The 123073-nt window shown below is 45.5% G+C and overlaps 1 protein-coding gene and 2 long non-coding RNA genes across 4 annotated transcripts; 1 reads left to right on the top strand and 2 right to left on the bottom strand.

The window, feature by feature from the left end:
- Positions 1 to 2985: 2985 nt before the first annotated feature.
- Positions 2986 to 69407, top strand: LOC125699590 (gamma-aminobutyric acid receptor subunit beta-4). Of its 2 annotated transcripts, none has more exons than XM_048959283.1 (9): positions 2986 to 3812; positions 7301 to 7389; positions 30244 to 30311; positions 47266 to 47486; positions 59129 to 59211; positions 63532 to 63669; positions 65229 to 65381; positions 68004 to 68248; positions 68799 to 69407. In XM_048959283.1, exons 1-9 carry the CDS (start codon positions 3733 to 3735, stop codon positions 69174 to 69176), a joined length of 1455 nt encoding a protein of 484 aa, XP_048815240.1. In that variant the 5' UTR covers positions 2986 to 3732; the 3' UTR covers positions 69177 to 69407. The 2 variants fall into 2 exon arrangements, with proteins under 2 accessions (XP_048815240.1, XP_048815238.1); XM_048959281.1 differs by having other exon boundaries at positions 68004 to 68260.
- On the bottom strand, positions 26307 to 35129 carry LOC125699593 (uncharacterized). Its single transcript, XR_007379628.1, has 3 exons — positions 35071 to 35129; positions 30363 to 30492; positions 26307 to 28814 (listed from the first exon to the last, which is right to left on the bottom strand). It is a non-coding gene; the product is annotated as an uncharacterized LOC125699593 (long non-coding RNA).
- On the bottom strand, positions 59222 to 82004 carry LOC125699595 (uncharacterized). Its single transcript, XR_007379630.1, has 3 exons — positions 81776 to 82004; positions 64942 to 65094; positions 59222 to 60181 (listed from the first exon to the last, which is right to left on the bottom strand). It is a non-coding gene; the product is annotated as an uncharacterized LOC125699595 (long non-coding RNA).
- Positions 82005 to 123073: the final 41069 nt, after the last annotated feature.

The following is a 123073-nucleotide window of genomic DNA, read 5'->3' as shown; positions in this document are numbered from 1 at the left end:
TGCTAGTTCTAATTATGGTATTTACTGATGTGGTAGATATTTCTACAGAAATATCTATCCAAGCTCCATTTGCTAAATGCATCTGTGTGCTTGGAGAAGAGGTTTGAAATATGCCCTGGTGCTGGCAAAGCCCTGCTTTCTCTTTCTTTCCCTGTTTCTACAGAAAGGTAGATGTAATCTGATTCACTGCTTTTCTACTTTACAGACTCCTCAGGACAGCACTGATTTCTCCCTTCACGTCACAAACCCAGAGATGGAAGTAGCATACAGATGAACACCTAGCAAGTGCTGAACCATAGGACACCATGCACCATGGTACCTATAGACCAGAAGCCATGATCTGTAGATACTTTTGGCACAGTGCTATTACACTGTGACTGTGGGACTTGGAGACAGGGGTGTCCATAGGAGAAAAAAGTTATGGTGTAGAGCTTGCAGCAGAGCAACAAGTAGGAGGGTAGTTCAAATGAATGATTTAATAACAGAGGACAACGGACAGCCATGAACAAATTCCTCCATGGCCTCTTCAGGATGATTGCAGTCACAGCGTGCCAACTCCAGCAGCCTCCAGTGGCTCTTTTTTTACTCAGAACATGAACTTCAGAAATAAAGACTGTTGGGCTCTCTCTGGAGAGCAGAGAGCCCCTGAGGAGGGGAGGGAGACCCGGCTCTTGGGGTTCTGGGGGTCTCAAGGCTGCCTGGAGGGGAAGAAACAAACTCCTCAGTGAGCATCTTCCTGTATCAAATGTGCGTCTGTCTTAATGAGACTCAGCAGAGATGGGTGACTAATTCCAGAGCATTCATTTATTTGTGAACATGGCTTCAGGTAGATTATTCAAGAGCATACTATGGTGTCTTTGAATGCGTTTGCTGCTAAGCAATTGGCTTTCCCAAGCTCCATGTTGTGGCTGAATGGTCAGATAATTCATGTGATACGGTTTCTGCTCCCGACTGGGTGAACTTGCAAGCACAAATGTCACCATTTGTGAGCATAATTTTTCCCCTTCATGTATGCCCCTGACATTTGCTTTCCACTTACCTTTTTGCCAGTAACATGCAATCACATTTGGTGGAATGGAACACTGCTAATGGACCAGAGAAGGAAGGAGTGGAATGGCCCATAGTGGAGCTAAATGGGACCTTTGGTGCCCAGAGCTTTGAGAGAGACAAAGGCTTCTCATCTCTCCCAGGAGCTCCTCTCTGGTACCCAGCAGCTTAATTCAGAACAAGTGCTTTGGAAACATGCTGCTGTCGGGAGACCTGTGCACTGCTGCAGCAGTGGATGGGGTTAATACCACACCTGTGTGACAGCAAGCAGTGAGAGGAGCTGGAGCAGCGCCTCCTACACTCCAGGCTCCTGGTGGCACGTTTGCAGGTGGGGAAACATCACAGGATCCTGATACCATGGCAGCAATACCTGTGCCCTCCATCACAGGGCGAGGCACTCCATTTGAAGCATGAGCAGCCACACAGGAGAAAACCTGCCATGTGGAAATGGTTTAAGTGGCTGATCTTTGGCTAGAGGCTGAACCTGACAAAGCACAAGCTCAGACCTGATGGGCTGGTCCCTCCTCTGCAACAAGCATGTAGGGAAACCCTATTGCTTTGGAAGAGCCCCTAGGCCATTATGAGATATGAGGAGGGCTCATTTTCCACCAGTTTGGGTTGCTTCTCTTCCCAAGGGCTTGCAAAGGGACAGCCCCAGTAGGTTGGTAGGCGCAGTGGAGCAGAAGGGCAGCTCAGAGATGCTCTCCAGGTTCAAGGACTGACAACCTGCAGATGAGAGTGTTGCCCAGCTGCCATCCCGCATTGCCTCATGTTCAAGGGTGTTTTGATCCCTACCCTGCCCAGCTGCAGTTACACATCCACTCTGCCTTCAGGCCCAGAGGGCTTTGGAGAGCACCCGCACACAGGTATTGGCCAGTGCTAATGGGGTGCAAGAGGAAGGGAGAGCCTTGCTTCAAGGTCTGCTCTCCCCCTGCATCCCCTGCCTGGGTGGTGCTGGTGGGAGGGTTTGGATGGTACTGCCCCTGCTCTGTGCTGACAGTGCCATGGTAGCTCTCCTTCTTCCTAAGAAAAATTTCTCCATGGAAATCCATCACTCCATGCCTGATCTAGAGAGGTAGAGCCCCTTAATATTACTTAATATTACTTTTTTAAGATAAAGATCAGAAGCTGATACACAGGAGATTGTGACTGAAGATTTCAGTGACTGCTACCATTTCAGTGGGTAAAACTATAGCACCAGCAGTTGATCCTCAGCAGTGCTTCTGGCAGTTTTGTCTCCCTTCCCCCAAACTTTGTTTATGCCCATAGGACAACACCCCCTGGGGAAAACTGAGCATCCCTACTGACCTGGAGTTACCTGGCCTGGAAATGCCTCCAGCCCCACCAGACCTCAGAATGCCTTCCTCAGCTCCCCAAGAGGCCATCAGGCCACCCTCTGCCCTGTGGCATGGAAGGATTTCCAGCAGATCACCTTCTCCTTTATCTCTGTGTCTGGAGGAAGAAGTCCAGCCTTCACTGATCACACCATTTCAGACAACCTCGGAAACCATCAGCTCCTGCACTCAGCCACCCTTGTCCAGGCACATCCCCCTGCCTACAACTCCATCCTCTCTTGTGCTCCCATCTCCCCAGGAATAAGCAAAACCCTCCCCTCTGCAAGCCAGCAGGAGTTAATGCTGTCAGCCATGACGTCAGGATCACAGTTTGCCTGGAGAGTCCCCCTCCCCATCCCCAAACTCCCTTCTCTCCTCCCCTCCTCTTCTGACTTTGCAATGAGCAGCAAAACTCCACAGGAGCTGCGGCAACAGCACTAGGGAGACATCCAGCCTCCCTCAGAGAGTGGCTCCTTCCACAGACAGGGATTTATTTATTTTTTACACATGCATATATGTATTTATTTATTTACCGGATTGCATTTGTTTTTCCCTTTTTCCTTTTTTTTTTTTTTTTTTTAACCCTTTCAAAGAAGCCCTAAACCATCCAAGTGATTAGCCTGAGCTTGCCATAAAATAGAATAACAGCAGAGTGAGGTGTCACTGCTTCCCCTTCCCCATCGGAAAATAAAGAGGGAGGGGGGAGCAGGTAGATAAAATCCAGAATAAAATTGTACTGCTGATAACTCACACCTCCCCCCTCACACACACACACACACACGCAGACACACACACCACTCTCTTTCTCCTCCTCCTCTTCTCTGAAGGTGGGTAGCAGGAGCCATGCAACATCTGCAGAACCGGATGGCAAAAGAACAGGAGGAAAAATAATCCAAGTGGAGTGCTCAAGGGACACTGAGTTCTTCTTTTTTTTTTCTTTTTTTTTTCTTCCTTTTTTTTTTTTTTTTTTTTTTTTTTCTTTCATTCTTCTCCTTCGTATCTGCATACCTGTGAGATTCGATTTCACATTTTGCTAAGCTCATTTTGGGGCATTTTATTTTTCTTTCTCTTGGGATTTTCTCCATTGCCAGAGGATGTCTCTTGTTGAAAGGATGCTGAAAGGAAGAAGAAACGAATTCTTTGACTGGCACTGAAGGAGGGGGGGGGGGGATATTTTTCCCCCACATTTTTTAGTTTTTCTCATTATTCTTTTTCTCCAGGAAATAACTGACTGGGGGGGGTTGGTTTCTTTTTTCCCTCCCCCCCTTTCTTTGGAGGGGGATTTCAGGAGATCCATCCTTCTTTCCCCTCCCCTCCAAAGATTTTTTTTTCATCCTTCGTCTTTGTGGAAATGTGGACATTTCAGGCAGACAGATTGAGTGGAATTGTCTCTGCTTTAGCAGCTCTTTGTGTCGCCTGCTGTGCGCAAAGGTAAGGATTGCGATCCCAGGCTGCAGGGACTGGGGTGCTGATACAGGGCTTGTTTGTTTTCTTTGGGATTTTCTCCGTCAATCTGCGTGTGGGAAAGGGGAGGGGGTCCTTTCCCCAAATTGCTTCCCCCGCCGCCTGTTATTGTTATTCCCCAGCCCGTGTCATGACAGGGGGAGGAGGGATGCTCATACATGCGATGTGCTGCAGACAGAGCCCACCTCGCAGCCCACTTGCAGCGCATTCCCTCCCCCCCCCCCCCCCCCCCCTTTTCCCGTTCAACCTGGGGGGAAAACAACAAAACGAAGCATTTTGCTGGGAAATATGGTGTCCGTGGGAGCCGAGCTGCGTGCATACGCACCCGGCACAGGGCTGCCTTGGCCATGCCTGTGTTGCACACACACGGTGCACACGCAGCCACATCACATCCAGGCGTGTTGTGCCGTTAGCAGAGCCCAGCTCCGCAGTGCACAGGAGGCGATGCCTACGTCTGTGCCTACACGCAGATTTATGGCATGCCACATAATCATCTGGGGGTGCAACCGGCTCAGATACAGCCCTGCATGCACGCATCCATCTGTGCTGATTGGCTGCACACATGTGCATGGCAACACACGGACAGCACAGCACGGTTTACCTGCTCTGTGTGTAGCCATGTCAATGTTTGCACTGCTTCCCTGCGTGCCCAGGCTGCAGCTATTCCTGGTGCATGCCTTGAGCACTCTGAGCAATCCCAGCAGCCAGAGGCACAGGCACCCATCCAGCCTGGACAAGGTGTACAGAGCACACCTGTTTGCTCTGACACAGGCGTTCCTGCTGCCTGCACACGCAGGAGCCCTCTGACTGCTCCTCCTCACCCTTCTTCTGACAGATGCAGGCAGGTGGGTTTGTACCTGTGTGCTGCGGTGGGAGCTGAGGCATTACTATGCTCAGTCGTGCATGGTAACAGAGCATTCCCATCACACATATGCAGCTCCATGCACAGGCTTGCATATCTATATACACAAGGATTTATGTTCCCATAGTTATAAGCATGCACATGCGCAGAGTCATGCCCACCTTCTGCACACTATTTGTGCATGATTCTAATGTGTATGGACACACACAGAGACATGCTTAGAAGCAAATGTGTGAAGAACAGTGCTCACATCAGCAGCCTGTGCTCAGAAATGTGTATTTATTTGTATATTTCTTCTGCTTATGTCCCAGACAGACATTCACCTACAGTCTCAATGCACATCTCTGCACATCCTGGGGACAAAACTGCTCTCCCATGTGCACATGCCTCCAGCTACTCCCACTCATTCCTTCCAATAGCACAGTGTGCATATATGTAGATGTTTGGCTGCAAGTGTGTGTGTATGTGAAGCACATGCACACCCACATGGCCAGGGACATGGAATTCACAAATTCAGCTCACAGGCTGGATGGATGTGCTCCCTCAGCGGATGCAGACCCACATTTGCCAGGAATAGCACTGACATGCAGCTGCTCACCCACAGCTGGGCAAATGCACAACTTGCCTGCTCAGCATGAGGGAAGTGGCTTTTGGGATCAAAAAGAGCACTGACAGACAAGAAACCATGCCCATGATCACAGTGCCAGGTTTTGCCCTCATGGGGCCAACTGATGGGGAGGAACAAGTCCCTCTATCCCTTTCTCCCCTCTGCCCCTTACCTCATGGCCCCTGACACATTGGCTGCTCTCTCTGCTTTGGTTTCTTTGCCCATATCAAAGAAGTATCACAATTTCCTGAGCTCGTGTCCTGTGTGAGGCAGAAGTGCCTAGCCCCCTGAGAAATGCATACTATATCTATATATTGAATATGGAGACCTATGAACATAAAAATCTTTGTGCCCAGCAGTGACTATCTAGAAATGAAAAATGCCGATGGACACTAACACAGTGAATATATATACAAAAGTGCATGGCAAAAACTTGCATACCTGCATAGAAATCCACAGGTGTTAACACCTTTGCAAGCACAGGCACAGTGCTGTGAAAACATCCACCTGCATGAACCTCTCTGGCCTTTTTACGGTGATTAAAACAATGCTCTCCAAGGAAAAAGTAAGGTCTTTGTAAGGTGCCCAGTCAGGGCAGTGCAGCTCAGTCACAAGCCTGGCACAAGTGCTGAAGGGTTTGTGCCTGCACCAAAGCTGGGCCAGTGAGGTGTGCTGGCTTGCACTGAACATCACTATTTGGCTGAGAGATCCTTGCACATCCACAGCCTCACTGCATGCCCAGTCCTGCCAATCCCACATGCCTCCACCCACTCCTGTACAGAGAACCTGGCCCCAGTCAATGGTACCCATCAATTCCTGTTTCTGTGCACCTGCATATATTGTGTCCACACTCCAGTTTGTCCTCACAACACAACAGAGCACCTGTAGTCCCCACCATGTAGACCTGGATGTCATTACACATATGCATGTATTTGTGCACGTCTGTCACAGCTGTAGCCTTGAGCTCCAGTGTTCTGATGTCTGTGTGCTCATGCAGAAGGCCATGCATGCCCCATAGGGTCTGCCCTGTGTGTGTGTGTGCAGACACACGGACATGTCAGGACAGACACTGATGTCCAGCGAGGCGCAGGATGGCTGGCAGAGGTAGTGCCATGGTGCGGCTTTGCTTTGACTTAGATAGATGTGGGAGGCAGTGCTGACAGCGAGACATGCTGTTCTGGTGGGTGACTGTAAGGAGCAGTGTTTGCTACTGCCAGGGACCCTATTTCTCTTGCAGAGCAGGGGATGGAGGGTGGCACAGGGACTGAGTTCCAGGTGACAGAACCTATATGCCCCACTACATAGAATAGGCTCAATATTTTTAGTATCCTCTGCATTCTGGTCTCCTGCCTTTGGTTTTGCTTTGCCTCACAGGCTGCTTTTAGAGGGAGCACTGTTCTCATTGAGATGGCTGGGGGGGGCTTAAACTGCTGAAGCAGGGGCAGCCCTGCATGGCAGTCAGGGGGCCGGAGGGCAAGGCACTGTGCCCTGGCACACATAGCAGAAGATGGACCCTGCCTCCCAGCTCTGCTTCTTGATTCGCGTTGCTAAGAAGCCATGGTGATGCTGAGTGGCAGAAAACGAATTTTTACACGGCAAAGATTGGCTGTGTGTTATGACACTGCTTTTTCCTGTGTTTTAATAGCATGAAGACATATCTGGGTGCACAGGGAAGCAGAGCTTGCACTGGGTTGTAGCAGCGCAGCTGTGTGTTGGGGGGCAGGTGTGCAGTAGGGACATCAGAGCATGGCAGTCCATGTTGTGCAGTGTGAAATCAGGGGAAGGTACCCAGAAAAGCGAGTTGCTGGCCAGGGTGCACTGGGCTGTGGGATGGCAGCACAGGTTGTGTGGTCCTGTGGGATGCAAGAGATCCTGTGGGATGCTGTGGGATATGAGGAATGCTGTGATATAGCTGGTTGGTTGGGATCCCCATGCATGGGCCTGGGAGCACAAAGGATGACAAAGGTTTTCTCCCTTTTATTTCAGCCCATCCACTGGGAATATTTCTGTGGTGAAAGAGATTGTGGACAAACTGCTGAAGGGCTATGACGTCCGCCTCAGGCCTGACTTTGGAGGTATGGTGACAGCCAATTGCGGGGAGCGGAGCACGGGATCCTGCCTGCGCCATGCATCACCCTGCAACACGCTCCCTCCTGCCCTCTCCCTCCTGTTTTCTTCTTTTCCATGGTTTCCTTCCTCTTCTCTTCCCACCCTGCCCTCCCTTCTCTTCCTCATCCTTCCCCATCCCTGGCTTCTTGGCCTCCCCAGTGCCTGCTTTGGCCCCTAGCTCAACCGAGCACTGAGCTCTGCAGGGCATGGGCCAACATTCCTGGTCTAAGTTCAATATTACTGAGTGCCACTGGAGATGAGAAGCGTAGAAAAAAGAGGAACTCTATCCTGAATTTGCACTGTCTGCAAACAGATGGGGGATTGTTCATGATAGGTTGTTTCTGAGGACATTTTGCTGAGACACTCTGAATTTTCTCTACCCTGAACTTTCCTCCCTCATGGACCACAGTTCATATCTCCATAACTTCTGCTGCTCATGGTGCCAGATTTTATAGCTGCTTTCCCTGTGGAGGTTTGGAATGTCCACTGGCAAGACTGTCAGTTGGTCTGTACCCCTTAATGACAATATGGGATAAAATATTACCTGGAGAGCCTCTGGCCTCATTGTCATTCGGTAGGAGATGGAAGGATCTGCAAATTCCTCTCCTGTATTCTGTGAACACAAAGGAGAATGGAAGGGATTTGCTCTTCGTCACCGTGGTGGAGATGAAGTATGAAATAATCCTTGGGTATTGTCACACTGCAGGGCACTGCTGAGGTCTATCTGTTGTAAAGCTGCAGGCACTGGAGATCCCACCACTGACCACATGGTCAGAGAGCATCCCAAGAAGGTGGGGGGGTTGGAGCACTCCTCACTTCACCTGCCACGCTTGGCTGTTTTCAGTCTTCTCTGGGTAATGCCAGTTCCTCCTCAAGAGGAGGAATGTGGGACTGAGGGAGCTTTAGCGCAAGGAGATCAGATGTTCTCCAGACAACTGCTGGGAAGCAGATTCATTTATGGGCTTTTGAGAGAAAGAGATGCCACAGTCAGTTCAGTGGAGGGCAAGGGAGGAATTTTCTCCTGAAGAGCTTGATCCAAATCTCCTTGAAACCATGGGTAAGGGAATATTGCTGTGTATTTCTTTTTTTTTTTTTTTTTTTTTGAAGTCACCGTGGTGACATAAGAGCAGCACAAGGTGCTGCTGGCACTGGCCTAGTGGGGGATGTGGGACAGGGTGATGCTTGTTCCTCCATGGTGCAGCTGGGTGTCGCTTCAGTGCAGTGGGGTATGGCTTTGTGAGCATATGCAAGACAGCAGGATTCCCCCTTCTCCCTCCTCTCCTTTAGATGTGAGATATGGCTGGATTGTTTTTAAGGTCTATCAGGGAAATGTGAAATGCCCCTATTAGCTGACCTGCCCCAATCAGAGGAATTGGTGCAGTCACATTTTATGAGGAGGAGAGAACTGCAGAGATGGCATAAAAAAGGTGAGGAAAACCATCTCCTAAACCACTGAGATTATTATGATACAGTAAAACAGCAAGTGACCTGGCTGCATGAGGGAACAGAGCAGAAGGGTGTGGGGAACTGTGGAGGTCCTGCTCCCCCAAGTCCCTGGGACACTCAGCTTGCCTCTGGGACACACCACCCCATCCTTCAGTCCAGGTGCTGCTACTGGAACTGCCAGGTCTGCAGCGCATGGGCTGGGCTGAACATGCAGTGCCTCCTTTCTGACTGTAAAATGGATGTTTTTGAGAAACCATTGCAGTTTATTTGATTTTACCTTGAATTCCCAAAGTACATAATGCATTTTCCTCGCTCAAGCTGAGCAAGAGAAAGAAAGCAGTAGACTCCATTCTGGTACACGTCTCAGTGCTGCCTTTCTCTTGCCCTTCTCTCTGCTTGGAAGTGCAAAATACCCCTCTGGCAGTACCCATTATTGTGCCTTTGGTGCTCAGTGCACAGAGACACCCTAACTCTTAGCATGTCTGGCCCTCTGCTCTTGAGGATAAGCTTCTATGTGGAAAAATTGCCTCTGCAGCATCTGTAAGGAAGGGAAAGATGGCTTGAGAGGTGGGTCTGAAAACGAGATCATTAGCTTTGTACACCCAAGGAAAAATGGTGAAAGTCTCCTTGCACCATTGCTGTCTCCAGAGCTCACCAGCTCTCTGAGATTTTGGGGCAAATCCATTGCTAGGATAAATCTAGAGATATCACACCAAGACTCATCTAACCTGTAGTGGCTTCTGATCCAGGAGACCTGAAGACTGTTCTATTCTCCAGGATAGTGCCTATGCCTTGAATGCTGGGCAAGATGGGTGTAAGCCATCTTTGCTTGGGAAGGTGATTACTCTTCACCCACTTGACCTCTCATTCTGAGAAGACCACTTAGGGTGAGTTATGAATGGCCAAGATGACATCTTGGTGGAATGGTAAGTCCTAGTTGGAGCTATGGCCCAGGAGGAACAGCACAAGGCTGTTGTGAGGCTGGCACAGCTCTGACCAAAGTCTCTAATTGGACAGAGAGATGGGAGCAAAGCAGCTCCTCTTCCCTTCTGGCATAAAGGAACACATTCCCCACTTTCACACTCACACCCTTGGTCCATTACTCTATGCATAACCATGATCTGACCCCAGTCCATCCATAATGCCAGGCTCGCTTTGAGGCACAGGAGTGCAGGAATCAGCTCATGTTCCCTCCTTTCCCTGGAGAAGAAAGGATTTTCAGCAGAACCAAAGACCTTTGTGCTGCTGTCTTTATTCAAGGATCCCCCTTGTCCCAGCACCCCCATTGCACCTGGGATGTGGTGCATCAACAGCTCCAAATGCAACTCACAGTTTCCCAGTCCTTTTTTTTTTTTTTTTTTTTTTTTTTTTTTGAAAGAGAATGAGAACTCTGGCTGATGCCAAAAGGAGGACAGGCCTGCTGGGGATTGCAGTTCACTTTTTAATTTTGAGATGCCTCGTTAGCTCTGGGCTGAGCTGAGTGGCTGAGAAGCATCAGCCACTCACTCTCCTCCCCTCTCCCCCACCCCCTGGAAACCCATTAGGCCGATGAGCAGGTCAGCTCTCAGGGGTGATGTGGTGGCATTGAGTGTGACATGTTCACCTGGGAGCTGAGCTGAACAGGAACAGCAGGAAATGTGGGAAAAAGTGGGGAAAGTTGGAGCCATGTGGGGGTGATGGAAAAATCTGGGAGTACCTCCTCCAGAAAGCCATCCTTGGTCAGCAGAGGCTGCCTGAGGGAGTCAGAAGCCAGGAGAAGTGGAGTAGAATGGGTGATATTGAAGTGGATGCTGCATGGACAGCAGGTACATCCATCCTTGGGGTGTAGGTGATAAACCCTTCTGTGCCCTGGTGAGGTCTGGCCATTCTTTCTTACTTTCCAAATACTGACCCTAGGTAGCATGCCAGGTCAAGGAGATGTGGGACAGTGGCAACATGCAGGGGCAGCAATGCTGAGTTTTCATGGGCTCAGCATGGATAAAGGGCAGGATATCATCACAACACATTTCTAATGGGTTCGGCCAGGATTGTGGTGAGGATCTAGAACAGGTTTGGAGGAAGTATCTGCATGGCAGGAGAAAGATTTAGGCAGTCTTCTGAAGCAGTCTTGGTACTGCAAGAACAGCAGTGGAAGGGAGGGAAGGAGCTTTTTAGGGTGGTGCTGAGAAGCCTACTCAGTTCGTGGGAAGCAGGGCAGCTCACAGGGAGACTAAGTGGCCCTGCCCTGGGGGATCAGTGGCACAGAGCTCCATGTCTTCTTTTGGGTGGGTTGCAAGCCAGGCTATGACACAGCAAACAGGATATAGCAAACCTCTGTGTAGAACTCCACGATGCTGCAAATCTGTTCTGGGAAGCATCACAAAGCTACGGGTGGGGAAGAGGGAGTTTTCAGAGCAGTACCCTGGTTCTTATAAGTGCTCTTAGGCGCTTGCTTTCAGAAGCATTAGTACCACAGGAGGGAAAAAAAGAAAGAAAGATACAAAAAAAACCCAAAAAAACAACAAAACAAAAAAACAACCTAGACAAAGTAAATGAAGACTATCTTGCCCCAGGGTAGAGAAGCCAGTAAAGGAGTGGCAGGAGGATCCCACTTGAGCTCAGTGACTCAGCTGCTCTCTGTTGGTGCAACATTTCCAACCTGAAACTTTGTGAGACTTTCTCTTCTTCCAAGGAGGTAATGGAAAGAGGACCCTGCATGGAATCTTATACAGATTTCAGTAGAAAAATAAGGGGATGTAATTCCCTGTTCCTTGTTCCCTGCCTACCTAGAAATGCAGGGTTGCTAGTGTTGCTCCTGAGTGATGTGCATGTTGCCTGAAAATGTGTGGTGAAAAGGGAATGATGGCATATGTTTCCATGTTTCCTATTTTTCCATGCCTGTGTGTTCAGCAGCTCTCCCCACTTCAGATTTTATTCAAATTTCTCTAAGAACAATTAGGGTGTAGGGGGTCTTGGATCCAAATGAGCCTGAGATTAGGGCTCTTAGCTCTGCTCCTCATCTGCTGTGCAGTACAGACCTGGCTTCCTGCCTTCCATCAACCTTGCCCTGTCTCACCCCTTTCCTTAGACATGAACCTCTCCTTCATCTGCCCTCCCTGCTTCTCCTGCCTGCCCTTCCTGCCCTCATCCCTCTCTGCTCCATCACACCTGCACCCTCCTGTGGTCCCAGCCTCCTTCATGCCTTCTTGTTCCACAGCACTTCTTCCTCAGGGGCAATAAAGGCCACCCCAAGTTCAGTGAGCCTGAGGACAAAATCCTCAGCCATTCCCTGTGTAGCAACGTGGCTTAAAACCCAGAATTGTAAAAACAAATGATTGCTGATATGCATAAAGTGTTGCAGTGAAGCACTGTCAGTAGTTCAGGGCTTGGAAAGCAGCAGGGCTGGCAGAAGCAGCAGCGTTGGCTGGCACCAACGCAGCAGGAGGCGTGGGGCCGAGCCCTGGCCCCCCAGCTCAGCATGGCTGGGAAACAATTGGTCCCAGTGGCACTGTACTGGAAGGATGGGAATTTGGTGCCTTATGTAGGCAGGGCTGGCAGTGTTGCATAGTGCTAAGGCTCCCTGAAAATGTCCCTGTTTTCTGCTGCATATAAGGCTTGGCTACTGTGCTCCTGTTGTGTTGGTTTTTTTTCCATGTAGCTAGTTTGCTTTCACTTTTCTGAGGAAAGAGGGGAAATTTTAGGCAAAATGATTCAGATATTTCTGAGAACAAGCCGAGGCACATATGTGATAGGTTTTTTTTTCTCTTTCGAAATGCTGGGGCTGAAGCCAGCAGCACCCCAGCAGGGCTGGCCCTCGTGCACACACAGCTGCTGCCCAGGGCCATCATCACCCCAGCATGGTGACACTGGCATCCTGATGTCACCACCTCCATCCGTCTCAGTGTGGCAGGGAGGGAGAGGCACCCTGCAAGACAGAGCTGTGATCCTGCCCTTCCAGAGCTTCATCTTCAGCACTGCATCTCTCTTCTCTTCCCTTTCTGTGGCAAAAATGTTAAATTCTCAGAGTGGCCAGATTCAATTTCCTCAGTGCTTCTGAAGTGCCTTCAGCCAACACTTCTGCATGCTTTGGAGCAGAGAACTGGGTCCCAGCAGGATGGCACCCTTTTCTCCATGGCCATCCTTCATTGTCCGCAGGAGAGAATGTTCAGAACTGAACACACATTAACCTGCTGCACTTATATCATCCTTCCTCCCCCACACCCATGGGGAGCAGCTCTGGTTTCAAAAACAGGAGAGGAGTGGAAGAAAAAGAGGTATGGAAAAATTAGCAAACCCTCATGCCATCCAGCGCCAAAGTGAAGGCAGATATGCCACCAGGGCTACCAGTAATTCCACTCTTCTTCCTAAGGAAACAGTGTTGAGAAAAGTGTGTCCTTGCTTGGTAAATTGGCTGCAGCTGCTCGGCCCCTGCTTCTTCCCCCATGTATGTGACTTCTGGCTCCAGACCATGGGTCACATCCTCTCTAGGGCTAATCCAGAAAGAAGATGACAACCTCCTGCTGTTGTGTCTTACTTCATTAGCTGAAGTGGCAGGAAATGAAAGGATCCAGTCCTTCTTGGGACATATGTGAATGTTAACACATTGCCACATTATGGGATTTCTTTCTTTTTTTTTTTTTTCACTTTGCTCTTTTTATAGGAAATACATACTGTGAAAAGGACTTTGAGGCTGTAAAGTCAAATACTCGGGACTTTAGAAAAGCCACAATTGAGGTTGCTCCCTGGCTCTGCATTTGTTCTCCTTGTGAGGGTGCGTGTGGAGGAGAGCTCCAACAACTGCTTCCTCATGCACCCCTCCACAGAGCACCCAGGGGATGATGCTGTTACACATGGAGATGCTCCTTCATGTTCCCCTCACTCAAAAGGGGCACAGGATGGCAGCATGATAGTGGGCATGAGCTGAGGTGGTCCTGGCAAATGATTAGGACTGAGCCAGGAGAGGTTGGTGAGTTGCACATCTGATGCAAAGCCTCGGACTAAGCATGCAGGCAACAGCTTATGCTTAGGCTTTCTTGTCTGCTCTATATTGAGATATGCTCCTAACAGAACTAATTGTTGTAGTTTCTGCTGTCAAATATGTAAGAACAGTGTGAATATCTTCACACTTCTCCTCTGAGGAGTCAAAAGTAGCCCTGCTGTGGGGTGCCCAGCCAAAACACCTGATTTTCCAGAATGCTTAGCATTGTTACATTCAGCAAAAGACATGTTCAAAGCATGGTGCCTATTGATATCAGCCACAGCTGTGAGTGCTCAGCCCCATGTCCCAGTAGGCATGCCCCAGTAGGCAATCCATGACAACACATAAGATCTGGGTATAGGACTGTGACAGATCCAGCACTGGAGAACAGGACACAGCTACACAAACAGCTTTTCTTTCCTGAACGCCTCCCCCTCACTCACTGCATGGTGATAAGATTTTCAGCAAGGCAGCCAGAGACCCCACTGACAATATTGTCCTCCTGTATATAATCCTACATCATCCTAAGAGCAAATCCATCCTCTACTGAACGAGGAAGAGGAATGAACAAGAATCCTGTGGACTCTCTAATTAAGAACTGCCTGTATCCATTCAGCAGTGGGCATGATTCCACTTACGTTTCATCCATTTTGTTTCTTGGGCACAGTAATATTTTAAAATGTTTAGTCCCAACCTCCAATGTCACATATCTTGCAGACTCCTTGTTGCATGCTGAACATATTTGTGCATCCATCTGTGGCCCCACAAGATCCTTCAGTTTAGGAAGCTCTCGGTGGTGTGACAAAGACAGCAATGAAGATGGGTTCCCCTGACTCTCAGTGAAAAGTAATGTTGGATTTGGGTGTCTGAGCAACCTGAATGCCTGCCCTAGAGAAATGCTCAGTATCACCTAGTGTTATTTGCTAGATTCAGTATCCAGTGAAAGACATGAGGGCTTATTGTTATCCATGAAACCATTATACTTTCAAAGCAACAGACACTGATTCTTCTGTGACAAATCCCATGTAGGACTGCTGCGTTCAGTTGCCCTCCTCTTTCCTTGTCCCCATTGGCTGGTGCAGCCTTTCTGTGCCACTCCATCCAACCCCTGACACAGCCACCATGGCTGGTGAAGGGCTCTGAGATCTCTTTAAAAGAAATATGTCATCATCCTTTTTTGCAGTGTTGATTCCAGGAATTTTGCCTCTTTTCTTAGTCACACTTTTTTTTTCTCTGTTATTACAGATTACAATATATTCAAGTTACTGATTGGCATAAAAATTTCCACGATTCTTAATTAATTAACTAATCAAAAGTAGGTAGTTGTTTATAGCAAGTCTGGAGGATGTTTGCCATCTCACCTGGACCCATCTTCCACCTTGATTAACATCTACGTAACACCCAACTATTTCTGAGGCTATTCCTGCCAGTAAGCTTGCATTCTAGGGACTGTCACCACAAGTAAAATGTAAAAAGAGTGCAAAACTCATCAGTACATGTCCTTTTGATTACTCAAAATACATTCCCACAGCCCTAGAGCTGTTCATCGGAGCAGCTTTACATACACATATTGTTTCTTAAGAATCCCAGTATCCCAATGAAGCGGAAGAATGTTTTTAACCCATAGAGCACAAAATATAAAGCACGGGCTGTGTGTACACATCAGTTTTCTCACCTGTGTCTGGTTCAAAAATAAATAAGCAAAAGGCTACTGAAGTGTCAGGCTGAACTGATGTAACACAGTTCTTCAGCCATAGTGACAGCATTTGGTGTGGAACACTAAGATCCATTCTTGCAGATAGCCCTTGGTGGGGTTTGTTAAGTGTCTATTTATATCTTGATATTTCATGTGAAATATCATGCACTTGTTAAAAACATCACTAGAAACATGGACAAGACAAATGATGTGCTTACTGATGGCATAAAGCCCATTAAAGGATTTCACATCATGCATGTGAGATAGGGAGGAATGCTGGATGGTGGAGCCCCATGGCATGAACAGATTTGTAGAACAAACAGGTATTCTATTGATCCAGTGACTGATCCTGTTCCCATTAAATGGAAAGCAGCTGAGCTTGGCTCAGTCAGCCCTTCTTCCTGGGCTGTAGGAGCACCACTATTTGCTTTGAGCAGGGTATGAATTTCAGGCCTCTTTGGAGAACACTGATCATGCAATTCCTATAGGCTATTCTTCTGATTCTGGCATTTATTCTTGGTTCTGTGTCAGAGCTAAAAACTCCTTTTCTTCTCTGATCTTCCCTCCCTCCCTTTTCTGTTCCTTTCTATTTCTTCTGCTCTTTGTAGTCCTGAAGGAATAGTGCCGTTAAGTAATTGTGCACTTAGAGATGTCTGTGCTTGTGACAGGGGTGAGCCTCAGCCAAACCTACCATGGCTTGAATTTCCTTCCCCAGACCTCAGGACCTCTTAGTTAAAGTCTGGGATGGCTTGGAGTACCGTTATGGTTGGAAAAGAGCCTCCGTAAAAATTACATCTTGTTGTTCCATATTTATTCTCCCTCAGTGGTTTCCATGTCAAATTTGCTCAGTTTACCAGTCAAAACAAGATATTTCTACCTGCCAGCTCTGCCAGCTCAGCCTGGGCTCTGGAAATCAAGCTGTGCTCTCTCTGCTCTGGACATCATCACCAGCCAAAAAGGATTCTTGAATCGGGGCTGAGCTGAATCTGATTTTGATTATGCAGGAATATAATTTGTTCTCAGGTGGTATTACGGGCTTGGTGTGACAGATAGCAGCAAGGTTTCTGCGCTGTACAAATATTCACTAACAGATCTTCTCCACTACCTGGGGGGGATGGGCTTCTGCTAGCCCCACTGTATATCTACAGACACCAAGAGGTGGCAGCCTGTTGGGGGTGGCAGAGCAAAACCTGGGGCAGAGCAAGGCATGGAACTGGGAAGATCTGCTTCCTTCTGTTGCTCTTTATTCAGAAGAGCAGACCCAAACACTGTCAGTGCCATGGTCCACTGTTTGGTCACCAAATAGCCTGTGAAACCTGCAGAAGGAATGGGTACATGTGCCTTTCTTTTGCTGTAGAGAAATGTCCATAGGAAGGGCCATAGGAAAAGCTCTGACATGCTTGTGGGTATTCATTTTGTTCACAAATAATTCCCCTCCTGGTAGACAGAACAGGAGAATATTCCCCACAGCCTTTTCAGAAAATAGAAGATTTTGAACAGTCATTGGCTGAATATTTGGAAAATAAGGCGTGAGGCAGATAATGGACTCACTGGGTATGATCATGCCATATGCTAGAGAAATTGGGAAGGGTCCCAGATTTCACACTAGTTCCAGCCTCTGCTGTTTGTGTGCTTCTGAAATGACCATCAATGCCTGCAGGAACAGACACCCTGCCATTCCCTGCCCAGAGCAAGTCTCAAACATCTGAGCCAGCAGGGTTATCTCAGCCTTTAAAAGTAGTAGTAAGCTTTTGTCTGCTACGCAGACCAATTTTTACCAAGAACAACGACCCAGAAGTACCACATCTTGTCCAGTTCCTATGACAGGTGATGACAGAGTATCATCCAGTGCCAGTGTTTAGAACCAAGGCTCATCAGGAAGCTGGGAAGTAAGAACTCCAAACTGCCCTTTCCCCTTCCCTGGGTCATAACTGCAGTAGTGCTGTGAAGATATGACACTGTAGTGATGGTTTGGTGGTTTGTCTAGGTGCTCTTAGTGGTCTTTTCTAAACTTAATGATTCTGTGATTCAATCAGGCAACCCACCTGCAGCCTTCTTTTTTTAAGCAGCTTTGCATTAGTGAGACCACAGGAGAAGTCTCTGTCAGGTTTGGAGAAGTTCATGTTTTGGGTAAGGGCAGGTCCAGCTGAGCACTGTGGTTCTACACTGAGAAGCTCAGCAGGGAATGCACAGTTGCCAAAGCTCCAAGTGTAACACCAGAGGCTTCTCTCCAAGACAGGAGGCCTCCTAGCTTCTATGTGGGACCTTGCTGGTGGAACATTGTCACGTGAAGAAAGAAACCTCCAGACAGGGAGAGGAAGCTCCACAAGGAAAACAGGCTGTGTGTTATGTCTGCTGGCTTCTGGGGAAGGGTCTCGGGTTGGCAGGACGTTTTTAGAAGAGAGGGAGAGGATATGTGATGATCTGAGTTCTTCTTCTTATTCTCCTTTCATTTCAAAAATAGAACATTCATCAGAAGCTCCTCTACGTGTTGGTTTTTTTCTCTGTTGCACCCTAGCTCCTTGCTAGGATTTGAAGCTGGAGAGAAAAAACTGATGAGTACTCAAGTTAATAATGTGTGATTATTATGTTGATGAATTGACGGAGATGAATATATATGTAAAAGCTCTGCAAGATTTGCTCATCCATGCATCCTGAGTGAAAGCAATTATTCTGGTGAACAAATGGCGGTTGTATCTCTTAATAATACCTGCTGGGGTAAGGGATGGCCCAGGAACTTTGGTTCTGATGAATCTCCAGGACAGTTTTGCAAAATGATATTTAGCAGAATGCTGGAAACACCAGCTTGGGCATTAGTCTTTCAAAACTGACCGACTTACAAACTTGGATCCTTCTTCCTATAACAGTCTTTCAGTTCTCACTTATCACCTATGTTATTAAGATTTTCTCTGTCTTCATGCTGGAGAAAAAGCACATTCCTGACCAAGAAACCGGGAGATAAAAACATACAATCCCATATCCAACATTTGGAAGGAAAGAGGCTTGTTTGCCTGTGCTTTGCTTTTCATGATTTCTAACTCAGTCTCAGGATTTCAATGTGAACTCCATTGTATTTTCAGGCCTGACTCACCGCTTTTTTTCACTGGCAATACTTGCACTGTAAATCATCCTGACCTTCACTGTGCATAAGCCTTGGGCACAGTGTGACCCCAGAGCTCTACCTCCAAGATGATCTACATACCCAGGAAGGTAGGGGAGGGAAGGGAGCAGGTGTGTGATACAGACGGGTGGTGGTGGGCAGCGTCCGAAGTCAGCAGCAGCTAAAGCCCTAAGAGCAGTATATTGGGAGGGACGAGCTAGGCACTGAGAAAAGCTGTATCTCCACCAAACACTTGACAAAGGTAACAAGGAAGGAATGGCCATCTCTCTCATGGGGACCCCAGCCACTGAATTTGCATCATGTTGTGGGATGAAGCACCACCAAGAAGTCACCTACCGACAGGTGTGGCATCGGGCACAGCAGGGCTGTCTCTACTGTCACTGGAGGTCTCAGCCCTGAGTATGCTCTTTGCATAAGTCTGATGTGTCCTGACCTGGCCACTGTGTTTCTTCTCCTCCTTCCCCCATGCTGTGCACATCCTATTGAATTCATCCAGAAATTGGAGATTGTGGTATTCTTTAAAGACACAAGTCTATAAAAGTGATGAGAAAGTGTGACTAACTCCTTAATGACTGGAAATAGAGGGAAAACACCTTCTTGTTGTCACTTTGATAAAAATGTCAAGTCCAGATATTTTGTTGTTGTTACAAATACTTCCAAGACAGAGTAATGGATTTGATATGAATGGAGAAGCTTGTGTTAACCCATTTAAATTAATTTGGTTCGGCTCATTTTCAGCTAAGGGGATTAGATAGCTCAGGATTTGGTAATGTATGAGAGCATTTTCCTAGAGAGGTCACATACTCACATACAGCCCAGGTCTCTAGTTGTTTGGAGGATGATGTTTCCAGTACATCACAAAAGCAAGCCTCTTCCATGTAGGAGCATTCATTAACAAAAGCCCAGTGCTGAAAAGGTAGATCAGGACCTTTGAGCTCTGAGAGGTCAGATGGATGAGGCAGACTAATGGGTAATGTATGAGAAGTTGCCAGCTGGTATGATTGCTAAATGGCTAAATGGCCTCAACTTTGTACCACCATGGCAGCCTCAACCAATGGGAGGAGGTGGGGTGGGATGCCCCCCTTATAGCACCCCTCCTGGCTGTGTGTAGGAGGATAGTAGTTTGGTGCTGTGGTCTTCCCAGTTGTTTGCTGTATTCCTGCCTGTTAGACTGCTGCAGGAGAGTCATGGTGTTGTGCATGCAATACTAGGCTTAAACCCAGTAGATAAGGATTCTGCTCCCTCTTGTGTGGTTCAAAATACTAAATGTCTGTGGATGATGCTTTCTAAAACTCTACTCTTGTCTGCTAGTCCTGGAAAGGCAAGTAACTAGCAGTGGGCTAGGAAATGGGAACCAAAGGCTTCCCAGCCTATCAGAATTGGGAATTGGGTAGCTCTGAAAGAAGGAGGATGATGATGGCTCTGAGAGCACAAGGGATACCCCAGCTGGAAGTGTAGATAGAGCAATGAGGGCCTGAGCAAAAGCAGAAAAAATGGATTCCTCCTGAGTCCTCCCCAGCTTCCTCAGGTGAATAGAGCTCTGCCCAGCTGCTGTGCAGGCCTCAGGGAGATGCACTTGCCTGCCAGCATCTTAGCAGAGGTAGGAGGGAGTTTTATCAGGTGGAGAAATGTGGAGGTGGCTAATCAGTGTGGGTCTGATGGTTCTTGCTGCTGGAGGAAAAATACCTGGCTTCAGTTGATCTGCTGTCAGTCTACGACAAATACTTGTTTGGGAAGCTCTGTTGCCTTCCCACTACCACTTTTGGAGGGGTTTAAGAGCTGAGGGAGTCTGGAAAATTCAGTACCTCTGCTTTTTCTAGAGCCAGCTCAGTATAACTTCAGGGAAGTGTGATGTTTTACAGAAGCACCCTTCTCTGCAGAAAGCAAAGATGTAAAGGCAAAATCCTTCAAACAAAGTATTTACTCTGTAGAATGCAAAGCCAGGGATCTGTCTGAGTGTATGTGCCCTGGACAGGGAGGATGCGTGACTGATCCTTGTTCTGACAGTACTGCACCTTCATCTCCTGATGGCTGGATCTGCCTTCTGCACTTGGCCTTGCAAAGAAACCAATGTCTGTGGCATCTCTGCAAAGTAAACTTGCTGTGGTTTGGGCTGGGTGTTGCCTATTTCAAGGGGTGGGAAGTGGTGTTCTTAGGTTGCTCTTTAAGATTTTATTGCTTGAGTCCCACTAATGACGTCACCTTTCTATCAGATCTAGTAAGGTGATTCAGCTTTGTAGGTCTGTATTGAGGACAAATAATTTATGATAAACCTGAAAACTTCTTTTCCCCCCAATTTTCTGTAATCTTACCAAGCATGTATCACTCAGGCAAGAGATAAGCCTGGCTTTGGAAAGCTACCCTCCTCAATGAGGGAGAAGTAGCTTTAAAAACGTCTCCTGAATGTTGGGCCAGGTCTCTCCCAAAACCAGATCATATTCTGAGAAGTTGTTGATTTTTCTTAATGCTGAAAGTCCTGTGTGCATGTACAGGTGCTTTGCTGAACTGAGTCCACCAGTTGTACAAGAGTTGTGAGGTTGATGTCTACTCTCTTGTTCCATTTTTAAGCCTGTACATTGAGATCTTGTTTTTATTCAGCTTGGGAAGCCATCTAGTAATATCTTTTAAAGTCAGCCTTGATTTAGCTTGCTCTGTAATCCTTCGATACCTCTGGGACAACCTTTACACTGTTTTTGCAGCCGGTTGATTGTTGTCTCTCACTTCCAAATTTCCATGGGATATTTGCAATATCCCACTCTAATACCTACTAATCCATTAAAAATACCCATGAGATAGATTAGGTAATCCACTGTGCCTCACAGATTGTGCTTGACTGTGCTCCTTAGCTCTCTGCTTTCCCTAGAACAGTCGCAGAATGAGTGTTACATCTGCAGTGGGAAAGCATTGTTCCTCCAGAAGGATCCCTCAGCACTGGCTCACAAGCAGGCACAGCTTGCTTGAGAAAATATTCCCTCCACTCACATCTGCAGGGACAGCTTCATTTGACAACATAATAGAAATGTGGCAGCTATTATCAAGGTTAACTGATAGGGTATGTCTGCAGACAGCATCATGGGGTAGTACCTGAGTGGTCAGATATGCGTACTTTGCAAGTGGTGCATCTCTTGGCCCTTTGCTGAAAGATCAGCTTCAGTGCTTACTTGGAGGTAAACCTGTCTCTTACCTAAGCCTTTGAGTTTTTCAGTATTTGGATATGCCAAATACCTGTTCAGGAAACAAACTAGCCCAGCCCTCCTGGCTCATGGGCTGCTAGTGTCAGGAGGACGTATGACTTAGGAAAATATGTAGTTTACTTACTCTGTTGGAGCAGAGTAGTGTGGGCTGGAAATCCCCATTAGCCTCCTCATACAGGGTTCTGCTGTGCCTGATCTGATTTGGATGGATGGAAGCCTAGGAAGGCTAGGCACAATCTTGTTCTGTGTGAAAGCTCAAGATGTGCCAAGCCACGTCCCTAAAGAAGCAGACAAAATGCAGCAAGGCTGTCAGGCAGAGGAAACTGTTTTCTGCCAGGCCTACCTGGAGAGTGGCTGCAAACTCCATGAGTCAGTGGTGGTGGCTATCCCTCCCACCTTGCAGAAGATTAAATCCATGGGGAAGCAGCAGGCATGGATAGATCTGTATATTTTGGACACCAGGGCTCTGACTTCCAGCTCTAGACTACCACTCTTTATTCATGTGAAGCAAGAAGATTCCTGAGCACAAGTCCCTCTGTCTCTCTGTTTCTCCACAGTGCAGCAGATGTTGTAGCTGTTAACCTGCCATGAGACCATCTCTCTTGTAAACCACAAAGCTGGCTAAAAGGCTATTGTCATGGTACAATTTTCTCCTGTACATCCAATGGATATCAAGGAGTGACCTGCAAGGAGCAGCAGGGTAGTTTTGATATCAGCCTCTGGATGCGTGATAGCTCATAGCAATGATGGCTGTTGTGCTGATCCTGGCAAGTTCACTGTACAGCTATCAGATGTGGATGGGGGAGAGGTCAACAGTGAGTCATAGAAATAAGAATTAAAAAAAGAAAAATGTTTGGAGGATGTTTAGTTAGTATTTAAACCTCAATCTTTTTGAAAAGTTGAAGTAAGTACTTAAGAGACCCTGCTGATCTTGGCACTTCCAGATGTCACCACAAATCAGAGATGCTGGATGAAAGCTGCTCCCAAAACGTTCATGCTTTCATGATATGCGGTCAACTTTCCTTGCTCATCCAGCAGGATTAATGTGTACTGAATCATAGAATGGTTTGGGTTGGAAGGGACCTTTAAGATCATCTAGTTCCAATTCCCAACTATAGGCAGGGACACCTCCCTCTAGACCAGGTTGCTCAAAGCTCTATCCAGCCTGGCCTTGAATGCTTCCAGGAAGGGGGCCATCCACAGCCTCTCTGGGCAACATGTTCCAGTGTCTCGCCACCCTCACAGTAAAGAATTTCTTCCTAGTATCTCATTTAGATCTACCCTTCTCCAGTTTAAAGCCATTTTTCCTTGTCCAGTCGCTACCTGCCCATATAAAAAGTCCCTCCTCAGCTTTCCTGTAGGCCCCTTCAGGTACTATAAGGCTGCTAGAGTCTTCCTGAAGCCTTCTCTTGCCTAGGCTGAAGAGTCCCAGCTCTCTTAGCTTGTCCTCATATGGGGGGGGTGCATACTGCATTTGTACCTAAGCTAAAAGGAAAAGAATGGGAAAATTATGGGAATCTTCTTCATGGTTTGATGTATTGCATGCTGGGATGGCATCCCCTTGTCTGATAGGACAAGGAGAAATGGTTTCAAACTAAAAGAGGGAAGATTTAGACTGGATATAAGGAAGGAGTTTTTTACAATAAGGGTGGTGAGGCACTGGCACAGGTTGCCCAGAGAGGTGGTGGTTCTCCATACCTACAGACACTCAAGATCAGGCTGTATGGGACTCTGAGCACCTGATGGAACTGTAGGTGTCCCTGCTTATTGTGCAGGAGTTGGACTGGATGATCTTTAAGGGTCCTTTCCGATGATTCTATGATCTTCTAGACATTCTTCCACTAACTGCTATAGCACAGCCTTGAGATTCAACAGCACAGCCATTATGCAAATAACAATTTGTAAACTCCTCCTACAGTCCTCCAATGTTGTGGAGGGAAAAAACAGGAACACTTTTATTCCCCTGGTGCTGGTGGTAACTATGGGCGACTCCCCTGCGGTGAAACTGAGTGTTCAGGCACTACATGGGACTCTAAATTATCTTCTGGGAAGATGTAAAAGAAACTGTGGAATAGTATTTGGGCTGAAAGCTGTTCTGGATAGGACAGAATGGGATTTCTTGGCAGCCTGCACGTCTGGATCCAGGCAGCAAGCCCTGGTCCATTCTGTGCCACTGATTACCTGGTAGCTCTCTCCATCTAACTAACAGTGTCTGTCAGCCTTGTATAACCAGCTCCTCACTGCACACAGCAGTGACGTAGGCCACGGTTTTAAGTTGTAAACATAAAGCCAGGCTGCCCTGAGGTCCAGTGCTGAGAACAAAGCAGGGGCAGTGGCTTGGACAAGCCTTTTCCTGCAGAAAGAGCAAGTAGGCACTGAACAGTTCTGCATTCAGCAAAGCGGGAGTCATATTGAAGGAAAAAGTCCTGGGAGTGAAATTTATCTGTGTGCTGGTCTTGCCTTTGGCAAGCCTGAGAATACTCTAATTGGAGGTGGAAGACGGGAGGAAGGTGGGAGCAGAGGAATCGTTGAAAATGCAAGTAAAGCACTGCAGTCCCATAGTGGCATCTAACAAGAAACCTTGCCCTCTCTGTGTCTGCCTGTTTTGCAGAAACACTTCTGCCAGCCAACACAGGGCAACCTTGTCTGGGACTTGCTGCTTCTGGGCTCTAGTTCCACTGCTGTCCTCTGGTTTCTCTGGCATGGAATGGCATGCACAGAGCATTATGCCTCATTGTAGGGTGAGGCACAGACCTGTTCTTTGTACAGATTTGGTGTCTGAAAATTCATTTTCTCTGGCTTTCACTCAGCAGAAGACTTTAAAGGAGTTCTAATGCTACTGCAGGAATCATAGAACCATAGAATAGCCTAGCTTGAAAGGGACCACAATGATCATCTAGTTACAACCACCCTGCTATGCGCAGGGATGCCAAATACTAGACCAGGCTGCCCAGAGCCACATCCAGCCTGGCCTTGAATACCTCCAGGGATGGGGCATCCACAACCTCCTCGGGCAACATGTTCCAGTGTGTCACCACCCTCTGTGTGAAAAACTTCCTCCTAATATCTAACCTAAACCTCCTCTGTCTCACTTTAAAACCATTCCCCCTTGTCCTATCCCTATCCACCCTCATAAGCAGCCATTCCCCCTCCCGTGAATGTGCTCCCTTCAAGTACTGGAAAGTCTCCCCGGAGCCCTCTCCAAGCTAAACAAGCCCAGTTCCCTCAACCTTTCTTCACAGGAGAGATGCTCCAGCCCTCTGATCATCTTACTAGCCCTCCTCTGGACCTGCTCCAAGAGCTCCATGTCCTTCCCATACTGGTGGCCTCAGGTCTGGATGCAGTACTGAGTCAAGAGTTGAGTGGAGGGGCACAATTGCCTCCCTCTCCCTACTGGCCACCCTTTTTTTAGTGCAGCCCAGAACACAGTTGGCCTTCCGGGCTGCAAGTGCAACTGCTCACTCATGTCCAGCTTCTCTTCCACCATGACTCCCAAGTCCTTCTCCACAGGGCTGCTCTGAAGAAGATCTTTCCTGTTTGTATAAATGCCTGGGATTGCCCCAACCCAAATGCAGCACCGTGCACTTGGCCTTATTGAACCTCATTAGGTTTTCATGGGCCCACTTCTCCAGGCTGTCCAGGTCCCTCTGGATGGTTTTCCTTCCTTACAATGTATCGACTGCACCACTCAGCTTGGTGTCATCCGTAAACTTGTTGAGGGTGCACTCGATGCCACTGTCTGTCGCTGATGAAGGGCATCATCCTGAGGGACACCGCTTGTGACCGACCTCCACCATGACACAGAACCATTGACCACAACCCTTTGGTTGCGTTCAGACAACTGATTTCTGATCCATCGAACAGTCCATCCCTCCAATCCACACCTTTCCAATTTAGAGAGAAGGATGTGGTGAGGAACCACGTCAAAGGCTTTGCAGAAGTCCAGGTAGATGACCTCCATCGCCCTTCCCCCATCCACTGAAGCCATCACTATTGTAGAAGGCCACCAGATTGGTCAGGCAAGATCTGCTCTTGGTGAAGCCATGCTGTCTTGAATCACCTCTTTGTCTCATACGTGCCTTAAAATAGCTTCTAGGAGGATCTGCTCCATGATCTTCCCAGGCAATCTTGGAGACTGATAATGCCACAGGCAGGGTGCAAGCAGGCAACACTGGGACTCATGCATATATCAGATTGGATGAGCCTCACTCTTGGCCAAAAGACAGTGCTACATTCCCTCTCTTCTACATGTGATGCACTTGAATGTTAAGAACAGGGCTGCTCCATTGATATCTCTGAACTCCTACTCAAAGCAAGCAGGTCTCAGGATGGGAGCAGTGGGTTTGGAGTGGTTTCTGGACAGCAGTATACCCAAAGTGATTTAGGAGAATGCTATACATTGGAGGTTGTTTTTTTCCCCCTCTGTGCTGATGACATGCCATCTTTACTTCAGGGTCTGGCTACCATCCTTTAAAATAGAGATGTAGACAAATTGGGAAAAGGCCAGAGGAGAACAGCACTAATTGTTAGAGCTTTAGAAAACATGACCTCCAAGGAGAGGTTGGAGAATTCAGGTGCATTTAATCTAGGGAAGACAGTATTAGTGGGGGAGGGAGAAGGATGTCATGGTTTCTCAGTACATGAAAGCTGTTGTCAAAGAAGGATGATTGATTTATTCTTTCACTATCACTGGGGGGGAGGGGGAGGGTGGGAGATGATGAGACAATCAACTACGCTTGTACTGCAGAGAAGGTTTAATTTGGATATTCAAGTAAAGCTTTCTCATTGCAGTCAAATGCAAGAGATTGTTCAGGGGTGCAAGAGAATTTCTGATACTGGTGGTTTTAAAGAAAGCCTCCACTAAAGAAGGTTTGAGTCTGCTTCTGTGAAGGATGTGGGCTGTGCCACCTCCCAAGATCCTTGTCAACCCTTTGTTCCTGTAGTTTGGGCTGGAGCGTAGACTTGAGGCTGAAGCCTGTCCCTTAGCAACTGCAAGCCTTTGCTGTGCCAGCAATGCCAGGTTCACATACTCAGAGATGCAAGAACCAGGCTCCTCAAAGCACTGGCTGTAGTTTATAAAAGTGATGTGGCTTTAGTAGATAATAAGTTCCATTTGACTGCTCACTGTTCTTGAGTCTTTGACTGTTTCTATATTGTAGTTGGAAATCTAATGGCAGAGAAATCCAAACTTGCCCTAGTTTAACTTTCTGGGCTAGGAGTGAAGAAAGGGCGATGTGAACCACGGCACAGTCCAGCTGCCCAAGTCACCATATTGTGTTTGGAGGCACATTACATACACTGAATTTTGTGCTACAGATTTTGCTTCCTCCTGCAGCTGAACTACAAGGCTGAAAACTGGAAGAAATGCCTTGATCCAGGCTGCCATCACCCCTGGCTGCAGTGAAAGCAGACAGGCTTGGGAACATGATCTTTCCTCTGCAGTTGTGCCATAGGGATTGCTTCTGTAGCAACACGATGCTGGGTTCTGGGGCTTTAAAACATTATAAAATAAAATGTGAAAGTAATAACTGGTTGCTGGAAAAATATTGCAGATTAGCACAACTTGTTCTCTACCTTGGCTGTTTTTGTATTTGACAAGTATCACTTGCAGAAAAAGGACTGATTTTATTATAACTCTTTTGTCTGCTTTCCTTCCAACTTCCCCTGAGAACATTTTTCACAGACGTCAAACTGCTTTGAGGATAAAATGTTGGTGACTTCTCCAGTGGTGGTGAGAAATGGAGATGCATGGCAGTGCTGTTCACTGGTGGAAGAGGCAGTTTCTCACTGTCCCTCACTTGTGAACTTGCCTACAAACCTTTCCAAGGCATAAGCATTTTCTCTAAGGGCTAAAGGTCTAGTTTGCAGATAAAAGCATAAATCTTTAATATCAGGTTTTCTTTTGCATTTTTCAGATCTGCAGATGCAGAGCTCTGCCTTTTGAACAAATTCAGATGACGTTATTCTGTATTTTAAATACCCTACTTTTTGTATCCCTCTTGCCTGAAGCTATTAACATTGGCAGAATTGATGTCCTTTGTTTATTCTGTGTACTACTTACAGCCTGAATGTTGGACAGCAGCCGATCTAGTTTCTCTCTGGGCTGTGGTAAGAGGTAGAGCGAGTATTTTCTGCTGGCTGTGTATGCACATGTGCTGTCCTGAAGAGGTGGAAGGGCAGTCTTCAAGTAAGAGTGAAGGTAAAATGGCTTCCTGGCAATCAAGCCAAGGGTAGATCCAATACAGATCTTTGCATACCTTCATCTCTGGAGTGAGTTGACAAATCCATATCCCAGGGGATGGAAGTAGCTCATGAAGCTTCCCACTTGCTGTGATGGATGGGGTATAGAGGTCTTGGCAGTGCCCAGAGTGGCCATTGGGAACATTGCTGACTGGGCACAAGTGCTGGGTGCGGGTGAGCACAGACTGATGGGGAGCAGCACGATGATCTCCGCTCCAGCACTTGTCTTGGAGCTGGGAGTTGGAAGGTCTGGATCTTATCCACAGTTCTGACACTGAGTCACTGCATGACCCCAGGCACTCAGATACCATGGTGATGAACACAGCACAAATGTCTAGACAGATAGATTAGATTGGATAGTCTCTGCATTTGACAAATATTTGCATATCACCGCTGTCAGTGCTTCCTATTGCCACTCAGGCCGGTTGTTTCAGTGGGTCTCTTGCATGGCAGGGGTGATGAAAAGTTTTTTTTTTTCCTCTCACCAAGAAAGGAAAGGACACCTGACCACAGTACCACATTCACCAGTATTGACAAACTGGAAGCAAAGAAGACAGCAGGGCATCTCTTGGAGGAAACAACACTGGCATGCAATGGGGCTCAGAAGTCAGGAGCTGGCTTCTCCCCAGCTCTGCTGCAGCCCTGACACAGCCCCATCTTTCCTCTTGCAGCCAATTTGTCAGTAAGGTCTTCAGGGCAGTGATACTTCTTGCCATAGCTGCTATCACTACAAGGTCCTGAGTGCAGAAAAAAAGACAAACTACTTGAAGTGAGACTTCCTGAAGTGCTTTACTGGTGCTGCTGTCAGCCTCTGGCACAGCACAGGATGTGAGAAGGTTGGCTGTCACAGAGTAACTTGTGGTTATTTTCCCACCTGGTTCCTTTGTAATAGATGAGCAGAGCAACACAAGGATGTGGCTGGGAGCCTGCATGGGGATTTCTGGAGGCTCTGCAAGGTTCCCTGAGCACCCTGTCCCTGGCACTACTGACAGTGAGCCAGGAGTGCTGCAGAAGAGCACTGCCTCTTTCAGGGGATTTGCCTAGCAGGGTCTAATTACAGTTGTTGATTCTGATGTTTTCAGTGTTGTTCATATTCCATTAAAAGATAACGCTGCTTAATTTGCAGCAGAGGGTCTTGGTTAACAGTACACCCAATCACAAGGCAGCCCTAATGACACTACTTTCCTACTTCTGGAAACATATAATTAAAAAATCACTTCATTTCCAGTTGCGTGGTTCTCCCCTCTACCCCAATCTCCTAATTACTTTCTAAGCCATTTCATGATTATCTGTAAATATTCCAGCACTTAGATCTACTAATGAGTCCATGGAAGAGTTAATACCTTGAGTGGCAGAGCTGCTTGCCTTTCCCTCACTTATACTACACTGCAAGGAAGCATTTTCTACCTGGCACATGTAAGAAGAGGACTGTTGACTGCAGTGGAATTGAGTTTGACTGTGGAGCAGTGGGGATGACAGGGGACTGGTGGCTCTCAGAAATCTTATCCCTAGCTGCTGTAGGTAGAGCTTGTGCTAGTTTCAGCAGTGGATGCGTATCTCTCTGCAAATCATTTTACACAGCTTAAGTGAGGGATGGTGTACCCTTATGCCAATGGTAAAATGGGGAATTTGTTCTCTAATCCCAGCGCTACTCTTCGCTTCCCTGAAAAGCCACAGTAGAAATGCTAGTTTCTAACTTAATGGATCTGTTTCCATTACTTGTCTGGTGTCTTGGGTATTAAAACTCATCTGGGCTTTGTTTGGTATGGCAGCGCTGGCAGGAGGATGGAGAAGTGAGCTTGAGTATCTTTCCTGCCTATGTGCTGCATGGATTTGGTGCTCTGTTCTGTGTATAGTCAATCAGCAACACCTTTTGCAAGACCTCTGAGAGCCTGCTGATGTCTCTGAAGGTGTTATTTAGAATAACTAGAGATAATTGTATAACTAGGGGGAGTGATTAACTTCCAAGAATTAAAGAATCAAGCTGAGAGTCAGACAAATCTATTCTTCTCTAATAATCTGAGCACATGTGACTTTGAAATTCTGGGTACTTGCAGAACGTGAGGCTGCTCCAAGTCACATCCATGCATTTCTACTCAGTGCTGTAATAGCAGGCAGGAGGAGAGAGCCTGGATATGGTCCTAACCTAGTATGTTTGTCTTTCAGGTAACCCTGTCACAGTGGGAATGAGCATCCATATCTCCAGCATTGACCAGATCTCTGAAGTCAACATGGTGAGTTTGCGATGAAAACAAACAGAACAAAAGGCTAATAAAATGTTTTACCTTTTCCTGGTTGAGATGCACATCCAAGACAATCTCTCCTTGGAGTCACCTGAGCTGCCAGGGTGCCCTGACGAAAAGAAGGCCAGGCGACTTTGCTTCCTTAAGCTCCTCCTGCAGATCTTCCCTGCAACTGTTAGGAAGTTGTTAGAGAAAAGTTGTAATTTCTGATACAAAATGTGTTTTTTTTCTCATTGGACATAGGATTACGAGAGATATTGTACTATGGCTTAAGACAGCTCTTCATCACTAAAGCATAACAAATTCAAGCATGATTTCTTTGTGTGCAGCGTGATAAAAAAAGAAAGTTCAGCACATCACCGGGCTGTACTAAATGAGGTCTCCAAATTTTTTTTTCTGGTTTCTGTCTGAGCCTTGCTCTTTCCACCCACTAATTGGCCTGTGTCACTACTGGCCCCACAGCCCAGCTCCAGACCAAAACAATTCTGAAATTAAGCCCTCACAAAGCAAGGCTGGTGTGATGGACCTCTGGTACACGCCTGTATCTGCTGGTAGTATTTGTGATGTGATTGAAGGACTGTAGTTTTCTTCCTGATGAAACAAGTCCTGGAAAGGTTAGCATTCACTAGCTCAGAGAAGCATCCTGAGTGTCATCTGTCAATATGAAGAAACTTGGCTGGCATCTCTGGAACTAGTTACAACTTATCCAGAGTGGACTCTCATCTCTTTTCATTTTGTGCCAGTTGTTTCCTCTAGCCATTAATGCTTACTTCTTCAAAGAAGATGCTTGTATTTTTCTGGTGGCACAAAAGCAAGAGTAGCTTTACAGTCAGCCTGTGACTGCAAAGATGGAAAACGGGCAGTGGCTTTGTATGCTTGCTGGTAGTGATTTGGCATTTCTTTAGAGAGCTCTACTGGGAAGGGAGGCATCTTAGGGCAATCTGCTTGCTTGGGGTGGCATTTATAGGCTGGAACTTTTCCTACCACTGTTCTCTGCTCAGATAACAGATTTCACCCCATTGCATTGCACTGATCTGTCACTTAGACCTACCTTCCTCCCTCCTGCCCAGAGGCTTTTCCTCCAGGTCCCTCTGCATGCCATGAGGATGCATGGGGACCATTCGGCAGCAGCTGTCCTATTCCTCATTCCTGACCCATGCAGGGTATCCTAGGCCAGCTTAGAGCTCTTACTGTTCGAGACTGTTAAAATCTTGATCTCCCAATGCTCCTGTTCTATTTATCTGATTCCGGACTCCCCTGCCCTGTTTTCTCTAGCCCAACCTTTACTATCATTCTCTGTATGGCATGTTACACCTCAGTGTTAATAGTGACACTGAGCAGCATGTACATACAAAAATTCAGGTAACACTCTCAGTCCCTACTGCACTGGGTAACTGTGCTCGAGGTTAAGCTCAACTTCAAAAAGGCAGATGGCTTAACCCAGTTCCATCTGTCCTGCCTGTCAGGACAAAGCTCAACATTAAGTCACCTCCTCCCCCAGTCTCAAGTTGGACCTGAATTTTCCTACATGGCAGCTGTCACCTTCCTTGCTAAAGTCAGAATGAAAAATTTGGGGTCTGGAAATGTTGTATTAGACCCCAGATTGCACAAATGTAATTACAGGAAGTGAAGGATTTATTCTCAGCTTAAGTGCTACAATTACCCTGATTTTCCCGTATAGATATCAGAAGAGAGCTAAATGCTTCAAGATCTAGATGAAGCTCCTGCTGGAGGCGTGTCCATGGGCTGTAAGGTCTTCTCAAGTCTTTTGCCACACACCTGCTGTAGTCAGGCATGCTGTATACTGTGCTAGCAGCCATTCTCTTAGCAATACTTTGAACCCTTTCCTTGTGAGAGCAACGCTCTCCCCTTTCCAGTGAACACCATATTTCCTCTGCAGAAGGACTGCTGGGGCAAAAGTGTATGATTAAGATTGTAGAGAAACCTCTGTGGAGTGTAGGGGAGAGCAGGTTGAACCTGCACTGACCTTCATCTGCACATCACTCTGGGTCTTACAGAACGTGGGCAGAACTGCTGATGGACACTGAGTGTTTCTGTAATCACGGTATGGCTGCAACCAGAGTGAGCACTACATACTGCTTATACCACACATCTGTTGATGCTGCCATGGCATGTCGCTTCCATGCTTCTGATTATCTCCTGGTTCTCCATAGAGGTTGACAAGCACACAAAATCCTGGTCATTCTTCCTGCCTGTGTTTGCAGGAGAACCCACTCAAGATCAAGACCTATAAGAAATGTAGCGAGGAGGCTTTGAAAGGGGTTAAATGATGAGAATCAAAATCAAACCTACAGGGAGCAGAATCTCATGGGATGCAGTTTTCCAGGCAGAAGAGATTTACGTGCATCATTCTGGGTGACAGATGCCCCGAGGAAAGGGCCATGTCCTACCCCTGCTCTGGACATGGTGACTGGCAAGAAAAACAAGGCATTTTTTGGCATTGTGTGTGATTGGGGAAGGGACTGTGCAATGAATAAATTAAAGGCACACAAGTGGAGCCAAGTTGTCATGGCAACCAAATAGCTTCTATTGTTCCACAAGGAGTGTTATTACTTACTGCCCCTTGTAGGATAATTAATTAATCCTCAGACATCCTTTCTGGAACAATGGGTTGGGCAGGCTGAGGAGAACCCCCAGCTCTCCCATGTGCCTATCCCTGGGACTTCTGGCATTTACTGGCTGCACAATGGTAGGGAACAAGTGCTGCCAGTGCCTGGCCATAGCGTGATTCAAGAAGTTGTTTTCCACAGGACTTTGGCTGGATGTGGTGCTTTAGAAGAATGCAGCTCCATCCACAATCTAAGTGACACTCTTTGCCTCCGCTCCCATGGGAATGGTATTGCCGAAATGATTATGTGATGACATTTCAATCCTGGAGTCTACAGGGCTACACAAAGACAACACAACTGTGTCATTACCCTGGAAGTTCCCAGACACCACAGAACACACTGCAGTAGCCTGTACAAGCTCAGTATCTCCTGGTTCCTTGTTGTACAAAGGCAAAGCATCTTATCTTCTTGAGGGCCATGCCCTGACACCGTGACATGGTACAGTGCAGATGGAGTCACACTGGGTTAAAAGAGGCTCCTAGGTGCACTGCTGGCTTTGTAATGATCTCCTAATCATGAGGGACCAAAACTATTGTCCTTATTTTAAAAAATGACATCTCATTCACCACAGCTGCTAACTGTGTGTGGCCAGCCGTATTTTCAAGCTCACTTGCTCAAGTAATGCTTTATTGCTGTGTTCTCCTCTTAGCTCTGCTAAGCAATGCTGAGCTGCAGCCTCTGTTCTTGTCATTGATTAGAAGGATTATTTGCTGCGCCAAGATCAGTGACATCAATTGAAATGCTTGGGAAAAGGTGGCAGGGGCCAGGCCAAGTAGGTACTGGGGAGGGCACACCTGAGTGGCAGATCCTCTGGGAATTGATGATCCATGAAGATGAAAGGCCTGGTTGGAGAATTCTCAGGTCTTGTATGAATTTGCAAGTCGGGGTTTTAAAGGCAGCCTGAAAAGAGTAACACCTTCATAATGATGCTCTGTAGCTCAGTGGATCTGCTAAGAACAAGAGGATGGTAGTTCCCAGTTTCCTCTGAGGAAACAGGCTGGGGAAGTCATTTGGTTGGATCCAGCTCTGATGGCATCCAGCATCAACTGCTTCAGGAGCTGGAAGTCTTTCCTGCATGCCCTTCAGCAGACAGCTGAAGAACTGGCCCAGTCTGCCCACTTTCTGCAGGGTGGGAGTGGAAGCTGCTATTTCCACCTGCAGCCTTGCCTCCCTTATCTTCAGGGATGTATTTTTCCAGTACCAGACAGTTTCAGATTCCCTTCAAGCATTCATGAAGGATTTCATTAAGTAAAACAACCAGACATATTGTATGCGTTTAGAAGAAGAGATGGTTATCCTTCATAATGCTTCAATTTCCCTGCCCTGTGATCTCTGCATTCCTAAACCTGCTCCCCCTGTGTATCTGCACACCATAAGCAACTTGGAGCATGGAGCCGCTGTCATCATGATTTCTTCGTGGCTCCTATAATTTATTCATCCCAAGATGCTCTCCTACATCTGCAATAACATTGTTTCAGTTTGTTATAGCACTAGCTTTAAAGTTTTATAAACCTGGTGACAAGTTGAAAAGTTACAAGAGGATTATTGTAGAGGGCTAGCATAAGAAGCAAGGCTTCCATAAAGAACCATTTGCAGGGATATACAAGGTGTTAAAGCAGTGATATTTGTGGGACTGGTGATACATTTTGCTGGGCAACAGTCCGCAGTGCAGAGAGGTTAGTGGCTGGTGCAGGATGCTTGGCAAAGCTAACCTCGATATTTCACTTCATTGCCTCCTGTTCCCTACTCTTCTATCACCACACTGCTGCCTGACAGGAGTGCCAGCAATCGGCTGATCACTTGGAAATTACAGGGAGATAGCAGACATGATGCCTCCTAGTTTCTTGAAGTTTGATTGAAACCTAAGAAGCCAAATTGCCTTGTTAGGAAGATCAGTTACCCCTGTTCAAGAGGTATGCAATGTATGTCCCTAGAAAGCTACGAGCTACAAGCGTCTTAAACTTCCTTTTAACCAAGGAAAAAGATGGCTTGTGTTTTGTAACACAAGGGAAAGGATAACATGACAGCAGAGCAGCAGGACCCCAAGCTGCAGCAAGTGACAGTTAGTTCAAATGCAATAGCCACAGAAATAAGTGAGGGGGGGAAAAAAAACTGCTTACCTTCAGAAGACCTCAGGTATGCAAGAAGCTTCAGTAAGATGCCCTTGCTTCTACTGCCAACCCCTAAAAGAGGTCTGGGAAGGGGTGGATCCTGACTCCACACCTTCTAGTCATTAGGTACATTGCATGCACCTGAGCAACCCTGGGTTGGCCCTGCCTTCCCACCAGGTGCTCAATCACTGCTTCAAGCCATGACAATTCCACTACAGGTGTGTAAGGGTGTTCTTGTCCAGAAAAGATCATCCTACAGACTGTTATGCTGCCATCAAGGGGGTGCACCATTCTCTCCACTATGTCAAATATTCCATTTATCAGGAATGTCTGAAATGGCCCAAGTAGAGGAATTCTGTAGATTAATCTGTCCTGATCAGGCTTTGTATCCTGTTTTCACTGGAGTATGAATGTGCCTAGCTGAATCCCAAATCAATATAACTCACACACATTAATAAATAGGTGATTCTGCTGTGTGCTGAATGTAGTTGGTGAAAGAAGGCAGCATAGATGGATAGACTTGGTATGAGAGACAGCAGCTTCTTCAGCTACTGGACACACGGTCACATCTTTTGGGCATTGATTGCTTTCCAGTGGACCAACTGTACATCTGCAATAGCAGGCAGAAAACATAATATACACCTGGAGAGGATTTTCCATTGAAATACTTGTCTTGAGTTTTAAAACTTAAGTTTTTAAGGAGAGATTACTGCTACGAATGTTATACTACCACATATTCTCTTCAAATATATCAGCGTTTTTCATATTTATCTGAAATTATTCTGCTTTGTTGGCAACTACTTTCAATGGGGGAAAAAATGATAACATATTTTCCAATCAGTCTGTTTTATGTATCTGGATATGCAAAGGCTTTAAAGGTTCAAGTATTCAGAACCTACAGTCAGAGGTTTCTGGGTTATATGCTGTAAGTATGACAGGACATTCCAGTACTGTAATGGTGTCCCTCTAGCCTCAACTATCTCCTGATTCACAGCACAAAACACAGCAAATATGCATCTTTGGTGCATAGCTGAATGGGTGGTGTGTTGTCATAGTACTGCAGGGGATGTAGTCCTGTTGGATTTGCTGTAGGCTCCTGCGATGGCAGGTAGCAGAGGATGCCTTGGTGCTGAAGAAGGGCCAAATTCTTATAGTGTAGCATAAGCATGGTACAGCTCTGATGTACCCAGATTTTGTGGTGGTGTGGACAAATAGGAGTTGTGCTTTGTTTCATGTGCTAGAGGATTCGGTGTGCTGTCATTTAAACTGTGATATTGCAAGCATGTGGCTGAGATGGTAGGTTTCTTCGGAGCTGGCAATGGTCTGTGCCTTCCTCTGCCAATGATTGCCTCAGTACCACTTAGGTCATGCAGCAATTGTCACTTGCATGCAGGGCTGTAATGCATTGGGTGGCTGCTTGCTTGGAAAATCAAACAGTAGCAGTTCTGTACATATTAAGTGGTATTTTCCTGAAGGAGAGAAGTAACAGGGAATGAGAAGGAAGGTCCTGCTCTACAGCTGTGAGCAGTATCCTCTGCAGGGTGCCATGCAGTCACCTGGGTGGCTTTCTCCAGCAATGGAAAGTAACTTCTACATAAACACACAACCCCATGCTAGCTGAAGGGAAGCAGCAGCATCCCTTCCTATTTCTATTTTTCCTATTGTCTGTGAGTTGCTTGAAGAAATAAAGACAGTTGTAGAAAGGGAGAGAGAAACTCTAATCCATAGCAAGAACCCACCTTCACTGCTATTTCTAGACCTTACTTGTCTTGCCTATTCCTCCAGCTGTCATCCCATCATAGACTGCTGGGTCTCAAGGTGATTTACCAGCACCGTTTGAAAAGCCAAGAGCTGCTTGTGGATATCTGCTCACACCACATTCTACTTTCACAGAAATCCTACTGATTGTACTTAAAGATGCAGAATTAAGTCATAGACTCATTTGAGTTGGAAGGGACCCTTAAAGTTCACCTAGTCCAGCTCCACCTACAGCTCCATCAGGTGCTCAGAGCCGCATCCAGCCTGACCTTGAGGTGTCTCCAGAAATGGGGCACCACCGCCTCACTGGGCAACCTGTGCCAGTGACTCACCACTCTTATCATAAAAAACTTCTTCTTATGTCCAATTTAAAACCCCCTCTTTTAATTTGAGGCCATTTCCCCTTGTCCTATTACAACATACCCAGCTAAAGAATCTGTCCCCTTCTTTCTTACCGCTCTCCTTTAGCTATTGAAAGTCCACACTCAGGTCTCCCTGGAGCCTTCTCTTCTCCAGGCTGCACAGCCCCAGCTCTCTCAGCCTGTCCTTGTAGGGAGGTATTCCATCCCTTGCATCATTTTTGTGGCCTTCCTCTGCACGCATCCAGGAGCTCCATGTCTCTCCCGTACTGAGGACTCCATATCTGGATGCAGCTCTCCAGGTGATGTCTCAGTGCAGAGTAGAGGGACAGGATCACCTCTCTCAATCTGCTCACCACAGTGCTTCTAATGCAGCCCAGGATACAGTCGGTTTTCTGAGCTGTGATGGCACATTGCTGGCTCACATCCAGCTTGCTATCTACCAATATCCCCAAGTCCTTTTTGACAGCCCTTAGATTAAGATACTGCATGGAGACAAGAAAAGCATCAGGTCTGAGGGAACTTCTGTGTGATGAGATGTGGGAGTGGCTGCTGAAACTCAAACAAGCAGGGCTCCCATCCCTGCCCCAAAACATGATCCTTCCATAATAGGGTGGTGATCTTGCACAAAGTAGTTAAGAAAAAAGCAAACTACTGTGAAGGATCCTGATGTACTCCACATTCTTGGTTATGAAATTAGTTACACAGAGATTGGCTTGGGTTAAAAACTGGAAAATAGGTCAGTGTGACTCATATGTCAATATGTACTGTATTTATGGCAACTTGTAGAAGGGAAAAATCTTATCTATCTTCCATAATACTTTGAAAATCATCCTATTCCAATGACAAAATTCTCCCTACATTTTTGGCCTTGATATTGGCCACCTCTAGAGACAGCCCAGTGAATTCACTACATCTTAGAGTCAAGTTCCTAAGTAACAACCCAAAGATCACCATACCATTTCTTCAAATGCAATGGCCAGAAGAAAGCTAGGACCTGCACAAGGAGCCAGAAACTCCTTCTGAAATGGAGGTCCCATGGATTTGAGGTGTGTATGCAGAGGGCAATCTGGTAAAGCAGCAGTTCTGCTTGGATCTGTCCTCATGGGAGTGGGGGAAAGCTTTATAGCATCTCCTATAATGAAGTCCCCTGTGTTTGTGCTGAAAGGCTCTAATGTCTTTGTCATTAATGATGTTCTGGAGTGAAATATTTTTGTTGGCTGAATTGCATGATTTTACCATGGACGTAGATCAATTGATAATGAGCTGTGGAAGCCTTGCTGAAATAAGCTCTCAGCTGAAGAAAAACTGGGAGCTGCTGAGCTAGAGTATGACTCCTTCCCCCCGAGGCTTTCTATTCCACCATGCAGATTTCCTCCTAGAAATCCTGTAGCATTCGCAGGATAAATTAATGGGAGGTTATGCAGGAAACCAGTTATCTGTGCAACTGGAATAGATTGGATACGGACAAGCAGTTGGATGGACTGGCTGATTCCTAGACCAAATCTGGGATTTTGCAGCACTAATAAGATGTGCTGGTGCTGCTTATTGAGTATAAGCATTTACACATCCCCATTAAGCATCTTTCCATTTTGTCATTTTTCCTAAGGAGCAGCTCTGCAAGTCCTCCAGTATCACAAGTCTGAACCTCAGCAGGGCTTAATCAAACCCACTTCTAGGACTGAGAATGAGTTCAGATGCCTGGCTCAATGGGTGATTTCCCCCATCTGAATATTCTGTGCTCTCAATGAAGAGACTTATGTTCACACTGCATTTCGTAGATGACTCTACCCCACAGCAGGAAAGAAGTCATATTGGAGAGGATGAGAGTCCATGGCTATATGGTTTGCAGCACGCTTTCAGCTGAACAGTGCTATGTATTGCAGTGCTCCATCTGTTCCTGAACAAGCCAAGTTATCTTTAGATCTGAACATGTCAGCGTTGTATGGCAGTGGTATGAACCACTTCAGCTTGCACTGTGGCATTCCTGTAGTAGTTAGAATTGTTACTGCAGAAAATTCTCCTGGATGATTTTTTCCTGCTTCGGTTTTTATATTAGAGGCAGAACTCCCACAGCCTTTGTATATATATTTATATATATTTATATATTTAAAAAGCTGTCTGTATTTGAGAACAGTGTTCTAAATGGCCACCTGTTTCAATAGCAATGCTGCAGCACTGGAGAAGATTACTGCAGAAGTATCTTCCCACAAGCGAAGATTTCAATCATCTGGTTGATTGAAAACTGTATTAGAACTTGTGGATCTGACCTGCTGACATCTTGTCATATATATATTTATAGCATGCAGCAGTGGAATGTGTGTGCGCAAGAGTGCCAGCACCTCAATATAGAACCCAGCTCTGAATACAAGGGCGTGCGTGTCGTGTTGCTATTTGAATATGTAAATAAATGGGGCTATATATAGCTCTATATGTTATGTACATGTTGAGTGAAGGTGGCAGATACGACAGCTGAATAGCTTTGCTGTTTCTGAATGCTGATATAGGCTCCCTGCGTGCTCCCTACATCTCTCGTGCTCGCTCCTGCCACTCTCAGCCTTTCTGCTATCACATTTTTCAGGCCTCTGGAGAAGATTGTGTGTGGGGACAGGAGCTGTTAATATTCTGAGTCTGTGCAGAGTTGCTAGGCTACAGAGAAAAATGAACATTCAAGGAAAAGTGATGGTGAAAGGGAAAGGATCTGCTGAGCTGTTTGTAGATCCAGAAAAGCCTTCTAGTCAGATGAAAGGGATCGTTTTGGGGAAGGAGGTAGTGCATGCATGTGGGATGAAATGCGGGCTCTCGGGGCGTCTCCAGCCAGAAAACTGTCAGGAAAAGAAGTGAAAGATGGGATCCTACAACCCCTGCTTCCTTCCACACCACTGCCTGCAGGGCACATGCAGGTGGCTGCCTTCCATCTGCCAGGGAGCAGAGGGCCACTAGACTGGGATGTGCGCTCTTATACATCCCTCACACTCCTCTTTACAGTATGCTGTGAGCTCCCACCTGAGGTTCTAATGAAGAGAAATGCAAACCCAAGCATGTTTACATCTTGCAAGCTGTAAACATCTCCCTCTTCACCTCCCTCTTCCACTGCTGCAACCTGCTGCCACAGGATCTCCTTTTACGTCATTGTGACTGCAGGAGAAGGCAGCTTGTGCCTTTCATCTCCCTTCCCTTGCACTTTGCATTCCTAGGTCATGGATACACAAAGTACTGACCCTTTTGTTCTCCAAGTTTTCAACTTGATGTGGTTGATGAGGTTCAAGCAGACTTGAAGGTCTATGACACACCAGCTCCAGTATGATCCTGGTTCTCTTAAACCTCTGTCCAGGTGTCTTTTGTTCCTCTCTTCTGGAAGGTCAGCTTTGCTCTGTGCTCATGTTCCTGTCTGCAAGATTTCTGCTCCCTCGCAGTATTGCTGGCTGTATCAGAACCCTCAGAAAAATTAAACAGTGCCTTTGGGTATTTTTATTATCTGGATACTTTATTTACCGAGCTCACATGGGCTCCCTGCCAACAACTTTCAGCCAGCTCTGCAAATAGAGCTCCTTGGCTCCAGGACTGTTGGTCCTGGTACTGCAGAGAGCACTCATTCAGCATGGACAAGGACTGCAGTTTGTTCTTTGCCATCCAGTTGGCCGTGAAGTCCAAGTCTGTTTGCTTGTGGACCTCTACAGCCTGCTGAAATCTGTTTTTTTGCCTCATGCATCCTGTAATAAACTTGACTCGTTCAGCAGGATCAGGAGTGTTTCATAAGCTACATTTTGAAGGCTATCATCAGTTAACTACACTGCACCCATCCATCAGATTTATGCTCCTGCAGCCAGGACTTGGATTGCTAAAGTGGGAGAATGATAGCGTAGGCCATATCTTGTGTGCCGCTGCTGCTCAGTCTGGCTCCTTTGGCTCTGCCCAGGCACAATCAAGGGCATGACTGGAAGCAGAGGTAGCCTGGAAGTATGATACCCCATCTGGTCAGCACCCTAGATGGTAGATGTTGCCAAGAATGGGTTATCAGTTGGTATCATTCTACCTTACAGTTGTCCCAGAATGACTGTACGGTTCTCTGCTCACACACAAGTGACTGCTAGCCCTTTTTTTCTAACACAATCTGCAAGCGTAGAGGTCACAGATACAGCTATGCAGAGTACTCATGCAGAATCTGTCACATCAGATATAGAAATGGGCCTATGTGTATAAAAGTCCTGGCTTTTTTGAGTGCAATAATTTGCAAAAGTTTTCATAGGCCTGTTGAAAAGCAAGCCTTGTTTTTCAGACTACAGGCTGCCATCCTCTCCCTTTGGGATACCCCCCCACTTGGCCTGACAGTGCCGTGTTGCCAGAAAAACATCTGCATCTTCTGTGCCTGATTCCATATCATCTCTGCCTAGTCCCACTTATCTTTTCTACATGATCAAACTCTTGTGCTTTCTAAGGGAAATTAGCTCTACCATGTAGCCTTTTGGTCAAGCCACTTTGCACCAACTGAGTTGCCAACCAAGTGGTGGCAATTATTCCACCCAAGACATGTTAGATGTCTTACATCATTTAAAGGATTTGTTTGCCTCCAACTGTCTCCAGGGAAATAACATCTTTGCAGCAGTTTGGTGGGTCTTTTTGTTGTTTTTATTTTAAACCATGGAATAACAACTCTTCTTTCTCTAAGTTAAAACTGTCCTTCAAGCATAGTGTGCCTTGATAATGCAGAAGGAGCCATGGTTTTGGTGCTCAGAACTATACGTACGATATTTTGTTCTGCCATGTAAAGTAGTAGTATTGCTTCATTCATGCCATGATTCCTCATCCATGCAGCCCTAAGCTGCACTGATGGTCTTGAATGCCAAAGTGAATTACAAACTCCGTTTCAAGTTTTATTTTCCCAGGCAATTAAAAAAAAAAAAAAAGAGTAGTTCTGTGCACTGCACACTTAGCACTTGCCTAGAGATGTAGGATCCTAATCTGCAACACAGAGGCAAGTTAGCATCACTGTCTCAATTTCACAATTTCACGGGTAGATTAAAGTGCCCAAAATCTACAGAATAGCATTGACTGAGCTGGAAGAGAGACATAGAACTGTTTTCTAGAGTACCTAATCCCAGTGGGCTTCTAAGTCCCTTGAAGGATGTAGAAGTATCCTTTTCTCCTTGCCATTCCTCCCTTCTCTTCCTATAGTGTCTGGCAGTCAGTGTCTATTTAGAAGGCTTCAGAAAATCTCCTGTCTGGAGTATGGTTCGACCAGATTGGTGTCCAATAAACCTCTTGACAAGACGATGAAGAGGACATTTCATTAAAAAATAATAATAATTCTTCAAAAATAATAGCCCAGAGGAATAAAGAGTTCTGGGAATGTTTTAGTGAAATTGCATTTTACTGCTACCGTGTTGTTCCTGCTAGAAAGCATAATGAGTGTTGACCACTTGAATTGAGCAGCTCTCAGCAAGCAAAAGGTAAGAAAGTCACTGTAAAATGAAAATTCTCTGAAGGTGCATGCAGAGGCTGTGAAGCACCTTTGAAAGAGTTTACGAAGTGTCATTGGTCTTCCAGCTTCACCATTCCTTTGGCATAGTTCAGCGTTCTCCCCTCAGCCATCTGAGGGCTTTAGAAACCAGTATCTTCACTAGTCACTGCTTAAATGTCTCACTCAAATTCAGTTTAGCTGAATAGGCCAGTTGTTGCATGTTTAATTGGATACAAATGATTATTACATACATATTTTTGAGCTTTAATGGCTGTATATTAGATATGCCCGTATGTGTATGCAGCAGGGCACTGGCAATATATTGCAAGGCAGTAAGGGTAGCTCCTACGAAGTACAAATAGATGGGCTGGGGGAAGCTGGGAGATGGGTGAAGAAATGGGATGCAGCCAGCAGTGCCATTCTACGGTTTGCTGTGGGTGTGCAAAATGCAAGCACGTAGCATGCTAACATAATGCAGGACTAGCACCAGTGCAGATGCTATAGAGATGGAGTGTGGCAGGAGAGAAATAGGGCAACAAGATGACACTTCACTTGCACACCCCTAGTTGTTGAGGATACAGCTGATATGTCCCAGTTTCTGGACATGCATTCAGCAATTAAACACATGCAAATTACTAAAAAGTAGATCAGATTGGTGAGGGGAAACATCTCCATGCAAACTTCTTCCAAGGTCCTAAGAAAAATGAGTTTAAGATCACAAAGACCTGCTGTACAGAGGTGCACAAAGCCTGTCCTAGAAGCAAACACATTTGTTCCCTTGCATTGTTGGCAAGGTACAATGTGGTTCTCCTGTCACCTATATCTGGAGATATTGGGTTATTCAAAATTAGGGTAGATGGAAAGAGATTCTGGATTTCTCTCCTTCTAAGTTGAAGAACAGGAAGAAGGACAATATCTAAAATAGTTGTCACTTTAAGTATAGCAGTTGTCATGTAGAACTTCAGACTTGTAAATTGGGCACTGGCTTGCACCAGAAGATAAATTAAAAGCAGGATGTTGGCAGAATTCTCTCCCCATGAAAAGCACAGTAAGTACAAGAGCTGCTGCCTCCTGCCCTAGGCAAAGGTGAGAGCCTAAGACAGACTTAGTGCTGTCTTGGAGAAGGAAAGATTGTCATTGTGCCTTTACTAATGCCAGATTAACTGGTGCTTTTTAAGATCTAGAACACGTTGATTTGTTTTATCTGCATGGAAATGGACAATCCATTGTGAGGGCAAAGGAGTTTTCTTAAACAAGCTTGCTAAGAACTGTGGCCATCTTGCCCTGTCCTTCATATATTTTCTTGTGCATTTTACACTGCTCTGTTTCTTTGCAAAAGATTGTAGGCACATTCTCTCCTTCCCTTAAAAATAATTCCTATTTTCCCTGCCCTCTCCTTAAAATAAAACATACTGGAGGACTACTTTGTCCTTTAATTTCTCTCCCAGGAATGATGGGAACAGGAGCTGGTGTTTAATCATCAAAGAAGCTGAAGCCAACAAACTGTTCATTAGTCTCTGGCAGTGGCAGCTTGGTTTTTACTAAGTCAGATGTTCCATTTTTCTCTCTCTTTCTGAAGCATCTTGGCTTTCCTAATGTTCTTTTATGATCTTGGACAAGGAGACCATATGTCATTTGCTTATATGGGGTAGGACTTTTATTTGGTCACTTCTCCAAAGGGAGCTGTTTTGTCAAAGTTAGGGGTGGAGGGAAAACTGGGGGACAAAATTAAGTGGCACATCTGGAGATGGAGTAAGTTGTAAAATGGCCTTTATTCTCCTCATTGCTTCCAGCAACTTTCAAGTTTTTGGTGAAATGTAGTCTGAAAATGTTGCCTTCACTTTAAAAGCTCTCTCACTTTAGAAGAAAGGTACTGGAGACGTGGGCTAGGCACAGGAGACACCCATGTTGCCAATAATACTGTATTCTAAGCAAAGATTTGACTCTTTTGCATGTAGTATTCCTTCAATTTCTAATTCTGGCTTTTGAATCTACTGTAGCCTGCAACAAGACTGCACACTTCTGCCTCTGGTCAGGTTTTGTACTGGGGTCTGTATAGGTCATAACACAGAGGAAACCAATCAGATCTAACCTTCCAATGATCCACGTCTGCCAGGAGCTGTGCTGATGGTTTATGAGCAGCCTGCCCAGGAGGGATGCTTCTGGTGTCTGTCTGTTGGGAGCTGGAGCTTCTGCCTTGCAGCAGGATGCTCTGCATCCCTGGGCTGTTCTCCTTTCCTGGTATGTTAGTCCTTCCCTTTTCTAACCTGGAGGACTGCTTTCTCCACATCATGCCTGAGCCTTCTAAAATGCTGTAAAGCAGCTGACCTCCTGCTTTTGTAACAAGTTCCATTGCTTCTGTGGAAAGTTGTTTTCATTACTTTACCTTCAGCCTGTTCTTGTACAGCGACCCACTGCAGAAAATCAGATGCTGTCATCTTAAGCCTCTGCTTAGTATTTATTATTTAATCTGTGCACTATTTTTCCTCCCTTGCTGCTTCCTTCTTCTATCAGAGCCTTTCTACTGTTGTTTTGTTGTTGTGGTGGTTTTTTTCGGTGCATTTAGTTGTTTGTATATTGCTCAGTAACCATTATGTTTACAAAAGAAGGTGAAACTCTGTAAGCTGAAGTAGCAGTTAACAATTACTTGTTAACTGGGGAAAATGGGAGACCCTCATATTGTTGCTCTGCATTTGTCCTCTCTGGAGTTCTGCAGGAGATACCTTTCTCCATCCATACCCCTCTTGTGTCCACATTCCAGCCTTTCATTGTTCAAGTCCCCTTACATTGTCTTTGAGGTCTCTGCTGCATCAGAAAGGATGAGCTATCAGTCACATTCTGTTGTTTGGAGATGTACATTAACAGCCCTGTCCTCATTAGCTGGTAGGATGCACTGCCATTTTAACATGTGAGGCCTTCAGATAAGCTCCTCTTCATTCTCTGGGGCTTTTGCTGGCCTCAACATGTGCTGCTCTCCCTCCTTACAGGAGGTCTGGAGTGTCTGCCAGCTCCACGTGCTACTCTCACCTCTGCTTTGTGCATGCATCACATGGGTAGCAGGAGGAGAAGAGAGCAAAGCCTCTGCAAATGGCTGAGAGAGGGGGCTCAGAGCTGACAGCTCACTGAGAGCTGCTGGGCAGAGCAGAGTGGGTCCTTCCAACACAGGTCTTGCCTTTCCTTACCCACTGGGAGAGGAAAGCAGGGAGAACATTTTCTTTTAGCAGGGTCCTTAACCAAAATCAGAATGAGGGATGGATTGGGAAGCAAGAGTTAGCAAGAGTTTAGTCCTTTAAAAATCATAGCAAAACAATTTCTAGGCCAGAAAACAGGCACTTTTTTTTTTTTTTTTTTCTTCTCAATATAATGCAAAGGTGACAGAAATAACTTTTGTATCCAGACAACACCACATATTTGTTGCTCTGTGACCTTTTGGATGTACATGTGGGTCTAGATTTTTGAATCAGTTAGGCACTCAAACCCTGGCATGCCTATACAGTGGGATTATTGGAGCTCGTTTTCAGAGGTAACCAAACCTGGCTTTGAGTAAAGTAAGTGGGAGAAGGTGGGCAGGCAGGATGCCTCTGCACTCAGCCCAGATGTTAGTGCAGAATCAAGGTCCTCACCAGCCCTCCTCTGCACAGCAGAAATGCCCCTCATGCAAACCTGCATGGTTCAGGGGGCTCCTGTTGTGCTGTCCATATCTGCATAGGAAGAAACATATCTCTGACCCCAACAGTTCATTTGCGTGCATTTGCAGAGTGCTTTTTATTTAGGGACTTGTCAAAAGTTACTGGTTTCTGTAAGATTCTGCACGTGGTTTCCCCTGCCCACTTCCTTATCTACATCTTGTTAGCTGGTTACCCATAAAAATCTGGCTCCTGGCCTATTTAAGAGCTGTTGAGTGAATATTTTATCATTTTGTACAAGACCCCTTCCTGTACCACTCATTTATCTGGAAGGAAACAATTATCCCTCCATCACAGCGCCGCAGCACTGTGTATGTCTTGGTGAATAAGCTGATTTGGGGCCTCTAGGCCTCTCCAGGATATACAGTTACTGTAGAGCATCTAAAGTAGTTTCTGCAAGGCTACAGCTATGGGCCACAAAACATCTCTCCCTTCCCCTTAGAAAAATCTTGACTTAGCTGCTGTTTTAAGCTTCAGCTTTGTACAGTTGGAGTGGAAGGGAGCAGGAGATACATAGGGCACTGCGGGGGCTGGGGATGGTTAGGGCACTGCCCCTCACCCAGTCGGTCATGCTCCACTGGTGACAGATTTCCTCCACATATGTCCCTCACCAAGAATCTCGATGAGCTCCCAGCTCTGCTCGTATAACAAGGCAGGCGCTAATAGCTTGTCATGGCTGGCCTGGGCTGACTTTGAATCCTTGGCCCGGAGGTAAGATTTTCCATGTGCCCTTGGGAGCTTCCTGAATTTCTGCTCAGACTAGAAGTGGCTTTTAGCAACTGCCTTATTTCCATTTTCCCAGAAGAAAACACAGCCCTCCCCAGCTGGTGCTGGTTCAGAAAGAAGCATCTGGGTGCCAGCAATGGTAAAGACCCACCAGATGTCTCCGCAGTGGCCGCAGAGAGGGTCTGAGTTATGTCTCTGCATGTTTCTCTCCTAGGACTACACCATCACCATGTACTTCCAGCAGAGCTGGCGGGACAAACGCCTGGCATATAACGACCTTCCTCTCAACCTGACCCTGGACAACCGGGTGGCTGACCAGCTGTGGCTGCCAGACACCTATTTCCTGAATGACAAGAAGTCCTTTCTGCATGGGGTGACAGTGAAGAATCGCATGATTCGGCTCCATCCTGATGGGACGGTCCTGTATGGCCTGAGGTAGGTGTGAGGGGGATTCTTGTTGGTTATGTTCATGAATGATCATCTAAATTTCTTTCATTTGAATGATATTCTCATATTTTCTTAAGGCGCAGACAGGGACCCAAGCCATACCCAGGTGCTGCACAGGTTTAAGCATCTTTCTCCAGGCTGGAAATGGTTGTTACCTTCAGACTGCCAAAGATCTCTCTACTGCTATAGACAGGTGTTGGAGATGGGAAGAGTTGGTTCTGTGCTTTTCAGGTTACTGTTATACAGTGCATTCACTTCCATTTGAAAAACTCATTTTCAGTTGCTTACAATTTTCTGTAAGTTTGGCTTAGAGACACAAGAATTCATTACTCCAGTACCTAACTTCTGTAGCACTTGAATCCAAACATTTCAGTCATTTTTGACCATGAAATATAAGAAATGTTTTTGGACCATTAAAAAAAAAAATTGCTTGTCTTTATCATAGCAATTTTGATGGTTGTGCTTTGAAAGTCGATATTTAGTAGGGGAATGGTCCTCAGTGAGGAGACTTCTTGTGGTGTGTAGAACAGATTTGTGTTGGCAGTCCACAGAATTTGAAAGTACTCTGAGTGCAGTGAAGGCTGGCTTGCTGTGTTACCTGGATTTGTGGAGATGCCAGGGCAGGTAGGGGCTAAAAGAGAAGTCTGCAGCTGTAAGTAGAAGTGCAGCACAGTTTTGGATACTGTAGCTGAGATCTAGGCAATGGTTTCCCCAACCCTAGTTTTTTGGTTGTTTTTTTGTTTGTTTGTTTGTTTGTTTTTTGGTGGGTGTTTTTTTGTGTTGTGTGTTTTTTGCTTTTTCTTTTTTTCTTTTATTCCCTTTTCGACTACCAAAATTCACAGCTGGCTTTTCAACCTGCCTCCACATTCACAAGTGATTGTGGTAGCAGCTCTGGGCTTAAGTCCCAGTGCAGCAGAGGGGGAGGAAAGACCTTTCTCTTTCAAAGAGGGTACACCCACCCTTCCCATTTACAGTATCAGCTCTTCTGCTGCCTTGAGCTTTGTGACAAAATCTGACTTTCTATGATGATTTCCTCCTTTTTAAGTAGCAGTGCTGCTTCTATGAGAGCAGGGCTGAGTGTGGGCACAGCAAAACAGGGCGTTGTTCTGCTAGGGACAATGGGGTGACTTGTACCCAGTGCTTCCCTATGGCAGAGCCAAAAGAGAAGCAGTGGCTGCTTGTGGTAAGGAGCAGGCTGGAGTAGGTAGGTCTTCTGATGTCCGCACTTAATTGTCCTTCTGAATAGAGTATGCTTCTTGCTCTTCTGATACAGCAAAAGATGGAATAAGCTCAGCTGTGAGCCTCCACCAATTCCACCTCTCCTTTCCCAAGAGCATCCATCTCTTGACCTTGGGCCAGTGATGTTGCTTGGCTGATACTGCTCTGAACTTTACTCACCAAAAATATTGTAACCTTCACCCAGCTGGCTACCCCAGATTTCTCCGCTGCATTAAACAAAGTATGAAGGCTGGGCTGGGCAAGAAGATGCTTTGAATCAGGGTATGTAGGAGCAGAAATCCTGTCCTGTTGTGAAGGAGGGGGCACAAAGTGCTGTGAAGCTGGAGCTGCTGAGCCAGCCCACCTGAGTGCAGAGCTGCCTCCCCCAGGCTGGTAGGAGACTTTAGCATGCACCTGCACAGCAAAAGAAGCAGAGATGCTGGTATCTAGTATATTTTTATCAGCTGCCATTTAATCAGCTCCAAGAGCGAACAGTGTGAACCCTGCTGCACGGGTGAAGAGCTGTGGAAGCCCATGGAAGATTTGCAGGGAAGGATGCTGCATGAGCACCTCCGGCACTGTTCCTGCCCCTGTCCTCCTGCAGGGCCCTGCAGCATGGGCAGGGGAGCTCAGCTCCCTCCCAGTGCCTGCGTAAATGGGTGAGCTGAGGAAAACTGCATGCAGGCCAAAAGAAAGAAAATGACAGCTGTTTGCCCCTGTTATTTCCAGTGCCATAGTAAGAGCTGCCTGTGTTGTTTTAACTTTTGGCTGGTTTTCCTGGAAGCTGCTCTCTTGCCCCTGGAGAGAACTGCAACTGCAAAAATGAAGCAGCAAGCAATTGCAACTTCTGTTCCTGGGCTGTGCCTCTGGCCAGGGTGGCCAGCTTTTAATGCCTTGAAGGCACTGGGGTACAGGGGGACAAGCCAGGTGCCCTGAATGCCTGAAGTCTCAAAATTTATTCATAGTGGTACAGATGACGTTTCCTTTAGGGCTTGCAGTCTGGACTGACTCCTGCACCTGTGGTTTTGCTGACCACAGAAGCGTTAAGTGCAGTTTTGCAGGTGCAAAGTATTGTGAACGTATTCAAAAATACACAGCCATGTGCACAGCAGGTGTAAGCAGGTAAGAAAACAAGCTAAACATTCACCTGTGCTCCCTTTATCTTTGTACACGTGCACCGACACTTGCTCTGCAAACAGAAAGGGAAGTGCAGGTCCTTCCTGTAGGGTGAAGCCCATCTCGTCTTGTCTTGCATTTTTGAAAGGATTTTAAAATGGAGTTGCTCTGATAGAAGAAAGCTAAAGAAGGCAATTTCTGTTGGTTCTTCTTTTTTAACATTTGTTGGCCCGTTTGTTTGTTTCTGCCCAAGCAAGATAGCACAGCTCTGCTCCTTCTCCTTCTACCTTCTCACCAGCCATTTCCCCCTCCTTTGAGCTGATCCTGTAGCAAAGTGACTCAATCGTGCTATTTGTGGCACAACAGTCATTTTTCTTTCCAGCAGTCTCTGATGTCAGAGAGCGGGGAGGATGACACCCTGGCAGCCCCGGCTCCAGTGAGCATTCAGGCAGGATCAGGCTCAAACCCCAGAGCAGACCACAAGGTCCAAGTTAGCTCACGTGGAAGTCAGTGGGTATTTTGTTTCTGACCTCAGTGAGGACAAGATCAAGCCTCAGATAACTCGTTTCCCTGAGTAAATGAAGCCCTTTATTCCACTGCTCTGTTTCATTGTGGAAGCTGTGTGTCAGAAAAGCATATGCTTGTTTTTGATAGAATTAGCGAATTAGTGGATGAAGGGAGAGCAGCAGATGTAATACAGCTACATCTTAGGAAAGCACTCGATACAAAAGCTTACTCCAAAATTAATTCACACTGGGCTAGGATTAAAAGCTGGTTGCCAGGTCTCTGACAAAAGGAATGCATAAACAGCCACGGGCTGTGCTGGGAGGCGATGCGGGGCTGCCACGGGTATTTCCCAGCTCCATTCCCCCAAGCTATCAGATGGCCCAGATCCTGGGGTCTGGAACCCAGATCCAACCCAAGGAATGCTCCTAGCAACTGAGGTTTGCTGCAGGAGGGTGCAAAGCCAGCAGGGTTTTAGGAAGCATGAAGGTGTAGGATTGTGCCTGGGCTGCTCTGGCCCCTCTGTATCTTGCAGGGTTACAAATGTCCATGAAACACAGGCGGTCACCTGGGGCACACAGCAGGAAAGTGCTAAGACAACATGTTAGGTCTGCAGTATGAAGCAAGGCTTAAGGGAACTACCCACCAAGACAAAGCAGTTTGTTGGTGTCACAGAGAGAGGTAAATAAAAAGTGAGGAGGAGCTGGATAGAACTGGCTGGATTTAATGCATTTTTCCTCCTAATGGCTTTCTGTTAGAAATTGCACTGGCTTCATCCAATTTTAAACAAACAAACAAACAACAAAAAAAAAATTAGGGAGAAATTTTTCATTTACGAAGTATTTTGGAGTGTGTTGATGTTTCACTCCTGATGTTACACAGAGAATTTTTCACTCGTGTCAATACCCCCCTCGCTGTTTCAAGCTGCTGTTACTGCCACTGCTGGCGTGTGAAGGGAGGACCAACAAACCTTTTCTCTGGACCTCTGGAGACTGTTCAGTCTCTGCTGTAGTATGCAATAAGCTTTACATCATCACACATAGAAGCTACATGTAACGGTGTAAGATATCCATCTCCAGCCTGTGCAGCTTCCATTTGGTAGCGAATGGGTAGTTGACACTCACCAAATGCTGATGTCATCAGTATTTTCCTATCTGTTTTCAGAGGCCTAAAAATAGAAACAAATGTTACGACGCTGAAATTCTTGCACAGCAATGCGAAATCGTATTTGAAACCAGCTTAAAAACGTCTTTCAGGGAAATCGTGAAGCTCTTGGATTGCATTCCAATTGAGGGAAAAGCAGAATTCCAGCAAAACAGGCGCTTTGGGGGGCCGGAGCTGCAGGTCTGCTCTTGCTGGGACAGTGGGCAGCAGCACAGAGCCGAGCGGACAGTGTGCAGGACACAGCACCGGGCTTGGCGAGGAGCCTGGGAGATGTGAACTGAGCAACTGAGAGCTGCAGAGGAATTTGATGACACAGACTAAATCCTGCGCAGAGAGAATGAGGGATCTCCTCTTGCGAAGGTGGTAGTGGTGGGGTGTGCATGTGTTTTGCTTTGCTCTGCCTTTTTTTTTTATAAAGCTGCCCATGAGAGTCACTGCAGTGAGGAGTGCTGGAGCTGAGGCAGTTTGGACACAGGGAGGGCAGACCTCCACTGTCCCCATCAGTGTAAATGCCTATTCAGGGCTTGAAGCTAAGCAAAGAGAATAATTATACTTCAAAGAGCTCCACATTTGCAGTTTACACCTGAGTGAATCCAGGTACACCTTTTTTGGCAGCACTTGCTTTATGCTTTCACAGGACTGCATTCCCACCACTCCCAAGGAAGGGCAGCCCTTGTGCCACTCCTGGCACTGTGCTTGCTGTTGGGCCAGGCAGCACTTACACACTTCTTCCAGCTCATCTTGTGCAGGGGAGCAGCACAGGTGGCCCAGCATCCCCATCTCCTGCACAGCCACCACGGGGCATGCTGCTTCACAGTGCCTCTGAGCCTGCTCTCTCTGCTGCCCGTGGTTTGGGTTCCACTGCAGCTCACTCTAGGGTCTTCTTCAGAGCTCCCATCACCAGCTTTTGACCAGGGCCCAACACTGTCTGCATTGCATTCTTCATATTCCAGCCTGGGTTTTTTGGTTCTTCAGTTGGCAGAAAGGGTCCCTTCGGCTCACATCGCACTTGAAGATTGCTGTTTGCAGCCATCTCCTTGCTCTCTCCATAGGGTGGTTCCCTATGAAGCAGGGGCTTGGCAGATCATAACTAAGGAGCTCTTTTGCTGCGCTGAGACTACTGAGCAATTTTCTCTCAGACCATGTCCTGGTTTCTGCTGGGACAGAGTTGGTTTTGGAGCCAGGAGTTGGACTTGATGATCCCTACGGGTCCCTTGCAACTCAGAATATTCTGTGATTCAGTGATTCTACAGTGTCTGCTATGGTGCTGTGTTTGGGAGTGGGAGAAGGGCTCATTCCGTGGGTGAAGTACTAGTTTAGAAGAGTTTTTTTCTCTCCATCTAATCAGAGCGCAGCGCATGGTGTTATTTATCAAAGGAAACCTATGCAAGCACAGATGCTTTTGGAAACAGAGTGACCTTAGCAGGATTGTGCCAAGGCTTATGGAGCTGGTTTTAGGCACACAGACACCAGAGTAAAATATTCCATATCCTTGCCTCACTCTTGGTTCTGACATGACCTCTGGGAGTCTGCAAAGATCAGACCGTGTTAAAAGAATGGCAAAATTCACCACGGGTTTATAAATCCCTCCAGGCCCTTCGAAGTTTGTGCTTACTGCCAGGCAGAAGGTGACATTTGCCAGCATGATTTTATGACTGACTTTGAGAATGTGCAGAGTGAAAATTTGATTTCAATTTTTCTCCCTCAGCAAAACAGCAATTTTGCTTTTCTCTCCTCTTAGTCACTGAAATTCCTATACAAGTCTAACTTGCCCCATGGGGGCTCTGCACACGTCCTGCAAAACTTGAGTGGCTTCCACACCTTCTCATTGCTACTAATTAGCTGTGGGGGTCTGTATTGCTTGCAGACAGAAACATCTTCAACTTCTCTGACAATCTGAAATCCAGAAAGTTGCAATCAGCAACTTAAAAACTGGACAGGGGCGCCAGACAGGGGTAATCCACTTTGTCAGATTGTTTTCTGGGTTTGGTCTGTGTCCACAAGAAGTCTCTTGGACTTTTCCCAGTTAGAGCCCAGTAGAGGCTGGTGCCTGTTCTCTTTCTTCTGCATGCACTCAGACCCTTTCTCTGGAAGGCAAGAAGTGAAGTGTAGGCACAGGCTGTTCCATATTGCTTGACACTAGCCCTAGAAACCAGTCCCAGGCAAGTTTAGTTTCATGGTGTACACACAGACATGATGCATAGAGTTTATTTTGTAAGGATGAGCTTGGGGGAACAGAACCCTACTTGCTTCAGGAACACCTCAAATGTGAGAATCTTCCCCTTTCTCCTTCCCAGTCCTCCTTTCAGAGCCTGGAGCTGCTCATTTTGAAACCAGGTGGTATTTTGGGGAAGTCGTTTTTTGCCCTTTACACTTGTAGCTGATGAATTTGGTCCTCTCACACTCTGGAGGTGACCTGGAGGATGGGCTGGTGGACTTCAGAGTTTGGTATGGGGAAATGAGGCTCAGGCAGGAGCTGGAGGGGCAGATAATCTGGGGGCAAGCAGTGGGATAAAAAGGAGATGGAGGAGAGACTGTCAACCTTGGTAGGTTTTAGTAGCAGGTCAGAGCTCTATGCTGTCTGTGAACTTATATAATCATTCTAAATAAGACAGAAGAAGCCATTAATAAGTAAACAGTGATGAGGAGGATCAGAGAGGGAATGAAATGTCTGATGGTGTTCAAGTTGGAGAATTTGTGGAGGATGGATGATAAGCAGAAGACTGAGCGCTTCCTTTGAGCTGCAGCAGTGGTGGGACACTCCTGTGCTCATGTCATAGGGCAGGCAGTGGTGGAGCACGGTGAGGCTGCACTGCCCTTTCTGTGCTGGAATCTGCTTTGTCAGTACAAACTCCAGGTGGGCATCGCTTCCTCATCATAACAAATGGAGACCTAGCACTTGCCTGGTGTGACTTTGAGCTTTTGGCTGCTCTTCTTGAAATGATCCATTCCTCCCCTGGGGCAAAAGGATGCTCTCCAGAGTGAGGTGTCTGTGCTACCTCAGCTTCTGCTTGGATCTGCTGGTGCTAGCAGAGAAGGGGGATGTCCGTCAACACACAGCCTGCCAGGGCTGCTCGACATCTCATGAATGCATGTCCCTTTCTTTCTTTTTACTTTTCCTTTTCTGTGGTGTACTGTAGTTTCTCTGTCACAGCTCTGTCTCCCCCCAGATGAACTATGTCTGCCTGCCAGCTGTGCAGCGCAGGAGCAGGGCAGCAAGGACTAGATAGCACAGCTGCCCACAGACCTGAGGAGCAGTGACTCGAGCAAGGGCACAGGCACATCTTCTTTGTAGAGAGGGAGGTGAGAAGGTGGTGGTGTGAGGGAGCTGACTTGGAGGCAGACAGAGGGGGCAGAGATGGGAGGAGGAGGTGAGTGGTCTGGCCAGGCTCAGCCGCTTTGTTGAGCGCATCATGTGAAGAGCAGGCGAGCTGCTCCCCTCCGATGGGCAGTGTCGCTGTGAATCGCCATCAAAGCAGATGAGATTTCACACCACACAAATTTTTGAATTTAAAAGGGGAGGGACGGTAGAGAAGCAAGAGAGGAGGAGCAGGAGAGAGGGAGGGAGAAGACGCAGCCTGGCTGGGTGCCAGCACCTTGTGCCAGTGCCATGGGGAAGGTGGCATCGTTCCCCAGTGTCCCCTGCAGCCCCGCGCTCAATGCTCCCTTCCTCTTTGGTTGTGTCTCTGTAGTGAATGCACTCTAAAGCAGTGTGCAGAGCAACGGCTTGGTCTCTGTCTCCTCATCTCTACTCTTCTGCTTTTTCTTTTAACCTCTCATTCTTTTCCAGCTCCCTATCCCCAGGCTCTTTTGCCCCTTACTTCCTCTGAGCCCTCTCCGCTGCTCCCTTACCCTAGTAGTCTTCTGTCCTGCACTACTTGCTCTCCCACCTCTCATCTCCACTTGAGTTGCCCTCATCACCACTCCTGCCATCATCACTCTTCTGTCCTCTCCTCACTTTCCCACCTTTTAATCTCCTCTCTCCTTTATTGCCCACTGACTCTGAGGAGACACCCAGAACTGGGAATACCCACTGGCTTCCCTTGGCCAATTCTCTCCATGCTATCTCCTGTGGCACATGTCTTTTCACAGCAGCTATCAAAGTAATTTGTTTAAAATCATGGAAGCATGAGGCAGAGACTGATAGTGTGGCCTTCAAGAACAGACAGGAGATGCACAGTGACCCCACAAGGTCACTGGGGTGCCTGAGTTTTACTCCTGTTCCCCTTTGGCTATGAGGGGTGGAAAGCTTCTCATCCCTTTGCCAGGTCCAACCCTCCTTTGTTACACACCCACCTAAGGAGGCGCAAAAACCCCTTGGTGGCTCCCTCTAGAAGTGAGTGAATGGTGGGGTCAGGGAGAAAGGCCACAGGTGGGCGTTCTGCCAATGGTGGTGAGTGCTGCATACAGCAATGGCAAGTAGGTGTGCTACGGTAGTGCACTTTGGAACAGAGTCGTGATGCTGTGGGTCACCCGCGGTCTCCAAGTAGGACGTGGCAAAGTACTATTGGTGTCCAGGATATTTTTTTATGTCTAAAGACAAAATAATGAAACATAGCATCACAGAATCATGGAGGTTGGAAAAGACCACAACGATAATCTCATCCAACCACTGACCTATCACCACTGTACCCACTAACCATGTCCCTCAGTGCCACACTGACCCTTTTTTTGAGCACCTACCTCCAGGGATAGTGATTCTACCACTTCCCTTGGCAGCTCATTCCAATGCTGTACCAACACCTCGATGTTATCACTTTCTAGATCCTGAAAAGGTTTATCAAGTTATAGGAAGCCCCAAGCTAGAGCCTGATGCCCAACACCAGCTGCCCCCCGAATCTAATAATGCTGCAGGAGCCCACATCCAGGGGTCCCTCTTGGTGCTTACTGGGAGCACCTCACCATGGGTGCAGCACTACGGTGCAAATGCTCCAGACAAGCAGGTGGTTACAGCCCAGTGTCACTGCTACACCTGCTCTGAAAAAAACAAACAAACAAACAAAAAAAAGATCCGCATGCTGCCTAGTCCCTGTTCTCGTGTGTCCCAGTTGTGTTATGGGACAGGTCACTGGGAGTTTGGGACCTTGAGCCCACTGATTTATCTCTGGAAGATGCTGAGCTGCAGAGGTTGCCCAGCCTTTAATTCGAATAAAAGAAAAATTGTTACCTCATTTTTGAGGACTAATATCCTCTTTTTCTCATTTTTCTCCTTTTTGTCCTGTCTGTCCTGAAGTTCTCTTCTTCTGAATCTACAGGGCTAAATTCTACCCTGATGTAAATCTCTGCTGATGTAAATTGGTGTGATCTTGCAAAAATCATTGGAGTGGCTCTGGATTTATGCTGGCTGTTAGTGCTAGCAGGGTTTGGCGCATGGCATGCAGTGGCCATAGCTCACTGTGTCGTGCTCTGCATTTCCAACCAGCACTGCAGGTGACAAGCAAATCCTGCTGAGAGGCAAGCGGGTCCCTCTTGAAGCAGAAGAGGCTTCCCTTGGATGTCCTTCGTGTGGCCAAGTGAGCCAGCTGGGCCACAATTTGGGGATGGACACTGTGGAAAGGTTTTAGCCTGCGGGGTCGCACAAATGGGGTGGAAAATTTTCATTTAATACGTGTTTTTTTTTGGTGTTTTTTTTTTTGCATCTCACACGTTAGGGAAAATTGGAAAGCGCGTTTGTAGCTGCTATTTCCCACGGGTGCAGTATAATATATACAGTATATGCTGTGTGCGGCACAGGGGGATGAGTCATACCCATTCGTGACTCTTTGGTCTCAGTGCCCGGCCAGGATGGACTCTCCAGGGAGCTCTCCTGACAAGGTGCACTCCCCAGGTATGCTCTGGGTGTACTCCACACCACAGTCCCCCCATCACAGTGCCCCCCACCCTGCTCTGGGTTGGGGTGGGACAGGCACTGCGTTCCCATTCATCCGCCCAGAGGGGCCAAACGCAGTGGCTGCAAAGCCACACACGCGGACCCAAAGCCGCAGTGATCATCTGTGACTCCTGTCCTGTCATCCTTCCTCCCCTCCGTGATTTCTCCTCCACCTCAACTGCATTACAGATAAAAGGGTTAAGAGCTCACTTGGGCCCCCTGCTCTGAGAGAGGGCAGTTGCAGTGTTGTATCTAGACCCAGCGAGGATATATATAAATTCCCTTCGTCTCTCCGGATCTATTTATAGCACGGCAGGCAGTGGCAAAGGCTCTCCTCAAGGCTTCATCTCCTACAAACAGTCTTCACAGACAGCAGAGAGATAAATTTAGCACACGAGATTTCTTAAAGAGCCAGCAGCTCTGCGGGGCCACGCGCCCGCCTTGCTCAGCCCCCACCCTTGTGCCCCCAGGACCGCGCTGTCCCACGGGTGCCTGCACCCACCTTCCCCCCTCTGCCCCCTCTGGTTTTCTGTCCAGATTCACCCACACACCCCCTTTCTGCTCTCTTTTTTCTTTCATTGATGCATTTTCCTTTTTGCTTCTTCTTTTTTTTTTTTTTTTTTTTTTTTTTTTTGCTGGTTCACCATCTCATCCTATGTGCTTTCTTGTCTTTTTTTTTTTTTTTTCCCCCTCTTTTCTCTCTCTCCCCATCCACAGGGCTCAGAAGATAAAGCTTTCTCGTTAACAGTTCACTGGTTATGCCTACATAGTAAAAAATGTGTAGCTTGATTAATGCCTTCCAGATGGTTAATTGAAAAAAGAAGGGGGGGGGGGAATGCACCAATCTCTCCCCCCTTTTCAGTACTCTGCACACATACACTGCACAGGAAGACAACTGCATTAACGGGTGAGGGGAGCAATAAATTTGAGAAATGGGGGCAGCCTGCTAAATTCTGGGCTGGCAGTTAGCAGCTGAATTGCTCTCTCCCTGCTTTGTGCCTGCACCCGACCTGCCCCACTGCAAAATGCCCCAACCCCGAAAGCAATGCTCCTTTGTGTGCACCATGTAACACAGATGCACCCACATGCATAAAAACCTTCCATAGGTATTGCGTGGCACTGACACCCCAAAAACAACCCCTGCCCATTTTCTCTCCCTAAATTTATTTTCCTAGGGGATGCACACACGTACACACATGTCAGGTGAATCTTGACCATGGAATCACTTGCACAGGAGTGAATCTGTTAGTGGAGTCACCAGCACACAGTGCATGAGCAGGAGGGCAGTGAGTGTGATGGAGGGGCACCGATGGGTGGGGGCTGCAGTGCAGTTCCTGGGGCAATTTGGGAAGGAAGAGGCCACTGCAGGACAATATGATCAATGCTTTTCTGTTCTATGGACACTTGCCCTCAGCCTCTCTTTCACAATCTGACATCTCTCTCCTCTCATAGCTCTGCCTACTCCCAGTTTCTTTGTCTTTCTCCTGGAGAGACAGGGGAGGAACACCAATCCCTCCCCACCCTGCTAATAGAGATGCTGCCTTGCTGACGTTAGTCACGGAGGGTGTAAGCCATGCAGTTGAGGGTGAGCTGCATCCAGCCCCCCGCACACCTCCCTCTGCCCTCCCACCGTGGCTCTCTCTGGTTTCCAGGGAAACAGCGGCCCCAAATGCTGCCCGACTTTCACATCTGCCTTTCATTTCTCCTTTTTAAAAAATAATCATTATTGTAATTTTTTCTTTCTCTCATCTTCTTTCAGGATCACCACCACGGCTGCCTGCATGATGGACCTACGGAGGTACCCCCTGGACCAGCAAAACTGCACGTTGGAGATTGAGAGCTGTGCGTATGCCATGCAATGCTGACCCAAACAAGCCACCCCTCCCACCCCTGGGCTGCCTCCCAGGGCTTTTAAGGCCACCCATTCCCAAGGATGCCCCTTTGGGCAGGACTGGGCTCCCTCATCTAAACTCCATCCCCAGGGTAAAATGCTCAGGAAAATGGAGCCCCGGCAGCAGGCTAGGCACATAAAATTACTCTCACTTTTGGGAGGATGGAGAAGGCTATCTCAGCCCTCAGATAGCCCTGGGAAGGTGCCGTCAGTGTTGGCTAAGCCTGTTTTTTTGCAGGAGGTGGGAGCAGAGCCCACATCTCCTCCCCACCTGGATTTTCCTTGGACTCCCATGAAAAGCCTTCCTGATCATTCTGGCCAAGGGAGGTCCGGCACTCCCTCATAAAAATGCACTGCAGTATCCCCACAGGAGCGGTCCAGAGCAGCAGATCTCACAGTAATGATGATGCAGCTTCAGTGGTGATTATCAGAGAATTGCTTTTTTCATAAAAGAGGTCCCATGGCATCAGCAGTCGGCAGGCACAGCACTGCCTCCCCAGCCTCTCCTCTGCCAGGCAGCCCTGGTCCCGCTCGGAATGTGCAGCGATAGCAGCTCTTGGCGTGGCGGGTAATGGGATGTAAATGAGATCCTCCTGGATGCACTAATGGCATGTCATTTTTGGCACTCCTTCGTATTTTGAGAATAGTTTACAGTACAACCAAGAAAACAGAAGGCAGAGAATTACCCACAGTTCCCCATGTTGCGATTTTGTTCTTAATGGGACATGTCAAGCCAATTTGTTAGTTGAAGTTACGTTTCCTTACAGTATTTCTAAGACCAACGCTGAGATGAAGAGAGTCGTGGTTTCCTTGCTAAAAGCCTTTGTCTCTCACACTCATGCACACTGGAAATCTGCAGGGTTCCATTTTGTTTGTTTCCACATCCACACAACTTTGAAACAATGCTCCTCTCATGCCTGGCTTTAAAAAAACAAACAAACAAAAAAAAAACCAGAATGAACACAAACAGAAAACCTCACGAAAATAACCTTTTTGTGGTGCAGGAGTGCTGGGTTTGTAGAACCATGGAATCATAAAGGTTGGAAAAAATCTCTAAGATCTCTAGTCTGATCATCCATCTTCCACCCTAACTGCATCCCTCAGTGCCACATCTCCACAGCTCTTGAGCTCCTGCAGAGAAGGTGACTCCACCACCTCCCTGGCAGCCTGTGCCATGCCACACCTCTCTTTCTGAGAAGAAAGCAGCAGTGTGAAGCTGGGGTCTCCTTCTCATTGCAGTGTGTTGAACTTACCTGCAGGGGATAAGCCCATGCTAACTCTGCCTGTTGATCCAAGCTCCTGGCCCCAAACCAGCCCTCATTCCATGACCCCCCTCCTGATTGTGTGCCAGGACTCAACAAAAAAGCGATGAGGCTGGCAGCAACCAGGCCATTCATCTGGCATCTTAAGATGCTGTATCAATACTTCATGATATTTCAGATTGAAATGACTTTCTGAAAGTTGTTTTGCTTTTTAAAATTAAAGCGGAAACTTGGTTTTCTTTTCTAAAGCTGCAAATCAAAGTGGAACATTTATTTTTAGACTGAGTAACCTTTCCCTTTAGAACCACTTAAAAAAAAATGGATTCTTGAAAAACGTTTGATTTCATATTGAATAGTAACATTAGAAAAAAATATTGGCCCCCAGTATCAGCAGGTCATAGGATGAATGGGATGGAGCTAGTTAACTGCGAGAGCTCCTAAACTTAGATACTGTAACTTGACATTTTCATTGCTGATCAGGAAGTGAATTTGAAGTAACTGCTGTTAAATTTGTGGATGATGAAGATAGCAGTCTGCGTGGCCTGCTTGCTGCACATTTGAATACATCCCAATTTGAATACATCCATCCTGAGTACATCTGAATACAGCTAAATGTGGAGGTCTGTGACTGGGTGCAGTAGCCAGGCTGCCAGATTGAGGGATGGGACCTGCATGAGCCCAGACCGGGGGAAACGATGGAGGGATCACAGCCCCGAGATCGCTGCTGGAGGCTTTGTAGCAAGGCTGTGGCACAATTGGCTGGAGCAAGCCTTGGTTATATAAACCAGGAGAGCAGTGACTCAGAGCAGGGAATCAATTGGCCTCTGCATGTGTTGCTGGTGAGACTGGGAAAGGGGCTCTTTCTAATTTTGGTTTCCATAATTTAGAAAGGAAGTTGAGAAATCAGAAGAGGTTGAGAAAAAGATGCTAAAAAGCATTCAAGGGCTGGAGCAGATGTTTTGCAGTTAGAAACTGAAATAGCTCAGCCTGCTTTGTTTACTGCAAGGAGGTGGAGAGGTGAGTTGTTTACAGACTGGGCACACCTCTGCATAGGGTGGGAAGGGCTCCGTAACCTCGTTGAAATACACACAGTGGCCACTGGTGTCTGAAGGTCTGAGCCTGATGGATTCAAACATAAGCTCACACACACTGTTAGCTGTGAGACTCTGAGCCACAGGAACCAGCCACTGGGAGCAATGCTTTCCATGCTTGGTGTCAGTGCCTTGCTCTGGGACAGGTGCACAAAGCTGGGATAATGAGGCACCACAGCAACCTGTGCCACCATGGGTGTCTGCAGAGGGTGAGGTGACCTTAGGGTCCTTCTGATTCCCTGAGTTCATGGGTCTGGGTGCTTTACCACAGTCATCCATGGAGCAGACTGGCTGCCACCAGGAAGGAGGTGGAGGCCTGGCTTGGTTGATTTACAGCAAAGCAGATCTGGTATAGCACTTGATAACAGTCTTCCACTTCTTTAGCATCAGTGAATAAGAACAGTAATGACCAAAAGCACAGGATGTGGGCTTGGAGGCTACAGTCATCAAATAATGCAGTTTGCAAGGGACCTCAGGGTGTCACAGTCCAGCCCCCAGCTCAAAGTAGGCTTGGCCGTGAGATTGGAACAGGTTGCTCAGGACTTTGGCCACCCAGGAGCTGCAGCATCACACTGTCCTCAAAAGCTCAGCTGTGAGCAGAGGGAATCCTTGGCCCTGAGGCCAATTTGAATAATTCCTTCTCCTCTATGGTACATCCAGCAGCACTTCATTCTCATCTTGTCACTAATGAACTGGTGCTGGCCTCAGTGGCAGCTCTGTGTAGCAGATGTTGACCTTGCTGGGTGTTGCTAGCTAACCACCTCTGCTGCCAGGGCTTGTGGCTGAGGCTGACTGTCGTAATGCAGTGCAGGTTGTAAATACAGGCTTTCTTGGAGGCACAGGTGAAGATCATGCTCTGAACAAAGCTTTGCGGTGCTGTACCAAAGCGTGTACATATCACAGTTCTTTTCTGAGCACAGAGGTGTTCCCACGCAGCTCCACACTTCTCTTAGAATAAGAAATATCTGGAAACAGTTATGGTGCTGCAAAACTGACCTTGGCACAAGCAGCACTGAATTACAAGTGGAGATCAATCCTTGCACACAAGTGCAATGGGCAGGGTTGTGATCATCACACCGATGTGAGAGGAGCTGCATGTTCTCATCGCCCAGGCCTTGCTCCAAATGAGGCTGAAGCACCTGGGATATAGCTGGGATATAGCTTCTCAGTACCTACAGCCTGTGCAGCCCTGCCTGCCTTGTACTGTTTGGGGTTGAAAAGCTTAAGGCTATGCCCTCAGCTCAGTTGACCTCTGAACAAATCCATTACCGTGAAAAATAAGGAATGAGCATTTGTCACCAGCTGGATTTCACCTACTTTCTTCTTCCCTCAGTGCTCTTTCCAGCTAGAGCTTGGCAAAAGCAGTCCCCGGTCTCAGAGGCTCTGTGTGCTTCCAAATTGTGACTGAGGGTATTTAAAAGAGAGAGATGTACTGATGCTCACATTTCTTCTCAAAATCGTTGTAAATCTTTTTCTCTCTGTGAATCTTTAATACTTGGAGGCTCTGTTTACCTGGTCTCATCAGAATGTATTGTGATCTCCCCCTTCTGGTAAAAGGAGGCAGCTTTTAAAAAGCAAAATGCAATGTTTTGTGATAGCAGCTTCCGATGCACAACTCCCTGTCATGTTAGCCATGGAGATTATGCAGCACGAGTCAAGACATGATGGACCACATCCCACCTTTTTTTCCTGAATCCTAGCCAGAAGGGGGAGTTCTGACCAATTTTTTCCTCTCCTGGGGAGCGTACTGCCCAGCTCAGCTGAAGCAAATGACGTCAGCCAGGAGGGGCTGTGCTTGCTGTCTGGTGGTGTGGGCTTTCTTTCATATCTTCTTCCAAATCACCTTAGAGAAAATGGGGGAGTCATTTGATGCAGCTTGTCAGCTCAGTTCTCTCTCTGTGCTTTTCCACCTCTGCAGATGGTTACACAGTTGATGACATTGTCTTCTTCTGGCAAGGAAATGATTCTGCTGTCACAGGGATGGAGGTGCTAGAACTGCCCCAGTTCACCATTATCGAGCAGAGACTGGTCAGCAGGGAAGTGGTCTTCACCACCGGTGAGTCTCTGCCCAAGAGATGTGATGGAATTCATAAATCTTCTGTTGATCCAGGTCAATGTGGTTTCTCATCTGATTTAGATTCTGAGGTATTAAATTAGGTTCTAGGCTTCGGGCCCTATTCATTTGAAAAAGAGCCCTCTTCTCTACCCACCAAATTTGACTCTTCTAAGACTTGTGGAATCATTTTTATTTTTATTGCAGTTGTTTTCATTTCTTAGTTGAAACACCAGCTAAATCCAAAACAGAACCTCCTTAGAAGGTTCTCAGCCTTTATCTTGTGTTTATGTGGTTTAAAACTGGCTCTCAAGGTCAATGTAGGTGCAACTGTAAGAAGCGGAATATTTCTCTTGAACAGTAAGTGGTCTATGGCCCATCTGCACAGTGCAATAACAGGATCTGAAGAGAACACCTTGGACAATTCAGGGTTTGGATTTTGGTTGCTGACTTCATTTTGAAATGGTATGGAGCTCACTGCCTAAGTGAAGTGCCACACATGTTAACTTGGATGATTTCTGAAATGCTGTGAAGTAACAGCAAGAACAGTCTGTCCATGGCAGTGGCAGATGGGGATGTTCCTACAGTGGTACCTCACTGGACATGCCAGGAGCAGGGTCCCATTGCATCAGTAATCTAGACATCAACAAGAAGCCATGTTCCTTCCAAAAGAACTTTGCAATGTGGATGGACATGGATATGGATAAAGATATGACCTTAAAAAAAACGATTGGTGAATGAGAACATTCAAACTGCATACATGATACACAGTGCTGAGAAAATACAACCTCCTTTTCCCAGTCTTCCTCCCTGATCATTACAGACTGTTGTTCTCTTCTTAGCTTAGCTGCCAACCCACAACTACACTCATATTTCAGTCTGTTGTGTTGCTTAGGGAAGGAGCTGAAAAGGAGGAATGGCTTGGACTTTGTTTCACAGTAACAAGAGGGTTGCTGCCTTGTCCTGTCAAAATACCATGCTCCAGTAGATTTGTAAAAGTACTTCTTGTCACTATCCTAATTAGATTTCCTAAAAGATTAGGAGGAACTTCAACAAGAAAAAAGATCTACAGATTAACCAATGGTACTCTATTTGTGTATGAATTTGCCCAGTCTGACCATAACCCAGTTTTAGAAAGCATGGGAAAAATACTATTCATATCTTCATTGCTGTTTGGAGGAAAAACTAGCACATGAAACAATGGAAAATGATCTTACTGCATCCAGGTATAGGGTTGAAGTCTCCCATGCAAGCCCAAATCTTACTGGCACATACCATAAAGGCAGTTTCAACAGAGGACTGAACAGACGTTCTCCCATGATGTCTGATACAAAACTGTAACTTGCATAGAGCTCCTTTTTTTCCCAATATTCCTAGCCAGTTGAGCAGACTCTAAAGAAATCTTCTTCTCTGATGAGGCTGTAAAATCTAAGGAAAAAAAAAGAGGAGAGATTCCTCATTATCACTGCCTCTTGAGAGCATTTTCCAAATAGAAGCTCCTACTAAAAACACAACTTTGCTTTCCTCTCAGACAAGATCTCCCTTTAATATCTCATTGACAGGCTCATACCTGCGCTTATCTTTGAGCTTCCGAATTAAGAGGAACATTGGTTACTTCATCCTGCAGACTTACATGCCATCTATCCTCATCACCATTCTGTCCTGGGTGTCCTTCTGGATCAATTATGATGCTTCTGCTGCACGAGTGGCACTGGGTAGGTACCTTCTCATTATACACTGAAGAATATGATATGTGAGGGAAATCAAACAGGACAGTTCTAAGAAAATATCTTTTTCTTAATGAGGTAGCATCTAAACAAGACAGATCAAATTTGTCATCCCAAAAGAATGACATTTCCTTGGAGAACAAACTGCAGGTTTTCAGCCTGAAGGTTTTTTTTGGAAATACTGATGTTTCCCAAGCTTGAGTCTGTATTATTTGAATCAGTAAAAGTTATATTACAGATTTCTGTGGGAAATTTGTTATATACAAAGGTATAAATGGTCACAGCTTCTCAGAAGCATGAGACTATGACATGCTATGAACCCACCAGTTCCCTCACTGCAGTTTGTACTTGTTTTCTTAAGCAGATAAGTCTGGGCATCTCTTGATTAACAGATGTGCTGAGAGCAGGTTAGTTGGATGATAAATACTGAGAGTGGATGGACAAAGAGCAGTAAGAATGGTGAGTGAATGGCAAAAATTGTAAGGAGAGATAAAGAAAGTGGCATTACACAATTTCACTATATTTTAGGCCCAATACAGACACTTTTTTGTGACTGAAGACCTTCATAACCAAGTCAAATGTGGGACAGTAAAGTAAAAGATTTTCTTGAACATATGCGCCCCTAAATAGGGATGTTTTCCTACAAGAGGAAAAAAAGAGATCTTTTAAGCAACAGAAGGGAAGTGGGGGTGGATTGCAGATAAGGATTTTGAAGAAGGAACAGGAGAAAAGTGGGGTGGCTGGCATATCAGATTGGGGCTATGCAACATGATAAGAAGTTCAGAGGAAATAGGAGAGACAAGGAGGGAAGATTTCAGCTGTGGTGGGGAAAAGGCTCTGATAAGGAATGGAGCACAGGTAAAGGTTGGGTTTTACAAAGAAGGCTGGGGGCTTAAATTAGCTTTAGGAGAAGACAGAGCAGTGGTGGTTTGTACAAACACATACAAAAGAAATGATTTGTCTGTGCTTGTTTGGAGAGTCTGGAGCAAGGAAGGGAAAAGAGGAACACAGTAAATTAAAAAGGTAAGTTGCAACAACAAGAGTATTATAAGTGAGAGTAAAAAGAGACCACAATAGACATTGCTAGACATAGTAGATAGACTCTCACAGGGAGAGTACAAACAGAAGGGTGGACTTGAGATGCACAGCTGTTGATTTTCAGCTGACATCTGGAGAAAACAGAAGAAAAAACATTGTAGATCAAAACTGGAACAGCTCTCATCAAGTGATTCCTGACAGCTCTCTAACTTGTTCCTAAGAACCTTCAAAGAAGGAGAATCTGCAGCCTCCTCTAACCACTATTCCTCTGGATTTGCCTGCTCATACAGTCAGAAATCCTTCCTTTTCCTGTGTTCTAAATCTCTGCTGCAATTTGTCTGTCTTTGGTGGACACGGAGAACATTTTATTCCCCCTTAACTTCTACCAGACTTCTGGGTATTCAAAAATTATTGCTGTATCTTCCCTCTGTCTACACTTCTGTGAACTGAAGACTATTAGCTCTCTAAACTAAACGACTAAATGACACTAAAAACAATGAAGTTGATAGGGAAACAGGACAAGCACAACTCCAGGATGCAAGACAGATGTGGGAGCAATCACAGTAGAGGTACGGCTAAAAAATGAAATTAAAATCATGTAGAATAAGAGAGCTAGAGACAAAGAACTTGGACTGGAATGCTGCCAACAGAGAAGAGGAGGAAGGACATTTGAGGAAATCAGCAAGGTAGTAACAAAAACATGGCAGCTGAGATTGAGAAGAGGGAAAAGAAGACCAGGCAATGGAGTTTCTCCTCCAAAAGAAGTATGAAGCCCAGTTGCAACTTTCTGAAGCACTGCTGAAGAGACAAATCTGCGGCCATTCTGAGAGTTCACAGGCCAGAGGCTAAGAATGAAGGAAAGGAATGAAGCTGAGAGCGTAATCATGATGCACCAAGTAGACCGAGTAGATGGTCAAATAAAGGTTTATTTAAGATGCAGGAAATATGAGTAGACATAAAAAAGGAGAACATGAGAGCCATGAAAGAAGCTCAGATAATTGAAGTAGTGGGTGGTAAAGCTGGTGAGAGAAAGGTAGGAATTGATGGAGTCAAGGAAATAGATAGAAGCCTTGAGGCAGGTAAAAGAAGAGAGAGTCATGAAGTGGGAGTCTCTTATCTCCTTCTCATATTTATGGCATTAGAAAGTCATAGCATATTAGAAATTCATGTCAAGGATATTGAGGCATTCAGTAGTGCACAGGGAATTGTGATGAGTTCATGAAGTAAGAAAGGTGGAGGAGAAAATCTGAGAGACTGAAAGCAAAACTGTGTATTTCCTATCACAGTGAGTGAAAGAAGGATGATCAGGGAGGACTCAGAGAACTGAGATTCACAGAACATTGATCCACACTGTCCTGATGCTATTGAGCTTTTGCATTTTCTCCCACTTTTGATAGCTTGTTTGTTTTCTGCAATGGTTGACCTTAGAATAATGACAATTTTCTTCCCAGTTTTGCTGCTTCCAGCCCTCCTGATGTTCAGCCTAGATGGGAGAAGGGATGGGAAACCTGAGATTGGCATTTCAGGAAACCACCCCACCTTGATAACAGAACACCTACCCTCTCCTTACAGGGGTCACCACGGTACTCACAATGACTACCATCAACACTCATCTGCGGGAAACTCTCCCTAAGATCCCTTACGTCAAGGCTATTGATGTTTACCTCATGGGCTGCTTTGTCTTTGTGTTCCTGGCCCTCCTGGAATATGCTTTTGTCAACTACATATTCTTTGGACGAGGCCCCCGACAGCAGAAGAAACAGAGTGAACGGATCAGCAAGGCCAACAATGAGCGCCATCGTTATGAAGAAAAGAGGGTGAGAGAGCAGGTTTGTTTCCTTCTTTCATTGTGGTAGGAGAATTCAAACTCTCCACTGTTCATTCAGTCCTGGATGAGCTGTGGAGCAGCCTATCTCTTCACCACAAGAAACTCCAGTTCCCTTGTCTGATAAACATAGACCTACTGAAGTTTGCAGACAGATGCCGAGAAGGATCTCTTTCCAGTGTTCACTGGGAATTTTTCTCCTTGATCATTTGGTCATTATCCTCAAGCCAGTTTCATCAGGACCACCCTCTTGCAAGGTCAGGTGTATCCCAAGGTACCCTTGTGGCTTTTGGTCCTACTCTGTTGGCACAAATACATTACTCAACTTGCAAGTTTGCTGCAAGCACAGGCTCCAGCCTGTGAGCAACCAACATCAATGGATGGCTTTTGCAAATGCAGAAGTTCAAGTTCAGAGCCCACTTACAACCCAGAGATCAGTATCGATATACAGAAAGCAGTTCAAAATCATCCCTGGTGGCGTGGCTGTGCACACAGTGCACAAGACATCCTTGCTATCTTTCTCTCTGTCTCCCCTGTTCTAGGTTGACCCTTATGGTAACATCCTCCTCAGCACTCTGGATATGAACAACGAGCTGCTGGCCACGGACATGATGAGCAGCGTTGGCGACTCTCGAAACTCTGTCATGTCCTTTGAAGGCTCAGGAATTCAGTTCCGCAAGCAGCTGGCCTCCCGGGATGGATTTGGTCACCACCCAACCCTGGACCGCCATGTCCCGCTGACCCACCATGCCGCAGCCCGCAACCGTGCCAACTGCCGTCTCCGTCGGCGGTCATCTAAGCTGAAGCTCAAAATCCCAGACCTAACAGATGTCAGCACCATTGACAAGTGGTCAAGAATCATTTTTCCAATCACCTTTGGATTCTTCAACCTTGTTTACTGGTTGTACTATGTAAATTGATGCCTGCAGCCTCCAAGAGAGATAGGGACAGACACTCAGACAATGACAACACAGGAGTGTTGTGGTCTTTTGGGTTTGGGTTTTACTCTTTACTATCATTATCATTTATTCCTTTGATTCATTAGATTTACTCTAAGCTTACTCTTCTCTTTTCAGCACATATAGAACCACAGAGTGTTGGGGGGAGGGGGGAAAGGGAAAGAAAGGTACATGGGAGGGGATTTGATTTCAGGGAGGGATGTGTTTGTCTTAATTTTGGTTTCCTGCTGAAGGACTTACACCATTGTGGGAAAAAAAAATCAAAAAAAAAAAAAAAAAAGGCGTAAAAAAAAAAAGGATAGGAAAAAAAAAAAGAAAAATAACAAAAAAAAAAAGAAAAAAGTATTAAAAAAGGGGGGAGGGAGACATAAAGAAATTGAGTTAAAAACTGGTGTGGGGGGATAGGTTATCTTTGGCTGTGCTCACTAATGCACTATCCTCACTTCCATTTCACTACTGAATTTCACAATTTCATCTTTCTCCTCTCAGTATTATTATATTTTTTTAATCTTTCTTCTGTCACTGTTCCTAACCCCTTCATTTTTATTCCTTCATGGATTCATGAGATAGTGGGGTTTCATTCTCATGCTATGAGACTTCTCTTTTCTTTTTCTCTCTCCCTCTCTCTTGCTTACAAGCCTAAAAGAATCTTTTAAACCAACAAATAAAAAGAATATTTATTTTGGAAGAGCTGGGAAGGGGGGAGGACAGGGCAATTATTTGGGAGGGAAGGGGCAATATGGGGCATAGGGGGGGTGGGAGGAGGGAGCTTATCAAAAGCAAAGGCACATTTGCAAGTTGCCTTTTTCCACCTTCAGGAGTTTGCAAGCTGTTTTTCCTGTGTGAATGAGTGTGTGCATCTGCGAGTGTGTGTGGATGTGGATGTGTGTGTGCAAGCATGTTTTCTGGGGAAGGGAGCAGGGGAGGGGGGTTTTGTAATGTCTTTTGTAGAAAGAGAACACAGATGACATTTAACTGGCAATGTTCTTGGGGGGGATAGCAGGGTTTTGTTTGCTTATTGCAACTTTGCGAACTTGGAGTCCTAGCTTGTACTAGAGACACGAGGCTGGGGACAATAGATTGTGCAAATACACTTGCTGAGGAGAGAGAGGGTTTTGGGAATCAGCAATGGGATGATGCCACTGTCCACTGCTGGCATCTGATCTAAGCTGGTTGAGTCCTGAAATAGGGCTTGTTCCTAATCATTTCCACTCTGCATCTTTCTTACTGAGTTTTGGGAGAAAAGAAGTTACAGGATTCTGAAAACTCAGCCATTTCCACTCTCTACCTGCTCTTTGTGCCAGACAAGGGACTTCATACTCCAGCCCACCAAATGACCATAGCCTACAGCAAGATGCAGGAAGGGGAGGAGGTTTTTTAACTCTGTTGTATTTCAGGATGAAAATATCCAGAAATGATAACTATTCCCTTTCCTAAGAGCTTCAGAAGCAAATGGTGATCTACCACCCTCTAATATGTTCTGCTTTATATGGCCTTGCTTTGTATCTGTTAAACCATGCAGAGAAGAGCACCTTGTGTCCCTTCCTGCAGAAGATGCAACTAAGGATGCATAGAGTTCTATGGAGCATGATCCCTCTGGAAGACAGTGGTCTTCAAAGACTGGGCACAGTGAAGGTTGCAATGGAAGTGCTGTGGAAGCCCTTAAGTCTGTAGTAGCTTCCATCTGCAGGCACATGTTATTAAGGTGCAAAAGGCCACTCCTTTTCCAAAGGAGCCAGCGACTTTCAGATAAATCACTGAATTACTGGCCACTTGGGCAATCACTGATGATTGATAATCTCCCTTACAATGTTAACAAAAGCCATGAAAATAATAAATTCACAAGTGCAAAACTTTAACCCTTGGGTCATTCTACCATTCATGGACTAATTATGAGAACCTTTTTCTTACCTGATGGAGGTTTTCACATGCCAGCCACACACACACTGCCTTGAATCCAAATACCCCTTTATTTTCCTGCTAGCATCCTCTTCCTTTTTCTTAAGTTCTGATTGTTCAGGAGAGCAAAGTGATTTTCTGAGACCAGGGAAACTCCTGTTTGTCAGAGAACAGATGCATCTAATGCACATCTTTTCATTTACTAATTTGTGTCTGTACAGTGCTATGAAAATGTGAATTACTATAGGCCTGACCTAGGAATAATGAAGTCATGGAAAGTTTTGCCTTGACTTAGAGGAAGCAGGATCAGGGCTCATCAGAGTGATAAGTATTGCTATTTTTATATTAGTAATGTGCTTTATGCATTTTCTGCTGGTAGACTCCTAAGCATAAAAGTAGAACATCCATCCTTCTCACTCATCCCCAATCTCTGTCTCCCTCTGCCATCTTCATGCATGCACGCATTCAGTCCAGGCCCTTCTGGGCTCACCAAGGTTTTAGCACAATTGTTAAATCAGGCTTAACTTCCCTACAGAACAGTCTCTTGCTGGTTTCCACATTCAGGAGTGATGCTGTTGAAAACAGGTTTTCTTGATGCTGCAGTTTATTGCTGACATGGATCTGTACAGCAGTTAAATTTGAAGAGTGAACAGAACTGGACAGTAGGACTAGTAGCTAAATCAGGCAGTTTCTTCTGTCTGATGTGCAGGAAAGTTAAAGGTTGTCCAGAGGAGACTGTTACACTTTCTAGTGGGATTCAATTTGGAAAAGGCTTTTAAAAGTTGTAATGGAAATCATAAAGTTGTATTTTATGACATCAGCAGTATAATGTGGTAATACATGTGCCAGAGGGAGGCTGCCTATCAGCAGGTTCGGCCTTTCAGGGAAGTCTAACTGGCTGATTGGTCAGTAAATACAATATCAAAACACTTACCCTTTATATATGGGATTGCAATGTAAAGGGTGGTCAGAATGACAGAAGAGAAAAAAAAAAAAAGAGGCAGTTGTATGAAGCCTACTAAAACTGGAAGGGGAACAAATAGCCACATGGTAAGAAATGAAGAAGCCAAGGGAGATGACTCAGGATCTCCAGCAATTTGCTAGCTGTAGTAGAAGCCTGACAAATCTGTGGTAGGAATTAGGCACCCGATAGTGCCCTCAGCTGCTCCCAAGGGCCAGCAGCGGCAGCAGCACACTGATATGATTAAAAGCCCACCTCTGCTCTTTGCTGCTTGGGCAGTAAGTCTTGCATGGAAGGGGTTCCTGCAAGCCACTGACCAACCCCGTCTGGCCCGGGGCCTCCAGCAGCTGGAGATAAGGCATGGGGGAGGGTCTGTTTTTACTTTTCAAGGCTTCAATCAGAGATTGAGCCCAGAATTTCATAGCGACAATCCAAAAGCTTTCCAGGGAAAAAGCACTGCTCAGATGATTTCTTCACCTGCTGGGATTTGGAGCCAGACTCTTTTGCTATTGCCTCGGCTCTCTGTTGGCTGCGTTCTCTTTCTTAGCAGAGTCATTCTAGTTTCTCTCTGAATGTTTCTGACCTGTCCTTGCCAGGCCAGTTTTATTTCATAGAGTCTGTCTTCGTATATCCAGACATCTGGACTTTTCAGTCCTACACAATAATCTTTGCCAAAGAGTGTGCGGTCAGGACTTCTCACAGTTCAGGAACTGCCTTATAATTTCTGGTGACATGGCAGGATGGAGAACAACCGAGTCCTGTAAGTCAGATGAGTAATAGAATATGTGGTCCTGGACAGGGGGGAGGGAAGAATGCTGGAGGCCTTTAGAAATGCCCTCCTCCAGGACCGAGGTGGTACCTCCATTTTCCCCCTCCATAGCAATCTGTGTCCACCCTAAGAAAGGCAACAAATCCAAGGGTTGTTTCGGGGTCCGGTGATTCTGAAAGGAGACAGCGAAGAAAAAATGAGTTTTACTTAAACTCCAGCTGAGAGGTTTCAGGCTGTCATAAACATAAGGAAAGACATGAGCCTTTAATTGGGTGGGTACAAAGATAATGTTGTTGGAAAACTGGATATTTCCACTCTGTAGCTTGTGTGCATGATGCTGACCACCTTCTCTTCATGAAGGGAGAGCAGTGGAGAGGAAAAAGCGTGAGTGCTGTTCCAAATGGAGCTGCATCTGGCTTCTGCTGCAGTGGTGCAGAAGGCAGTTCTGAATGAAGCTCGGTTTGTTTGCTGCTTGAGACAGGGTTTCCGTCTGTTGGGTCTTGTGTTTTTTGTCAGAGAATGTAAGCTGAGCATGAGGGAAACTCCGGGCAGCCTGAGGGGGCTGGGCTGGAGGAGAATGTTTTGCACCATTCCCATGCATAACAGCCTAACGCAGGCATGTGGAGGAGGAGGAGGAAAAGGAGAAATAGAAGTGAAATCTCTCTCAGGATATAAATGGCCAACACAACCCTATCGCTTCATATTCTGATACTGTATAGTGCTGTCACTCAGGGACCTTTAGGAACTAGGACCTTGGGACTGTAATCCTACCTGTCCCCCTCCTATCCCCCTTCACCTTCAGTATTGAGAACTGAAGAGAGAAAGAGCAGAAGAGGAAAATAAGAGCCCTGGTAGCAAACCCCTGCTATTCCACGGGTGAAAGTAAAGCTTTGGTTACTAAGATAAAAGGAAAATGTATACCTTTATATTCATGTCTTCAAGCATAAACCAGCCCGTAGTGTATATAGGATAAGTTCACAGTGCATGAAACAAACAGGACTATAGGTCTTAACTGGCATCCAGCTTTCTTGCATGCACATCTGACACCATGCCAGCAGCTTATGTCTTGCAAATAAGTAGGGAACCTGCCAAGGCTTGGCACTTCCTCTGTCCAATGGACAGCACATCCACTTCCCAGAAACAAAGCTGTGTGAGGACCTGATTGGGCTGGTCTGTTTGACCAGATCTGCTCCAGAGACTCTGGCGTGAGGAGATAAGGGGTGGGGGAGGGAGTTGGTTTTGTTTTCCTTTTTATGAGGAAGGTGAAAGGGTTTTAAATCTCTGAACTGTTATCAAGCTGAAGTGAAACCTCTGGAGCTGTGCAGAACAAAGGACAGTTGTTAGTGAAATCCTGGTGGAGAAGATAGGATGAGGATGAGGTGGTTGGTGAGAATGAGCTAGAACTTCAAAGATGATTAGGAAAGAGGTAGTGGAAATATACGTGCAATATCAATAGGTTTGAAAAGCCTAGAGCACTGGAAACTGGGGACCTGCAGTGAGCCAGATGGGCTGGGTGCAGCTGCAGGCAGCACTCAAGGAAACCCAGCCACGGCAGCAGTCCCTGGTGGACGGAGACCACAGACTCTGGGAGATGGTGAGGTCAGGAACTGGGAAATAGAGGGAGATTCGTGGTGCTCTGCCTTCAGGATGAGCTTAGTCCCTCTAGGCAGGGACAATCATTTGCATCAGGACAATGTTGCAAGAGCTGGGCTGGGATATGCAGAGGAACTACCACTGTCCCAGGCTGGGGCAATGGCTGGGCTCTGCCCTGATGTCAGAGATAAGAGAAAACCAGGCAAGAAATGCTGTGCAGGTTACCAAACGCTTTCTTGGAGATGAGACTGGGCTTACCAAGCAGGGTGGGATGTTTTTGCAGTAGGCATGGAAACTGGGTTGGGGGCATGGGTTGGGTGAGAGATGTGAAACCTATGTGTTGGACGCAGGACCTAATGCAGATGCTGGGAGGGAGGGAGGAAGGGTGGGAGAGAGGGAGGGAGAGGAGTGGAGACTGGGAACAAGAAGATGTATATAGTGTTGGGGCTTGGTTTTTATTCTTTTTCATTTGGTTTTATTTTGTTTGATTGATTGATTTTTGTTGAGGTTTTTTGTTGGTTTGGGTTGTCTGTTTTTTGTTTGTTTTTTGTTTTTTGAAAAATAAATGTTTGATTTCTAATGTCTTGATGTAAACCAAATAAAAATGGTTCTGTACATTCAGAAGTAAAGAACAGCTGAAAGGTGACAAGAGTAATAAAGAAGCACTATCCTCCAGGCTGATACAACCATACCATTTCCCAGACTTTCCCACAGGGATTGGAGGGTGAACCTGTGTGTCTGTGCCTGCACAGAAGTGCAGCCCACCAAGATGGTGACCTTAGGGCTGGCTCCCTGATCCACCTCCAAGTGCAGAAAATAAGAGGTGGGCAGGAGAGGTGGAAGTTGTGTTGTGTAACTATTCAGTCTTTGATCCCATCATCCCTGAGATCAATGAGAGGAGGCTGTGTATTAGACCCTAATTTCTTGCACATCTGGCTTCTTCCTGGAGAGCCAAACTGTACTATGCCTTGCTGTATCCTGGGATGTAGTAGTGAAGGGATGAAAATGATATCAGGTATTACTTGCATAAATGAAGTAATGCATGTGGAGTAAAGGCAGTACGAGCCTGAACAGTCTTGGAGAAGCTGCTGTTGCTGATGCTGGTTTCTGCCTTGTGATTTGGTCTAGGGTGACAAATGCTAGGAAATGCCCAGCTGCTGAGAAGAATTATCAAGGAAGCCATCAGTGTTGACAGACTTCTCTTAAGAGCCTTTGCAATTCAATAGACCTTTGTCTGCAAGTTCCTGGCTGTTTGGGAAGAATGGTGAAAGATGGATTTGGAAGAGAGAGTGCAAAGCTAAGAGACCTTGAGTTAAGCTTAGCTATCTGTTTTAGTGGCCACTGGACTTGCAGAGAAAAATTCTTCAGCAGAAGAAGCACAGAAGGTCGGAAGTGAAAATGAACAGGCTCAAGTTTATGGCATTGACTGATTTTGGACCAAGGGATGTTTGGACCAAAAAGGGACATTTGGTTTCCATGCAGCTTTCAGTTAGCAGAAATGAGCGATAGGGGAATGCCATAGATAATAAAGGTAGTGGGTCTGAGACCTATAGGTAACCCTCTGTAGTATAACCAATCTTTGTCTGGATTGGGAAGAATGCCAAGGGTGAAAAACAAGGTGAGGAACTGCTTGTCTGTTTGATCTTAGTGTTTTGGAAAAATAAGGACAGCCCTTTCTCTGTGGGGAGAGTGTGGTTTCTGCAGCCAACAAATGTTGTATTGTTTGTATTTTTGCAGCAAGGATAAAAGAAAGATCTCTGTATGGAAGGTGGACCACAGGGAAGCCTCAGTTCTCTTAGGAATGGCCATTCTGCAACAGTAAGGCTTCTCTCTCCACTGTAACTGCCACTCCAGCTAGAGTGCATCAGCATGATGCAGGCCACACAGCCCTGACTCAGCCATTCATGTGGCGAACAGCACAGGCAGGATTTGAGGGTACACAGGGACAGGTGTTTTCTGCAGAGATAAAGCAAGAAGTTGTGTGAGTATGAGTTCCTGCACTACACTGTGCTCTGCAGTAGAAAATCACGGTGAAAAAAAAGGCTCCATCCAAGAAGGTCTGCCATCATCATCTCACTCTAGAGGCACTGAATCTGCCATCCCATACTTCCTGTTCTCAGCTCCATGCTGAGGGCTGCCCTGCTCCCATCTCAGATAGCCAGAGCCTGCCAGTGACAGACACTTTGACTGCAGTGTGCTTCTGTGGGTATCTTGTCATGTGGCTCCCACCTCCAAGCTGCATAGAACACCCTTTGCAGGACAACCCCAAGTGTTGTTGAGCCAAGTGAGGAGGATCTAGGGACTGGCAGGCTAGGAGAAGCCAGGTCAGCAAGGGAGGAGTCAGACAGGCAATGACCTGTTTTTTAGCATGAGGAATGCACTCGCTCAGGTTGGCAGAGGCAATCCTCTCCTCGTTATGTGTTCCACTAAGGAACGATGCACTTGCTTGGTCTTTCCTTTCTCATCACCACCCTCTTGCTGTGCCCAGGGCTGTGGGGCCTGTGCTGCTACAGCACCAAGCCTTGCCAAGGTAATGACCATTCCCAATGAGACCCAATGAGGTCCAGTGCTGCAGAAGTGACTGCCACACAATATCATGACATGTCAGGTGGCACTTCAAGGAGGAGGCACACCTTTTGGGAGAACTTGTGCTGTTGTGGCTGGCAATGCTTAACTTCATTTCTTCAAGGATGGCGGACAACAAGCCCAAAGTTCTAGCCATTGTGTCACCTGCCACAGGGACCCTGGGTACCTATGAAGGACGTTCTGAACAGGAATTTGTCTTTTGCTAGTGCAGCTTCCAGGCTGTTAGAGATCTCACCAACCTCATGCCCCACAAATATGGAGGTAGAAATGGGGGAGATATGACCCAGAGCATTTCACAGGGAGATACTGGGCATAAATCTGAGATTCAGCTCAAAGGTAGGTGCTCTTGAAGAAAGTATTCCGCAAGGGGGAGATAAGGTTGCCCCAATCTTTTTCTTCCCATGTTTCAAGAGCATTGAAGCAAGAAAGGAAAGGGCAAAATAGAGGAACAGGGGAGGACTAAACCCATGCAGTGCCTCAATCCAGCAAAGCCCAATCCCATGCTCATCTCTAAGCAGGGGAACAGTCCTGATGGCTACTCATTTGTTTAAAATCATACCTGGATCTGACAGCTTCACCAGATTGGGGCCAGTGTGCTTGACAGACCAGAAGAGATGATCTCCCATGAGCAAACCCCTAGAAAGGGTTAGCAGACGTCACAGAGGAGTTTCTAACACTTGGAAAGATGAACAGCCAGATATTAGAGAAGAAAATAGGAAATCAGAGAATAAAGAGAATCAAGAGTTACCAGAAAAACACCACCTGTAGGCAAATACTCTTGACCCTGGTAGAATGATCATTGTCCGATCTACAGTATTTTTTCTCTCAATTGCCTGGCATGTCATAATATTGTGTCTTTGTGTGAAATCACATCCCCTTTCAGAGGTGAAACGGTTTTCTGAAGAACAAATGCCCACTCGTGATGTGCTCACCACAGGGATGTTAAGCCAAGAGGTATGAAAGCAAACAAGATTAGACCTGTAAGTCTGGGGCATCTTTCCCAGGAAAGGCTAGATCATTTATGCCAATCTATCATCCTCTCAAACTGCACTCATCCATCTTCCCTTCAAAGATGAAGAAGTGGCAACATCTCTAAATGGGGACGTCTTATGTGGCCAGAATTTCAAACAAAATCCTAATTGAACAACAATGACAACAGAACAGGGAGATCAATGGCAATGTCAATATACATTATCAAAGGGACTGCTGTGAACCATCTTGACATACTCTGAGTGGCTGCGTTGCATCCTGTACAGCATTACAAAAACAAACAGAAGAAAAAGAAAAAAAAGAAAAAAAAACAACAAACCACCCATTTTTACGTTCTTTAATTTGCATTTTCTGCATGAAATAAGACCTTGATCCTTGTCTTTTTTCACAAAAGCAGATTCTGCTTTAACTAATGTAAAAAAAAAAAAAAAAAAAGGGAAAGAAAATAATGTTTCTATAGCAAAGTGATTTAGATGTAGAATTTTTTTTGTAAAAAAAACGGGGGGAGGAAAAAAAAGGGAAAAAACAACAAAGAAATAAAATAAAAATGACCTAAAGAGCCATCTTTGTCTACTCTAGAGGTGGGAAGGTGTGATTGGTGGGTGGCAGTCTCTGCTCACATCGCCGTCCTGTGCCAGATGGAGAGGAGATAAAGCCCATTCTGTGCCATGGGATGGCTCCCAGGGCAAGCGTGCTCACCAATTACAGCTGGGTGCTTTCAAAAACTGTCTCCTTCCATCTTCTTGTAAGTAGAGTGGGCAGGAGGGCAGGGGGAAGGATGGGCAAGGACAAGGGGAGTTTCCTTGCCTTCATTCTGGGGTTTAGTTTGGGGTATTTCTGTTCCTGCAGTGACAGTTTTTGAAAGGCGATGATGAACAAAAGTAAAAACAAACTTGAAAATAGTTTACAGTTTTGTACAAACCATTATAAATACTAACAACAACTGTTTTTTAAAATGATCCATACCAGTACCAGAATAATGTCATGTGTACATCACTTTATTCTTTTTCTTTCTTTCTTTCTCTCTTTCTTTCTTTCTTTCTTTCTTTCTTTCTTTCTTTCTTTCTTTCTTTCTTTCTTTCTTTCTTTCTTTCTTTCTTTCTTTCTTTCTTTCTTTCTTTCTTTCTTTCTTTCTTTCTTTCTTTCTTTCTTTCAAGTGTTAAAACACTAAAAATATTTCTTAAAAAAAAAAAAAGAAAACAAATGTATGTGGACATAAATGTACTTGAAAGTTGTTAATTATCAATTGGTTAGGAATCTTTCTTGGGCTTTTGGGTTTGCTTTCTTTTTTCCTACCCAGAACAAAAGTAACATAACAAATACAACCTTTAAAGGAGAACTTTTTCTCTGCTGGTTTCAATACAAGAGGTTTCCATTTTTAAGTCACTGTCTTTAGGCCAAATCCATATTACTGAGCTATGAAAAAACAGATGAACTTAGCACCCAGAGCACTCAAACTTGCCCTGAACTTCATAGCAGAACTCTTGTTATGCCATTTAAAATGTGTGTCCAAAGGACTTTGCTACAACTTCAGCAAAGTTTTCTACATATCCAAGTATTCTACTGGGTTGTACCAAGAGTTGGATGCACACAAGCTCTATGCTATTGCCCAGAGCAAAGTGGAAAACAGACTAAATCCTTGTCTTTTTTCTTTTCTTTTTTTTTTTTTTTTTTTTTTTTTTTTTGCTATGAGGTAACTTACTTTGATTTTGAGGAGTAAAAAATATAAGCTCTTATTTCTACAAGCAAATGAAGTACTCAAGTAAGGCTGCACCTTTTTATGCTAACCAAAAGTAGCTGAGACAGTATCATTTTCAGAACTGACTGATTCAAGGCATTGAGGTATTTAACTGAAATCTGTTAATAGGCAGATTATTAAGCTCCAAACATCTTAGGTTAAAAGATTTGTTCTCCTGAAGTCACCAAGAAGATTTGGATGTGCAGATAAGGATGTGCAGAGAGGCCAAGGTGCTACAATTTGTCTCTCAGGGCTGAGGAAACCCTAAGGGGAGTCAATGGAGAAGAGGGAATGTGTGGTCAGCCACGATCATAGGTGAAAAGAAAAAGGAGGCTTTCTCTTTTTTTGGATCTTTTTTTTTTCCCACTGAGTCCAAAGCCCATATCTAATGTAAAATCATTACCTTACTTCCTTCATATGTGACAACTCAACTCATAACTCTCTCACAAGCCTGGTGTGCCAGTCCTCACAATCAAAAGCCCTCAAGCCCTCTGAGCTGAAAGGCTGCACCCACGTGTCCTTATGCCCCTGCCACACAATCCTCTTGGACTTCCCACCATTCTCATATTTGCTTGGAACTGAAGCTCTGTGAAGCTGAACAACCAGCCCTTAGTTTCAAGGGTCCAAACACTTGAGGGGATTCAACCTTCCACAGTTTGCTCCAAAATCACAGATGCACGGCTCAACCTAGAGGAATTTCCCACCCAATAAGAAACATAAAAGCCAACTACTTGATTGATTTAAAAGAGAAGTAGCAAGTGGGTAGTGTCTGCAGTGATGATGGTTAAACAGCGAGAGAATGAAGAGGGAAGCAGCACAACATAAATCTTTTTGAGCTGTGGTGGTGAGTTACAGTTCCTGCTAATCTGCCACTCTGGAGAGGTTCTGTGATGCTTTTTTCCTCCTGCCTTCATTATATTAAAGAGATAAGAGTGCATACGTTTAGCTGCTGGAAAAACTACTTCATCTTCTTGTCTCATTTAATTTGAAGTGAGATTTCAGTTCTGTTAATCTCACCTTGCCTCCCTGTTCTCTTCTGTTTCATCTATTGTACCCTGGGTTTCCATGGCAAGATCTCACACTGCAACAGGGAAAAGCACTTAATGATTTCTTCCAGCTGTGGTTCAGCAGAAGATGCTAATAATCCCTTCATAACCATAGACAGGGGTCACAACCACCCTAGATATCTATCCTCCACTCTGTTATGAGGAATATTTTGTCTAGATTAGAATTCCAGCAATTGTACTATATTAATCCACATTTACAGTAAGCCACACCTGACATTCCTGGAAACCCAGATTAGGCAGCTTTACAGCAACAAACACCCCATTAAATTCAATATGTTTACATATGTTACCGGGTACTGAAAGAATTTCTGCTGATAACAGGAGGGATATTGCAGCATTAATTGTGCTGACCTATCAAACATTCAAATAATGACAGAGATCCACACGTCCAAAAGTTTAAACATCCAGGCTCCTCAGACTTTTCAATGGTTTGGGCACTTAAGTAACATCATAATATTATCCAAAGTTTTAAAAAGCATGAACACATTTATAGGAAATACAACTGTGGGTTGACCTCCAAAAGTTTGGGTGGTGGCAAGAGGGCAGAGCTTGGTGCATTGCTCTGCCAGCTATCATGCATTAAAGTCAACGTCCTCTTAAACTGGAGAAAGAAGAGAGTCTAAAAAAAGAGTTGTTTTAGAAATTTCAGACTGATTTCCTTACCGCATGTGAAATCATCAGTGTCAAGAAGGTTTCGGTTTTTGTTGATATATCTTTGGAGCCTTCACGTCCGAGAATAAATTATGTTTTGAGTCATATCAACAAAATTTGCAATGCAAAATTTCAGGCAGGCAAAGGAAGGAGGGAAATTCACAAGAACTGAGAGCAAAATGGTTACTAAACTTGAAGTATTTACTTTTAAGGCAGCTGAAAAGCACTTCATTGGAGTCAGTGCAATTTCACTTTTTTAGAATTTTTGAAGGAAAAAAAAAGCACAAAAAAACAGGAAAAACTCACAAATATTGTCCAGCTAGTTGTGTTGTGAAGTCTCATCTAATAGACCTTGTGCTGGGAAACCAGTGGAAGTCACACTCTCCCTGGACGTACAGAGCAGATGTAACCCAGCCGCAGCCCAGCTGCGCGGGGTGAAGCAGCCCCAGGACATTCTGTGCTGGCTGCTCGGGTCATGCGGCTTTCCCCCAGCCAACACACTTCTCCAAACGAGGGTGAGGCTGAAGCTGCTGTCTAAATCGGGCACTGTGTCAACAGTTTAAATATTAAGTGTTCCATGAGCTCTCACCAGCCCATGGGAAATGCAGGATCAGCCAGAAAATTCAACCTTGAATGCCTCACATGGACTTCTTCCCCCAAGCAGGGCCGTTCTGTTATAAACAGCCAGGACACAGCTCACAGATCCTTCCACATTCCACTCTGCTCCTTACACCAAAGGCGCTGTGTAGGAAGAGAGGTCTCCCCCATGACTGCAGGGTCTGCCTGGACAGGTGGCTGCAAAGACGAGGCAAAAGAAATTTGGCATCCTGCAATGTGTCTGCTATAGGGCTGAAGGCATCTCCCTGAAGGTGGGAACCTGCTCCCTTACAAACAGGTAGGTTTGGGACTTTTGGCATCTTGGCGAGAAATAAACAAACAAAACCTAAACAAGGCTGCTAGTCTAAGTATGGTTGGCAGGACCGGACTCCCCAGCAACACACAGCTGCCACGTGTAATGTCAGGGTCTGCACCAGCTTTGGCTGATGGGTTGTCTGAAGCTTTGACCTCATACTAAGCACAATGCAGGAGTCTGGCACTGCAATAACAAAGACACAAATAATGATAGCAAGGTTTGTAGCTGGAAAAATTCTCCAGAGGTGCTACTGGTTTAAAACATGATTTATGTAAGCTGTTCTTGACACTGGTTTTGAATGATCATCTCAGTTTGAGGAATTAAAATTCTGCTCTGATAAACTGGATGTTGAATACCACTCTCGTTCATGTTGTTACTTACAGGTCCTAAATCAGGATATAGAAGAGCTTCCTTAAAGCTACTGGCACTGCAGCTTTAGGACTATGTAGTTAGGACTATAAGGAAGGTCCTAACTTCAAGCTGTACACATTATATGGGAGAAAGGCTTTTCTGTCCCTTTTCCCTTGCAGTGTGTGACAATAAAATAATTCAGCTTTATCTCTCACACTATTCTTAGGAAACATTATCATGTAAACATGCAAGACCAATTAGAAAAATCATTTAATGAAATAAGATCAGCAGATATAGCAGGTATAAGACTGCACTTTTCATGCTCTCGGTCTAAAAATCACTGCTGTACAAACCTCCAGGAAGGAACTTTCTGTACCTAAATGGGGACTATAAGAAAGAAGAGGACAGACTCTTTAGCAGGGCCTGTTGTGACAATACAAGGGGAAATGGTTTCAAACTAAAAGAGAGAAGATTTAGACTGGACATAAGGAAGAAGGTTTTTACAGTAAGGGTGTTGAGGCACTGGCACAGGTTGCCCAGAGAGGTGGTGGTTCTCTGTGCCTGGAGACACTCAAGGTCAGGTTGGATGGGGCTCTGAGCACCTGTTGGAGCTGTAGGTGTCCCTGCTCAGTGCAGGGCAGTTGGAGTGATGGCCTTCAGGGGTCACTTCCGACTCCAACAGTTCTATGATTCTAACTCGCTGCATACAGAAAAATTCAGCATGTTGACTGAAACAAAACACCTCATGGCATGATGCAGAGCTCACAGAGATACTGCTTTGAGATGGCCCATCTACCATGCACCCGATCCCACAGGGTAGATCTGTCCTCACCCACCCACATCCTCACACTGTATATTCTCTCACTCCGTGGGTTTATTGGTGAATGATAAGTACATTTTCAACTGGATTCATCTTTCAGTTGCTATGCAGTCAAGCACCCTCCTCGGGGAGCTGTGAAGATCACAACAGGAGCTGCTGCCCAGTTTGTTAACATTATGAGTTTATATGTGAGTTCTGCGTGTACAGCTGAAGCTCATTTTAGAAGAGGGTCAGAAAGTTAGCATTGCTGAGCTGCACCAGTTGCACTCCTGTTGGAGCAGGAATTGCTCTGATGTCTCATTTTTGTATCTGGATCTCATCCTCTGACAGTGGCATCCCACCACTGCCATGCAGCTGCAGGCAGTGCCACCAGGCACCAATTCTTGTATGTAACACTGAATGGCCAAGGAGGATGCACAAATACCATTGTTGTTTCCTATTTCTATTTCTGGTCCCTGTTCCTTTTCCCAAAGGCAAATTTTTCTTTTTTTCTTCTGAAGTTTGATAAAAATCCATTCTGCCATTTTGAAGTCAGATGGGTAAAAATGAGCCAACTTTAAATCAGAGTTGCCAACTGGTTTAATTTAATTTGGTGAATTAATCATGAGCCTAGTTCTAAGTCCTTCAAAAAAACAACAACATGTTCTTCGATTCATGGGAATGCATCCAAGGCTGTGTTTGCAATTAAAAACAAAAAGTAAGTTTCTGTCAGAGACAAGCTCTCACAAATATTACTGTTGGAACCTGTTATTAGAAGATAAATTAATGAAATATGACATCATACATTTATTAAGCTGCCTATTATGATGTAATAGGTTTCAGCTCAAAATCAAAATTTTCAGGAAGTGAAAAGGCAAATAACTAATAATTACTGATTGTGTGTCCAAGAGCATTTCTGTACCAGTTCCTGGAGGTACAAACCCATGACTGTCACTGTTTGAGAGGCATTTAGATAGTGCCCTCAATATTGTACTTTTGGTTAGCTCTGACACAGTCAGACAGTTGGACTAAATGATGTTTCAAAGTTCCATCCAACTGAACTATTCTATTTTCTATTCCATTCTATTCTATTGCCAGGGGAGGCTCAGCTTAGCTATTAGGAAAAACTTCTTCTCTGAAAGAGTGGTGATGCACTGGAACAGGCTACTCAGGGAGGTGGGGTGTCACCGTCCCTGGAGATGTTCAAGAAAAGTGTTGATGTGGCACTGAGGGACGTGGTATAGTGGGCATGTGGGTTGGGCTGGCAGTTGGACTTGGAGATCTTAGAAGTCTTCCTTCTTCTATTCTATTCTATTCTATTCTATTCTATTCTATTCTATTCTATTCTATTCTATTCTATTCTATTCTATTCTATTCTATTCTATTTCAAAATCTCCCAAGCTTCTTTCCCCTGCAATGTAACACATATGTGTACACAAGTGTACACATTCCACAGAATTTAACTTTCTCATCTGAGATCTCTGAACAGTGCTTCTGCTGAGCTCTACTGGGCAAGGAAATGACCGCAATTTATGCAGGGGAAGCAAGGGTGGCAGAGAAGTGCATGCTTGTGCATTTTTATGTTTCTGTTGGATAAAGTTTCCACCTGGCTTCAAGTTATGAAACAGCAGTGATGACTCACCCTGCAGGATCACGTGAATGCCTTGGGAGGTATGTAAGCAGAGCAAGAGGGAGCACCCAGGAACGGTATAAACAAGAAAATTAGAAACATGGAGTTCAGGTCTCTGATTCCCTGCTGAGGTGCTGTATCCACTGGTGCATAACAGAATCAGAGAGGATTTCTGGTCTCACTGGGGAGTTTATAAGGACTGTGATGCAGAAAAAAGCCTGTTCTTCCTTCAGTGATAGTGTGGGAAGAAGAGATAGGCCTGCCATCATAGAATTATAGAATTATAGAATGGCCTGGGTTGAAAAGGATCTGGAGATGATCTAGTTTCAACCCCCCTGCCATGGGCAGGATCTCCAACCACTAGATCAGTCTGCCCAGAGCCACATTCAGCCTGGTCACATCATCCAGTCTGTGGATCACATCAGTCTGTTTTATTTACTGGTAGAACTGTCCAGCTAGAGTATTTGGAAGCACTGCACTTCTGACGAGATGGGATAAAGTGTCCACTATGCGAGTTAGGGCACAGCTCCTACAACAACCCACTGTAAAAATGTGAGTCCTGCAACTGTGGGAGCTCTCCACAGAATGGGGTCTAAAAGAACAAAACAGAAGAAAATGTTCCACCCATCTTCTCACTTCCCTGTGCATTTGCACAGATACTGACCCACTCTCCCGGTTCTTTTCCTTCTCAATCACAGAATCATAGAATCATTAGAGTTGGAAAAGACCTCTAAGAACATCCAGTCCAATCATTAGCCCATCACCATCATGACCAACTATCTCTCAAGGACCAACTCTGTGCCCATGCAGAACAGAATGGACAGGAGTCCATTCTGTAGAAGGGTATGTTGTGGAGAGTCATGTCTATTAGCACACGTCTTGATCTTGAGCTAAACCTCCAGGAAGCATGACTCTAAGGCTTGATTTGAATCAGCTCGAAGCTGAGTTTGTGCTGTGCACTCTGGTTTTCACAGAGGATTAGCTCTTCTTAGGTCAGCATACTCCCTCTCTGATTTAATTTGGTCCTAATTAATTTTCACAGTAATAGTATGAGAGGCAGAATGGCAACAGAGGAAAATCCATTAGATAAAAGGAAAATGTTCCCATTGAGAAAGCATTCAGTCATCAGAACATAGCCTCAAGTAAGCTGTGGGGTCTCTGCACCTGGAAACATTCATTATTTGGCAGGACAGCCCATAATATCTACGTTAACTTCCCATGTAGTCCTGCTTTGGTGGCAGATTTGCAGAATTCCGTTCCCACTTGCATTTCTCATGATGTTGTGAACTCTACTTTGGCTCTGGCCTTGCTTTCCTCTGCTGCTTGCCCCATGCTGCCAGCATGTGGGGCTGTCCCAGCACCTCGAGGTCCATGGGCATGTGTCAGCCACAGCAAACACCCTGGGTATGCAAACATGGCTCCTGAACAGGATTCAGTGAAGCAAAATGAGTTGAATGGAAGAGATTAAAATAAAGCACTGCCTTTATCAGCTGCTTGTGTCCAGAGGCTAAGGATTTAAAGCAGAAACCACACAAACTTTGGAATGGGGACTAAGGGGTGACTTAATCAGTAGAAATTAGCTGTGGGGTTTGTCACTTCAGCTTTTTTGTGTTTGGAGTGATTACAATTAAAATGCAAAGATCTGACTGCTTAAGTACTCCATGCTAATTGGGAGATCAGTGTGATTTCTTTTCCTTTTCTAATTTATTCTAAGGCTTTGTTTCCAGTGTGGAAGGTGTGGCAGGCCCAAGGACTTGAAATGGGGGAGAGAGGTGAGAAATGCCAAAACAAAACTGTGTGGGCAATTCCTCCAAAGCTTTTCTGACTTTCCCTGCAGGGGGAATGAGTCTTTCCAAAGGGCTGCAATCACCCTGATTTCCTCTCCTCTGGTTACTTTTCAGTGTCTGTCTAGTCCAAAAATTCTGGGTTTGAAATGAACAAGATGAATTGGTCTAGGATGTTCTCAGTTTTTGGAGAGGGCAGCGAGAGAGCTATCACAATGATCTCATACAAGCAACTAGCTGCCCATGGCTGATATTCATGGAGTAGATGTAGTACAGTCGTTAACACACCACCAGATTGTGACAAGGGTCATGATGGTGCTCCTTGTGTGTGAAAGGAGGAAATCCTGCATGGGTTACCTGAGTGAACACATAGAAGAACATAGGTTGGAGACTCATGCATGCACTAGGTGGTGTATGAGAGGAATTTTGAACATAGACTTACAGCAGTTAATGGTGGGGCCATTTCAGCCTGTGCACTTCAGCACTACTTTGGCTCACGCTTGAACACCCACCAGGAATCAGCTCTATGGTGGGGTTAGGATTCAAGGACATTGAAGCACTGGTACACACAAAGAGAGAAGGTGAGTGTCATCATGGGCAAATGCAGCTGTTCTGACACAAAATTTGCACTGTTAGCTCTGCTTTGCAGAAAGCTGTGACCAGGATTGATGAGGAGCTGCATAAAAATATTGCCATCTGCTGAATTCATCTTTAAAGCAACTGAATGATCCTCCTCAGTCACCTTCTACTTGTGCCCATCACAGCACTTTGACAAGGGGTTATACTTTTCAGTGGAGTACTGAGATCCAGAGCACACCTGCAATCCAACAAGGTGACTCTGGCATGGCAGGGAGCAGGGCCAGTGAAAGCCTGATATCCATCAGGTCAGAGTCAGGGGGTTTGCAGAAACTATGAGCAAAGTTAGAGCCAAGGATGTGTGAGTCACAGGCCCGCAGCACTAGTGTGTTCAGGACTGGCTGCCTTTGGGGGTGCAGGTTTGTTTGGGGTGACACAACCAGTGCTTACAGTCAGATAGAACAGATACTGGGGCTAGAAAAAGAACCACATGCTATGAGGTGGGAGGTAATACCATGAAAGTTGACATTACATACTCAGTTCTTGCTTCCCTATGGCCTCCAGAACAGCGAGGGAGGGCAGAGCAGGGATGAGGAGACAACACTGGGGTCACTGTCATGAGCCAGACCTGTGTGTTCCGCTGGATGTCCTCAAGTTCTGGAGCCCACAGTACTTGAAGGTGCTTCTAAGGAATTGTAGTGAGGGGGGTCAGCCTCTTTCCCCAGGTAACAGTGATAGGACAGGAGGTAATGGCCTGAAGTTGCGCCAGGGGAGATTCAGGTTGGGCATTAGGGAAAAGCTTCTTCTCAGAAGGAGTGGTGAGGTATTGGAACAGGCAGCCCAGTGAGGTGATGGAATCACTGTCCCTGGGGATACTCAAGAAACACAGAGACATGGCACTGAAGGACATGGGTGGTGGACATAGTGATGATGAGTTGATGGTCCGACTAGATGATCTTATTGGTCTTTCCAACCTTCACGATTCTATGATTCTGTGATTTAATGACCAACTTGAGAACATCCCCAGCCTACAAAAACACAGTTATTTGCATTCAGAGAGGACACTTTTTACAAAGTGGGGAATGCTGTAACTTGGGATGGAAAAGGCAGGAAAGAGCTTTCACCAAAATGAAGGAGAAAGTGGAATTGCAGTTCCTGGCTCAGTGAATATCTTCTAACCACAGCAGGCCCATAGCACTTCTCCTTGTGTAGGCTGGTTCCTTAAATCAGCAGTAAGTGGGGCAGTAGGATGGGTTGGCTCTTGTGTCTCACTGCTGCCCAATAGTTCATTCAGCTCAAGCACCAGCACTTGGTTCTGTTTAGAAGGAAGTTGGGAGCACGCCCAGGAGCCAAATGATGCCTCTATTGTGAGGCCTTGGACTTGGCTGTTGCTGGCTCTAAGGTTCTTCTGAAGCCAACAGGGAGAACAACCACTCAAAGAAAATGTCAGTTTCCTTGTTCTCCTGACAAATGAATTTAAATTGAAGCAGAATTTTGCGCAAAGCTGATAAAAGCTGTGCTATTTTAATCCATCTGTGTCTCCCTTGCCTCAGTATCAGCGCCGACGTCAAAGGCTGCTCAGCCAGGAAAGACCCCGCTCAGCTCTCCTGGAAGCTGGCATGGGAGGACTGCGGTGTGCAGACGGCTGCAGCCCTCTCTCCATTAATTGGCTCTGTTCCTCTGGATGCTGCTGCTTTATGCCCAGCGCTGAATCCTCTGCATTTGAGCAGAAAAAAAAACGTTGAGGAAGTTTCCTCCTGCAATAGCGAGTCTCTAATGCATATAGCCTTGATAAATAAATAAGGATCCACATTTTACTCCCAGATGCCACTGTGGAAAGGCAGGATAAATTCAGTGGATGTATTCCAAAGATACCGGTGTCAGGGAGAGCTGAATTTAGCCTGAATGGCAGAAAAGGGAAATGGGATGCTTTTGCTCACTGCATTGAAGCATAAACATGATTTCCCATGTGAAGTTTTATTGTGAACCTCTGAAACATAACAAAAGGAAGCTATTGCTCCTTAACATCATTTCTTTCCTTAGCTGCCCATTGCTGACTGTACCAGAAACAAGATGCTACGTATGGTGCAGTGCACAGAGGAGCACGTCTCTGGGATTGTGGAAGTCCAGCATGTCCTGGGCGGGCTCTCTGACGTCAACCATATAAATAATGAACAGGGAATGGCAAACTGAAAGACCTACCCTGCTCACAACCCCTTCTGTCTAAATCAGAGCTCCATCTCTTGTGATACTCAAGAAAAAATATCTTTCTCGCCACAAATTAGGGCAAAGCCGTCCTTGATCTTTGCATGAGGCAGATCAGCCGAGTACATGAAAATTGCAAGAAAGGCAGAGACAATTAAGTTTTATCTCTTCAGTCTTTTCCTTTTTTTTCCTTGTAACTTGGCACCTTCCAGTTCCAAGCTGATTCATCTGAACTCCATTATCTTTTCACAGAATCATAGAATGACTTAGGTTGAAGAGGACCTTAACGAGCAACCAATTCCAACCCCCTGCCATGGGCTGGCTGCCAACCACTAGTTTGGGCTGCCCGTGGTCTCATCCAAACTTTTCCTTCATCCAAATTAATATTTAGCTGAAAGTTGTGTAAAATGAACTAAATAAATAACACCAAAGCTTGCAAACAAAACCAAAAAAAAAAAACCCACCACCAACAACGAAGGAAAACAATGCAAGAGAGTTTCTTTGTAACCAACTTGAGGCCAGCATCTGTGGCAATGAAATATTTAGCCCCAGATTCAGTGCTCATCCTTCTGGTGTCAACTCCAATCTGAGGAACCCCTTAAGAAAACAAACAAACAAGGAACAGCCTAACCTTTTGCCTTATGATGGTAATTTCAAGGATGTAAATTGAAGATTTGGAATTATCATCACAAGTTTCACTGCATGTTTCAGATCGTTCAGGAGAACTTGAGATATCCCATCACAGCTTCCATGGACCCTCTCCACCATTGTGTCTCACCCCTCCCTTCCCCCAGCTTTTCTCCAGGTGCTCATCTCATTCTCAAATGTTGCTTTGTTGTTTGTCATCCCTGCTACTCTCGATACCCAGCTATAGGCAGCTCTCAGCTCCAGTGGGCGCTAGGGCAAGGCAGTGTGCTGGTGGGGAGAGGAAGCCTTGTGCCCTCCCAGCCCTCTGCAGAGCTTCAGGCCAACTTCCTCATAATGATGCATCTTGCAGGGATGCTAAATTGATCTTTAAACCTCCCTTAATGAGATTCATTTGGGGATTTAGTTTGATTCATTTTTGACAGTAACAGCCGAGAATCTAAATTTTATTTTAGGGTTGGACACCCCAGGTGCAGTAAAAATCCAAAAATACTCCTGAAAAGCAAGACAGTGGTGGTCTGCTTCTCTCATAAAAGCCACAGAAACACAAACCCCAGGAGAAACATTTTTTTAGTGCTAAAAGCGAATATATTTTCAGCCAAAATAGAAGTTGTCATAATAGATTTGACCTTTCTTGCTTGACCCTGCACGGTGCTGGTGCTTTGTCACTAACACATTGCTAATTTGAGACCTTGCAACACCACTGTGCAACCTTGCTCTATCTCCGACGTAACAGATCTACTATGGGGCTGAGAGCTGGAGCTAGGGGTGTAGGATAGCCTAACAGTTCCTGGGTTTGCTCTTCTTTGGGGAGACTCTCAGACTCTCTGCTGTTGGCAAGGCTGAGGACATCTGTCCAGCTTGTATGGGGTCAGGGGGGCTCCTTATTCAGAGCCCAGTCTGAATAAGAGTCCAGTGCCTTTGCCTTAGTCAAACACAGTCCCACTGTCCCCACTTGGGATAAGTCCCAGCCTCTCTGACAGAGCTGCTGGCTTTCACCTTCTTCACTCTGCAGCAGGGTTGATGCTGGGAGTCAGCATGCTCTGTTTGCTTTTAATGACCGCAGCAATGTTCTCTTTGCTGATGAGCCTGCATACGTTTCAAGCAGCACAATGAAATTCCCCCTCTCTCCAGACAGAAATGAAAGAGCATCAAGGTTGGAAGGGAAGTGGCACAGCTGCGTGCTCAGCCTTGCTGGAGACTCCCATGGGGTTTCTCAGAAAGGTGACAATCCCCATCCAGTCCTCTGGGACCAGAGAAGGAAGACACAGAGTGGGAAGAACAGTAATAGAATGGCTGAGGTTGGAAGGAACCTCAAAGTCCATCCAGCCCCAACCCCTGCCATGGGCTGGCTGCCCCCACCAGCTCAGACTGCCCAGGTCCCATCCCACCTGGCCTTGGGTATCTCCAGAGATGGGGCACCCACAGCTCTCTGGCAGCAGTGCCAGGGCCTCACCACCCTCTGAGTTAAGAATTTCTCCCTAGTATCTAACCTAAATCTCTTCTCATTTAGTTTAAAGCCATTCCCCCTTGTTCTATCACTCTAAGACTGTGTAAAAAGTCGCTTTCCCTCCTGCTTTTAAGCTCTGAGTATATGAATGCAGTCATGGCCTTGCTTTACAAAGAGCCCAGAGAGGGGTTATGAATGGCTTCATAAAACCTTTTCTCTCTTTTTTTAGTAATCAAAAGAAGAAAAGCCTTTTGTAAAGCTGAAAGTAGATGTGGGAGAGGGAAGGTCCCAATAAATTATGTATTTTCAAAAAATATGCATAAAAAACCTACTTAGCCATGCCCTAAATAAAAACACCAAACATGTTTCTATAAATGAATCTCAACTCATAGCTCACAACATGGCATTTAAAACATCAATGGGGAAATGAAACACAAAAATTACTGGGACAATATCTTCCTCAGTTCAAATGTGTAAATTTGGTTTATTTTAGGACTTTTTTTCCACTTGAAATTTCCATCCCCATTTTGGATGAACAAAAATCCATATGAAACATCAAAATCACACCTGAACTGGAAAAAATTATTTCCCTCTGCTTCTGAGTGGCTCCTTTCCCAGGCTGCCAGCCACCCACCCAGCTCTTTGCAAAATCCCTTTGGGCACAAGCAATCTGCCAGCAGCTCGGTTCTGCAGTCCCAGGTCTGCAAAGCACTGCTGCTATCTGCACAAAGGCCTGATGTCTCAGTGGGATGCCCCAAGAAGCATCTTGCTGATAAGCTGTGGTTGGCTGCTGGATGCTCGCTGCTCCCCATGTCCCCGGTCTGCCTGCACCTGCTCACAGCACTGGGCTGCTGCCAGCCGGGGGCTTGTGGGGCTGGTGGCTGGCACTGTGCCTTGTCTCTGCATCCATCTCTCTGCTTATTAATGTAGTTTCACACTCCTAGAGCTTTACAAAGGCCCTTGCAAGGCCTGTGGCTCTGCTTTAGCCACCTAGAAGGGGACACTCATGGATTCTCCTGACACCATGGTTGAGTTGGCCCGAGCATTGCTGCCATGGGAGGTAGGACAGTGGGGGGGGGGGGGGGCGGGATTTGAGGCTGCTGTTCCCCTTCTTGGGGCTTGCTATGGGACCAGTGATGCCATTGCTGGCAAGCAGGACGAGATGCTTCAGGCCCTGCATGTGGGGTTTGTGCAGGTGCCTGTGCTGGCTGCAACCCCCTGTTATGTAAAACCAATGCAACTTGCTGTGCAGACAGAGTCTCTCCTTCATAGAAAGGGTACAGGGAAGATAACAGCTTTAGGAGAGCACAAGGGGAAGGTGGGATCTCTGCTTCATTGCTCTAGGAATGCCAGCAGCAGAAAAAATATCTCCTGCATACTGGGGAAAAGTGATTTTGATCTCCCCATGAGATATGACAATGGCAAAACATAGCTGCAGCTACAGCAGATGAAGGTGCCATTCTGGGCCATGCCCTTCTCTCCCTGAGACTCACTGCTCTTACTGCAAATCTCAGCTGCTCTTCTGCAGACCCCTTGAGGAAAGCACAGAAGCTTCTTGTCTCCAAATTTATCTACATAGTGAAGGGAAGGCCCATGCTAGACCAAGCACTGTTTCTGGTCACTAAGATACAGAATCAGAATCACAGGGGTTGGAAGGGACTTTTGGAGAGATCAAGTCCAACACACTGCCAAAGTAGGTTCCATGTAGGGGAATCTTCCTGTTGGGAAGTATCCAACAGGAGGTTGTTTATTTCTGTATTGTGCTTCATGTCAGCACTAGATGGGCTGCTACAGGAGCTTGGGCCAAGTTATGTAGCTGGGTGGGTCATAGCTCTTCATGTGGTCTGCAAACCTTCACCTGGCTCAGGGTCTGCCTGCATCCCTTACCCAGATGGGTGTTCAAGGGGACAATGCCTGTCTACATGCTCTCAGTTTGGGTTAAGAAGTTCTTATTTTGGAGGCAAGATAGCTAATTTTCATGTTTTCTACGTGGATTTACACTAAATTGCAATAGAAAATTAGGGCAACCTCACAATATTTGCATAGGTCTAATGAAATGCACTTAAAAGCTTAGGTTCAGAGCTCATTTAGATGCTTGCACATTTTCTTTTTGAAGATGATTCAATTACATTGTCTTAGAACACAAAGTCTTCAGTGTGTTGGATGCTTCCATGTTACTCTTTGTCTGGTTAATTTTCACTAGAATTATGCTATACAAACACTCCACTGAGCATCTAGAAAAGAGAACTGGAAAAGACCAGAAGTTTCCAAGACCCAACCAAGCAGTCCTCTACCAGAGCCCTCCTGCAGGTGTACGTGAAGGCACTCATTCTGCTGTGCTCAGTCTACTGAAGTCAGGAAGTTTCCATGCTGCACTGGGTTGGTGACCACAGTAAATAATTCTGCCCTCACCATGGGGCAGGTCCCATTTCTCTTTGCCTCTCCTGAGATCTTTGGACTCTGCATTCAGCACTGACTGAAGTTCAAAAGCAGACACCTAAGACCACATTAAATAGTGGGCATATGAGGAGAGTGAGTTAATTCAATGGTATTACAGCTGAAGGTAGATTGAGATCTCTGGCACTGGCTCCTATTTTTCACCTAGAGTGTTCCCTTCAATCTTATAAATGGCTTTGATATGTGCAGAGCACCGGAGAGGCTGTGATCAATTTGTTAAAATGAGTTTATTAAAGAAGAGAATTCCCAGAAGAAGAAATTGGGAATGTGGCACTTGTAATTATCTCCATCAATTGAGATGGATTCTGAAAACATGAGCTCCCTCCCTCTCGTTCAGCTGCAGCAATGGTGCTCTGCGTGCAGAGTGCATCTCCTGGCAGTGCCTTATCCTCTGAGCACTGAGTCCTTCCTCTCCTCTCCCCACCATGGCACGAATAATCAGAACAAATATGCCAAATTTCTGAAAAAAAATTGCATTTTCGAGGTAGGCGTAACCTGTGCGTGAATTTGGGTCAAATCCACAAACAGATTCAGCTGAAAGCAGGCAGGACATGTTGAAACATTTTTGTTTTGACATCAGTCTGGAATGTTTTGAAATGGCCTTTTTTGAGAATTCAAAATCGATGCAAATTTAGTTTAGACCAAGATTAAAAACCAGACTAGATAACAGAACTTTTCTATTTCTGTTCAATTTCTGTTTCTATTTCACTTAGGTGGTTCTTGACTTTAGTGATCTTCAGGGTCTTATTTTGTTTTGCCAAAAATGTTGACCCAAATTTTTTCTGAACTGCTTTATGTTCAGCCACTCAGACGAGAAATAGTCTGTGCACCCAGATGTAATTCATCCATCTCTTCCAGCTCCTTGCCTTCTGCCCTGGCTTTCGGCCAGCATGGTCTGTTTGCCTCCTTTCCCAGTTGATGCTGGCCCTCAGCAAACTCCCTCCGTTGTGATACACTCCCTCTTCCTCACACTGCTTCTCGGTGAAGGGCCACTTCATTGTTTGGCATAATTTCCTTATTATTCAGCGCCACACATGTATGTACACATAATAGAAATGAATAATGGATGCTAATAATGCATAATTAATTCATGATAAGCGTCTGTTACAAAGTCAGCATCAGATGAGGGATCACCACATGGAAATTCCCCATCCCCCTCTCAAGCTCCTGATGAGGGGCTGGAAAGGACATGAGCTCGGTCGGAGTGCACTGCAGTGGGCTGGGATCAGCCCCTTCCCTGTGTTCTCCTCATCCTCCCTGACCCAGGACATGATGATGTCAGTCAGCAGCGGCTGCTCTCTGAACTCCCACTGATGTCAGGGGAGTGGGTCAGATCCTCAGCAGAGGATCCTGTTTAATTGTACCTCCTGTATCTCCTGTTTAATTGTGCTTGTTCCCCTGTGTCACCATCAGTCAGACTGGCACTTGCACATGACAGCTTTGAACTTCCTAGCCATGCTGCAGGAGCCTGGAAGGACCAAGGTTGCCTGCTGGGGATAATTAAAGCCCACTTGTCAATGTACCTGGTGTCTGAGGCTGCTTGCACCGAGTCCAACAACCAGGGCTAAGCTTCAAACAAGCATGTGTGAGTTCCTGCAGGCCCAGCTCCTGCACTGATGCCCAGGGAGCACCCACGCCTCCTCCACCTCTTCTGCTTTCCACCCAGTATTACTGAGGCCACAGATGGTCCTTGGCTGGGAGCAGCCAAAAGGCTCTGTGTGACGGGAAGGAGTCTCCAACACTAAGCTATTCCTGGGCATCACTGACTGTCCCCAGCAAACAGTCCCTGTTGATGTGAGCACGGACAGTGTCTATTTCCAGTTCAGTTGATGTCAAAACTAACAAGCATTGCGACACTGCTGCTGTCCACTGCTATTCCTTCTACTCCTCCTGCACAATCAGTCCCACACTCCTCTCCACTTCTCAGCACAGCTGCTGTCAGACAAAGTCCTACTTAAGGGGGAAAAGTCCAAGCGGGACTGTTCTGAAGGCTGGCAGGTGGAGAGTGGGTTTCTTCAGCTAAGTCATCAAATACATCAGTGGCCAAGAAGCCGTTGCACACTGCATATGGAGAGGCAAAATTGGAAGAGGGATCAAACCCTGAGTTATGCTCTGTGCAGGGCTGCTCTCTCCAGCAGAGACAGGAGGGCTTGGGACGGAGCCAGGCTATGAAGAGCCCTAACTAATGGGCCCAGGGGATCAGCGTCTCACCCACGGAGCTGCAAATACATTTCCTCCCATCCCAGCATGCATCTGATTTCCCAGGCAGAGCAAGATGTGTTTATCCCACACTGTGTCCAGGCAGCCACCTCCTTGCCATGGTCTGTGTGTTCCCACTGTGGCAAACTGCTCTCTTATAACCTTGGCACACGCTGCCTCCAACTCCCTGCCTCAATGTGCTGCGATACGGCACCAGCACGCTAAAGGTCAGGTTTCCATTATAAGCAATTCAAGACATTAAAGCTGCACCAAACACAGAAAAAGCTCATGATTCTGCACTACATAAAAACACAGTAAAATTGCAAAAATGTGTTTGACAAATCCATCAAGCTACATCAACACAGCGCCTGGTGCTCCTGGATTTCTCCATGCATGTTACTGAAAGTTGTAGGAGTTTACCAGAGGCTTTCACCAGAGCTGAGCTGCACCCTGGAAGCACAGTTTTCCATCAGTGCTTGTAGGCTCATGGTCAAGCACACGGGCTGTGAAGTCTTAGCCCTCCCATCTTTAATACAGTCAGTTAAATTGCTGTGCATGGGACATTAGAAACCTGACGGGACATACAGTGGCTGCTCTGAAAGTAATGCCTCCTATTTTACTGCATTGGCCCACAGTGTCAGAGGTCAGTGTTGGTCATATGACAATAGAGATTGAACCTTACCACCAATATTCCATTACATTTTGTTGCTGTGTGACAAATGCCAGCAGAGGGGCAGTCTGATAAATACTATTTGACATGGAAGTGGAATTGAATTCCTCCATGTGGAAAAAATGCCACTCATTGTCATTCATTGAAACAGTGGATGTGAACACAGTGAGGCAGTGGGTAGTGTGTTTCAGCAGTGATGCTGTCATAGCAGCTATGAAATACTGGGTCACTTCCACTGGTGCAGACTTCTACAAGTGCAGCATGCAGGATCTTGTTCCACAAGTGAAAATTCAGAGCTTATGGTGGTTGCTGTGTTGAAAAATATTGTTTTTCTCTGTCAAACAATGTAATTGTGCTCTTTATATCTGTTATAGTTTCCATGGCAATAAATATGAGGCATTAATTGTGGAGCAACCTAGTAAACATAAGCCTTCATGTCTGCTGCTTCTCTTTCCTGCCTGGCTTACAAATCTCTCCTTGATCAGTTGTTTGTGCAGTCGTCCACTATCCTCCTGGAGATGCTCCACTTTAGCCTCTCCCAGAATCACTGCAGTTCAGGGTAGATGGAAATAAAATTTGCCCCATGAAGTTCACTTAGATAAACACCAAGGGATTTGTGACCATCTGGCCATGGATGACAGCAGAGCATATTTCTATGGGAAGTGTATGCAGGGAGGAGGGTTGGCATCAGAATGTTGTGATGCTCTTGACAAGAAAATATATTATTTTTCTTGAAGCAGTGCATTGCATGTGGTTCCCCTGCTTGAATCACTTGAGTATCACATTGGATCACATTGTACCCAAACTAATCTACTGCATCTATCAATCCATCTGTTTGTGTTGAAGAATTCCCAGAATGGGAACATGTCTTAAAATGGTTATTTAAAGTATTTGGCCTGGTTAAAGACTTCATATGGTCTTCAGGGAAATGAAGAACACTGTCCTTGGTTCAGCTGTGCTGCAGATTGCAACAGCAAGTGAAGGGCTATGTGCTGTTGTGAGCTAGGAAATGGGTAGACTGGCTGGAGCGAAATGGAGGGTGGATTGCTTCTTAAGGATAGGAGATGGCAGGTAGCTTTGACAATGCACAAATTAGGGACTATACGGAGAGAGATATTTGTTGCTAGGAGAGTTACCTCCTGGTCCTCCAACTATGTTAATTCTGGGAACAAGCAGCAGTAGGAGCCTTATTGTATCATACCTGCAGATGCTTTGTGAAAGAACATCAAGCCCTGCCATTCTTCTTTCTGAACAACCCTTTCTAAATAGGAGGTACGCTTCCCCTTGAATTCCTAAAATCTCAGATTTGGAGGAAAAAAAGAGATGGTGTGTGATTGCCCCCCACCGTGCTTGAGGAGCCCCTCATGCTCACCTACAACAGGGCTGTCCACCCCCTGCTGCTACTCACCCTGTTCTATCAGCACTGTGCTACAGCTGCAGAGTTACAGGGGCAAAACCCACCAGGAAGGGCCTGCTTTAGGAGGCAGTGGGCTTTGGAGAGCAGTGGTTTGATACAACCCTCCAGGTAAGTGCATGCTGTGTTGCAATATTAGCTATGGGCTGAGTTGGAGCACGAGAATTCGGTGACGAATTTCAGATGAGGATCTCAAGATGCAGAACTGCTGCTTAAGTTTTGCTTGGTATTTCATGTAGGTGGAGAGATGGAAAAAGGAGAATCAGAGAAGAAAATGTAAGAAGTGCCTTGGGGAGCAGGAAAGATGGATTTGGCTGCATCTTGAGTATGGAGATCACAACTGGAGGTGGCTTTGATTTTCCTGCAGTTCTCAGAGTTGTATTTCTGAGGGGATGAAAGTGGGCACCAATAACCAATCATGGCAGTGGGCAGGCAGCTTGCTGCAGCCTGGGTGCAGGATGTGGCCAGGCAGGTCTTGGGCTCTTGGAGGAAGATGAATGGGTCACGTTCAGAGCTATGTCCTGTGCGTGCCTGAAATCTGACCAGAGGTGCAAGGATGTGCTGCAGACACACAGCCCATAATGACTCTTTTCAGAGAGGAAAACCAGATTTCCATGGTCGTGTGGGACCAGAAGTGGGAGGACTGTCTGGTTTTGCTGTGTTCACCATGTGCCAATTCTGCCTAAGCCTAGCTTGCATGTGCCTATGGAGTTTGTGGTCTTTTTCCTCCTACAGAGTGATTTCTGCTGGCGGCAGCTTGATTGTCCAATGGTCTGATGACAGTTAATGATTGCCACAATTTAAAAAAAAAAAAAAAAAAAGTTATTTACCAATTTTCCTTCCTGTGGAGCTGAAAATAATAGCAAAATCAATTTAAACCACATAACACTAAGAAAACAAATAGATTATTCACAATGACCAAATTAAGCTGTACACAGAGCTCATGGTGGTTCTGGGCAGCTGCTGCCATGGGGCTCTGAAATATTATTACTAGCTGCCAACCACGTGGTGCATTGGGGCTTTTTGGGAGGAGGATTGGTCCTTCAGTGGGGGCAGGGAGGAGGGAAACACAGACACTCCATTCTGTGGCAAATGTGAAGATAACTGCTGGAACAGGCTTAACAGCACTTGGTGTGGGCTTTTTATGGTTCAAAAGAAGCACGCAGATAATAGCAGTGATATGAGTGGTAATTTCCAAAGTGAAACGTGGAAAACAAATTCAGACTATGAACAAGGTTGTCTGGTAATGATGCGGAGATTCAATTTTCTCATAGCGAAAGGCTATATGGGGCAGTGGGGAACCTACAGAAACACTAAAACAAAAGCACTGTTTTTCACAAACAAAGGGGAGAGGAACTGGAATTGCTGATATTTATTTTTTTATTGTTGTGTTACTTTTTATTTCTGTGTTACTTGCAAGCCGTGACAGGGTCAGGGTGCTAGATGGCATCTCTTGAGTCTTTCCTCTTTTAATGACTTATTCCTGGAACACTGTTTCATGGTGTTAAAGATTAAGCTGAGATGTAAAAAGAGGGAAGGATGAGGTCTGGAATACGGTGGGCAATGGATTAGTCAGAGAGAGGCTTCTAACAATGGAAAAATGTTCTCCTCTCTTTAAAGAGTTGCTTATCTATAATAATGACAGGATTGTCACCTCTGTGGGTTCCCAGGAAGGAAGAAGGGCAGGTGAAGACAAGGGAGGAGAGTGACAATGCAAGTTCCCAGAGGAGACAGCTTCAGGAGGGAGCAAGAAATGAGGCTGCACTCCCAAGTCCATTGCCTGTGCCAACACCAAGGCAGGACCCTGTTAGCCTTACGCCAGTTGTTGGAGTTCTCCAAATTGGCACAGCAGCTGTACAAGAAGCTGGTGGTGGCTGCTGGTCAATCAGGATCAAGAGAAGGGTGAATTAATGAAGTTGATAAGGGCACTAACAGCACAACTGCTCATGATTAGGATGTAGGAGCTGTTTTTTAATGAAAAGCTGCAAGGAAAGCTGTACAGGCTGAAACACAAAGACTGTATTTGCCCACCAATAATTATTCCAAAGCTTTTAGGATTTTACTTCTCCAGTAAACACCAAGGCGTATTTCTCATTACACTGTGGCTTTGACCAAATCTACTGCAGTCCCACTTATGCTCAATTGAGCTTTCCACTACCTGTGTCCTGTAAAGGAATACAGTTTCCCTCGATTTAATAAGAAGAGTTACTTTATTTTTTTGTTATTTCTTCCTTTTTCTGAAGACATAGTTTAAGAAATTGATGCAAACTTGCTGATTTTCATCATAGAATCATTTGAGCTGGGAGGGACACCTGAAGGCCATCACTGCAACGAGCAGGAACACCTACAGCTCCATCAGGTGCTCAGAGCCCCATCCAGCCTGACCTTGAGTGTCTGCAGGGATGGGGCACCACCTCTCTGGGTAACCTGTGCCAGTGCCTCACCACCCTTACTGTAAAAAGCTTCTTCCTTATATCCAGTCTAAATCTCCCCCTCTTTTACTTTGAAATTAGTTTTTCTTGTCCTATCAAGATACTTAGCTCTTCCATTTCTGATGAAAGCATGCTGCTCCCAGCCTTTAATTCTTACAGCCTTCACGATAGAGAGGAAACTGCTTTTGGAAAACCTCGGACACTTTCCCCTCAATACCTGGGCTTCTGGAGTTTGAGGCTGCTGTTAATGTTACTCTGTGTAATTAATTGGTGCAAGAGAGGGGCTTCTTCAGCCATGGTGATGTTCCCTTAAACACGTACACTTAAAACAGGATTAGCCAGCAAGCTGATTTAGGGGATAGAGTTAGACAATGCAATCCTTCCAAATCTGGCTTTACATATGGAAAGGAAGCCTCAGGAAGAAGGGGTTGAGGGCAAGCCTGCTGCCAGGCTGGTTATAGGAGGGCAGCCAGGAGGAAAAACACGTTGATTTAATAAAAGGCACAAGCCTAGCAGTCTGGGAGACTGCTTTTTCAAGAGCAAAAAGAGATCAACCTGCTGAGGGCCACGAGATGTGCAGTGAGGCTAGCTTTGGGATGTGAGTAGAGGAGGGTGTTGAGCAGACTTTGTAATGCAAAACACCATTGCCCAGTCAGTCACCTCACTGATTCAGCTAAGAGTAGCTTGCTGTCTTGCCAAGGAAGAATTGTATGTGCAGCATTTTAAAGAGGTGCAGCTCTTCTCTGGATATGCTGTGGCATTCTCTGGTTGGGGACAATCATGTATCCTGGTTTTTGAAACAGCAGAACCCAGAGCTCCTGACAGCTCTTTACCCCCTTGGCACAACATGGAGATGAAATGAGGCCCTTCCTGGAAAGACCATCTTTCTGACAGGTGTGGCAAAAAAAAAGAAGTGTCCAGGAGGCAAGAGGAAGATGGAAGGCAGTGCTTGGAGTTTGAAATGAGATTTAAAGGAATAATTAAAGCTTCTGCCACTGAACGACTCCAGTGAACTGACAGGGAATAAATCAGATCGCACTTGAAGGAAGTGACCTGTTAATATATTACTGCCTGTCCCCTAGCCAAACCTCATCACCATAGGGCGTCATTGAATGGCGGTGAGGTAACCCTGACCGGCGCTGCGAAGGCTCAGCTGGGGGCCAGGACCTGCCATGCAGGCTCTGGAGCCTGCGTGATGGCCTTTGTTCCTCCAGACCACAGAAACCTCTGCCCTGAGTAGACCAGCCCTTGTTGGCACAGTTTTGTCTCTTGAAAACGCGCACAAAATCATTTATTAAAAACCATACAGATGAGTTAGCAGCTGGGAGAAGATGGAATATGATTAATATCTTGTGAATTAGCCCTGGAGATGCTTTATGGAAATAAGATTTACAACACTATTACATGTGATCCTGAATACGTTTTATATTTTCAAATGAGGAGAATGACTGTTTCTCTTTGCTCTGCTCCTTTCCCCTTGGGCCCTTGCAGAAACATGTGAGGACAGTGCTGGCTGATGTGGGATGGGAGGCTTTGGCTCTGGAGAAGGCACTGGACCATGCAGTTAATTGAATGATCTTACTGGCCTCAGTGCTTTATCAAGCAAGGAATCAAAATGCGCCCTGACATGTAGGTTGTGATTACAAGTCATTAACAGAGAAATTATAGATGCTAGGATGGGAAGAAGAGATCTACGGGCTGCTTTGTCCATCCTCTTGTTGCCAACATAGGATTACTCTTGACAGCATATGGTTCGATGCTTCCAGAATAATGTAGCTCCTGACACCTTACAAGCAGTGTGGTGCTTCAAGCAGTCCCAGTTATTTCAGTGTTTTAAATCTTCTGCTTAAGAGTTTCGTTCCCAAGTGCTCAAGTCTTGCTAAAGGGAGATGGTGATCTCTGTGGTGGTGGCACAGGTGGAGGTCCTCCCTGGCTACATACTCTATCCTGAGTGGGAAGCTCCTGGAGACCTTCCTTGGGAGGAAAGGCAAACATCCCCCCTGCAAAAGGCATGCAAAGGGAAGAATAATCCCAGAAATGGGTTACAGGAGATAGTGGCTAGAAATAAGGCATGGTGGCTTTGGGGGGAGGAAGACAAGCCAGGTACGTCCACCTGGGTGTCAGTACTAAAGCAATTGTTCTATTGGTGATGACACAATGAAAGAAGAGTTGTGAAGTGGCTTTGAGCTTCTCCTGGCTTTTAGGCTTTTCATGCCCAAATCTAGTACTTTTCTGTGAGAATCCAGAGTTTTAAAAATAAGTGTTTAGGTGGATCTTGTTTAGTCAGAACACCTCGGGTAGCAAGCTTGGCAGTGAGCCTTGCAGCCCCGGTTCTGGCTCTACCGAAGGCAACTTCAGCTGATGTCGGCCCCAGATGATGCTGCCCCATTACAGGTGCTGCGCTGCAGGGACGCTCCTGCGGCTGAGGTTGGCAGAGGTGTCAACGCCACGTGAATTCCAGTATTTTAGTTTTTATTACCCTCTAGTGGCAGAACTTGAGAACTGAAGTCTGAAATCACTATCTCAGAAGGCTGCATGATAGAATCTCATAGCTCATTATTCTTTTTTTTTTTTCTTCTTATTTTTTTTTTTCCCTCCACTGATTCATTTGGAATTATTTTTTTCCATTAGCTAGTGGCTTCCCATAAGCTCAGTACCAAATCTCCATGTGAAAAGGATTACACACACATTTTTTTACAACCCATGGTTCCCTTGGTGTTACAGCCTCTTGCAAAATATAGCTTGAAGGCAGCAAACAAATCATAGAGGATGAACATCCCATAAATTATCTGGAAAATAATTTGGGATAGATTGAAGAGAGGGAGCTTCCCAGGGGCTCTTGATGTGCTAATGAGCCATCTTTGACCTTATCTCAGTACTGGTTAATCTGCAATTGGCAAAGCTCATATTAAAGGGCAGTAGATAAGTAAATGTACTGATGCTTGGTTTTCAATCTGACTACCAATCTAGCTATATGTCTGAGCATTTCTAAGATGTATGTCCCTTGCTTATTAAAGATGATAATAATAAACCACTGGACTAAGATAGCTCTGCCCTCAAATCCTCTGCACCTTTGCACACATCACCTGCAAACTTTCTGTCAACTGATGGGAATTTCACAGATACTTAACCTGAAACTGAAATTTTTCCAAGAAGCCCTACCTCACACACGCATTGATTAAGTGGTGATTCATTAAGTGTAGTTTGATTTGCATCAAATCATTTTGTTAGTGGTTAATTGCATCACAGCAACTAGGAGCAAGTAACTGTGCAGCAGGTTGCTGATTCATGACATCATGTTCTTACAAAGGGATCCCAGGGAAATATGGCTGGAAAAGGAGCCGGGAGTAGCTTGGCAACCTCAACTGTTTGGAGAAAGGGGGGGGAAAAAAAAAAAAGAAAGGGATGAAGAGGAAGGAGTATGATGATCAGACAAAGAGAGAGTTTTGCTGCTAAAGGTGCTAAAAGTACAGTGGTAGAAGAATAAATATGTCTCTAACTATAGATATAAGAGAGTGTAGCCTGCAGCTGAAAAGAAAAAAAAAAGAAGCTGGAAATGATCGATACCAGCCATTGACAAACCAATTTAACAAATAAAATAAAACAGTCCTATCTGAGATGCTAGTCCTCATGTGACTCTGACCTTTCCTGTTTCCTGTGATGCAGCACAGTGCTCTGCACCTGTGCTGAAGAAAGGTGCTTGCTGTGTGCAGGAGTTTTCCATAAGGTGTGTCAGAATTTGCTACTTAATTTTGTTTCCTCCTCCCATATTTACACATACACCACATGCCCTTGCCCTGCAGTATTTATGCATAAAGAAAGAACAGCAAACAGTACTGGTTTAAGTACACAACATCTGTAGCAGCCTTTTAACTACATTCGCATTGCTGTTTGGAGTTCACAATGTCTTTGATTCTTGGCAGTGGCAGAAGAGATGTTCAATGCTTTGGTTGAATAGGTGTTGGGAAGCGAGGTGGGCTAGTATGATAAGATGAATGGTCAGTGCCACACCAACTGGAACAGCCAGTAGTAATAGCCAGCATGTCGGAATGGCATCCCTGCATTACAATTTCATATTTTGTATTTCCATCACACTTTCCTGTTTCCATCGTGCCATGAGGTTACAGCCATCAAAGCCACTTTTGGGATGGGAAGATTCTGACTCCCCATCACTGACCTTTTTCAAATGATCTTGTAAATCTGAGCCTGCGTTAGCTGCTAGCCTACACTCGTGGCTCAGCACCCATAAGCGAGTTATAGCTGATAGATGAGGCAAGAGCTAAAAAGGGAAGCTTTCTGACATCACAACAGATTTCTAAAAAATTATATGCGTCTATTCCGGGAACTCAGCTGCCGCGTTGGCACTACGCGGGATGTCGCTGCGGCCTGAAGAACTGCCAGAACAGCATGTGGAGAATTCAGGCAAGTGGGTTCGGTTCTGTCTCTACTGTCCCACTTCCTACAATAAAGCACAGCCTGTGTCTGGCTGAGGGCAATGGCTGCAGCAGGCATGGTGGTTTTGCACTGACATATCCACTGCTTAAGGCTATTTCTGTGTCACAACATCTGCCTCTGTCATATGTTGTCACCCCACAGGGCAGCCCAGCTCTGCCAAGCAGCAATGCTGGTGGTGCTGCTGATGCCCAAAGCGGCACAAGAGAGGCATGGCCACCTTCTTTCCAGTTTTTCTGGCAGAGGATGGACAGCTGGGTAGTACAGAGCATCTCTGGGCAATCCTGGAGGTGTGGGATCAGCACATGCCACAATCCCACTCATGCGTGAGGTTGATACTGACAAATCATAGCTTATCAAGCAAAGAAAAATGCAGAACTGTTTTTTATATCTGAGATGTGAGAAATCAGTCAAGTGCACTTCATGCTTTTCATTCAATAGATTTCTTGTTATAAACACTACCATGCAAAAAACATCTTGCTGCCAACCAGCACAGTGCAAAAATGCAGCATGCGGGCATCTCAGAGCCTGCAGAAGCCTTCAGATGCTTACACTTTGCTGGTTATTCTAATGTTTTGCCTTGTCTGACCTATCTCCTCAGGGCAGCAATAAAAATAACCAGCTTCAGTCCACTACTTGGCTGCTAATAGTCCACTTGTAGATCCCAGTCCCAGCTGGGTTCTCTCCTGCCCAACGGCAGTTGTGCTCAGTGAGTGGCTGTTTGCATTTGCAGTCTCACAATAGAAGCAGGTGGCTGCCATCTTTCATGCAAGAAAGCCATTTGGAGCAAAGGAAAGGGGCAAATGGGAAGAAGACAGAAAAAACGCAAAGAGTAAATCTTCTGTGCTTCTCTGGTTAAAATGGAGAAAGATGGGAGATGTGCATAAATTGAAAGAGAAGAACAGCATTTTGCCAGGTCACAGGGCGGAGAGAAAGAAATGCTGCTCCTCTGCCAACCACAGCATCCAGGACTTCTCTCTCTGCTTTCAATTCCTATCAGTATGCAGCACCTAAGATTTTCCAGTGAAGCCACAGCCCTCTGTACAGCTAATTTAAACCTCCTGATTATGACTTCCTTCAGTGAGTTACCTTGTCTTGACAGCTTACAAGGAGTATGTATTTTCCCTGGGGTGCTGCAGACCAGAGGTGGAAACCTGCAGCTAAGCACAAAGAGAGAAATGGCAAGAAATCACTTCACCGCTGCAAGCTTCCGAGCTCTTCTTTCCTGAGTAGGCAAAAAAGGAAACTTCTAAACTGCCTGTCACATCCTCTCACTGGTAACAACCATCACCTGGAAAGGGGACAGCGCTGAGCTCATCTCTGGGACAAAACAATAGAGGAAAAGCACTGCAGAATGCGCTTGTTCAACACCGCTGCTGAGCAGGAGACGGATTTTATGTATCAAAGGAAATTCTGCTATTTTTAAATTGTTTTTCCATGAGTAAGTGTCAAAAATGAAGCCTTTGAAATGTCTTGTGATATCTAGGGGGGGAGGGGCTATCAGCCTATCAAAGGACTTCATTTTGTTGTATTATTATTCTGAATTCCATTATCTGTTCTGCTCCCCAGTACCTGCTCCAAAAGCACATCTGTGCACCCACAGCAAGATGTATGAGCAGACTCAAGGGGTGGTTAGGTGCTGGCTGACCTGGCTGGGGTATAGGAAGCTCTGAACAGCACCCAGAGCACAAGCACAGCCCTTCTGACCCTCTCTGCTCAATGCATGATGAGTGGGGACAGTGGCAGGCAGCCCTGAGCACATCCCGCTGTTGGAGAGCCAGCAGAGCAGTATTTCTGGAACAGCCTGATGAGAGCCACATCGAACGTCATCTCTGCCATTCTGGTCACACCCAGTTGCTGCTTGCTTACAGGGAGAGAAAAGAAATGGTTTCTAGGTTTCTTGATCCACCTATTTCTTCCCATTTTGACTTCCAGCTGAAGCCAATGATAAGCTTCCACACTTTAAAAAATGAAGCATAACTTAAAAACTATGAGACTCGGGGATTAAGACTAATTGTATTAATATCTGCTGAGCAGATTAGCTCTGAAGAGCTGATAATTCATCAGCTCTTTGTTCACTGTGGCTTCGTGCCCATGAATTCCCTCTCTGGAAGTGGCTTGCTGCAGCATTTCTGTCTTTTGAGGTCAATGGGATGAGCTGCGTGGGTGTTTTTAGACACGAATCACATGCAAAAGGCTCATTCTCTTCTTTTTTTCTCGACATACTATGCAGCTTTTAACAAAAACAGCCTTCCAACACCCCAGACTTCCTTTTCAATTGAAAAACAGAGCAATGTTTCATCCTTGCTGATTGTGGGTTTATCCACCACAGTGACACTGTGGTTCATGCAGATACGTCCCACGTGCCAGAGTTGAGGGAACGTGACTGCAGCAATGTAGGTAATACACCAAATGCATTTTGAAATCCATGCTGCTGCAATTTCTTGAAATCAGCTGAGGTTAGGAACAGCCAGACTCAGAAAAGAGATGTCCACTTGTTTCAGGACATGGATGCTGGGTGTTGGATTATCCCCACCTTCCGGCAGCAGTCATTTGGTTAATAAGTAAACGGGCCTTTCAGATCCACAGGGCGTTTCTCTGTGAGATGCATCAGAGCAGACTGTTGTATTTGGGCTGTAATGACTTCATCACTTGGCAATTGGGTCTCTTTTTCTTTTTTTCCTATCCTGTGTTTTCATTATGTAGATTGGAGTCCTCTTACTGTAATTTAGGTCTGTTTGCTGAGTTATGGCGACCTTGGGACCATGGAATCTAGCCCTGAAAGTTACCTCAGTATGTGAGCAAAGGAAAAGCACTGATGGCTAAAATAAAGACAGAACCCCAGAGGTAGGATGCGGGGTATTCCTTTTTTTTTGTTATTTTTACTGTAAGCAGATGAATGACAACCTGCTCTGTGGTGTGTTGTGGATTTGCTGTTAGGAAATCCAGACTCACCCCTTATCTGTGCTCTCTATCCTTCAGCAAGTCACAGGAATAGACTGCACAGTCTCCTTAAGAGTAGGTGCACTACTGAGAAGCGCTGCCTCAGAGAGCTTTAAGAAAGAAGGGGACAAACTCTTTAGCAGGGTCTGTTGTGATAGGACAAAGGGAAATGGTTTCAAACTAAAAGAGGGGAGATTTAGGCTGGATATAAGGAAGAAGATTTTCACAATAAAGGTGGAAAGGCACCAGCACGGGTTGCCCAAAGAGGTGGTGGGCACCTCATCCCTGGGGACACTCAAGGTCAGACTGGAACAGGCTCTGAGCACCTGATGGAGCTGTAAGGTGCCCCTGATCACTACAGGGAGGTTTCAGTGATGGCCTTCAGATGTCCCTTCCTGCTCAAACAATTCTATGACTCCATAAGGATAACAGGGGGCAGTAGCTCTGGTTTCTGTGCCACAAGTACCTGAACTTAGGCATGGAAATGTAAGAAGTGTTAATTTCTGGGTTGGGAAAGAAGGGCCATGAGGAAAATGGGTGTATTCAGTCTACTGAGAAAGCAATGTCCTAGAGATGAGAAGAAGGGAGAAGGTGAAGGAAAGCAACACACAGAGACAGGCATCACCTCTTGTACCTTACTGTTGAAGCTCTCCAACAGGAGAACAAGCTTTTACAGATGTAGCTCTGAAGTGCTTGTTTCGTGCCCATAACAGGTGTGCATTTATACAGTGTACTGATTAGCAGCAGAGGGCTGGAGATGTGGTAAAAGCTTGGCATGAGGGTACCATCAGCTGGTTATAAGCCACAGAATCATTTAGTGGCTTAGGTTAGAAGGGACCTCAAAGAACATCTAGTTCCAACCCCCTTCTACAGAAGGACCTGCCAACCAAGCACCAGGTAAGGCTACCCAGGGCCACATCTAACCTGGCCTTGAACACTTCTAGGTGTTCTAGCATCCACAACCTCTCTGGGCAAATAATATCATAAACTCCCTGTATTTTACCCTGTGGATCCAATTTATGTTCCAGGGCTCACAGCTGTGAGAGGTGCCCCATCACACTGCACATCATTAAATTAAAAGGAGCACCTGGCTTAGAGGTGTTCCAGCTGGAGCAGTGCTTCCTCTCCCCCCCCCCCCCCCCAACAGGAAAGTTTCAAGGTAGAGATTGTGAAGAGAAAACTTTTGAACACCTTAGAAAGAATTTCTTAAGCTACCATTCAGCTAGTAGGCATAAATGCTTCCCCGATAACTTGTATTTCTTAAGATGTGTCACAGGCCTCTGTTGAGAGCCTGGCAAAGGAAGCATAAGCTATCCTGTTCTGCCACGAGTCTCTATGCTTGCATCCAGCTCAGCTGCTGCAGCCTGTAGCACTGGCTGCAGGCTGAGTTCTGCTAGAATAAGACAGCAGAGCTTTCTGTAAGACTGTCCTGTATCTATGGTGTAATATGTTACAGAACAGAGAGAACCGAGATCTGGCCTCAAGTCACTCTCTGTTCTCAGGTAATCACAGATATCTTCTATTTAAAGACTTACCATATTATTATTACCAGCACTTTGACTCAATTACCCCTATGGATCCCTTCCAACTCAAAATATTTTATGATTTTATGGCATTATGCTGTCCTGGATGAAACTGAGCCTTGTGTTTTAAGAAAAAAGCAAAAAAAGTGAATGTTTAAGGGTAGGAGAATGCCAGCTTTCAGCACGCTCTCTCCTCGTGCCCTGCTTTTCACTTAGGTCCTTGGTGGAAAATCACACTGCTGTGCTGTCAGATCAGAGAGGTGGCAGCTGCCAACCACATTCCCCTCCCAGCTGCATCACTCCTCTCCTTTCAGTTCATCATATTTTGGGAAGGAAACATCTTCCCACTGTTTCCTTCCCTCCCTCTGACACCTTTTACAAATCAGTCTTGTACAACCTTACTCTATCCTTCTTTTCAGATGGAGTTACTATTTTCATCACTTCTGTATTAAAGAGGTTCTATTTGCAAATCCATACATCACTGTCATAAAATCAATATTAATATCACCATTTTAATATGAATAAATATTGGAAATTGAAGACTCTCCACGTCACTTCCTTGAAGCAATGGCAGGTGGAAGCAGCTATTGTTCAGCCATGCAAATCCATCTTTTGGAGCTTAGAAACAGATCCTCAACTTCGAGTGCCCAGTCCTGCAGTTCCCTCCTCCAAAGACTGCCATATTAGTATCTCAGTGTGTCCTCAACAGTGGCTATATGGAATGAAATGGGCTGAATGGCATGGACAGTGGAGGACGGTGCAGTTCTGCTTTCTCACAATCAGTGCAGCGGAGCACTAATTGTGGCTGGCACATTTACCTAACAAGTCACTTAGTTACACACCCAGGACTCCATGAGTCAATGTATGCCCTGCACCCCACACTCTTGCTGGAAAAGGGCCCCAGAATCATTCTCCCTAGGTTGAGCAGCCCTTCTCACTGCTCCTCTGCTCTAGCGGGGTTTGGAGAGCTGCTCAAGTTGAAAATCTCCTTTTCCCTGCTAAAGGATTGAGGAAAGGAAGAATGTTCATAATGTCCCTTATTAGAACATCTTTCATTCATTCAGCTGTTATTAATAAGGGAATCAAGCCCTTACCACACAGCATAACCAGACCTGCAACCTTCTGTCAGCCACACGATGGCAGAAGAATCAAAATTTAAAATATTTGTGCAGACAGGGAAAGCACTTGTTTTCACCTGCAGATCAAGAGCCGCTCTCACCTCTCACAATCCCAGACCCCATGAAAAAATTAGAACAGTAAAGAGAAAGGCCTGACACTACATGGCAGCACCTCTGTAGCATCTGCACAGGGACATAGTTTTATTTCTTCATGCAGGACTCATTTTGCACCGCCACATAGTTCGGATGTCACACAGAACCCATTAACCTCTACAAAGCCCAGTGGCTACAACAGAACGAAGAAAGGACTCTAATATAGCATGAGACAGCTAGAAGCTCAGTGGCACAAGGCCCTGAGTCACCTGGCAGAGCTAAATCTGCTGTGCGTGCAATGGGAGAAGTGACTTTCAGAGGTCCATTCCAACTATGTACACCCACCTGTTCCAAATCAGCCTCTGCAGACAGTTCTGCTCCAGAATCTCTGCACACCCCTCCTGTTGGCAGAGCTTGATTTGAACCAGAGTGGATACTGTCTCCCTATAAAGCCCAGGAGCTATGCTCAGAGCATGGGACAACAATGCTTTTCCTCACTCAGCTTACAGTCTATGTAAGGTTTCTTACAGCACAGGTAAGAAATTCCAAAAGAACCAACCAGCTTCAAGCAACATCTTTTTAAAAGAAAGGAGTTCCGCATCAGAGCCCAAAGCATTCAGTGATAATCCCTACTTCTAGCAAACACAACATGAAAAACACATCAATACTGCCCAGCATCAGAAGAAATCCAGAGGGGTATAAACAAACACAACTCCACATCATGAAACCCACAGAATATCATGCCTTACCTTGTGCTGGTTCACTCAGTGCTGTTCCAAAGATAAAGTGCACTTTGATCAGCCTTACATGAGGACAGGCTGCAGCAAGTGTCTCCAATGCTAGAGCACAGCTGCTGATGGCCACAGGTGGGGCTGCTTAAGGCCATAGTGCCCCAGGGCTCTCACAGCCGTTGGTCTAATTGGTCTGCAGGGCCACACAGTGGTGAGGTGTTCCCAGCTTCCAGACAGGTCATTTTAACAGATCAGTTTTTGCCATTCATCTTTTTAAACAGAAAATTAATATCTTCAAGCGGTGTCAGTTAGGATGTTCTTCTGATTGACTGTGGCGATCAGCTGCTCTTTACCTGCTGGAATGACTGACGGAAGGCTTAGGGTACAAAATACCACAACTTTGGTACTCATTTCCCATCGGTGCAGTTATGATGCGATGTAAAAGTTGCTGAAGGGTCGCTCGGTGCATTGCCCACAGCAGGCGGCGCTCCCCACCTACAAATGGTAGAACCACAGTCTTATTAGGATTGTAAAGAAAGAGCAATAAGATCATCAAGTCCAACCACCACCCCATGCCAGTACAACAGAGGCGGTCCCTGGGTGCATGCTAAAGACCAGAAACTGGGCAAAAGTGTTTCCCTTCCTTCTCAGCTGCAGCAAGGAGCCCCTCGCTGTTCTGTTATTCCTAAGGAAGCCACAGACTGGATCCAAGTCTCAGCTGAGAGAAATAAAAGCGGGATTAGCTGTGGGTATTGGACACCCAGAGCCTTTTGGACAACGATATGAGAAGGGTAAACTTCAGGCATTCTGTGTCCTGAAAAGTCTGGGGCTTGGCAACTACAGCCAACAGATCTGCTGTGCTGTCTGCTGTAAACTGAAATGCCCTCTTCATTCCTCTGAAAAGAGAAATTGAATGCACCAGAGGATAAATACGAAATGCAGCTGAATGTGGGATCACTGTGTTGTCATTAGCAGTTTTATCACCCTAAGCATCGCTGCAGGCATCCAGCATGGGGAATTGGTGACCTGTGATAACTGAAACCTTTATGTGACTCCTCAGGTGGGAGCTGGAGTCACATTTTTTTCAGATGAACAACAACAACCAAAAATGTAGTAGAAATTGGAGTTTATTTGGTGACAGACATGGAATACATGTTTGGAACTCATCAAGAAAAACCATAAGCGGTTTTGTACAGATAAGTCCAGATGATTTCCTTGTATTTGTCTACCTTTCATAGAAACTTTAGGCTCTGAGGGATAGCATTACATTAATCTCTTCAAAACTCCTGCGAAGGCTGATAACAATTTTTTTTTTTCCCCCCAGAAATTAAGTTAAATCTATCTATCTTGGAGATGTATCCCAACACTTATGGTGTATTGAGCTCACCAAAGCAAGATATCCACCTTCACTGAATGTAGCTAGTTTTTGCTTCCAGCTGTTAAATCGTACTGGGCATTCAGGGTGTTCCAAATCCTCCTATAAATTTGTACACCAGAACTGGGCTCCAATTGAAATATACAAATCACCACTCCTTTTCTTTGATTTTTATCTTATGAATTGAATTTTTAGTATGGAAAATGCAACCTATGGCTTCTACATCATAAGGAAAAATACATTCAAAGCGATGTTATAAAGAGAAATGGACATTTTTTGGCACTCAGGAAAACAGAGAAGAAGAAATGTTGTGGGGAGGGAGTAGGTGAACTTCATAGCAGTGTGAATAAGGCTATTTGTGCTACTGGCACATCTCACGTTCATGCACCTGAAACTAAGCCATTTGTGTGATACCACTACTAGTTAAGAACAAGAAGGAGCTAACTGTGCTGTCAGCCAGACACATCTTGAGAGCTCCCAACATGTACTTACTTACTAAAAACTAGCAACCTGCACAGAGCAGCAAGCAGAATTAAAGCCAAGTGCCTACACTGTAAAACACTGAAGTTGGCAAGACTGGGCCAAATGTACCATTGTGACAAGCAGCATAGTTCTCCTGAGGTGGACATGCTTCTGTCAACCCCCACATTGGCTCCATCCACTCTTTATAACTGTGTTTAGCAGACCGAAAGAACAGTGCTTACCACATCCCTTTCCAGTCACATTTTTCACTAAGTAACTTTCTTAGACAAAGAACTTCTCACTGGAATGTGAGGGAATCTGCCTGATGAAATATCCACTCCCACAGCTCAGATTCTCAAGCGCTGCTCAACAACTCTGCATTGACTAATGGCCATCACAGCTTATGGATTTCCACCTTAAGTATTAGTTCTTGTCTGAATGATATTAATACACACTGTTTATCACTAATGAGCTCTAGAATGTGATGTTAACAGAAGCAATTAAGGCCCAGCATAACTGTCTGCAACACCATCGTGGAGCTGAATATACTGCTAATGAATCACTTCCATAGTTCAGTTCCAGTTTCCTTACTGCAAATTATCTCACATGAGTTAAACTCAGGTTAGCTCCCAGACTGGTAACTTTATTTTCAAATGCTAGTACTTCTATTAAATCACTTATATGTGTTTGGAAAGTTGCTCACATAAGAAAGAGGCATATGGATCTGCCCTATGTGCTGCCCTAAGTGTCTTTTTATTTACTGTTCAGTGATGACAGCTACCTTCAGCAATAAGGTGCCTTATTTAGACTGCCATTTCCTGCATATGGCATGAATTTAAAGTCCTCTGGAGCTGACTCAGCCCTGAGAAGGAAGCAAAAGCTGCTACTTGAGAGCAATATTCCCAAAAAGAAGATGAGAATTGCCATAAGACTCTAATTTAATGACTTAATGCTACACCAGAAATTGGACAATTTTTTTTACTGACATCTGCAGGAATCAGTAGTAGAGGAAGCCAGGCTTGAAACAGCTGAGCTTTCCTGTGTGCTGATGCTCTGGATAACCCACCCATTCTATCTAGTCTTGAAGGTGACTGAAGAAGACCACAAGTAACATAAGACACAATCATTTGATCACATACTGTGAGAAACTGCTGTGAGAAGCCAACGCCAGTTTGAATTTGCTTTTCTCATATATTCTGGGAGGAGGCTCTAATTCTGCCTGAAGGTGCTCTGTCATTTGAACAGGGAGAAGGCCAACAGCAATAGAACTGCTTCCTTTCATATGCTCAGCTTTGTGCTTCCCTGCTGCAGAGCTGGCATTCTGCAGCTGTGATTTCTCCTTAAATGAGCTCAAAATAAAAGTTGTTCATTTTTATTTTTATTTATATATTTTAACTGGGTAATCTAAGAGGCCTTTTCCAACCTTAATGATTCCATGATGTTCCCAGCCCTGGCTCTGGTTTCTGCTTTAAAACATCCATATGAAATGAAATACAGAAAAGTGGAACATACAATTTTTACTTGCTTTCTCCTACAGGTATTATCAGCATGTCTACAAGCATGCTCTGTGCTTTGACATTTTCCATCTCTGACTTGTGTTCAGTACCAAATTAGTCAGCAGTTGCTTTATTATTATTATTATTATTATTATTATTATTAAGCAATCTATCTAAGGACCAAGATCAAAGCACCTAGTGCATCATTTCATTGCTCTGACTTCAATCGCAGTGTCACTTTGATTTGCAGCTACTGAAGCAAACCCTCCCCAATAGCAAAGGGAATCCTCCTGCAATTAGCCTGCACTTGGCTCTGTGCTGCAGGAGCTACGCTGCCACAGCATCCCAGCCAAAGAGCCCAGGTTGGGGTGCAGCTCTGAAGTGACGTAGCTGTGTCACTGCAGTGATGAAGGGAGATTTGCTGAGACCTTTAAGAACAAAAATGATTGGTGAAAGAGCTTGTTTGCTTGTTTTTTTATATGATGCATAAAGGGAAGTTGAAAGAAGTTCATTTCATGAAATTCTAACTCAGTAAAAATGAGGTTATTGAACAACTTCCGAGTGTACAAGGCTTCTTGGTTTGCCCTGCAACAAACATTGCACTTCTGCTGAAAGAGATCAAACTAGAAGAGCTGCGCTGTAAGAAAAGAATTAACAGTAGCAGCCAGTTACACAGCTCTTCTATTGGCTGTGGATGGGTGAGCCCCCTCTTCTCCATATCCAGTTTCCTTGTGCAGTCTCCTGACACCATAACTTCTATAGCTGGATTTTCCAAACCCAACTCAGTTCTGCTGGAGCTGACCAGGGAAAAATCATTCACAATTCAGATATGGGAAATTGCCTGAGACAAAGTAGTGCCACTTTTTGAACTGCTGGATATGACACAGCATAGAATCATAGAGTCACAGAGTGGATGGGCTGGAAGGGACCTTAAGCCCACCCAGTTCCAACTTCTGCCAGGGGTTGGCAGCCCCCTACCAGCTCGGCTGCGCAGAGTCCCATCCCACCTGGCCTTGGGCATCTCCAGGAATGGGGCACCCACAGCTCTCTGGGCAGCTGTGCCAGGGACTCACCACACTCTGAGTAAATGATTTCCTCCTAAAATCTAATATCTAATCTCTATCTCCCCACTCCATTACCACTACCACTAATCTGTTTTATGACAGAAGTGCCACCCTGTTCTGGGCACGGGCCATCACACAAACACATCCCCATCTCCTCAGATGTGCAGCTTCTGTGAAAAAGGAGATGTATAGGTAAAGGAGAGAAACCATCCCTCCGGTTTACACAGAGGCAACCGAGGCACCAAGCAACAAGGCAGATTAGCCAGGCTCTGCAGAGAACCTGGGACACTTCAATCTGCCAGGAACTCAGCGCCAACCCCCCCAGCCGGCCCTAGCCACCAAGGAGGCTCTGAAGCAGAAACACCCCACAAAAAAGAAGGCTGAAAACAGCAAGAACCGGTGTGGTGAGCGGGCTGGCACCCTCAGAGCCTTGCCTTTGTGCCGGGCCGGTGCTGGGGGCTGTGGGTGCTGTGTGAGGCACCTGCGGCCACACAATGGGCTGTGGGTGCTTGGGGGAGAGCCAGATTGATGCTTTGTGCGCGGGGGAGGAGGGCTGTCACTTGAAGCCATGTGAACCCAGGCTTTCGGGGCAAGGAAGATTGACAGCTTTTGTAGGTTGCAGCTCTCTTTCAAAGCTCTGCTTTATAGACAGTAGGTTAGGGGGCCCGGGCTTTCACTCCCATAATTCGAACAGGGCAATCGTGAGCACTGAGAATTTCTCCTCTCTCTCTCTCTCTGCCTCTCTCTCTTTCTCCCCCCTTCCCTTCTCTCTCCCTTTTTTTCCTCCCCCCCCCCCCCCTTGTTATGCATTAAATGATTTCAGTGGAGGAATGCGCAGCATTAATTAGAATTGGTGAGCAGATACCGAGGGGAAAAGTTTCTTCACAACAACTATAGGAGGTGTCAGTGCCACAAAGAGGGTTTTGTTTTCGCTCTCCCCCGCATTATCAGTGCAATATGTAAGGTAGCGATTCTTTTCATTTAAATTAAGTGGAAAGCTACTAAATCTTGTTTTATTCCCCGAAAAAAAAGAAAAAAAGAAGAAAAAAAAAAAGAAAGAAAGAAAAAGAAAAAAAAAAAAAAAAGGAAAAAGGTCCTTAACACTTATCTTTTAACTTCTATTATTTTGCGAGGTTTGTGTTTACTTTTGCTTTCAGTCCTCTCCATTAATCGCCCTGCAAAGATGTGTATCCAGTTTTGTGTATCATTTAGCTCCTACAATTATAGGCAAGTACAACTCATATATAGGATTGTCTCCCGATTAAAGCAACAACGTTTCCATTTAAAATCAAAGGCGCTCCTGCAGAAGGATGCATTGAAATGCAGAAGTGTGGCTGGCCGCTCTCTGTGGGGATTTCCGAGCTTCTTTCAACTTTCTAAAAAGAAGTTAAGCTAAAAGATGGGCTCGAGCATATCAAGTGAGAGCTTAGCAGAAACACTCATTAATATATTTATGTGCACTTTTTTTTTTAATTTCATGCCTTTAAAACTTTTCCCATCAATGTTATCCCTGAGAGTTTCTAAGTATTTTCTCCCATCCAATGTGCACAGTTTAGAAAGAGTAACTAGGAAAAAAAAAAAAAAAAAAACTTAAAAAAAAAAACAACCTAAATTGAGTTTCAACACTTAACAACAGGTACAAGCCCATGCCCCACATCGCAGAGTAATATTACTTTTTTTTCTTTTTTTTTTTTTTCTTTTTTTTTTTTTAGGATTTGCAAATAACCAAACTGTGACCACCACACACAAAGCTCCATCTCACCAGACACATAAAGGAAACTGCTCTCTCTGGAAGCCAATCCCTAAGGCTCCGTGCAGATCCTCCTGCAACACATGCACCGAAAACATTAAATACTTTATCTATAGCATCAGTCAGCAAATGCCTCTGGTATTCAAAACCAGAACTTAAAAATAAGCTTTCTTATTGAGTATTTGGCTCATCATGGACGTGAGTATGTCCTCATGTGACTGATAAATCACTGGTGGGAGACACAAAGCAGGGTGGTATTTCACAGTGCTCAGCAAGGGCCCAACAACTTCAGGAGCTGTGTGGGGATGAGCAGCTCAGAGCCTGTGCAAAGGCAGTGAGGAGTTCTGCCATGCATGGCATGCAGCTTTCTAAGCTCAATAAATTTAACTCAGCACAAAGTCAGCTCTGGTATTTCACTTTCTGGCAGGATGCTTTCCCCCCCACAATAGGAGGGACTGTGCTATTAAATCTGGCAGCACTGTCAGAAAAAAATAGCAATAATAGTAATACTGAGAGCTATTTTTCACAGCTCAGGGAAAGAAAGAGGAGGGTCTCGGCTCCAAAGGCCAGCATTCAAATCCTGGAGCCAAGGTGAGCACGGATCTGCCCTGCAGGCTGCACACCATGCCCAGCTCACCCACTCTAGACATGCAGCACTGCTACACAGCTCACTGTCATCCAGTTTGTCTCTTGCATCCCAGCCCAAGGGCCATCTCCCCATCTCCTATTCCCCCCTCTTTGGACCACAGCACCTTCAGAATTATGCATCCCTCATGCATGTAAATGAGAGGGGTCCAATTACACGTGAGGGAGAAAAGGTTTAATGAATCGTGAAAAAGCAAGCGTTGCATAGAAAGAGCTCAGTCCCAGTGCCCTTCACTCCCCCTCCACTTGGAAACGTGCATTTCTCATTTATGAGAGTGAGGAGAGAATGCAGAGGAGCGGACGGGAGAGAAGCACAGCAGAATGAATACAGCATTTGTTGGCATTTATCACAGCCTGCACTTGAAATCTGTGATATGTACTTCTGAAGGAAAATAGTTAAGCACAGAAGTTATGTTTCTCTAAGCAGCATAAACAAATACAATATGGGATTGTAGTTAATATCTCTACATTCAAGTCCTTTTATCTGGAGTTCATCCCTTGTCTTATTTTCCTTTCCTCTGCGTGTACTTAAGGACTTACATGAATTTAAAAGGCAAAGAATGTGCAGAAAGTGGTTGTTATTAATGAGGTCCTACAAAATTACAGCACATGGAAAGCTCCCAGTAGCTTCAATGGCATTTGCACAGCATCAGAGTCCAGAGTTGTGAAAAGAAGCATAAATAAACAACTGAATGTGAAGATGATCTCTATCCACTATCAGTGATAACAGTAAATATCTGTTCAGTGTCTTTAAAAATTGGCCTTAAAGTTTCCTTCATGATTTGGGTATGGGAATTGCCATGAAGTTGCAGGTGGCATTGATTTAATTAAGGCAGCACATAGCTGTGAAGAACAGCTTCCACAATAGGGAGCAGTGATGGTAAAACCCCTCGTGTGCACACATTTACACACACGTGTGAAGTTACTCCAAGCACGCTCCAATCTTTTACTAATTTGATCTAGAGCAGTGTAACTAGGGCAGCCCAGCTCCCTTAGGGAAAGGAATTAAAGCAGTATGGACGTGCTACAGGATAGCAAGGGTTTGCCTGTCCCCATACCCACAGCATCTGCAAACCTGTGCTCTGGGCTTTCCTACAGAGATGTCATTGTTGAACCTTGTGAGGCCCATCTCCTGACTGCTGTCTCTGTCCTCTTCACACCACATGTCACAAAGTGCTGAATTACTTACTGGTCAGCTTCATACCAGTGGTGCCATTCCATGACATGACTGAAAATGGGTGATAACTTACAAGTCAAAAGAACTAATTGATATTTCTGAGCTGAAGAAAGCAAAACTTCTCAGGGAACTTACAGAACAAAATGTACACAAAGTATCCTAAAGAGCACATTGATGATCAAATTTTGATCTAAACCACTTTTCCTTTGACTCTGTCTGACCCACAGAATGACTCTGTCAGCCAGATAAAGAAAGCTTTGCTCACAAACTAACATTTGAAGAAGCATGGAGCAGAGACATTCCACTTAAGGCACAACTTTCAGACAGCTGAGGGCTTGTGCACATCCTTCGCAGCCCTGAGCTGATGTCTGCTTCAAACACCTTAGCTGTGAGCTAAGTGTCATAACTGTCATGCTCTAATACACAAGTTTTGCTGAGATTTCAGAACCTCTTCTAATGAACACAGGCACATCAGACTTCCTTCTCTTGGAACTCATAGCATTTATATCCATTATTGGAAAACAAAGTCATATACAACAGTGATATGGAAAAGAGGCTCTCTGGAGCTCACAACTGCAATACTTTTCTATTATGGAAAGTGGGAAAAGCAGTATTTTCCATTACCAGTTTAAATGATGGGGAGCTGAAGTGGTTTTCATGAGGCACCATATGGGACTGAAAGTCATTTCTTTGCATTTGTTTTCCAATAGGTATTTAAGATATCTCAGGCCAATGCCTTCTCAATGCATTTTGAGGATATCTTAATATTATTATTTTCTAATATAGCAGGGCAGAAGGACAGCCCTTTAATAATATACTAGTGAAAAAGAAATAGCAGTACAAGACATCAAGTCATTCATGAGGGTTTTTTTGTATCTTAACTTACCAAACCAAGGAGAGGAAAAAGCATAAATCCACATATATGCTTCATTCATCATGGCCACAAGCACACTGTAAGTACAGTTTTCTACACCAAACCATACCCCTACAAACTTCCTTCTCCATCAGCTTTCTCCATATGACTATGTCTTCTGCTTTTGCCATATTACTATCTGTGCCCTGGTCATGCATGGCAGATGCTTGGGGTCACAGTTGGCTGTATTCAATCTCCACCTCCTGGAAAGTCGGCAGTACCCTCCTAAGGTCTCTCAGCAACAGGGTGCAAAGAAACCCAAGGCTAAGTCCTTGCCACTGAAGTGCATATAAGCTATTGCACATTCCCAGGCTCTATTACATAGCCCATTTTGCCCCCACTGAACATGCACACCTTGCCAGGTCTACCAAGCCTCCTGTTGATTCTGTGTAAGACTCTTACCAAAAAGAGCACTGACAGTGAGCTGGAGGGGAATGGCACAATGTACAGACACCAACAGAAAGAGATGAGATCTCTCTGCTTTGGTTCACCAGCTCGGCACATCTGTCTGTGAGATTTAGCTCCATGTGAGTTACATTTTCACTAATCAGTGCTGATTTTACAACCCAGGCTTTGACTATCTGCATGAAAGCATGTGCTTTTCTTTCAACAGAAAACATATTAAAACCCACTTAAAGTTGTTGTAGATTTTTTTTTTAATGGGGAAACATGAGGTAATTAAGGAAATCATGCACCATGCCATGTGGAGGCCTCCTGACAAATACAACTTTGGTGGCCATGACCCTGGCCAGAGGAAGAAGGCTGTGATGTCACCTCATCCCCAAGTCCCAGTTTCACGGATAGTATCTCTGAAAGGAATTGTCTAAAGGAGATTGTTCCTTATGAAAAGTTCACATGATGGAGTCTGAAGGGCTTGTTTCACTTGAAGCCCAGCAGGACAGAGCTGTTTGGAAAGAAGCATTCAGTGTGTTCTGTTTGGCTGAAAGCTGTCACAGTGAACAAGTACTTAGCAAACAGCATGAACAAGGATTTGAACTAGAAAACTAGCAGGGCCCTGACAACATTGTAATAGTGGGCTTGTCTGCTCAGGGCCACTACAATGATACATGGGGACATGAGACAGAAAACAGGAGAATGGGATTTTTGTATTTTTAATATATATATTTTTTTAATGTGATAGGTTATCATTGCTCTGCTCATGTTCACATTACCGTAGTCACCTTCAGCATCAGTGGGAAGGGAAAGCATCCTGGGAGAAGGGACATGGAGCAAAGGCACAGCCCAGAGGGTGAAATGACTGATAGACTAAAAAGCAATTGGCTCTTTTCTGTTGTCCTGGTTTGTAAGGCTTTTACTTCTGTTATGTAGGTCTGATACTGTAAGCTGATTCTCTCTAGTTTCTAATGCAGGTTTAGCAGTGAACAAAAGCTCTCTAAGTAGGGAACCTGCCATTCCACACCACATACCAAGCACCTCACTGCTGCTGACCTCATGCAGGTACAGAGCCCAGCACTCGTTAAACGCTCCTCTCCCTCTTCCCCATCATGCAGGAGATCACTGACTGCACTACAAGATTCAGATATCACACAAGTAGGAAACCAGAACACGAACATAACCTCAGTTCCTCAATCTGCAACTGCCACCTTATTTCTAAAGCAAACCTCAGGAACACCAGCCACTCCTTTCCACTATGACGACGACAGTTGTCAAGATGACAAGAATTCCAAAAGCTATAATAAATAACTTATGTATCACTTCTAATAATATCTAATATATTTTCCCAGCTATTGAATGTTTGTAAGGCCGATATGCATCACTTCAAAATGATGTCTGGCCTCAGTGTTGCCTGTATGTCATACTTAGTAAATCTGGGCATCTAAGGCATATCTACTCTTACTCTGAGGCCTCCAAACTCTTATTATTAAGGAGTTTTCAGAGCTGCAAAAACAGGACTGTTTTTAATAATCCAGATGGGTCGTGGGTAAGTTCCCCACTAAAACACTTCACAGCTTGGTTTTGGATAAGTTTTGTTTCAGGGAACCCAGAACTAGGACCTCTGAAGTAACAAGTCTGTGCTGGTCTGAGGAACACAGTTTATCACTTTGTTGATACTGAAATTTATTAGTCTGCTACTAAAAAGGTAAACTGGGTTGTTGATGTTTCCTCAGGCTCAAAAATACCTTGTGAGATTGAATTTCTTTCAATGACATCAGAAAAGAGAATCACCCTCTGATATGCCCAACACTGGTAATTGCATTACAAGTTTCTTATTACCATTAGCATAAGAGTTTTTCAGCAAGGTGAATCTCTTTTGCAAGAAGACCGATTATGGCAATACAGCAATACTTAGATTACATTGAAGCTACCACCCCACAT

Source organism: Lagopus muta, chromosome 13, assembly GCF_023343835.1.
Source record: "Lagopus muta isolate bLagMut1 chromosome 13, bLagMut1 primary, whole genome shotgun sequence".
In the NCBI taxonomy this organism is placed as follows: Eukaryota; Metazoa; Chordata; class Aves; order Galliformes; family Phasianidae; genus Lagopus; species Lagopus muta.
This window is presented reverse-complemented; position numbering and strand designations above follow the sequence as displayed.

Coding starts and splice junctions, on each gene's coding strand:
- LOC125699590 (XM_048959281.1), top strand. CDS start 3,733: ATGTGGACATTTCAGGCAGACAGATTGAGTGGAATTGTCTCTGCTTTA. Junction 30,312..47,265: donor AGATCTCTGAAGTCAACATG/GTGAGTTTGCGA, acceptor TTTCTCTCCTAG/GACTACACCATCACCATGTA. Junction 47,487..59,128: donor ACGGTCCTGTATGGCCTGAG/GTAGGTGTGAGG, acceptor ATCTTCTTTCAG/GATCACCACCACGGCTGCCT.